Source organism: Calliopsis andreniformis, chromosome 8, assembly GCF_051401765.1.
Source record: "Calliopsis andreniformis isolate RMS-2024a chromosome 8, iyCalAndr_principal, whole genome shotgun sequence".
Taxonomy (NCBI): Eukaryota; Metazoa; Arthropoda; class Insecta; order Hymenoptera; family Andrenidae; genus Calliopsis; species Calliopsis andreniformis.
In genome coordinates, this window is record NC_135069.1 from 984,455 (window position 1) to 1,098,223 (window position 113,769).

Below are 113,769 nucleotides of genomic sequence, written 5' to 3' on the forward strand. Positions count from 1 at the left end.
ACTCCTAAGCGGCTCTTCGTCATACTGCTGCCTAGTGGTCTCGCAACACTGCTGAATTTCCGACCGTTCTTACCACCAGCAGCCATTTTAACTGCTACAAAAAAGGGAGGCTGTAGGCGTCTCAGAATGACACTTGGTCTAGTTCGAGGCCAGGTTTAGTAATCTGATCGACCGATTCTCTCCATCGTGCTCTCGAGAATATCAGAAACCCTTTACCCCTCTCGGAGAAAGTCACAGCCAAGAGGCAATCACGATCTCGTGAGGTGGATCAAGGACAGAGAAGAAGAAGCCATAGAATTCTGGAACGCAGAGGTGCCTCGACCACGACTACTCATTCTTGCGGAAAAACCGCAAAGATGCAGGTACAAGAAGAAGCGACAGAACCGAGGCGACGAAAGCAACATCAGAGGAGCCAAGGAGAAGTAATAATTTTCTGTGAATGAAAAACTGAGCGTAAAAGGAATCGGCTACATGTGTTATCGAAGAAGATGCTTCGTTGACTCCGTGCCTCTAACGCGTTTCGAAGATTCAACCGTGAACTCTTTGGTTTTGTCAGCTCGACGAGGAGACGGGGCCTCGGGAAGGGGGTGAAAGGCAGAGAAGGCAGAGGTCGGCCTCCTTCGACCTGAGTTCAACGGACTCTGCGCGTGTAGCGTCGGATCTAACGACCGGCCAGGCTAGAGATCCGCGGTCCGCTACTCTATGCTACTCGTCTTGCAAGCATCTTTTTCCGATGCGACTGTCTCTCGCTGCCCTTTGGAAGAACAGAACGAACCGGTCGAGCACTCTTGTCGCCACGGAGCGACGATGCGCAGGAGTTCTCGAATCCACAAGTTCGCGTTCGTTCCGATAGTTTCCAGTGTCAATTTTCTCCTTCGCCGAGAGAAACGAGCGGAAAAAGCGCAAAAGCGCGAGAGCAATGCGTGCCGGCTTGCTCGCATTAGTAGATCTGGTAGTAGCGAACAGTTGTAGCGAACAGTGTAGCGTTTCCTGCAAGAAACGAGAGAGAACAAAGCGGCAGTACTCGTACATAACGCGCCTGTGGCGGCCGCGTTTCTTGCCTCGACTGCTTCGAAAACTTCTTGCGAGCACTCCATCTGGAAGGATCAACGAGGTCGCGGATCAACGGAGATCACCGCGCAAAAAACCATTCCGCATTTTACCGGCCTATTTCTCGGTCCTTCGAATTCAGCGAAAGAACTAGTGTCCTCCTTTCGACCTCCGTCTATTTCCGGTCTCGTAGCCGCTCTGCCTCCGATTCTTCCGTCTGAACGAAGCTTGGGAAGCTTTTTACGCGACCAGGTCACCGCGGCAAACGCTGCACGACTAGCGGAACCGTTTAGCGAGCCATTAAAGTCAGCTGGTCGTTACGATAATCGAACGAATCGATTTATATCTCGACCTCCGTTCCGAAGGGGTTGCCGAGGAGGAGCCAGGGGTTCCATAAATCGATCCGCCTTTTCGCGATAGGAGAAGAAAGAAGAGCAGTCAGGAGAGCAAGCGGTCGCTCGAAACGCGCGAGGAGCGATAAGGATCCGCCAGAGCTCGACTGGTTTTCAATAAACCGTGAAACTCACGGGCGAGTCTCCGCGCTTATTCCGTCGGCGATGGCTACCGAGGCTTCTCGTTTTCGAAAGTTGCGCAAAGAAGCGATAAAACGCCCTCGCATCGCGAGGGGTCGAGCACTCTCTTCGATCGGAATTTCCACCGACCCAGACCCAGAACGAACGGCCAGTGGCATCATCGTGTGCCCCGATAAGCCGGTGGATAAGGGTCGAACGCGCGAACCCCGCGCGAACCCCGCGCAAACACACCTGTCGTCCGGCACGCGTCCGTCGGCAACCGTTAACGTCCCAGGAAACGCGGCTAGGGCTGTTGAAAACCGTTGGCTCGATTAAATGTCCGGACTAAACTCTGCTTCTCCAACTCCTTCTCCCCCTCCTCCTCTTTTCGTCGAGCGAAACGAGATGGAACGGGCGGAAGGAGAAAGGACGTCGCGTCGCGTCGCGTCGCGTCGCGTCGCGTCGTGTCGCCTCTAAACTTCATCGTCGTCGTTATAGGGAATTCGTTTATTCGTCCTTTCTTGATTAATTTCTGTTATAATTTAACACGGCGATTGGTTCGAGGGAATTTGGCAAAGTTAATATTGGGAGAAAAAGAACGCAAGTTATGAAAGCATGCTGAAAGAAATTGAAGCGAGTGCATTGGATAGAATTATTAAGGAGTTATATTCTTGAAATTTTTAATGGGCCGATTAAAAATTCATGAAAACTCGTTGAAAGTTGGTTTTATTGTTACGATACATAATGGGCGGTGAGTTATTGTTAACAGCCATGATTTCAGTCTGTTCAGCCAGAAGCGGTGCCTTAAAACAATGTTTCCTTCTGCGATACCCCACTCTGTTTTGTTTCATTCTGCTTGTCCGTAGCATCGAACATCTCTTCAGATCTCGAATGCTCCAGGGAGAAGCGTTCTTGTCGCTCTCAGCTTAGTTACCGAAGACGCACTCCAAACGAATCACCAGCAGCTGTGGCACTTTCGTCCATCAACCGATACTCGACTTTTCTCTCCCCATCGGCTGCCGCCACAGGCGCACGGCGCCGTTTCGTTAAGGGTTCTCGTTCCTCTATACTCCCGCGAGAATTCACCATTCACCGAATGCGATCGTCCTCGATTCCCGACGCGAGGCGACGCGACGCGACGCTACAGTTTGCCAGTGAAGATCGCTATCGGTCTCGGGCAATCGCGGCGACTGGTAGCCTCCCACGCGACCCATCCTACCTTCCTTCGGCCGATCCTCCTGAAACGCGAGAGAAACGCTTTTATTGCGAGGTGCTCGTACAGGCCGTGCGAACGGAAGTCTTGGTCACGGCTCGTCGAGTCGTTCTCGACCGTTGGGACGACTCTCCGCTCCGGTCGCGTTAGGCCACCTGCGAGGGGGAGCCCGATCCTCGTGCACCGCGCGCGTTCTACGCTCTCGAACTCGCTCCGACTCGGTCTGTTCGCCGCCAATGGAACCACAACGACGCAGCATCGCGTGGGAATCCCGCGGGGAAGCAGAGGAGGATCGGGATTAGTCGCTCACGAAGCTCAGGCTGGTACACATACTGCTACCTTTGCTAGAGTAACAAATTTCCACGATGTTTCGGGGGCTTATTAAGCCGACGAGCCGAATCTTCGGGGTTGCCACGCCGCGCCGTGGCGAGCACTTAGCCCTCCGCGCGCTATCGGCCGCGACCTCAAAGAGCTTTTACGAGTTGCCTCCTTCGTGCCTCCCTCTCGCCCCCCTCTCCTGTTAACGATACACCCGGAACTCCCTAACGACCTAACGCGCGCTAGCTCCCGAGACAGGAAGCCGGCTTTATTTATCGCGATAAACGTTCCATACCGCCCTCCGCGACCCGTCTTACAAAAGGATTACGATCCCCCTTTCCACTCTCTCTACCTTCTTCCTTTCCTTCTCCTCGTCGAAACTCGCTCACGACTGATTTGTGTTCCTGCAGCGAGGGAAACTGGACCGGGTGCTGGTCTTCGACAAATTCGACACCCGATTTTATCTCTGACGATAAGGGACGATAAGCGACGATACAGGCCTCCCGTAGGGGAATCTCTGCCCGTTCGTAGATCCAGGGATCCCTTCGATTTGCACCGCAGCTGTTTCTACGTTCCGCTTTACTCCCGTAGACGAGATAGGCGCCGCTCCAACCGTAATATCGCCGATCGCTCGACAACGTCAGCTCTTTCGAGCTGATACTCGTCGTTCGAACGGCCGTCCCCAGTACCGAGGACGTTTGTTTAGTCTCTTTTGGATCCGACTCGTTACTCTGTTTCGTTTCGATAACGAAATTGTAATTTCATTTCGCAATTTGCAAAAACTTAAGGAAGACTATAAGCGATGCAGGCGATGATAAATTGAAACTGCAGCGAAGTGAAAACCTCGAAGCGATTTCGCTCTCTAATTACGGCTCCTGCTGGAATTCTTTTCTGCAGATCTTTGTCTCGACTCTTACGGAATTCTTCGGGTGAAATCGGGCTCGAACTTTGGACAGTTTGGATGCTTCGTTTCGAGCAACTTTGCTCGTCGTCCGGAATTTTTACGGGATACTGTCCGCGGCGGCGAGGAAAGCATCCGCTTTCCCCGAAAGCTCGATTCCTGGCGTGGGGGTGTGGGAAGTGGGGGGCCGATTCCGAGCTCTCGTCAGCTCCGATCGAGTATGCAAGCGTCTCGAGAACTTTTCCAATCGAGCGGAAACTTTGTTCCCGTAATTAAAGCCGTGCGAATACTTAATGGACTCGCGCTGGCCCATCGATCGCTCTAGTCTCCCCAGAGAGTGCTCTTCCGGCCCTTCCTTGACCTTAACCGACCGAAAAACCGCGACTTCTCCTTTACTCAAGGTTGCTCGACGAATCGCAGACTTTTCTCGGCGCAGCTCAGACGAAGTCACGGTTTTCCACGAAAGCGAAGAAGGAGGATGGGGTAGCACGAACTGCGGAAAGCGAACTTTAGTTCTCGCATCACGCGAAAGGATAACGGCCAACAGAAGTCTAACGAAGAGACGTCAGGGGAGCTATTTCACCTAATTTAACTGCGAGACCTAACTAGGGAGAAACGGGAGGCAGGCGAACGTTCGAGGAGGAGTACCGCGTCTCCTGGGCTTCCGGATCGCGAGGACGCGAGTCTGCCTCGCGACCGCAGGGGAATCGCTCGTGCGTGAGCAACCTTTCCATAGAGTAATCTCGTGAAGCCGCTGCCTTCTTCTGCAGAGAAACGGTTTTGGGTTATTCAGAGTAGCGCAGTTACGAAACAGAAGAGAAGGAATGTTACGGTTTCAGTACGTTTTGTAGTCTAGAAGTTGCTCATGGCCATACCGTAGAAACATGCGGTACGAATTTCACAATCTAATACCGAGCTTGAAAACTATGGCAGATCTTTTTGCTCTCGAGACTTTCCTCTAGTCATTTTGCATCCCCGAACGATTTAGCAGGTATCGCATCGACACTGCTGCGACGTCGAGAGGTTCTTCCAGTAGCAGCTACGTAATCTGGGTCGACCTTTTGGGCCGTCCGAGAGCCGACTCTTTAATTAATGGATGGAAGTAATTAAGAAGCGAGAATCTCCCGCGGGTAGTCTCGGCCGCGTCCTTCCGAGCGTACGTGCCAGGGCTCTTTGCGCTCGTTCCGTCGCGCATTTGCGTTTCCCCACGGTGAAAGTTTCGTTTGCGAGTCACCGCGCGAGGGTATTCCAAGTCGGGACACGAGAAGGAGCGAACGGAGCGTGGAGCGAAGTCGAATCGAACGGAATTTATTAAATGTTGGATAGGGAGGTCCTGAGCGCGAAGGAGTTTTTGCCTCGGCTTGAGACTCTATTCGCGCCGAGCCAGACGAGGTACGAGGCGGAATCGAGAACGGTTACACGAAGGAGGACGCGGCAGTCGGAGCCCCGGCAAACGGAATGCCGTAAATCTCATGTAAATTCGGGCCGCCGCTTGATTTGCAAGCACAATGCCAGACAATTGTACGGTCTACCATCGAGCGGCCGGATGCGGAGTCTGCGAGTTTCTCCGGCCTCTCTCCCTGGTTAACTTCTCTCCCGCGCCACCCCTCTTGCCGCCCCTCCTGCCGCCCTCGCTCTACCGATACTTCATCGTTCCTACTCCGCTGCACCTCTGCATCGTCTTCGCCGAAACCGCGTCTCTGGACGCTCTAACGATCGCTCTCACTCGCCTTTTTGTGCTCTCTGTCTTCCCTGTTTTTCTCTCACCCTTCCCCCATTCTCGCCGCGCCTCCCTTCTCGCCGTTTCACTTTCAATGCAATATTTTTCACGAATAAAGGGAACTCTGGTCGCGGAGCGATTTAGTGGCCGAATCGCTGCTCGTAAAGCGCGTCGCGTTAGCGCAATGGAAGCCACTCCACAGAGATGGTACATCTGTCCACGGCTGGTGACGTACTCGCGGCGAAAGCAGCTACCGCGAACCACCCACTCTCGGAATGCGAGCCAATAATTCACGTTCATCCACCGAAGCGGTGGATACCTGCTGCTTCGCGCAGACAGTGCAGGAGTTGCGAGCGAAAGTCGAGAGGCACTGGATCATCTCTGGAAAGCGAGGAGATTAAAGAAAACCAGCAAACGATCCACCATCGATTGCGAGTTTTAACCCCACTAGCATGGAGAAAAGAATATTCGGTGAATATCAAGTTCTCGATCTCAAAGAATTCTTCTCTATTCTCTAGGGCAACTGTCCTTTGATCGATCTCAATCAGGTGGCGGTGGTGGCTAGAAAAGGCGCGAGTCGAGAGGGTACCACGGGACGAGTATGCAGAGAGAAGCCGCGTACGGATAAAAGCATCGTGGCGCGAGAAATAAACGAGCCGGTATATCGCGAGTGAAGCCCGGTCGAGGAAACTTTCGCCAGAGGCATGCGCGCACTGGGATCAGCCCTTCTCTCTTCCTCGTTCGCGAAACGACGAGCGAGAGAGGAGCGGAGCGCGCCGCGATCGCACTCAACCGCCGGCTATCAAGGTGCCAGGTAGCCTCCGTGCCGTTCCGCTCCGCTCCGCTCGTTCCAGCTCGCGAAAGAGTTCGTCGTGTCGACATCGAATCCTCCTCCTCCTCCTCTTCCTCCCGCCAAACAAACGGATTCTCGCGAGTTTAGTTCGACGAGCGCAGCGAACGACCACGTTTGGATTCCCGCGCTTCTCTTTCTTCACCATGGCGAACGCGGGTTCGAGAGCGATCGAGACCTCGAAAACGCGGTTCTCGGTCACTCGACACCATGCTGACACGTGAACCTGCTGTCTCAGACCTGTTCCCTCTACTTGTCATCGGTGTGGGTACCATTCAATCTTGACGACTCGACAGTTTCGAGAAACTCGAAGCGTAATCGTCAGCGACCTGTTGTCGAAGCGCGAAGAACGATTTCGAGAGCGCTAAATTGGTCGTTTGTGCGAGACTGTGCTGAACTGTGAAGCGATTAAGAAAAGTGTCCGTTTAAACAGAGTGTCGTGTGTTTGTTGTGCGAGGAACTTGGTTACATCCGACTCGGAACAAAGGATCCTCAGGATGTGGAGACACGCGGAGGGGTCAAGAAGTCTCCGCTGGAGCTTGATCGCGCTGCTGGGAGCCGTAGGTGAGTGGCTCGAGGAGATTCTTTGATGTTTCGTCCCGTTCTGAATTTCGGTTCGATGACCTTCGCCGTGTAACTTTTGCGCGCGTGTTCGTCGCTTGGCTTCCACGAACCATCGTTCCTCCGCATGCTCGATCCTCGAGTCGAGTCGAGCCGAGCCGAGCCTATCCGGCTCAACAGGTTCCTTTGGCCGCGTCGCTGCTTCCCGCGAGTTTTTCGCGGCTGTTCGCGAGAACGGAGCAGCTGCTCTTGAAGAGACTGCTCGAGAAGACTCAGGAGAACCCTCGACTTAGAGTCAATTCTTCGAAGCTTCTCGCTGGCTACGTGGTATTACGGCTGAGCAGAGGGAGACCAGGCGGAAGGGAAACGAACAAGCGAACGGGGATAAAGAGGTGGTGGGATTGGGAAAAGCGAAAGGGTGTTGGTCCGCAGCCAAATCGTGTGGATAAAATCCGAGTTTACGAGTCGACGGACCCGATGCCGGATTATCGAGAAACTCTCTCCGCGTGACGTTGAAGCGCTTCTTCCTCGAATCCGCTCTCTTCTTCGCGAAGGAAACGCGCGCGGCCTTGTGCAACGATTGCGCGAATGCTGCAGCGTCAGAAATCGCGTTCTCAGTAAAGCGGATTTACCCGCGAATCGTCACCGTTCCACGTTCCTCCGTGCTCTCCGTATTCGTCAGGTTTCCTCCTAACCTAAGTAACGCGATTTCTATGGCTACTCAATTCTTTTAGGACACTTTGCCAGCGAGCGACGAGAAACGATCCAAGCGGCCGACTAACGCGAGGTTCCACGATTTATGCTGCACGGTCCCTAACGCTCGTCCGCGAATAAATTTCCATTTCCGACGTCCCTTGTTCGAGGTCTTTCGGTATCGTCCGCGAACTCTCGGCTTTTCCAGTCGAAAGAACCACCTCGGCCTGGTTGGAAATGAGAGAAAGAGCCAAGAGAATGAATCCCTTTTTTAGTTGTAGAAATTAGCGATCTCGCGACTCTCGGCGAAAGAAGAAAGAGGAGGAGGTGACGAACGCGTCGGTATTCGATCTGAAAATCGCGTCGAGAGCACGCTTCGATAACGCGAGACGAGATGTGAAAGGAAAACGAACCGCGGACTAACTCGACGCCACGCATTAGCCTGATTAAAAGCCAACCAGTCAGTCGAGATCGCTGGTGTTTAATGTGTTTTCAGGAGGGAAGAAGGTCGCGGGATCGGGGTGGCACGCGTTCGTTGCATCCTCCCTTTACGGGGTGCGTCTTCGATGCTCGGCGAAGGTGGATCCAACGCTGCTCACCTCGTGTATTTACACGTAAGGTGGTGGGGATATCATCTTTCAATCTCCATAGCTGCAGAGATCGATAGGATATATGTAGAATCTTCTTAAGGCTTTGCTCTCCAAAGCCACGAATTCGCCTTAACGCATATCCTACGAAGAAAAATGCTTCCTTCGTAGACATGAATGTGGCTCGAACACTTCCGATGATTAAAGGGCCACATGCGCTTTTCTGCGTGAAGCTTCGACCACGATATTCGCTGCGCCGATCGCTGCTTGCTTTGAGCTACAGATCCCCAAATCCCAGTGGACGAAAAAGAGAGAAAGAGACGAGCGGTCGAGCGGTCGAGCGGTCGAGCGAATTTCCCGATCGACGAAAACGGCGGGACAAACAGTGGGCAATTTTAAAGGGTTTTCGTTTTCGTTTCGCTCGCGCCGTTCATCCGGCTGCCGTGGCAAATCGACGGGCACGGTAGGAAAACGATATCCAGCGGAGACCTGGTCCCGATAGGAAAAACGATTACGCCGAAAAAATGGAGCTGTCGCGATTCTTCCCGTTCGTTGGTTGTGGACCTCGCGACTCTATTTCAGGAGGATCGCGAGTTCGCGTAGATTCGGGGCTAGTCCAGGAAATTCGCACAGGCCGTCGCCCCCGGGTGGCTTGGCAAAGGCGTTAGGCGGTTAAACGGTTAGCCATGGCAACCGAGCAATACGGTAAGTGCTAAATTAAATTCAGCGGAACGAGCGAGCGGCCGCGCGCGTATTACCGCGCTGAATCTAGAAGCGAAAGGGGCGAGAGGAACGGAGCGAGGGAAAAAGAGCGGTGGCAGCATGGCGCGGGATTCCGGTCTGTGGCGCGCACGAGGGACAAAAGAGGGAAAAAATACACGGCAGCGCGGTGAGCGCGGTGAGCGCGGATTTCGCCGCGCGAAAATTAGTTTTCCCGTTAATTGGACCGAGGGTACGCAGGAAGTCTCCATCCCGCGTAATTGGATTCGTATACGCGTATCCCTCGTGTTCTTTTCGTGGCCAAAGCCGTCCTCGTTGTCCGATTTCCGGCTCGTTTGCGCTCTCAGTTCGCCTCTTTCTCCGTTATCCATTCTACAGTCAATCGTTTATCCACGGGATGTTCCGAATATAACAGAAGCGCGCCACTCAGATTGATTTCTCTTCTACGTGCCCTCGATCCTCCTCCACTTTCGCGCGCCAGAGAGTAACCCGAACGCGGCGGGCTCCGCTCGAAGGTGCACGTTTCCAGTGATTTAAGTAGCCGCTGCCGAGACGATGAAGTTACACCCTGAGCACATGCACTGCCACCGACGAGGGGCAAGACTACGAAAATATCCACTGGCCAGCAGCCAACTCGCTGCCTCCGTTGCCCTTTCGCGAGACACTCTGACCTAGGTCGGTACGCGTACCGCGATATCGCAGCTGCACCACGTATCGGTTCGCTATTTATGGATCTCCCGTTTCTAGATTTATCGGTATCGGTTGGTATTTACGTAGCCTCTCTTCCCACCTACCATTCATCTTCGATCGTCTGCGGGAGGTGTCTCGACTTCGATCGCCGCTCACTATCCTCAAAGGGACAAAAAACTGAACGTTCGCTTTGCTATCGCGAATTGGTGATTGGTTGTTCGGGCTATACGACGTTATCGGTAGCTAGGCATTCCGCCTAGTGTCGCTCGATAGCCCTGTACAGGACTGTTTCCACGCCTTTTTCTTATTTTAGGTCCGTCTAACGAGACGAAAAAGCTAAATTCTCTTAAAATGCTCCTCGCTACGGCGACTCGACTAAGAAATCCCTGTGGAGCGTAAAACGAAGTGGACAAGCCATAGATCGTCGGTATTTTGTTGTCCGCGATTATCGTTCAGCATGGGGCACATTCACCAGCCCCTGAATGCTCGACCGTGTCCCCATCGCGGCGAGCTTTCAGCGGCTGCGAAAGGGCCGAGCTTACGCGTTCTAGTAGCAGCGTGTGCTCCACTGCCGCGCTCGAGAATCACGCGATTCCGCAATCATACGTGGTGGGTAGGGTAACATGCACCCGTCCGCTTATCGGTAGCCGCAAAGTGAAATTATTCCACGTGAACCCTTGTCGCCGATAGGCGCGCGTGTCGCGAGGGAGGCCAGCCGGTGCACGACACGCCGCTCCACGCCGCTCCACGCCGCTCCACGCCGCGCCTTTTGCTTCGTCCTGTTCTTAGGGTTTCGCGAACGCCTGAAACTCTCTTCCGTGAAACCACTACCATGGTCCTCTCGACCTCTTCGTCGCCTCGCCCGGTCGAAGCTCTCTTGAACTAGGCTCGGTCACCGAGGTACGAGCGTGCAAACGCCATCCGGAAGAAGGTTTTTCACTGCTCGTTAGCGCTTATCGATTTTCCAGCGATGCCCCCTCGCTAGGATTTTAACCCAGTACGCGTTACGCTAATGCCTGCCCACGAACATGCATCGAAGAAATGTTGCAGCGCACTTTGCAGAGTCATGGGAGAACTTGGAGAAAAAAAGCCTCGCGTATCTTCTGCTCGCGAGAGAACGATCGAACCTAACGAGCAATCGAGACATCCCCGATAGCTGAAGGATTAACGTCCGCCGCGTAATTAAGCATCCCTCACGACCAGCCCAGCTTTAGAGGCTGATCCGTAGAACGGACGTAAATTATGGGCTTGAAAGGAACGCGGGAAACGAGATCGAAAGGAGTCGTATATTCCGTTGCTCGCCGAGACGAGGTCGTTGAAGGCAGCCAAGGTGTTTGGAGAACAGGGCTAGATGGTAGAACGATCCGCCACATTCCAGATGAACGGAAACAGACGGCGGACCGCGGCTATCTCGTAAGCTCATTTCCACGAAGCCGTTTCGCGCGAAGAAGCGAGCGAGCGAGCGAGCAACGCCCGCCACGCTAATAATATCGTCGTAAAAGTGGAGAACTCTGCGCGACCAGGAGACGTTGGTCGGTGATTCGATCGATAGCCCTGGTCAGCGGTTACGAGTTCTCTTCTCGCGCACCAGTTCAGAGAAACAACGAAGAAGGTGGAACTGCGGACGACCAGTCGTTTTCGGGGGGATGGAAAAACGAGGGGATACGGAACGGTTCATGGGTAAACCGAACGAACCCTCCAACGATCAGGGTAATCCTGGTTTAGAGGGCCGTTCGTCTTGCTCCCTTGCTGGACCGACCCCCAAAGAAGGTATTTGCCCCAGTTATTTATTTATACGCGGAATTAGTGGCGCTAAGCACAAGTGTGACGAAACGACGAATGAAACAGCAGAGAGGAAAGATTAAAGGTTCAGGCAAATGCATTAACGCTATGTCATATTTTATTTTCAGAGGACTAGAATATGCATGAGTTTACATCGAGATCACGTAATTAATTGATCCAGTAATATGGAAATTGTATTTAGTTTCACTCTATTTTCATTTCATTTTGTAAGAAGATTAATGTATGTACTGTAATGAAGGAACATCGCAAAAACATAGCTAGCTAATAGTTATCGGACAAAAGGGACACACGACATAGGTCGTTAATAATTTTAAGCAAGGGGATGACATCGCTAGCAGTTTGCGCTTCTCTAGAGGTTATACATATACGGAGGTAGTTTAACGCAGGATCAGCATCGTAATCATCGTCCGTTCTGTCCATCCAACCGTCCAAAATGTGAGAAACAAAGCGTAGTAATTCACGTTGCGCGCTTTTAGACCAAGTACGTATTATACATACAAGTACTCGATTTAGCACAGGCCGCGCACAACAATGACACATTTCAATGGCAAATGCGCAAGAGGAATGTACGACATTAACATAGCGTGGAGATTCGTAGAGTGTAGACAAGGGTTTAGTAAAATAGAAAATTATGCGCTTTCTACATATGCGATTAAACAGAAACGAGTCCATTGATAAGAGCGAAGATAGAGGAGGGAGGTAATCGATGGCACAATTAGCCAGACTCGAAAATATTTTCAAGGGAATAGATCATCTTCGCAGCAAGCCGCAAAGTTTGTTCAGACACGATTCGAACACGCAAACAGGTGCTTCGGAATTCGCTTTGAGGAATAATTTAAGGTAGTCAGCGTAAAGCAACGTCGCAGCAGGGAGAAATTTCTAACAAGGTCACTTATGAAACTAATAAATAGTAATGGAGCCAAACGCGCGCCTTAGGGAACGCTAGCAGGAACTTTAATAATGTCTGATAGGCGGTTGCAAGTCCTGGTTGATCGAAACCCGTCACTCGAGAGCAATCCCAAACTCCCGAAAGTCGGAGAGATACGTTTTTCGTGCGAAAGGCACTTTGAATCCTGAAACAGGAGGGAACCATGTACATACGTTTCAACGCGGCACAATTTTTTTAGTGGAGCACGTGAAAAAACTGGCGCGTACTTGTAAGTTAATGCGATTATGCGCGAAGCTAAAAACGAGCGAACGGGCAAAGTTAAATTTACCAACGAAATACCAAGAGAAGCTGGATCGGTTCCTCCTCCGTCTCTGCTATTCAAATTCCTTCCAGTCGCGTTATCCCTGTGCACATCTCGTTTGAACGAGGATCGTCGATCGACGAGGGGACAGAACGGCCAACGAAAGAAGGGGTCGTTGCTTAAGAAGCGATAAGTTTCACGGCACCCCGGAGAATCGGTGTTTCTCGAATACCAGCCGCCCCCATTAAGGATATGCCGATATTATGCAAATGCGCATAAGTACGGCCAAGAAGTAACGTCGTCTAACCCCGTCCAGTCCTCGCTTGCGCTCTTTCCGTTCCAACTACTTTCAGAGGGATCGCCCGTGTCAGGCCATCGCGGTTACGTCGCGAACGCCACGATTCTTTCGCCTCCACGACTTCCACATCGCCACCGCGACAACCGCCACGACGTTTCCGATCGAATTTCGATTCGAATCACCTTCTGCTTCTCTCAGTCTGCTCCTCGCTCTCTTTTTCGTACGAGTCGATCTCTCTGCCCGAGAGGACGAGAAGACCAGCCATCCATGCATTCGTCTCAGCATCGTTTTTCGAGCACACCATCGTCCACTAGCATCGAAAACCCTGAGTCCTCGAATTGTCAGGGAACGACGAAGGATCGATTTCACGGAGACGTTAAAGAGAGTCTGGGTCTGGTAAGAAAATTGAATGTTCTCCTTTAATTGAGCCACCGATACGTGGCTATGGGAAGGATAAACTGAGACGAAAGGGCTAGGGGCAGTCGACTGACGGAAGGATTTTCGAGGAATACGACCGACCGCTTTCTAACGTCGCGGGCGGGGGTGGATACCCCGTGGTGGCGCACGGTAGGAGCCCCTGTGCACTCGAGAAGAACGATTGGCGTTTGCGCGCGGTTCAGTGACCCTGGTTCAATCTCCAGGCAAATTGAATTCTTTTTAAAGATCAAAGAGCACGATCTATACCTATAAGCGATGCGGGTAAGCTATGCTACAGGACGCTACTCCCCCACTTTTCCTTTTGGTCGCGTTATCGACTTATACATAGCCAGGAATTCGTTTTCCTTGCGAAACGGCCAACAGGGAGAATCTAACTCTCCTGGATCGGAGGGTAATGCTAGAAAGAAAAAAAAAAAAAAAAAAAAAAAAAAAAAAAAAAATGTCAGAAATGAAACCTCTCGATCCGATTTTCCTTCCTTTATTCGCGATAAAGTCAGCCAGGCTCTCGGTAATTCTTCTGCGTTAACTTTCGCAAGATCCACATTCGTCGGTGTTCTGGGAACAGAGACACTGCTTACCTAATCGCTGAACCGAAGCCTTCGCGCACAGTCTGTCCGAGGCAAGACCGGCCGACATAAGGGCGCTTGAAAATAACTTTCGCACCGTTGACGCAATAAGCCGCGACCCCGCGTTCGTGACGCAGAGAACGCGACGACAACGAGGATTCACGTTAGCCTGGGGGGCGAAAAAACGACCGTCACTTGACAGTTCGCAACTGCGCGCTTCCTACGGTGCCATTAACCCAAACGGCCCGTTCTCACGAACTCGTCGACGCTCGGATTAGTGTCGCGACCTACAGTCTATGTAACGCGCGCCCCGTCTCTAGCCGTCTGGACGTCATCGACGGACTTGTCACGACGGCGTTCGATGGATACCGGGAAAGGGTTCTCCGCGAGCAGAGATTTACGAGACGGAGGTGCGCGTCAGCTTCTTGGCTCCTGTCCCGGATATAAATTACACGCTCGTCGGGTCCCATCCCCGTTTTTTTTCCATGCCAGCTCTTGGAGTCGGAGCTGCGTTCACGTTCGCTGGCCAGCTCGCACGGTTGACCCGAATCCGCTGTCGGTTCTCCGCGATCGCAGTACCGTAACTTCTATCGAGGTCATCGTTCGTGTCGCGGGGAGAGAAAAGCTCCGTGTCGCGCGCGATCGCGAATGAGTCGGGTGCGAAATGGCGGGGGAACGAGGTGGAAGGAAGACAGGAGGCAGAGGTCGAGAGGAAGAGAAAGAGAGACGGGTGGAGAGTTTTGTTTTTAGGAATTACGAGCAAACGCGCTGCAACGGCGCGGCGCGGCGCGGCGCGGCGACCGGCTGACGGAGAATGGCCGGCACGTTTTCAATTAAGCCCATAATTACGAATTCGATGGGAATATGGCCGGGGTATATGTGCAGCGCGTGCACGCTCGTCGACGTAATTAGAGCCTCGATATTTATGCCCGAGCATTAACCGTTCCGTCCTTTCGCGAGGCTCGCGGTGCCATACGCTTCGATGCACTCGCGCGACCAGGGATGATACGCGTCTCACCGTCGACTACGTCCAATTTCATATTCAATTTCGCTTTTTCCTACGCCCTGGTGCTATCGGTGTCGAGACGGAACGAGACCGAACGAGACGTCTACCATTGACGATGAATGGCCGAACGAACGTCATGTCGCATCGCGTCACGGAAAACCGAACGACGAAGCGTTCGTAACATCTGCGGAACACGTGGAACGAGACACGTTTAGGAACCGGAAGCGATAACGTTGCACCACATTGTACGAGCGTTCAGAGACTTTTAGGATGCTGCTGCTACTGTAATACGGATGAAAATTCATAAAAACTAAAAAGAGCTTCTGCTGTATGAGAACCATTTCATCCTTTCCCTTTCTCCGTGATCCTCTGGAGAAGCATTTCCGGGATGAAACGTGAGGATTTCCTAGGAAGATCTCGCGCAACCGATCGCAATATATACACACGAAGGAAATTCCATCCCAGTCGCGGCGCGTAGGTGACGTAAACCGCGCAAGACGATGCTAGCTGTGCAGGCTGCGGTGGTACGCTCGAAGGAAATCACACGGGCTGTATCTTTAATTCCTCGATTATCCCGCAATGCCCCGTTAGACGGTATTGCCTATGCAGCCGCGGTCTCGATCCCCTGTTCGGTCCCTTTTTAACCTTCCTCGACACGATCTCGTTTGCCGCGCTAATGGACGAACGCGTGCTTTTGTTTCGTCTTCGAATCAAGCCCGGAACAAATAGAATCCAGTCAGACTTATCTGGTATCGCGCGGGGGCGACGATTCCGTCCTTCTATCTTCCTCGACCCGGATGAGTCTCCGGCACGAATCCAGAGGGGACTAGAGATAAACCGCGTAAACGTTGGAAGAAAATTTCTTAAGAGGCCAACGAGATAGCGTTCCGTTCTCTCGGGTGGGAGAAGTTTACGAGGTGGCCTCGCGTACCTCGGGTAACTAGCCGTGCAATTATCCGTGACAATAGCCGCGCGTCGCGGCAAACCGTGGCAAACCGTGGCAAACCGTGGCAAACCGTGGCAAACCGTGGCATTGCTGCCAGTCTCCATCGCCACCGTGCTCCCTATTCCTTTTTCTCTTTTCGTAAACCGGTAATGGAACGGTCTCACCGCCACAACGGTTCGCCTCTATCTTGCCGATTCCAGATTGAATTGCTTTTCTGGTTACCATTTACCGCCCTTCCTTCTCACCCCTCGCGTCCACTTTTCCCTAGCTGCTTCAGTCCATGGCGTTCGGATCACCCGACCACCAGACGTGTCTTTATCTATTCTATTCCCCTAGTTCACCGCGCCTCGGTATTGCGGCCGAAAGCAGTATAGCCAGGTCGTAAGAGCAATCAGAGGTGAAGAGTGCAGCGCGCTTCGATATCGAGAATCAGGAACTGATCTCACAGTTCTGCACAGTTTTCGAACGTTGCCCCGATCCGTTCCTTAAAGAGACCTCGAGACCTTAGCGTTTCTTTACATAGAATCGATCCGATGACCCGAGATACGCTTCATGCGAAAACGACAGAACGCAAAGTACCGGCAACTTCGTGCTAATGATACGAAATGCATATTAATGCATTCGCGAGACCAGCCTTAGCCAACCCCAGCGGAAACAACCTTTTACTCCACGGTTTCCTCTGTGCGCTCGCTGCTTTTTTCAAACCTTTTCCGGGCGAACCCTCGGCCGAGCTTCTTTTTTCCGCGCTTTCCTCCCTCTCGCGGTCCCTCCTCTGTAATTTCAAGTAACTTCCGCCACAGCAACGTTGCCACCGGTTGTTCGCTCCGTTTTCGCCGCTGGACATCGTTAGGCGCACCGCTGCCAGGAACGAGAACATAAAGGTATCTGCTTCTATAGATTCGTTACAAGTTCGACGGACAGTAATGCGTTTCGACGAGCTTCGACTGACGTTGAACGAGCCAGTCTTGCATTTAGAGCGCGCGGGAACGCGCGGGAACGCGCGGGAACTTAGAAGCGTAGGCTTAGAAGAGACTAGGGAGGCCGTACGGTGAACATAGAAGACCCGCAGAAGACGCTGGAGGAAAATATAGAAGAGTAGTAGGTAGTAGTAGGTGGAGGGAAGGGGAAGATAGCGGTCGATGCGAGGTCGGAAAGCGACTTGGCTCTTTTTGCCTTTATCCGCGACTTCGTTTACGCTTCCACGATTAGAATTAACCCTCCTTTCTCTCCGCCAGACGAGAAAACTTTCCTCCGGGCCGCTCAAAGGACGCCAACGAAAGCTCGAGGACCAAACGTGCTCCTGGAGTACAGTTCCACGGCGGGAAGGCTATCGATCGCTTCCCAATCGTTTAAATCCAGTTACCGCTGTCTTTCTAACACCTTCGAATTTTTTGGAACTGCAACCGAAGCGAGATCATAGCTACTCACAAGAGCTTTTTGCGATCTAGATATTTCTAAGGGGTAATAATTCATTTCGGAAATAAGAATATTAGGAAGACTCTAAATATAGCACGAGCGCCCTTCGATTTACCGCAAGATTGATCGCAGCCATCGAAAGATACATATCTTATTTGCTTAACAATAGACCGAGAGTAACGAGGAGATCAGCGAGGCGTTAAATCTGAAGAATACTCATCTCGTAGTCGATCACGAGAAGAGCGTCGCGGAACGGAGTCGATTAAGGAGACTGTATCCCAAACTCAGAGAAAGACACTGTCCCAGCTAGTTGAAACGTCACGAAAGAACCGCGAAAAGAGGAGGGCGAGACAAAAACCACCCGGATAAGTTTGTTCTTGCGAGGAAAGTTTACCTTTCGTTAGGTAAGAGTGCTCGACACGGTTTCTGCAGACACCGGAGTGTCTCTAGTTACTTGGAGTGACCTCTGTTCTCTCTGGAAACTCGCAGTTTGTCCTCGGACCGATTAGCGCGTCCCCTTCGACGTCCTATCCACTACTTCTTGATTCTTCTTCCTTCGCTGCCTCTCTGAACTTCAAATTTCGTCTTTTTTCATTGTCGGCTGCAGAGAAAAAGAGGGAAGGACAACGTCTACAGACGGTCGTGCATTCGAGAGGCAGTGGGCGAGAAACGACTGAAAAATATTGACTCGGTCAGAACGGTCCCCCGAATCTTGGATAAAATAGGATATGATATCCCGGGGTGGCTCATAGCCGGGGTGCGTCTCGACAGCGAATCGTCGGACGCGGCGAGATCGAGGACGAATACAGGGGCAAGTTATACGCCAGGATTACGAGATTGCCACCAGGGGATTACGAGGATAGCTCCCGGAACGTCCAATCTCAAGGATAAACACTTTCCTACGTTCTTACTCTAGCTCCTCTCGCCTCTAGAGGCCTTTCGTCTGGGAGGATTCGCGAAGGATTCGCGGAGGCTCCACCCGATCCTCCTTCACTGCCGTTCTTTAGCAATGTCCCCCGCCTTATTGAGAGACCAAAGCACGCGAGAGGACGGAAGGCGCAAGAAACTCTCTTTCCTTCGGATTTTCCACGCCTCGATACCTTGACTCGCGACGACGCTGCTCTGGGTACCACTGCTAGTTCTCATTCTTCCCGTCTGAAGGAAGGAAATCGTCGAGAAGAAGTCTTAACAACACCGTTCATCGACGAAGTTGCAACGGGCTCAAAACTTGCGACCGCGGGAATCGGCAGCAAATGCTTCGATAAACGGGAACAAAAGGTTCGAACCAGCAAGCTATATCCTCGAGCTATTTGAGAACTAGTTTTATCGAGCTTACTCGGCTCGCTCGTACGTCGTGCCGCACCGTTTCCAACAGTTCGCAGCTTCGATATTACCCTCCTGGTTCGGGACGGTTCGCCTCTTCCTACCTTCCGTCGCCGCGCGCCTTTTTCTTCTGCTTTTCTCCTCGATTTTTCTCTAGCCCCCTTCAGTGATCTCTCTCTCTCTCTCTCTCTCTCTCTCTCTCTCTCTCCCTCTCTCTCCCTCTCCCTTCTCTCGCACTCGCGCGGAAAAGCCAGGATAAACTTCTTTGCCGGCTGGATGTGCTCGAGCGTAACGATCCCCGCGCGCATCCCTCAGCCTCATCGCCCCGCTCATTTTTCCTCCCTCTTCTCGCCTTCCACGATCTTTCCCGCGAACACCCCCAGAGAAAGCTCGTCGGAAAGTTTTCCCGTTCGCGGACGGAAGAGTAACGCGAGCCACCGGCGAAATTTACGCGACCAGTCCTGTTCTTTATAAAAACAAGGAGCGTGGCTGATGATACCGCCTCCGAGGGCCGCGACCAAAGTCTTGGGGCGAGGGGGGCTAGCAGAAGAAGAAGTTGAGCCAACTCGCTGGCAGAGGGTTGCGTTAGATGCGTTTGCACAACAGAGCCGCGTAGTAACTGGCCTATATAGGAAGTTGCGCGCCGTTACTCGACCATAAACACTCGGATTGCGTAACGACGCGAACACCGTACCCATAAATACGGAGTTCACGAGCTCGCGAGCTGCTTCGAGCGAACGATGCCTCTACGCACGTCCCCCTTTGCATTGCGAATGGTTTCTTCGTTGCGTTACGCGTAGGTAGGTACTTGTACGTATTATAAGGAAACTTCATAGGCAGGTAGACAAAGAATTGAACGAAAGGTAACTTAAGACATGGTATTTGGTCAAAGTCTTTATTCTTACTTTATGCAGATAGTATTTGAGCGATAAATTATTATAGAGAGACACACAAGTTCTTGTTAGGAAGAGCCTGAGAGGATATCGCATCTTTTCTTCGTCTTCTGGGAAGTCGAAAAGCGAACCGGGACTTGTGGAACGATACAATGGCTGCCTTGTGCCTCTCTTCCTGGAATGCCTTTTCTCAAAGCAGCTTCTTTCTGCTGCCTTAGAAATTCCTCACTGGTTGTGCTTGAAAGACTATAAGCTCTATGTTCAGATCGTGGATCAATATGTCGATGGTCCCGTGGGAATCTTAGATTCGGTTAGACATTTGTAGTTCAACTGTATTAGAATTTTTGGTCTCGCGAAAAATTTGGACCGTAGCGAAACTGCACTCCCGTGACGAAGTGCTCACATTCAGTGCAGTTTCGAAAATCGAAGGGAGAGAATGAACGAGTGAAAATATAGAGTATCTGCGATGAGTAATGGATGTTCTGATAGTATGGAGAACCCTGCGATTCTCGGTACAACCTGCAATAGGGTCATTCCTCTTCCGAAGATAAGTCGAATCCAATTTTTTCATAAAGAAAGCCTTCTAAGAAAAAGTTCAACCCAGGCTCTTTATTTTTGAACACAGAACCATGCTTGCTTTTAATTCCACTACATGTAAATGAAGAGACACCGTTCCTTCTGCTACATGATTATTCATCCGAGTATACTCCATGAACTTTCTTCCAACTTCGCGTACGTATTGTTTGATTATCTTTCAACTCTCCCAAAGGAACTCCCAAGTCGTCTAGACGGACCTACATAGCAGCGTATTCAACTGAGATTTTAAACGATATCTTCATCTAAATCTCGTTTGGAGCTCTGGTTTCTTTCGCTAATGGGATCACTACGTAAATGGGTCAACGCTTCTCGTCGACGGTGCAGACGAAGAAGGCGATTGAAGCTAGGAAAGGTAACGCGCATCTATTACGCAAGTTAAAGTCCAAAAACGAAGAGGCCAAGAGGAATCGACCCTCCGGGTCGAAGTGCCATGAAGCCATCCGCTTTGGGAGTGCTAAAGGTACGTTCTCGGTTGGAAAGTCTCCTGGAGGAGGAGAACGGCAGAAAAAGAGTGGAAAGCAAAGAGGAAGAGAGAGGAAGGGGGCAGGAATGAAGAGGGAGGGAAGGTAACGGCGTGGTAGGAGCGGCAACCGGCTCGACTGGAATCCAATGGCGCAAAGCCAAGAATTTTCAGTTTTCATCAGGAATTTTCCGTCTCGCGCCGATGTGCGTTTGCAAAAACATCGAGGGTCTCCGGTTGAGGCTGAGCCAGAGGGACGAACAACAGCGCAATGGACAAAAACGAGTTCTCGGAGAAACGGCTGGAAAAATGGTTTTGACGTTGTCCAGGGGAGATCCATGGAAAAAGAATTCACCGCCACTCGGTGCGTATGGCATGGTTGGTCGCAAACGATGCGAGAGAGAAATCCGAGGTCCTGTCTTTTCGTAAAAAAGTTGAAATAATGCGAACATTTCGTGGTCGGGACCTATGTTCCGAATTCTAGTCTAGAATTCCCTTACGACTCGAAAACTTCTAGTTTGAATCTACGTCGTAAAGAACCATTCCATTGCAAAGCACGCCCGCCTGCATACTTGAACAAGTAGCCCGTATTGATGTCAATGTTGCGTGATGCCACTGCACCTACTACCATCGTCAATAGCATCGTCGTAATTCAACATGTGCGCTCTCGACGGTGGATCAGGTTGAAGTAGAACATCTGTTTGCAAATAGCCAGGTCGGGAAACTCTGATCCTACGCCAGTGAGAGAGAAGTGGGACCGGTATGACGAGTTCGCAGATGCGAGGCCCTCGGCCCTACTCGCGCCGCTATTCTCCACGCACCTCAGCGCGCATGTATGCGCTCGAAACGGCCGCGTGCGATCGCTGCGCGTGTTTCATTCCTCTTCGTCGTGTTTCCTCGACAGCTTCGCGATCCATCGATTTCGCGTCCATCCGTTTAGCGAAACGAAATCCACCTCCCGCTGCCTTTAATCCGCATTCATCCGGCTTGGTTCGTTTTCGATTTCGTAGCTCGCAGCGAACGCACGTAATGCAGGAATCAATGCAACTGAGTCATGGTTAAAGCGCGGCTGCGTCAAGGACTTTACGCAACATGAATCCATAGATTCGCGGCTTAATCGCTCGACGCATTCTCATCTTTCTGTCTCGTTCTCCATCTGCCTCTTGTTCGTGCACAAACGCACGCGGAAAACGTAGCGGAAATCCGCGCAACAGGTGCCAACGGAACGAAGTTCTCGCGTAGTTTCGCAGGAATACCAGTGGTACAGTTTCGGGAGAGGAGGAATGGGGAACGATAAGGACCCCGCCGACGACGCGGGTGGCTCGCGTTTTCCAATCGACATCGACCGTTAGATTCCGTGTCTAGATATTCGAACGATAGCAGAACTCCCCTAGGAAAGCAGGGTGGAGGTGGGATCGCAGCTCGCGACTCGATGATAAATACTTCCCGCGACTGCCATGTATTCTCCTGTCGTCGTGCCGCGTCGAGTCTGGCTACCGAACTCTCGCAAAATTCTTTCATCCGAAACGCTCGTTCTTTTTGCTTTGAGCTGCTACTCGATCACCGGTATGTCTCTAAACAGATTTACGAGCGACAGTTTCGCGTTAAAAATTCAGCCTCTGTTAGAAGTCCGGCTGAAGTAACAACGCTGCTCCAAATACAGTTAAAGCGGAGCAGTGGCCCTGCCATCGGATAGAGCAGAGTTGGCTTACTGTCTCTTTATCGGGGGATACATTGCACGATACACTCGCAGAAGTACGACGGAAGTTCCTTTGTTTAATCGTATTACTGTTAGCCCATTGGCGCGAAAGTTCGCCCTTCGCTTGAATTTCAGGACCCTGAAGACGAAGGGAAATAGGTACGCTTTTTGATTTCCTGCAGCTGCGTCAATCTTGCTAATTGTACGTATCCGTGCTGCGGTAATTTGACCCCGTCAGCGTAATTAGCGTGCATATAATAATCATTGCGATAAAGAATTTCTCACCGCGTGTACAGGATGTCTCGTTTTACTCCATTCAAGTTAATATCGTAGAGAAATCGTAGCAATAATACCAAGAATATGTTACGAATGCAGTTAGGTTTCAATGGGCAATGAGAATTCGAGGCCATTCGAACGTATTTCGTGAGGAGATCTGGCTTGCAGTATTTTGAAAAAGTCAGTGCAAAGAACAGAACGTGGGCGCCTCCCCCAACGCGGAAGCGGCTGCGATTTTTCTCAGCCTCGATTGTCCTTCGGTCGTTCCTGCTCGTTCCCTTTGCTCGCTCGTCCGAAGGGAAACGCGGATTCGTTACGGTCGTAAATATCCCTAGCTCGTTAGTTTCCGGCGGATCCGTCATAACAGTCGGCGCGTCAGCGTGAGTCTCGGCTCGGCGTCGGCAGCGTTTAGGTCGTTCGGTCACGTTCGACCACTCTCTAGGAGGAAAAAGAAGCCAGAAGGGGGCGAAAAAAGAGAAGGGAGGGTCGTGCAGCACTGGGAGCACGTACGCACGTAAGCGGCGCGTAGTTAGACGCGTATGTACGCACGCAAGTATGTACGCGCGTTGTTCTCGACGATGCGTGTCGCGCGCGTCCAAGCACACCGGAGACACGTGATACAAGCTCCATCGTATCCCACGCTCCTTGCTCGTCCCGGAGCCACATTGTTTCACGCGAGAACGGTTCCGAGAGCGCGTCGCGCGTCGTGCGTCGCGCGTCGTGCGTCGCGCGTCGTGCCGCAGGCAGTCGCAGGCAGCCGATGAAACCGATCGAGGCTGAAGGCATTTAAAAAAAACAATCGAGGAAAGATAAACGAGGCGGGAAAAGTACGAGTCGATAACAGCAGGCGTAAGAAACGTCGCGAGTCCCCTTATCGCGACGGGGTCGGACGGAAGACGCTGTTATCTGTACTCGAGCGCGACATCGACGTTTCCCCTTGCCTTGGGGAGAGCCTAAACAGAGGGAGAGAGAAGAAGGTTTTGGAATTCGATTGCTCGACGCTTAATTACTTCGATGTTTGAATCTACTCTTCCTCCCTTTCCAATAAATTTTCCCCAGGGTTCTCAGGGATCGTCTCAGAGAATCCTCGTACGTCTCCTTTCGGAAAGAGAGTTTAGAATAGGTTGTCGAGGCTTCGTTTTGCGAAAACGACTATCTTCAGCTCTATATTTCTGGCGCAAAAGAAACTACGCTTTGAACCAGCTTCCTGCCTTCGTTCTTGTCGAGCTTGCCAGTATATTGAGCATCGATCGGGAACGCCAATCAAAGAGAATTTCGACGGTGCTCGGTCTGGAGGCTGTTCTGTTCGCGTACCTCCCGGGCGTCGTGACGCGAACAGGGTTAAATTTAGCCTCGATCGTCTCTTAGGAAACGTTGAACCCAAGACCTTTTCATCCTCTCCTCTCCTCCCTTCCTTCCGTTTGCGTTCGGTTCCTCGGTCGTCCAGTCGCTTCGCGCAACAGCTCTCGAGCCTCCCTGGATTCGCTTCTCTGCAAATATAGCCGCGTTTTCGCTCGGAGCAGCCTCCTCCGCGTCACATCGTTGCTTGTCCAGGCGCAACAGAAGCCCCAGCCTCGCGATATCCGGCCAGCTCCTGTTTTAACGAAGCGGCACGTGTTCGGCGTTCTTATCGGCAGTTTTCTGGCTTCGTTTACATTTCCTTCGAGTTTCGTAAACGACTGCCTCGTTCTGTACACACGCACCTTGCTCCGTTTCTGACGTTCTGACTTCAGCTCCGTCTCGGATAGGTCACAGGCTCCAGAAATTCTTTCTGCGATAGCTGCGATAAGTGATCTCTCGAGTGAAGCGAGTTTTTGTCGCCGAACCGACGTCGGCATTCCTTCAACCTACGAAATAAAGGAGCCTCTTGTTACCAGCACTCCTCTCGGGCCATACGGTTTCACTCAGGCCCCTCGATGACCTCTCTCGCGTTCCTTCGCGTCGTCGTAAGCAGGACGGCGGCCGAGTCCACGCACCGTGAACATGTCCGCCCAATATATCGGTATATTCGACGTAGCGGTATACGCGTGTAACGTTCACGCGACATCGTTCAGGAGGAAAGTCCAGGCGGCGCCGCAACCTCGTATTTGTTCGAGCATGGTCCAAGTCTTACGCGCCTCGATGGACGCGCGCGACGCTTGTGAATCAGGAATTCCAAGGTCAATGAAAGGCGGGTCGACGGTAGCGTCCCGGGAAAGCAAAGGAACGACCGTGGAATAACCAAGAAGACGCGCTGGATGCGTAGGTGGTTTAACGCGTTAGTGTTAACGCGAGCTGCTCCTGCTGGACTCCTGGCTCGACCACTAAGAGGAAGAATCGATGAAAGAATGCGAGGTGGACCGGTTCAGCTCGTAGACTAAGGTACATCCTGCTATAGGAGAGAAACAAAGCGGGAATTTGACGTTGCTCCGAATCTTGGACGCGCTTCGACTTTGGCAACAGAATATTGTAGTATTATTCTAACCACTTGCGATCAATCTGGATAATAGAGGTCTTTCCAGCAACTCTGATTGATCGCTTGATGACCATAGAACCAGCCACAATGGAGTATACCATGAAAAGATTCTCGTTTAATATGAGGCTATATAAAGCATCCTATTCACAAGATTTTTCACGCCCCAGCTACATTACTTTCATCGTACGCGTTAAATCTTAACCAACACAGGCTTATAGTATAAATAAACACGTCTGAAGTAGGGAGTTCAGTATCGTTATCCACGAGAGGTCCAGAAACGGGACCCCTCAAAACTGAAGAGTTCCTCGAAACTTGAAGTCTCTGAAGTGGATGAAAGAAAACGTTTCGTTATCTAAAACACATTTCTTATCGTAGCGTCAACATCAATGGAGACCTGGAATCTCGTAATGAACCTCGCACGTTTCAACAACTGGGTGTTTGTTCTAAATGGTGCGTGCCCCCCCTGAATTCGATATTGCTAACAATATCTGCCTGATCATAGAAGAAAGGCAGCCGATAAGGCGAGTACGAGAACAGTAACGGTAAGAAAGTCGAACCGCCAAGGCATCGTTGGTCCAAGACACGGGTGTCGGTCGAGGACTATCTGGGCCTGATGGTGCAAGGTTGCCAGGTCTGGCAAGGGGCCCGACGGTTGCGAGATCGAGAGGCAGCGTTGTCGGACGTCGGAAGGTTGGAAGGTTGGCAGGCGAGCGAGCGAGCGAGCGAGCGAGCAGGCAGGCAGGCAGGCAGGCGGCCAGGTAGGCAAACAGGATAGCTCAGGCAAAGAGCGCGGGTGAGAGGTAGAAGGTAAGGAAGAAGGGGAAGAGAAAAGGAGACAGAGAAGTTCTCGTATTCGAACGTAAGCGTAGGATAGGAGTTTGAGATCGGAGAGAAGTGTGTGGAGGCAACCAGCCAGCCAGCCAGCCAGCCAGCCAGCCCATGGAGAAGGGATCGGAGCTCTCGGTCACCGGCACGACCGTAGCACGTAACCGCGGTGTTGCCGCTTCCTAGTAATTCCTGCCAGCCGTTTTCGGGGTCCGAGTTCGGGCTGTTGCCTCTCCAGGTCTTCGTTCCTCGGTTCGGGGACCATCTGCTCGCCCTCGGGCCTTTGAATTTTTAATGGTTCGCGTGACTGGATGCAACCACAGGAGGCTGCCTCTCGTTGTGACGCGTCTTGAACCTCGCTCGCGTTACAGACAAGCAGCCATCGCAAGAGACGATTCTTCGTCGACAGATTGCTCTATCCGATCTCAGGTCGAGCATGGTTAATTTAAAAAGAGAAAAACAAGCAGGATTTCTCTTCCGTCCTAGCCAATGAGGTTCATTAGATGTTCGCCAGTTTGAGTCTCGTCCAAAGTAACTTATCTTCGTGACCTAAAAAGAATGTATAATCTAGAAAGATGGAAGTAGGAACCGTTGGATCGCATCGTCCAGGGTCAAAGATATTCGGGTCGTTTATGACATGATGGACGAACATCGTCGCGTTTAATCGTGCTCTTTTAATCGACGAGGTCGGAAGTTATATAGCAAGCGGAGGGTGGACGTGAACCGAGCGGCACACGAATCGAGGCGCAATTATCGCGGCCGCAATTATTTCGACGATTCCGGGCTGGCTTATCCCGCTGACCGTTTTCCATGAGTCCGCGGGATGGAAAGTTCGTTAACGGGTTGCGAACGGGAATCGTTACCGTTTAATTAAGCGCATTTTCGAGGCGTTCCACGGCCAGATCTCCACCCCGATCGGGGATGCCAATTGACGACCGGTCGATTTTTAAAATACTCGATCGATCGGCGAACCTTTCCCCTTCGGCGCGCTCGACTTCTATCCAAGTCTTGTCCTCGAGACCCAGCTTGGATTTCATTTACTGTTCCCTCTTTTTTCGTTTCTCTCCGTCTATCGGGTCTAGTACACCGTGCGAGGGTGGGAAGCGTCGATTTTCAAACGAGCCATATGTCCGCGCACCTTTCGACGAGCTTCCTTTACACAGGATGAGAATAGTTGTTCCTAGGAAAATAGAGAATTCTCCCTTCGAGAAGCAGCTGGCTGCAAGCTCGAGACAGGTAGTGGTGAGGGTGAGCGTAGAAGAACGATCACGAAGAACGGACACCTGCTGCATCTAGGTGTCCTTCGACTCGTTCCTCCTCTTCCACTGTTCCAGCAACCACCCTTTACTTCCCAAAAATATTTCATACTGATTGCTCGTCGATTCCACGTTCCAACGATCGTTTCGAGTATCGGCGAACACGCTTCAAAGCGGTATTCTTCGCGCTTTTCGAGGGAGAAAAAATTGTGCGGGGGTTAGCGACAGGTTTGTCCGGGGAAAAAGCTGAAACCGGGCGGCAAACAATCGCAGGAAGGTTCGGCAGTCCCATGGGCCTAGCCCGCGGCGGCAAGAACCACCTGCCGCACAGGTCGGTGGGGGCAAGCTGTTCTCGCGCCTTCTACCTCTTCCAACCACCATCTTTTTCCATCGACGGCTTGTACCCTCTTTCTCGATCTCGTCTTCATCGCGTTCCCCTTGGTCTTTGCCTCTCTTTCTCCTTAGAACGCGTTCGTCTTCCGTCCAGGCTCTGCCACCTCCGCTACCATCATCGCAGCCACCACCACACCGACACGATACTCGTACCTCAGCCACGGTCCGACGACCGTGCATCGTTACGACCGGTTATATACCGGGTGACGAACAAATAAGAACTCGAAAATGAGGATTCGAGCAGTTGGTTAAAGAACAACGCTGCATGCTGCATCTCATTTTTTTAATTTCCCTGTCGAGTTACGTTCTGCGTTTAATTTTTCTGAAAAAGTTACTCTTCGAGCATGTGAACCTTCTGTGTCAGAAAGCACACGGTGTTGTTTAAATGATCTCTATAAAACACTCAATTAATCTAGACGAAAGTAGAGTTGAAGCCACAGGTGATGTTTTACGGCACTGTTGTAAACAAATTAATCAGAGTAATTAAATCTTGCTCAACTTATGAAGCTGTAAACGTTTCGTATGTCTCCCGTTTTGTTTCATTAACACCCTGTATATAGCACACACTGCTCTACGCGCGTATAACACTGAGGAGTAGGGGTAAGAGAGGAACAGAAGCAAGCCAGCCGGTGGGGGGTAGCACAAATGCTACACGACCCCAAGCTCAGTCGTCGCGCGACCCTTGTGGAGTACGATTGTGTATAAACGTCGAAGCTTTAAAACTTTGTTAACGCTCATTTGTTTGTGTTTTTACGAATTTCTCCGTTTTATCGTACGCCTGGCAAACTCTCCTTTGCATTTACAGAGGGAAATTGTATTTCCATTTGTTTTCCTCTGCTTCTCAAACGCGTACCTTGAACTTCCCGCGATAATAGCTATTCGCAATGAAGGAAAGTAAGTTGAAAAGAAGTTAGCTGACGAAAATCACAAAGTTATCATTAAAAAAGAAGTGTAAGATGTGCGCAAGTATTGGCGGAACAAAGGAATAACTGGCAAACGGCTGCAACGTGGCGCATTTTCAAATCGTGTGGAAATATCTCTTCCTCTCGAGTTGCCGGTTTCTCCTCGCAAACATCCGTACAACAGGAATGGTGATGCGCGTCAATCTGTTTACGGAGGCCGCGTGCGCTCGAATCGCTTAAGGAATTACAGAGGAACCGCGCGTAGGTGGACTCGTGAGCCATGGGATAAGACTCATTTCTTTGGACCAGTGGATACCAGAACAGCTCGTGGATCATTCTTCATAAAATTCGCTGTAGTTAAAAATTAAACGGAGCGAAAGGAATACTGGTGTATAATCGTAAACCCATGAAGCATTCGACGCCTTTGGTTCTTCTAAGTTCGACGGGAGAAAGAAAGAACGGGCGGAGGTGTGAGAGTGTCGTAGGCGCGACAGGAATACCGAAAGATGCGCACAGTGGTTACGGTGATACATCCGTGTGGAGCGTGATCGATGAGATCGACGCGATCGATGCCGCGCGTTGGAAGAAGTCGCGCAGAGTCGTCGTCGATACACGGTGAAAGTCGCAGCCGCGGCGCGGAACTTTGTCCCTGTGGTCGAATCGAGCCGCGATTCTCTCGATTCGCTCGAGCCTCTCGTGAAAATCGTTTCGCCGATACAATGGATAGGAGCAGAAGGACTTTGTCGGTGAGAGCGGCGATTATCACCGTTCTGTTGGCGATACTGCGTCCCGGTGAGTATGTCCCCGCCCCAATAGAGAATCGTTCCGCCTCGATATCGAGATCGAATCCCATTTCTCTGCGTTCAATCGCCTCGTCCCTGCTTCCGCTGAAGTTTCGTGTTCCACAAAAGAGAGAAGAGCCTTTCTCGCGATTGTTACGACGCACCGTGTCGGTATGTCGCAGTTACGGTGACTCAAGCGCAACGCGTCCTTTTAACAAACTCGTTCTGGGCCGCGGCGAGGCCAGAAGGCCTCCTTTCCCTCGACCAATGCTGCTAGCTTGCGATTCCAACTCACGGCTCTACCATACTATAGTCTGCGAACTAATGAGGCGCCTCTGTCGTATTGTGCTGCTTTAAGGAAATTGCTTAAGAAAGCTGCACTAGTTCTCTAGCTGAAATTAGATTAGACTAGGCATGCATATTTACTGACTGATACTAAAGTGTTGAAGAACCTGAGATACATGGTTGGGTCGGGTCCTGAAAGACTTACGCGGGATATAAATGGAATTTCAATATTTTCGATTGAAGAATATGTCTCGAAGTGTCTGTTATTCTAGGAGAGGAGCAATTGAAAGCGACGTGGCTCGATTTCGGTGCATCGTGTACTTGTAAGAAATGCAGAAGAAGTAGACAGTTCGATCGTTCGGAGAATATCGAAGAACAGCGTGACACGGCGTTAGGTCTGGTGACGTAGGTCCCTGCCACAGGTGTCTCTTGACGAAACGACGCGTTAACGCCAGCGTCGTATCGCTTTCCGGCACCTCTCTTCCATGCCATTCCGTAGGTGTAACGTTACGCGCGGCAAACGAGGACGGCGCTGGCGTTTCGATTCTCTCGACCGTTACCTCGATCGTAGCACCTATGCTCTGCATGCGCCCGACGTTCCGCGGCGTCGTAAAGATAGTAAAATTAATGTTATCAGATGTCCCGTACCATGCCGAACCAGCGCTGCTCTCACTTTTAAGCAGCTGGAGTTCAACCGCAATTACATCGCTACCAAGAATCGACCCGGGACTCGATTCGATTTCGGAGTAGAATCTGTTCCTAGTTATCTCTGAAGTATTCAAACAGGCTCAGACCTTTGATTTTCATTAGTAAAAGAACAAGGTAATCTATACAAGGAATCGAGTCGAACCTTCGATTCGTCTGCACGCGAGTAAAGGAACTCGTGAGTCGAAAGGTAAACAAAATGGAGCGAAGTTCGTGGGAAGAGTAGCGGTGGAATACGTAAACTGCGATGGGTCGATGGATGGTTAAGAAGGGAGGCAATGGAAGAGGGATAGAGAAGCGCGGATGGATTTATAGAGAGACAAGCGGACGTAAATATAGACTCTCGTACGTAGGTAAAGAGAAAAGATACGTGGAGGGGAGATGAAGAAGGTGAAAGACGAAGGTTGGAAAGAGAGGAATGTGGTATAAGGAGAGCCATCTTCTGGAATAAAGAGTGGGGCTAGAGACGCGATAGAGGGAGAGAAGCTTGAAGGAGCGAAAGGGAGAGAGAGGTCTCGCGATATCGGCGAGAAGTCAAACCGGTGGGCTTTACCGTTATGCGACCCAATGACGAGACACCGTCGGATCGTCTGGCCGTCGCTATCGTCGTCGATCGTTTCGTAGCAATGTCTGTACGCCTGTATGAAACGATCGCAAAAATTGTACCCCTGGGTCATGACGTCTGGTCGCAGGATGCGATCATACCCCCTTCAATATTAGTCAAGATATGTTTCTCGCTTTGAATATTTAACAGTCGGACGGCGCGGCGGGTTATGTTGCAGTTGCATATCGTAATAAGGAAACCCATAAATATCTAGCTACTACCCCTATTCCGAAACTCTATACATTGAAAGGAATATAGGTTGAAGTGTAATTTGAATGGTAATGGTAATCCCCTTATTAGTTCCAGAATAACGAAAGCTAAAGGGGAGACGCGAATAAAAGTGAAACGACGAAGAAACGACGAAGAAACGACTGAAGATAGGTTGTATCGAGACTGACGGTTTCTCTGTATTTCAGCTGTGGCGCAGGGTCGCGTGGAGGAGACGCAGATGGACACGCACGAGGGGTCGACGGTGCAGCTGCAGTGCCGTTTCTCTCCGCCCCGGGAAAATGTGACGTGCTTTTGGCTTACGCACACCAACGACAACCACGACAACGCGGCAGTCGATAATCGGGAACTGTCGCCGCAGTACAAAGTGTTCATGAATCTGGAGGAAGGACGTTACGACTTGCAAATACGGAACGTGTCGTACGAGAGAGACAACGGAAAGTACGAATGCCGTGTGAAGGCGAACGGCGCGGGGATCGATCTGCACCGGAAGTTCATCACCCTGACGGTGTTGAGGGCACCAGGACCGCCGACGATTTCCCCGACCTCGGCGTCCGCGACCGAAGGACAGAAACTCGAGCTTCAGTGCAACACAAACGGCGGCAGCCCCGAGCCGGAAGTGAGGTGGTACCGTGGAAACGACACATCCGTCCTCTATTCTGGCAGGACGCTGATGATAGAGCCCAAGAAAGAGGACGACAGAGCGACGTTTCGTTGCGTGGTGAGGAACCGAGCGATGCGCGATGGGGAGACGCTGAACGCGACCGTGACTCTCGACGTAAATTACTTTCCACGGGTGACTGTTGGCCCCGAGAACCCTCTAAAGGTCGAGGTTAACGGAACCGCGAATCTCGAGTGCCGAGTGGACTCGAAGCCTGTGGTCGGCATGATTCGATGGTGGCGCGATGGCAACTTTGTCGCCACCAGTTTCCAGCACACGATTCGTAGAGTCACCGTTCAGGACTCAGGGAAGTATACCTGCCAGGCAGACAACGGTCTGGGGAAGAGGGGCGAGAGCTCTCTCATGTTGGATGTTCTTTACCCACCAACCGTTACGATAGAGGGTGATTCGTTGAGGATCGCTGAAGTCGAGGATACGGTTACTGTTCACTGCAACGTCACGGCGAACCCTTCGCCTTCGGTGATCGAATGGTTGCGCGAAGGGCGATCGGATTTTCGCCAGGTGAGCCCGATTCTTCGACTGATTCGCGTCACCGCCGATCACGCCGGAAATTACACGTGTAGGGCGGTTAACACGATACATCCTTCGGGAGGTGAACGAAGGAACTACTCAGCTTCGGCTAGGTTAACGGTTCGGGTCAGGCATAAGCCTGGGCCAGCGAGAGTCACGCCGGATTCACCGGTCGCGGTGGAAGGATCCAGGGTGATTCTCACTTGCATGGCCAGTCCAGCTGGATACCCCGAGCCTAGGTACAAATGGTGGAAGGAGGGAGAATCTGGAACAATATCGATGCCTTCTGAGAACACTGGACCCAGATACGAGATCGATTCTGTTCACCTCGGTAGCGAAGGAACCTACAAGTGTCACGCCACCAACGAAATCGGTAATGGCGAAGCTGCGTCTGTCAATTTAACCGTGCATCAACCGCCCAAGATACTCACCAAGCTGCAGCCACACGTTACCAGAAAGTAAGTAGTCCCTTTTGTAGATAAAGCCAGTCGATTCGTTAATCTTTCGAGAGCCTATCATCTAATGAGGAATTGAAATTGATTACAGGGTTGGTGAATCTTCCTTTCAAGTGTCTTGCGTGGCGCAAGGTAAACCTCGACCGACTGTGCGATGGTTAAAGGACGATCAAGAGCTAACCGCCGACGAAAGGCTATACAAAGTGACGACCACCGCCTCCGAAGGACACGGAAACGTGATCACTGTCAATTCGACGTTGAGCTTCCTCGGACATGCTCGCCCTCAAACCGACGAAATCGTGGCCAGCGATCGTGGCAAGTACACGTGCGTGTTCGTGAACGAAGTGAAGAAGGTCGAGTCCACGATGATGTTGAAAGTGGAGCACGAACCAATCGCGTTGCACCAGCATGGAAAGGTCGCGTACAATCTGAGGGAAACAGCTGAGGTGGCGTGCAAAGTGCAAGCCTGGCCCAAGCCCGAGTTTCAGTGGAGTTTTGGGACCAATGCTGCCAGTCTTCAAGGATCCTCGAGCGACGGTCACTACGAGATCTCGACCAGCAGCGACAACTACGACGTGTACACCTCTGTGCTGAGGATAACCAATATCCGCGAGCTGGATTACGGGGATTACAGCTGTCGCGCGGCGAACGCGCAAGGCAGTATCACCTCCACTATCAGACTCCAACCTAAAGGTGCTCCAGAGAGACCTATCAACATCAGCGCGATGGACGTCGGTCCTACTCACGTGGCCTTGCTCTGGGAACTCGGCTTCGACGGGGGATTACCTATCACCAAGTACTTCGTATCGTACAGACGAGTACCCGGTGGAGACGAAATCGTCGCGCCAGATTGTGCTGTGCCTAGGCCTCCAGCTGGCCAGTGGCTTGAGCTAGACTGTCGTCGGTCTAATCCTTGCAACGTGACCAATTTGGAGCAGCATCAGACCTACACGTTCAAGGTGAAAGTGTATAACACGAAGAACCACTCGGATTACTCGGATGAAGTAACTGCAACCACCGCCGTTGCCAAGATTCCTTCACCTTTGAGAGTCAGCTACGATCCCGAGAGCGGAATGCTCGCTATCAGCGTTGGAGCGACTTGTTTGTCATTGGTAGCCTCGATAGAGAAGCTCGATGGACCGTCTTCCCTGACCGACGAGTCGCAGTGGAGGATTTTGGACGAGTGGCCACTCGAAGTGCTCGGTAGCGCTCCGACCCAGAGGGAGGGAGTTCTAGACGATCCTGAGTCCCTGGATTCTGAACCTAGGCTCAGAGTCAGGCTGTGCTTGAAGGCGGACAGACAGAAGTGTGGCGAGTACGCCGAGGCGAAAAGTAAGTAGCTCGATCGTTTTGCTTTGCGAGAAACGACTTGCTTCGATAATCGCGAGACGTTGAACGATTTTCTATTGTTTATATTAGTCGGACCTTCGTACATAGCGCAAGCTGGAGCGCTGGCGACGCCCACCTTGATCGCTCTGGTGGTCAGCGGAGCCGTCTTCCTCCTGTTCGCGGCGCTTCTGTTGCTCTTTTGTCGGTGTCGTCGAAAACACTCCACCAAGGCCAAAGACTACGAAATGGATTCGAACGCGTACGTATTCGGTCTCGTGCGAGGTCGATTCTCATGGTCCGGCAGGAATTCTTACCGGAATGCCTCTTTACTCAGGGTTCGACCGAGCCTCGTCGCAGGAAATGGCCAACAGAGCCAAGCTCCGCCGCCCTACTACGCGGAGAACAAAGCTCTCGAACACAGCTTGGATCACGCGTTGGCTATGGAGGACTCGAAGACCCCTGCGTATTCTCAACCTGGATACGGCTATCACCAGCCGAATCACAATATCAACGGTAAGGGCAACTGATTTTCTTTTCCTTCAGCGAAACGTATGATAGAATATTATATTATTAGAGTAGACATTTAAAGTTGCAATCTTTCGTGATCTAGGCGTCAACATGGGCTACATGGACAACAGCTATTCTAACTCCAATAATGGAGGATCCGTGAACTCGCAAGACTCCATTTGGCAAATGAAATCGGCGGCTGCGAATGGAGGAGGACAACCGTACGATTTGGCTGGCTATGCAACTACCGAATCAGATTACCCGACACATCCTCATTACCTTGCCCAGAGGGAAGATTATCGAGAGAGCCATAATCTAAGTCGGCAGCAATTTTGCTCGGAGCCATTCGCCACCGTCGTTAAGTCTCAGAAGCACGTTGGTGAGTAGTCCTCCTTTCTCGAGCTTCTATTAAATATAATACTTAAAGATATTTCAATTTTTCCACGTCCCCAGTGAAATACTGTCGAATTCTAACGGGGTTAGGAGACTCGAAAGTTTGACTTGAAAACAGAAGTTTCGCATCCCATCTTAACGTGGCAGGCATTCGATCGAATCCCTGTCTTAGCTTTCTCGCCCTGTTCCCAACTCAATCCCGCTCTCCGTGCACGTACACGCGCGGCTTTAGTGCTCTCTCGATTCCCCATTCTCTACAGCTCTCGTTTGGTTGTTTGCCCTACAGATTCCCCGTACGACGTGTCCGGTCTACCTTATCAGAAGAACTACGACGAAGACACGAAGCCGCCTCAGCAGGTCAGTCTGTCGTACGACGAGAGCCTCGAATCGGGCTACTCAACCCCAGACAGCCGTGGCCGTAGGATCATCCGCGAGATAATCGTTTGAGGTCCGCCTACCGGCTCGCGAGCCGGGACCACGCGCACCACATGGCTATAGCAGCAGGCCACCCCCACCGGCGCTTATCAGCCGGTGGATTGCCACACGCACGATCCGCTCCGCCATCGGATGGAGATAGTGATCGAAAACCCCGTGGAGCCGTCGTCGTCGCCGCCATCGCCTCCTCCACCGCCACCGTCGCCGTCGCCGCCGCCGCCACCGCCGCCCTCGACATCGCTTCCACTGCCACTTCCGCTCTCTCCGCACGTGCCCTCGTCGTGGAACGCGTTCCTGCCCGCGCCGCAGACGAGCAGCGCATCGGCCATCGCGAGCACATCCATGCCTGCGGATACTTCCGTCATGACGATTACTATCGCCGAAAATCCCACCGCCCCGACTTATCCCCCGGTGCGATTCTCCTATCGAGAATGCTATGGAGCTAATTCGTTCCCCTCTACAGGCGATTTCTATTCCACGCGTCGCAGCCAAGCGAGAGGAAGGCTCTACGACGATCCGGAAGGAGCCTCCCTGTCTGTTCGTCGCATCGACCAGTCTGGCCTGCTGGGAATCACTGAGCCAGAGGCCTCCGGATCGAGGGCCAGCCTCCGATCGCCGCGATTCCTCTCTGGAGGAACCTCGGTTACGTCGGGGATCGCGTCTCCTCGACGCTTCGAATGTGTCGGACAGCTGGAGCCAGTGCTCGAGGTCCCAGGGCAAGTTACTCGCGCGAACATTGCCCCGGGAGCTCCTGTCGCCTTCTCCGTCGCCTCGACGTCCATCGAGAGGAGAGAGGGGGTGCGGATAGACTCTTGTGAAAGGCTCTCCGTGCTTGGCTTGGGCAGGCCAACCAAGTCAGCTTCCTTCGACTCGCTCGAACCGAAACGTATTAGAGGAAGTTACGAACGTAATCTAGAGGGCATCGAACCCTCTGATGTTATCGCAGCGAATCACGGATCTGCCTTCCGGTTCCAGGAAGGGTGTGAACCAAAAGCGCGAACCCTGGGACGCCTACCCTCTCGATTCTCTCTAGCGAGAAACGATCGTGATTGCATATCGGGAGACGCGGTTCGATACTCTGAGGCTTGTCGTAACTTTCCGTCGATGGTTCGGGCGTTTCCAGGCTTCGAAGATTTCTCGAGCCTGCCTGCGACTCGCCCCACCACCATGACCACCGCGTCGACGACTGCCGCGGTAGTCTCGACGTCAGAGGGGACGAAGGCGTCGAGAAAGGAGGAAGTTGAGAGTCCGAGAAGACTCGCACCTGGGGAGGAGAGGGCTGAAGCGGAGGGGTGCGAGCACGAGCCGACGAGGAACTCGTTGAAAGAGGGCGAGTCCTTGCGGACGAGCGACGAGCTTCTGGAGAACGACGCGATTCAGACGCTCCGAGTGATTATTTTGTCGGAACAGTTGTGAGAGCACAGGAGGGTCAGGAGACAGTCGTTGATCGACAAACCAGAGACAAACGCGTTTTTCTCGCCGACCGGTATTATCGTTCGATGTTGTATCATACATATATTTAAGTAGCTCTTAAGTGATCGCGACGAGAGGGGCGATTTTGGGAGTCTTGAAGAATTTCGCGTAAAGGCTGATGCGATGCCATAAGAGGCCATACCTTCGAAAACGACTAAGAGAAGCGAAAACGTGTGTACAGTGAAACGTCCAAGTTCGAACGCGAGACTTCCGAGTCAGGCTCGCGGCGCACGCGTTCGAGCGATCGACGCCTCACGAATTTTGTACTTTTATATCGTGGACGATGCCACCGATTCGGGCGATGAACGATCCCCGAGAAAACTCCTTCGTATGTACCATAAACTCTCGATTGCGCCGCGGGGCGCCTAGAAACGTAAGCAATAAGTCTGACGCGCTCGAAGCTGATGAAGATGACATGGTCGTCGGGACTCGAGCTGGCGTGTCTCCTATAGGCGTAGGAAGTTTTTAACGAAAGCGACACGATTTTTAGATCTGTGAAAGATTATTTTGTTATTTCGTATGCAGACACTTGTCGAACTGGGATGCTGGACAGTGCCTGCGGAGTAGGTAATCCTAAAGAACGTTCGTGCGATTGTATGCTCGATAATATTTCATTTTTGTTTAATTTTACTGTTGTTATCACGCCGCTTTGAAAAGGCAATTCGCCGTGAAGTTCAGCAGACACGTTTGAATAGGCTGGAATCGAAGATGGTCGTGATTAGATGCGCCTGCTCGAGCCTTCGGAGCGTTCGTCTGTTGTAAATATCGGTAAATTATAGTACTTAACGAGTTGGGACGCGATGGTGTATAAAGATCAGGGAAGTAACAATTCCTGGAACACGAAATTAGACAGGCTCTCGTTCTACCTGCGTCTCAAATCAGTCGAGCGATCGGGACGAAGGTGGAAAGACGGCAAAAAAAAAGAGCGAAACGGTCGCGATCGCGTCCCGCGGTTTCAAACCGACTTAAGGATAGCTACGCTTTCGACGTAAAGGTATTTCTTGACACGAGCATCTATCGTGGCGTCCTTTTTAGTTCCGTAGCGATCAAACGCGTTATAACGCGACGATCAATAGCAATCTCGCGTAACTCGTAGCAACAACCTTCGTTGAAGTTCTTATTTTTGTACAATACCGTGTCAACGAACGCCGCCGACGTTCGTCAATCCACGTTGCCGATTCTCCGAATTGACGTGGTTTAGAGGAAGCGAACACTTGTTCCTTTCAACTTTGTGATCTCATTTCTGCGCTGAAGAAGAGGCAGATGGTTTTCTTCTTCATGCTTGGGACCGGAGGTACGGGATACGTTTTAGCTGTCTGCGAGGCGATGCTCTTTTTCTTGTCAACACTCACCGTTCATTTCCCTCAGTTTGAACGAAAATATTCGAGGTACCGTTGCCTAATAAAATCAATTAAAGGTGAAGAACTTCCATTGTAGACATATACTTTATAAATTGGTGAACGTGCGTCTGCTGTTAAACAGCAGTTAATTAAGCGGAATCCAGAGAACGGACGAAAAGATAGGTAGTTACTAGATTCTCGCCCGTTCCGATTTCGGTCATGGATATTGCTGTCGGAAGCTATCGTCGCTTGGCCAAGCTCTTCCGTTCCTGAGTTATACACCGAACGACCAAATATGTAGCAATGTTCTGCCGTCTCGCGTATCCCTGCCGTACCGAACGTCGGTTGGAAAGTGATTGTTTACGCGTGTAAGTATACATGCGTGTCGCGTGCAACCTGAAAAATTGATATATATCGAACGACACATATACAATATATATCAATTATCGTCCATTATAGTTACGGATATTATTACGGATTATTATTTGTACAAATTTTATGTTGCGATACAAAATAAACGATAAAAACACAACTCAGACGTACTATTATTTAAAAAAAAACCATGCAACCTACTACGCAGTATTCCTTACTTGTGTCTGCTGTTTCCTCCTACACCTGCCACCACCTCTTCAGATCCGGAAACCTTTGGTACTACAGGCTCTCTTTCCTATGTTCTCGCCAACGGGACATCGATTGTCTATTCGACACACGCCGCAAAAGATCTACTCAAAGGATACCAGAAAAGGTAAAGCTTGCTTGTTATACATACGTACATATATCAAGTAGAAACTGTACTACTAAAGGGTATTGGGCCTGAAGAAGTGCTGGTGGGTGTGGGAAACGCCACACCGACGGAAAGGGACGATCCTGCCTCAGAGCACTCCAACCTTAGTCCCGCTTGAACAACTAGGGTAGGTCTTCAAGCAACACCACGTCCACATTCACACCACTCCTAAATCACTTCAACTTCGCCCCCACATCACTGCCACAGTAGTCTCACATTACAGCCACAATCACTCCCACATCTCTCCCACATCACTCCCACATCACTCCCACATCACTCCCACATCACTCCCATATCACTCCCACATCACTCCCACATCACTCCCACATCACTCCCACATCATTCCCACATCACTACTACATCACTCCCACATCATTCCCACATCACTCCCACAGTAATCTCACACCACAGCCAATTCACCTCCACAGTACACCCACACCACTCCCACAAGAGCCTATATAACTCCCACACAACTCCCACAACATTTCTAAATCACGTCCTCTTCACAACACTCTACAGACCTTACAAAAGCTTCCTTCTTTCCGAAATTTCACCCAAAATTTACTTCCTTTCCCCAAAATCGAAAAATAATAATGTCCAAGTGGCTCCATCTACCGGTAAAACATTGAACTCAAATAAGAAATTATCTTTTTAGTTCCAACATTGTCCGCTAGATGACGCCACTTGACAATTCCCAAAATTTCCAAAAATGCTCCTCGCAAAAATGGGAATTGACAAGTGGCGCCATCTAGCGGACAAAGTCGGAACTAAAATAAGAAATGATATTTTTAGTTCGGCCCTGAGCCGCTAGATGGCGCCACTTGTCAATTCCGAAAATGCTGCGCACGAAAATGGGAATTAACAAGTGGCGCCATCTAGCGGTGGAGACCCCGAACTAAAGATATCATTTCTTATTTTAGTTCCAACTTTGTCCGCTAGATGGCGCCACTAGTAAATTCCGAAAATGATCCCCACGAAAATGGGAATTGACAAGTGGCGCCACCTGGCGGACAAAGTCGGAACTAAAATAAGAAATGATATTTTTAGTTCGGTGTCTCCACCGCTAGATGGCGCCACTTGTCAATTCCGAAAATGCTGCACACGAAAATGGGAATTGACAAGTGGCGCCATCTAGCGGTGGAGACACCGAACTAAAAATATCATTTCTTATTTTAGTTCCGACTTTGTCCGCCAGGTGGCGCCACTTGTAAATTCCGAAAATGCTCCCCACGAAAATGGGAATTGACAAGTGGCGCCATCTGGCGGACAAAGTTGGAACTAAAATAAGAAATGATATTTTTAGTTCGGCCCTGAGCCGCTAGATGGCGCCACTTGTCAATTCCGAAAATGCTGCACACGAAAATGGGAATTGACGAGTGGCGCCATCTAGCGGTGGAGACCCCGAACTAAAAATATCATTTCTTATTTTAGTTCCAACTTTGTCCGCTAGGTGGCGCCACTTGTAAATTCCGAAAATGCTCCCCACGAAAATGGGAATTGACAAGTGGCGCCATCTGGCGGACAAAGTTGGAACTAAAATTAGAAATGATATTTTTAGTTCGGCCCTGAGCCGCTAGATGGCGCCACTTGTCAATTCCCATTTTCGTGTGCAGCATTTTCGGAATTGACAAGTGGCGCCATCTAGCGGCTCAGGGCCGAACTAAAAATATCATTTCTTATTTTAGTTTCAAGTTTACTCACTAGATGTCGCCACTTATTAATTCCTGGTTCAAAAATTAAAATATTCGGAAAATTTCAAGGTCACAAGTTATTCTAGAGTTATTTGGGACTGATAGGGTAATGCAATAATAGGAGTGAATTGGAAATTATGGTGTAGTGGTGTAGGAGTTTTAAGGGTGCACTGTAGGAGTGGTATGGTGAGGTTGTGACAGTGATGTGGGAGTAATGTGGAGTGTTGTGGGAGTGATGTGGGAGTAATGTGGGAATAGTGTTGGAGTAGTGTGTGAGTAGAGTTGTAGTGGAATGGGAGTGGTGTGGGAGTTGTGTGGAGGTAGTGTAGGAGTAGGTTGGAAGTACTGTGAAAATGCTGTGGTAGTGATGTAGGAGTAGTGTGGGAGTGGAGTGAGAGTAGTGTGGGAGTAGTGTAGGAGTGGTGTGGGCATGGGGTGGGAGTGGTGCTAGAGTGTTGGGGGGTGTGATGGGAGAGTGGTGTGAGTGTAGTGTGGAGAAGTTTGGAGTAATGTACAGTAGTATTGGGAATAGTATTAGGGATAATCGGGAAGCATGGTGTGTAGTAGTGTTTAATAGAATTTCTTACGATGTTTTGTACATCATTAGGTTATCCATAAGTTAACAAAATTGTATTAAATATTAGTTCGTGGCTCGCAGGTAGATGGCGAAGCTGTCATCTGCATGTTTCTGTAAGGGCCGTATGATCGGGATCGGTGCCCCTCAATAATTTTTAAATCTTATATTGCAATAAATATACAATATTATGATGAAAAATCGTATGAAATAAGCTTCGGAGAAGACAGGAGTTGTCAATTACATGAATAAATAAGTTAATAATAGCATAAATAATTAAAAATCATATAATTAATAACATTTCATTATTTTTAATACATTTACTGCTGAAGTTCAATTATTTAAAACAATATGTAATTTAGAACAGTAATCTGAACGATTTTATATAAGAAAATTGTATGCTAATGGTTTATTAATAATTTTAAATAATGTATTAAAAGTATACCCGCCTGGATGATACGGACCTTACTAAAAATAGTAGTTCGTAGGCCGCCGCTAGATGTCGAAGTTATCGCTTGCAAGTTTCCTTAAGGGCCGTATCATCAGGGTGCGGTGCCCCTAATAATATTTTGAATGCTGTTTTCGCAATAAAGGAGCAATTTCTATAGTCTTTTACTCTTGCATAGTAATGTATAGAGTCTCTGTAATAGTTTTACGTCGTGATATTGTCCATAATTCTATTAGTAATGATTTTTTTAATTGTTGTACTTTAGTATTCAGGAGCCTCTGCTCGATACTTATAGCGTTTCGCTGTCAATGTTTTGATCGAGTTTGTAAATGCCTCTTTTATAATAAATAAACAATACTGGTCCTAAGTAATGTTGCGATATGTATAGTACAGTTATAGTATTTACTGGATACCCTTGAAGTGTGAATAAACTAATGAGTAATTAATTTTTTCAACCCCTGTAACTTGTGAGTCGACGCTAGGTTATAGTGGTTCAATATCTAGAAATTGAATATATTTTCTCTGCACAATTATTGTAGTTTAAAATTTACATTTCTTTATTTGAATGATGAATTGATTTGTCAATATGTTTTGAATACGTTATTTGCATGATTTTTTCTTATTTAATGTGGTTTTGTAATGAATTGTAGTATGTTTATAAGCTGTTACAAGTAATAGTAGGTGTTAATAAATGTTAAAGGTGTAATATATGGGGTATGGAATGATAGTAACTATTTAATGCAATGATGGGCAGAGGCAATGACAATGGAATTGTGTGAAGGAAAAGATTATAAGTACCTGATTTAGAATTTGAAAAAGTGGCAATGGCACAAGGTACACCAGAGTCTGACACAGGCAGTTTTGAATGTTTTCAAAATTATACTGCACCAGAGGTGTTTATACAAGGATTAGCTGGCATTGTTGATCAACAAGATGTAGAATCTATGATAAGAGCTCAAAAGCAAATGTAAGAACATTTCTCTAAGTGTTTGATAATTATGTAAAAACATTTTGCATTTACATCTTTATTGTATAGGCTGCAAAGATTTGAGAAGACCAATGAAATGTTAACCAATTGCAACCAATTATCAATAAACAGATTAAAGACTGCTGGTAATGAATTTAAAAAGCATACTGCACTATTGATTGAAATGAAGAAAGATTTAGATTATGTTTTTAAAAGGATTCGTATCATTAAAAACAAACTAAGTCAGCAATATCCTCAGGCATTCAATGGTAGGTGCATTTTTAAATTTAATACATGTACATGTATGTGTTTAAGATGTACCTTATTTAATTAATATGTGTTGCAAATACAGAGGCAGTTAGAAGCAGTTTGGCAGAAGAAGTAATTGTTGAAGATGTAGATTGTCCTGTGAAACCACTTGAACCTGAAGTCATTCCATTACCTACTGTGCCTCAGAATGTTACAGATCAAGATCCAGATTCTGATGGTAACCAAACTTGCACTACAAGTAATCGTATAGCCATGCAATGAATTCATCTGAGTTGTGGACAAAGAATTTCTTGCTGAAGTATTTAGCATTCTTTAACTGCTTCTATGAATGACTATTCTGTTATTTTCTTTTTATTCTTTGTTGAAGAGTAGCTTATGGAATCAAACTAGGATATTTCAGGATATATATCATAATTACAAACAGAATGATTGTAAACTTGTTTGGATTGTATTAATATCTTGAATCAATTTGTACAAACGAGTGAATCAATAGAAAACGTCATGTTCTTCGTTGTTAAACAACTTACAATTAGATCTTAAACTCAATGAAATTGAAGGATCTTCATTAATAATGATATACATGAAATATAACTTACCAGTTTAACGCGTTTTACTACTACGCACTGTCTTTCGATAGAAACATAGGATTAATCTTGCCCTGTTCGTTGTTAAAACCATACAATGTACATGTTACAGCCATAGTACGTAATTCGATGAAACGTAAGAAGTAAAATACGATAGAAAACGATTGCTTGACCGTTCGAAACGATTTCGCTACCGTGGCTGTAACGTAAGAGTTACGCAGTGTATTGGAATCAAGTCTAGGAGTAGCTTCGATAAATATAAATGTCTTTTATTCTCATTCCGCTAGACGCAGTCAATTCGTCTTATTTCCCGATCGTTCCCGGGTGCACGATCGCCCTCCATTCCCGAATCGATCGTGTGTGCACGCGATAAACTAATGACGACTTCAATTGTTGGTGTACAGTGCCGGTCGAGGAGTTTCAGTTTGCGAAGCTGCGGAAGCGACGTATAAAAAGCAACGATAGCTCGTCGACGGACAGCACCCACGATCACAGTAATGCCGAGACATCTTCCTGCACGTCCGACACCGGTTAAAGTGCTCGATCCAGGAACGTACAGAGACGAAACAAGAGCTAGATCATGGACGTGATATAACGTTATCGCGAGAATCGTTAGTCGACAATAACGATGTTCCTTGGTCGAAGATGATCCGTTCGAACTATTCCGACCAATTGCCACGCGAAGACAAACTGTTCGCGTGATCGCATTCATTGTAAATCGTAAATCTGAGTAATTCTGTCAATGTCGAATATCGAATAAAGCACTGTTTATACACTGTAGCAGACTTAATCATTCGAGAATAAAATTCGTAGGGTGTCGCAAATGTACCGCGTGCATGGGAATCTGAGTTTACGACACTGTTGGGGGCCATGGGGCGCGAAATATCTTCCTTCTAACTATAGTTTGCGATTCAATGTCTTGAAAAGATTCACGAAGGTTCTTTTTACGTGTAAAGTACGGAGAAGGAGAGAGAAGATAAAGACGAGGATGAGCAATCTGTGCGCAACACGTGCGCGCGACGATACTGCATGATAGATTACGAGAATACGTTCGAGCTTGTTCCTCACCGAAAAATGAAACCCACGCATGCTGTTTTATTTCAATGAAACAACTTAAAAAGCTTAAAAAGTCGTTATATCGAACAGAGAGATGATAAAAGGATTCATACCTTTCTTCGAACTCATCTAACACCATACTTTCTGCGCGAACCGCAAACTTTTTTACAAGCGTTTGTTATTTTTTGCTCTAAAAATCTTTTATAATAATCAATTGCGATTCTGTTTCCTACCATGGATGGTTTGTACCACACACGCATCAGCCGCGTGCATAATATACACAGGCTGGAAGCCCTGGCGTGCCCTGGCGTTTCCCGCGTGGAAGACACCAGCCGTCGCGATGCCAGAAACCAGCTGCGCCTCAGCTGTTTTCTATCCGTTCCATCCTGTTCCTCCCAGATCTCGACGACGTTCCAGAACTTCGAAATAAAATCCTAGATAAATGCAGACCTCCTTCTCAAAAGCATGCTCTCGTGCCATTCGCGTCACTAATAATTTGTCTGTAGACAAATCAAGCTTTTCATCGTCCGTTCCAGTAAACTTTCACAAACGTATTGACCATCGAATTAAATATATAAATTTTCAGGGAAAAACCTTTTAAATCAAGCTTTTCACTGGGCGTTTTTGATTTGACGTGTTTGCAGGTCGCGGCTGTATTTCACTGCTAGTTGCGTGCACCTTGTCAATGGCCAACGTATTTCATCGGTTTTGTTGGAGATTTTTGCAAAGCTGTAATTTCCTTTTTTTGACAACGCGCGCACAATGAACAAGGTTTCGAGCTTCTCGCAAAATTGTTCTCGCAAGGAGGTCGCGACACGAGCCAGGAAGAGCAGGCTAAGCTAGTGGCTCGGTGAAACACGGAAACAGCTGTTTAATCTTATCCGGTTCACCTGTCTATTCAATAGCCAGTTTCGTTCTTTTGTGGCTGCACACGCGGCTTGCGTAACGTGTACTTTTTATCCACGGTGAATACAACGGAACCGATTCACTCGAACTCAGAAGCAGAAAATTATCTCTTTTCGTCACCTTGGACAATTTTAATTATTTCGACTCGGAATTGCAAAGTAAGCGAATCTACAGAAAAGGTAGGAGTAAAGTAACCACATTCAAAGTGAGAAAAGGAGATGAACGAATTTGGAAGACGCGCTACTTTTGTCCCCCTTCTTTATCCCGCGTATACTTTCGCCGTGTGACAAGAACAGAACGGAATCCGCTTTCCATCGATGAAAAGTAACACAAAAGCACGGCCGATGCGCGTCTGTTAACTCGACGAGCTGTGTCACCAGCAGTGGCCCGAATCGAACTTTTCCACGAACCCGGATCCACTGAAGAACGGACGCGCTGTCTCCTGCGAACTCCAAACTTACCTTCCGCTCCTCATGGAAAAAACATCGGGAAACCTATTAAAAACTTGTTCATCCTTCTTTGCGCCTTCTACTCCTCGCGCGTAGACGTTTTCGCCGAAGAACAACAATTTGCTGGTCTTTGTTTCGCCGAAAAATTGTCGATCGTGGAAGGCTGTTGTGCGCTTTTTGCAGCGATGTCGCGAAATCGCTGTAAAATCGGCTGACGCGGTTTCTCCCTTGCGAGAGGAGTGACTTCGTGCTATTGACATTCGCTCCTCGTGGTATCGACATCTCGGTACAAGCCAGCCCACGCCGAGAGCACGATTTTGCGTCACTTCCAGAGAGCGAGAGAGAGAGGGTGAATGAGGGTGTGACGAAGAGGATGGGAGAGCGAGGGGTAGAGTAACGAAGACCAGGAATAAATGAAGACAGAAAATCCGCTGGACGAACACGAGCCACGTCGGTATAATTTTCACAAGCGCGAAAATTACCCGAACATGGCCGATAAGTCGTAAATTATGAATGCGCGCGGAGGTGAATTTCGCTCGATCGTCGTTGTAAAACGTGGCTTTGACTCGTCTGCGACTGACGCTATCACCCGTCCACCGAAACTTACGATTGTCCGTCCAACAAATCGAATTTTCTATAGAAATTTATAGAACTGCAATTTGTTATCATAAATTTTAATTCGTATGAAATGTTCCTGGATGGCTTACAATTATATACAAATATATAAGTATTACTATATTTGAAGTCGTTTCAAGTCTAGCTCTGGGTATCCAATTATTGCTCCATAAGTAGTAACCGCAGACTGTCCTCTTCAGCGTCTCCAGAAGTAGTCTTACCAGTACCTAAAAATGACAAACCTCTTATCAATTGCGTACACAAGGTTTCGAAAGGATGCCAAGACGTTATGGGTATTCGGGAGTCCTGCCGGGTTGACGCGCACACCTACAGAGTATGCGTGGCAATGACAGGACTCTGACTGAGTGCTAATAATACGTATAATAGTCTCGCTGGACCAACGCGCGCATGTTCGTGGTTGCACGAATTTAAACTAATAAACGCGTGGAAAAAGTGGAAAGGGAGAGTGGAAGACTTGAATGCACTGTGAAATCAGACGAATAATTATATGAACCTCGCTCATCGTTTCTCTACGTTCAAGCACTTGACACATTGTACCCTATCGAGAAGAGTGTGCGCCTGCTCGATGCAACCGGAGACGTTTAAGTTGAAGGTGTGCGCTAGCGTGGCGACAGATGCACTGCATTTTCCGGAACTCTGATCGATCGATACCGAACGTCGAACAGGTTGCTACGTGAAACGTCGACTCGCAAAGCTACTTTCGTTGGAGGGTTCGTTGATCTCTGGCTTCGAAGATCGCAGGATCGCTTTCAATGATCTACGCGGGCACTTCGAAATCCGAAATTGGCGAAAACGACGAGGACGCGGAGACGGTATATCGCTGTAAAGACGAGAGGAAACGGAGCTGGGGGTGGGCAGGATCGAGGTGGTGAGCAGAGGGTGGCAAGCTATTTCTCAGCTTCAACGGCAGAGGCTTTCTTCGTGGGAATATATCGACGCGTCAGGAGCACACTGGCCCGTTTACAATATCCGCGCAGACCGCGATCGCTGCCTATATTTCGCTCGTCTCGCGCCTCATCGACGCAGAACGTCGATCGCGGCCTTGGATCGTTCCACCCTCTGACAACATCCAAATGGGGATCTTCTACGTTTCCTTGCTTCTTAAAAGATCCTTTCATCACTGTTCCTCGTGTCACTTGAACGAGACACTTCCTACAATTATAAAATAAATCTAGCTGCGAACTAAAAGACGATTTCGTTTCTCTTTAGAGTTCCCATTCGTTATTTCCTGTTTCAACTACTCTGATCGAGAGGCATGCTCCTTGAAAAATTTCAATGAATACCACAAAGGGTGTGATCGTTGCATAGGGTCGTTTCGGATGCTGGGGTGGATGGAAGAATTACCGGTGCAGGTTCGGAGCAAGCAGAGGTTGCGTAGTAGAGGTTGCAAACCACCACCTCTCTTCCTCATCCTCCACCGGCTGGCATCGTTCTTCCCGTTCTCCGACGAGACGTTCAGTCGGCTGGCGACAGCCGTCCGTGCCTCGCGTTTGCTCGTATCGCGTACTCGTACACTCTCGTCCACCAATTTTCCCAATTTTTCCCTCGATCGCGTACTGATCGTCGATCAAAAAAAAAAACTCCTTCGATACGATTGGGTTCGTGGAAAAGTAGGACACTATTGGAAGCTGTTCGCGATGGGAATGCAAGGCGAATGGATCATAAAACGCTTCGTTGCGCTTCTCGAGCGATTGTTTTCCTAGATCCGTGCGTGACGTTTCAATCGAGGATCTGTGCTTAATTCCTGGGATTTTTTTATTGCGGATAACTGATACGCGGAGCATCGCATTAGCAAGAGGTAAGATTCGTGCTGCTATTTCGAATTTTGAATTTTCGTCGAATCGACTGTGCACCTTGCTAATAATTCGCATCATGCGCGGCCACGAAAGAAATGTCACTTCAAAAATCGTACTATGAACCTTCCTGACGTTTCGTTTGAGACATCAGAATATTCTGCATTAATCCCCCACCTACGAGCAACAATTTTAACACACGCTACACCTACATGAAATAAAAAATAAACTTCTTTACTTAGCTGAAGAGACATGGAAAACTTGTTAGTAATTGCGTCCATGAAAAATCGCAGAACAAGGGATTAAATCGATGCGAGAATACTGACATCTGAAACGAAACGCAGGATGACCGGGAAGAGTTGTTACCGAGATAGATAGCAGACACTTCTGCGCGCACGTGTTCCGCTGAGCGGAAGAGAGAGAGAAGCGACGACAGGCAGACAGGCAGCAGCATCCGACACTGCTCGAAGAGACTCGAGTTTTCTTCGAAGGAGTAGGGAGATAAGGACCAAAGTACGAAAACCGTCAGGTGCATCCTTTCGCACGACGTTTGCCAATAATCGGTTCCACGGAAACGTACTGTTTGCCGCGATTAACCACTAACAGGACTCCACGATACTCTGCTTTTCCTCCTCTCACGCTATCGCCTTCTGTCACCGTTTTAATCGGCCTCCCGCTCGTCGATTCCCACCCTCCAGGAAACGCGATATTCGGCTCGTAGAATTTCGCGAAATACAATGATCGCGGAACGATTAAGAAAAATGGCGCGAACGTGTTTTCGATATCCCGAAAGAAAAGTAGCGCGTCTAATTTTCTACGTTCGCAGAATGGTTTGGCGGGTCCGTTTACATCGCACGGGATACCCAAATATTAGTTCGCCAGCTACTGGCGCAAATATTGGCTCGTGGCGCTCTAAAAACCTTCGGAGACTCTGGAAGTGTGAGAAAACAGCAGGTGGTACCAGACGAAGATGAAATAACACTTTTCTACGAATTCCCTGTCCTTCCTTCGAGTTTTTGCCAAGGGCAGCGATTTTTGAACCTAGTCGAAATCAAGAGTTCATTAAGTTACACTAATTAGCAGCACTCTCCTACACCTTGCAGCATTTCCGATTAAGTTCAATAACGAACCCTATCAGCAACTAATTGGATCTCGTTAGAATCGGCATCCGCTGAGAGGTTGAAAAGAGTATGATCAATATCTAGATCGAAGGATGCAGGGGAGAATTCGCATTCGGATGCTGGCAATCGAGAATCTTGTTAATCGAGGTGCGAGGGGCGAGTTACGAGGTTGTTGAGGTACGGTCGGGGGTGGTTCGTTCATGGGTCTCGAAGGCAAAGTGGCCGTTAATGCATGCTAGGTCCTGACCCGATATACGAAAACGTGCTCGTGTCCTAAGCGCAGAGTTGATCGCGTGTGCGTGCATACGTAGTGGCGCGAGCAAGACACGCGCCATCGTTGGCCTGCTGTACCCACGTATTATATCGATTAACTGTTGGCAACAGAAGAGAGGCAGAGGAAAGCTTGTTGGAGGGTGGTATGGCTTTGGCTTTCCTATATTATTAATCTTTCTCTCTCTTCCTTTTCTGATTTCACTTCGTCTTCGCCTCGGTCTTCCCCGTTTCCCTCTTGCTCCCGCTGGAAACTAAGCGTTTCCTCAGCCTAGTCCGCGCACTGTCTGCTCGAGCTGTCATATGCGCGTCCGACGAGACAGTCAGGTGTTGCGAGCAGCTTCCGCGTTACAGAGGGAACCAAACGTCTTCCTGTTTCGACCGTGATCGCATTTCACAAAGCTGTTCGCTTAACGAAATCTGCTTCCTCTCAAAGGACCTGCCACGCTCGATTTCCAAATCAATTGCACGCGTGCCGAAAAAGATTCTTCATAAAGAGAAGTTTAGAAGGTGCAGCATAAATGGGAGGCAACGTACGAGGCGCGAATGGGTCGTGGTTTTGTTTAGGTATCGGTCGCGTGCACCCCTGTGCCTAGGCGTTTAACGGCACTTCAGCTAACGGCGTGTCCAACAATTTTCACTGACACTGACGAACCAGATGCACCGTGAGCACACCTGCGTACGCTGTTCGATATCTCTGGTTAATTGGACTCAATCGATTCTCTCCTGTGCACCTGATAAACGAATGCTTTCCTTTAAAATTCTCTGACGATAGGCTGTAGGACTCGGAAATGACAACCAGGAGACCAGAATAATTCGGCATTGAACGCCTCGACACGTGCAGAGGGAAACGTGAAATCACGCGCCCGATAACGCGCAGATTATATTTGACCCATCGAATTTTCCCGTCACGTGAACCGTTCTAATGAACCCTCGAATCCCCTGCCGCCCTTTTCTTTCGATTTGAATCTCGCAATGCTTCTCCCAGAGGAATTCAACCGAATATCGATCTGTCACTGTTTGCCAAAGCAACGTAATTCCTCCCACACCTTTTTGCCGGAGCGCCGCAACTTTTCCGCTGTTTTTTTCCTGTTGCGGTTCGTTGTAAAATTGGCTACGTGGCTACGCATGACGAGCAAAATGTCAAATGCTGGTCTGAGCGCGGCGTGTCTGCTCGTGACATCTTCGTAATGAAACCAGGTTAAATCTTCGCAACTGGTTGCTTTGGTGTCGTTATTCGCGTAACTGGTAGACGTTTTCGCGGAAACGTCTGCCCAATCTGTCGGCGCACACCTTTAGCCATTCTACTGACGTCATTTATTAGATAACAATTTCGAACCGAAGAATAATGCGTGCTCGATCAAAGGGGATTGTTCTTCGAGATCGTATTATATTCTCGATATTACGAGCTAGCCACATTGTTAGTGGTCTCCTCATTATATTGCGAGAAAGAGGGTCTGAAAGGGGTGAGAGGTCGGGAGAGAAAGAGAGAGAAGGGATGCGCATCATCAAAGGCTGGTGCGAGGAAGGAGACACACGGTGGCTGTGCGTGACATTTTTGTAATGAAAGCAAGCTAAACGTACGTCGTGCTCTCGCTAGTCTGACTAGTACGGTAGACATCTGGTCTGGTTGGCCTGCCTGGCTGCCTCTCGCCTGGCCGTTCTAATATTGGAAATTGCGTCTCCACCCGCGCGACCTCCTCACCAACAGGCACCGTACCATGTGCAGAACATATGTATAAACATAAGCTTAGTCTGCCACGATGGTGAAACCGTTTCCTTCAAAACGTGCCCGCGATCGATCCATACGTACTCCACGTCTTTTTGTCCCAGAGGGCTTCATTTCCTCCTCCCTTTTTGCCGCTCTTTAACCTCCCTCGATCGCTGACTACAGGTTCTAAACAGTTCCCGTTCCCGTTCCCGTTCCCGTTCCCTCTTCCCTGTCCGCTGCTTCCTGGTTCCCCTACGAGCGACGATCTCTCGGAAGACCCACTCAATTTTGACCGTGATCACGAGTCCTTGCGTTTCATCGGCAAAGAATCTCGCGTACGTGAGGTCGCGTTTATACCCGTGTGCGCAACACAGCTGCGCGCAATTATCAGCGAGAGAGCCGTGGATTTTCTGTCATGGCACGTATATCGTTTTCTAACAATTCCGTTCTTGTTTGCTTAACTAAGCGTCTTAACGAATTGCCGCAGACGCGCGCGGCTGCCACCCTCTGCGCCCTCCCTTCAACAAGCAATGCCCGAAGAGTTCCCCTCGTTCTCTAAATTATGATCGATTCCGCGAACACACCGTGATTGTCGGCTCGAGAGAAACGAATGTAACGCTATCGAAATTGCTGATTGACAGAGTAGGTAGACTCCGATACACGCGCGCAACACGCGCGCAACACGCGCGACCAGACATCTGTAACAACAGAAGAAGATGGACCATGACAGCGATTAAAATTATTATAGTCATCTGTTATAATAAAAGCCGACGGTCCGTGCACGCGAATTGTCCCACGAGACCGGTAACTGTGTCGCGTCCAATGTAAAACGCGTGTAAGTGTGACGCTTTTATCGTTTCACGCGAACACCCCCGGCGGAAATTGATTGATAGACGATCGCGGAAGAGCGACCGCGTTTTATCTTTTTTTCACGCGAATGGAATCGAAAAAGGAAAGAGGTTTCTAACTGCAATTCGACTCGCAGAGGTAATGGCCGTGCTACGTTATAATTGTTCTGGACGTAAAACGATACGAGCGATTCGTAAAGCGGCACCCAATTCGTTGCTGTTAACGAAAATTAATTCGGATAATTACTTTTCTTCGACGTCTCGAAAGTACGACGGACGCTAAAACGCGAACCGATTGTCGCCGAGTTAATTTAAATGAAATTATTCGCCGTAAAAGTTCGCTGCTGCAGGCGATTGGCGAACCTGTGTTTGTCAGTCGATCGTCGAGTCGCCTGCCGGCGTTATACGCGGACGAAAATAATAAATAGCGTTCTTAGAGTTTTCACGGTGAAAGGATTTGGGGCGTGCGCACGTTTATCGGGACGTTAAAATACGACAGCATTTGGCGATGCAATTTTGCAGTAAAAATTATGGCGAGTCGTCCAGAAGGCCGTTTCTTGGACGAAACGAAGGGCTCGTTTGCATTTCACGTTAATAACGAGACCATGTGGCACCGAAGGCGGCCTGCTGCCAGGGCTGCGCGTCAATAAAATAAAATTCTGCCAGCAGGAGCTGCGCGCCACGTGGATCTCTCTAAGATTACTTCCCGCTTTCGTTCCATTTAATTCTCTTTCTCGTAATCTCGCCCGTATCGCTTTTCACCCCGAATATTGGCTGCTTTTCAATGTTTTCCCATCGAAATCGAACAGAAACGAAATCTTATCGAATTGAAAATTCATTTGGAACATCGAAACACGCTTGCTGCATTCTACCAGCAAAATTTCGAGCCATCTTGACAGGCTACTCGTTTCCCTTCCGCGAGATGACTGATACCACGATTACCTTCAACACCCGCCGACATTTATTTGTTGCAGAACGACCAACGATTGGAATTGGTGCGAAAACGTCCAGTTATTTGGGTATTCAGAGTGAGTGGTCGAACCGCGATGGATCCTCGTTGGTTTGTAAAACTGCCTCTCGGTCGTTCCATTAAAATCAGTCATCGGTATGCGCGACGGGGTACTCGTCGTCGAGCACGTAGACGAAATATGCGACCGCGGCAATCGCGGAACAGAATCGATCAAATATAAATCGTGGTCGCGCGGTGACGCTCGCGCACACGTCTTCGTTGTTCCTCGTTTTTCTTGCTTCAAACTTAAAACTGATTGTCTTAAAAAAAAATCTAACGCTAGAGTACTTACAGAAACGCGAGACGTCTATAACAGATACGATCTCGTAAGACAGTGACGAATGAATGAATGAAATGTTGAACAGGCAAGAAGTTGATGGACGAACATGAAAGTGGAGGGTGGAGTAGCGACCACGACGATTCTGCACAAGGTCAAGGTGAAGGAAGAGGCGAAGGAATGCTGCGGTTATCAGCAGTCGTCGCCGACGTCGTCAACGTCGACGGGAACCGCGACTATCCCGACGATGACTGCTACGAGCACGAACATACCGACTACTGTCAGCAATAGCAATAGCAACGCCGTCCCAAGTATAGCCGCTACTCCGACGACGACCACCGTGCCGAATACTTCCCCCGCAACCGCCGCTGCACTCCAGCCCTCCGCTATTATCTGCCATCCGTCGGCGCCAGCCTCTTCCGTCACCGCCAACGCCGAGCCCTTTCCCGTGGATCTTGATCTCAAGGCCAAGGCCAAGGGTGCGTTGCTTCTTTTCTCTTACAGACCCTTCTATCCCCATTTCTTAACTAATTCTATCAAACATTGCACAGTACTTCCTCGATTCTTGGTTTCTGAAAAATTCGTGACTCCCTGTCATCCTCTAGCTTCTGATGCACAGCCAAAGATCGGCGAAGTACTGTGGCGCATAGATTCTTGTAGCTGTTCCTTTCTGGGCGATGCTTGAAAGACAAGCCCCCTGAAAAAGGAGAAGCGGCAAGAGAAGTTGATCGCGTTTCGGGTGTCGGTGAGCGTTCGGCTTAGCTGTGGGTACGTCGTGCATTAGTTTGGAATATTGCATGGGGGTACCCGTATACCCAGTCCGCGGGTATGCTCTCGTCCGAATCGTACATTTAGCCGAACTGGTTATCTAGACGGGCTGGAGCCCGCAGCTACCTTGGAAATGGCTGAGGAAAAAAGCCCGCCTCTCTCCCGTCAAAGCCCCGTCACCGTTCGTGTCCGAACTCCATCGTTTCCCGCCTTCGTCGACGATCGATCGGTTCGCAGCTCACGCGAACGCATCCTTCCAGAGAAAACGTTCCACGGAATTCCGCGAAAATACCCTCTTTCCTAATATCGATCTGTCCATAATAACTCGCGCGTTCCGAGCGAGCCACATCGGGGGCGAAATTCGACCAAGAATCGTAAAAAATTTACGCGAGCCTGCCGGTCTGGCCAGCCAAATTTCAGCTCGAAGCGCGACAAGAGGTCAGCGTGGACAGATGGCCAGGCCATCACGGACACGCGCGCGTTTCTTTGGAAATCCCTTGTAAGTCTGCTTACCGCGGTCGCGTTGCGTTTATTCCATCCTCGAATCTACGACCTCACCCGCAGTGAACTCGGTCGAGTAGAAGGGAGACGGAAGCCAGAGGCGGAAGGGAAGGTGGAGAAGGGGAGCGAGAAGGAGAAGGGTAGCGAGAAGCACGTGTGCAGGAGCGACGAAATGCGATCGCAGAACGCTCCATCCATGGGGGATGGCGAAACTCCTGCGAGCAGTCAGTCAAGCTGGTTGGTTGGTCTCGGTGTGTTGGTTAGGTCGGTTCGCGCACTGGCTGACTGCCTGGACCAGACGCGATAAGGCACGTCCAACACTTCCACCGGGATTCTGCTCGAGGCTGATATCATATCCGGTACACCGTCGGCATCCCCGACGTTGCCGTTCGAGGTATTTTGCGATAGTCGCCCGTACCACGCTCGCTAGTTCGCCCGCTCGCTCGCACCTTCACCTCTGGATATGCTTACGACGTAGAACGAGAATGAGAACGAGAATGAGAACGAGAATGAGAACGAGAATGAGAACGAGAATGAGAACGAGATTCTACACGGCACATCCGTCCTTCTTTCCGACCACCAGAACCGCCTTCAATTTGCCCGCGCCCGAGTTTTAAACGCCCCGATCCTTTCAAAGGTGGGACCTCAGCTTCGGGGGAACTTTATTAGGATTCGCGACTGCAATTCCGAGAAATGGGTCTTACGTTAGACCAGCGGGATATTAAAATCTCCTCCCCCTCTGTAAATCCGATTGGACTCGAGCGCTCTTACCTTCCCAGCTCGGATTCATATCGCGCCGAAAAAATGTATATTCAACTATTTCCGGAATGAATCTCGCGCACTTTTCTCGGAACGTTTCGCTGACTTTAATTTTCTCTCGCCTTTATTTCGTTCGCGCGTTTCGAGTATCGATCGATTCGCCTTTCTCGCCGCCGCGCCGTAAAGAATGTCGCGAAAAAAGGGACGATCTTCTTTTCTTTCGAGAAGAAAAGAGAAACGAAGAATAGGAAAGCAGAGGGATAAGAAGCGAAGAGCGATCGGAAAATGGACCGAAAGAGATAGAAGAAAATAGAGCGGAAGAGGGGGGCACCGAGAGAAGAGAAAGGAAAGGAAGGAAAGGAAGGGAGGAAGAGATGGCTGGGAAGGGATTGCGATCAAAGCCATCTGTTGCATTGTCCCGGCAATTAGGAGGCGACAGCTGAGTCCCAGCGTACTTACTTCCACCCAGGGACTCTCAGCCGAGTGGAGCACGTGCGCTTTATCGATCTCTCTTCGTGCTCGTGAAACGTCGTCTACGAAGACAACCAGCCGCTTCTACGCTGTTCTGCGTGTGCTCCAGGTGCGCGTCAAAGCTGCCTTGCGAGCCCTACGATTCACGAACCACTGCCGCCCGACATTCGAAATGGATTGCGCCCAACTAACCGAGCTTCTCTAACAAATATTTTCACCGTACAGTTTATGGCCAGCGCTGCCCGCGATAAAGATAATCAATTCCCGAAGTACCATATGCGACGGTACAGGTCACCGTTCTTAATTTCCTCGCAAAAACTGGGAGACTCTTGGGAGACCCTTCCTTAGGTAGAATTATATTGCAAGCTTGATTCGCGATCGAAGCGCTCGCACGAGATGTAAGGTGTGTTTAAGGTAGTTTAGTTCGCCGAGAGTTCAGGTACAGGTAATTACCTCTTGGCTACCGGCGTCAGGTGGCAGTGACACGGTAGCGCCGACCTCCTCTCGCCTGTCCGTCCCCCCTCTTTCTATCCCTCTGCTTACCTATGTTACAAATTTAAATGCAGTCGACGTGAAAATTCCGCCCTAGGATACGTCTGACAAACCAACCAACTTCTACTAGATTATTATTCGAGAAAAAACCCCTCCTCTAAAGTAGTATATTCTCGTTACATTTGAAGGGGATGATTAGATAGATTTCTTATACGGCCATAAGGTAGCAGTACCTTTATGGAATGCCATTAACTGGTCGATTACGCGCCGCGCGCGGCCGCGAGTCCAGGTGTTCCGTTCGTAAAGATAGCCGCGCTTTAACCATGCCCTTAATCGTCGAGCCTCTCCTGGACCACAGAGTCTAGCTGTCGAGATAGAATCGAGCGAAAGGGGCTCAGAGGAGGCGAGTGAAACGAACCGACGCGCGACGTTCGTCCGTCAGAGGTACGCAAAGGTAGAAATTGCGCGGGGAGCGCGATGAAAGCAGGAAATGAAAGGAAACGTCTGGAATCGCGTTCGGTCGGTCGGCGAGGCTTGGCCAAGCTGGCTGTCAGTCGGCACCTCGCGACACGGGGACAGCTCTGCCGTGTAACGTTTCGTTATCGGCATACATATTCTATGACGGCGTTTTGCCACGCATGCCACGGGGCCGGAGGCATTCCGCGAGATAACGCGCGGAACATAGAATGGGAACAAGACAAGGTGGATGACACGGCCCGTAATTGCATGTTATCCGCTGCACCCACGCACAGAGTACACGGTTGACGCGCATCTGTGTTCCCTGCGCCGGTGTGCGTGGCTATCAGCGTGTTTGTAAACGAGTGGCCGATTCGCCTGCCCGTTTCACGTAACTCGTGGTTGACGGCTCCCCGGATGTGCCGAGCACAAAGAACGTTTGCGGCGACGTTGTCCCTTTATGCTGAACGCTCTTTCGACTTCACCAAGATAAATCCCATTTTTTGTTTCGATATTTTCCACTCCTGTTCCTCCTATTTCACCGCGAAGAGACGCGATTTCGGTGAAAACTATCCCCTAGGCATGTTAATTGAAAGCAAAGGCAAAGAAACGATCGTGTTGCAGTGGGCTCCGCGACGAGAGAAAAGGCGACGAGGGAGGAGAGCCAGGCGGAGGTGCACTCCCCGTCCTCCCACCATCAAAGAGTCTCGGCCACGGCACCGAGCGGTCAACAAAAGCAGAGCAATGGTCCACGAGCCGAGCACAAAGGGGCGACCGGTTGCTCGGGGTCTTCTGACAACGACAGTCCCTTGCCCTCGCACCCCCTAAAGCCTGAATTCGAGGATGGTGGCGGAGGCGGCAGTAGCAGCAGTGGACCTCCTGCCAACTGCAGAACGGAAGAGCAGAACGATGTACCTGCAGTGTCGAATGGCACTACCGGTACCAGATGCATCGCCGGTGTTTTCGCTGGTCACGGCATGTTCAAGAGACTGCTTGGCACTCTCGTGCAATTCGCCACAGATATCTCACCGGATACTGGGGACACCGTGAGGACTCTGGTGTTAGCGCTTTTGGTAAATTCGATGTCTTTTTTCAAAGCCAATTGATACGGTAGGAATGATAAATACCGCGCGGGAAATGTATAGTAGAACGTAAAGTGCATCCACTGCAATCTCCCAAATACGTGAACGATGCATTTTTCGATGGGAAAGAAAGGGATAAAAATTCCCCTAAACTCGAACGCTTTTGACGCGTAGCGAATACCGTGGATTGTTAAAGCGGTCGGAAATATTCAAAGTACGTACAGGATGCATAATGTTACCGTGTGCACCGTGGCTGCATGCGTCGCGGAAACGTGACATCTGGCAGCCGTGCTTAACTGTAAAACGATCGTGGCACGTGACAAACGTGAAATCGTGCTTGCGCGCGTCTATTCTTCGGGAGAAACAAAACCTCCGAGGTTGAGATAACTTTTCGTCCGTTATATGAGACAGGTGGGGAAGAGGAGCGCGTTGATCGAACAGAACTCTCCTGTTTCTCGTTGCAGAGCGGCAGCATGACTGCAGAGGAGTTCCATTCGGCGCTACAAGAGGCTACTAACTACCGACTAAGAGGCTTCGTGTTACCATACCTGAAGCACACCTTGCCATCCTTGCAGAGGGACCTGAGCAATGCCGCCAGAGCGAGTAACCAGGTGAGTTGAGTATTCGATTGGCTCGTTCCGCCTCTGCGGGGCACATCTGCAACAAAAAGCGATTGGTCTTGTCAGTGAAGCAAGTATCGATTAAATGATAAAGATGACGGAAAGGATGGTAGGGTCTGCGGCAAAGGATGCAACAAGAATAATGGCTGACCTAGATGAGACTGACCCAACACGACTATCTATGAACGTTTATTCCTTAGCCCTGGGTCGATGTAGATTACAGTTATATCACGCACACGTTCGTCAAACTTTGCACAAGGAAGGAGGAGGTGAGGAAACACGTCCAGGAGTAGCGAGTAAAATCAACAGAGGCTCGGCTGACCGGCTGCTGGTCTGTTTTAATTTCCCAGGCTACTTCGCGTTCGTGGGTGGGAGCATGCCAGCCTGTTTCATGCCAAGATAGATGAACGGATCGAATGTAAAAGTGAACTTGAAAAGCTTCCGCTAAGAGAAACCTCGCTCGTTACCACGGCGACAACTTTCCTTCTTTTATTCCTATCTCAGATTCTGCGCTTTTCACGCGTTTCCTGCTGCTAAGCACGGAGCGTTCGCGCTGCGTTTTCGCAACAAGACCAGAGAAAGAACCATCGGATTACTGCCAAGTAGACGCACTGGATACTTTCGGTGTTTGTCCAAACGTAATCCATTATGCGCGAAGCGATTAAAGAAAAGCTTAAGGTCCCATACGCAAAATATATTGCGGGATTTTGCTTTCCGGATTGCTCCTCTGCACACCACTGTCTACCCGTTAAACCTACAAACATTGAATGTAATCCCCTAGGCACAAACAGTCGCGTGGATATTGGCTTACTCACTGCGAGCGATAGCTGCTCCCGTTCATCATTTTCGCTGTCGCATTTGGGAAGCTCTTTAGTAGCAGAAGTACTGCAAAAGATTTTCGCAACCCGATAACGATATAGGATTTCATTTTCTTCGTTAAAAAAAAAATTATCTAATTAATTTTTTGGCAAACATCACTATGCAATTCGTTTTGTCGTCCCTCGAGAGGAGAGGCATTGGTAATCTCTCCAGGAAATAATAAAGTTTGACTCGTGGAATTAATAGAAGTCTTCCGGCCACGCCAGTGCTTCCAGCTGTTGCCTGTCTCGAAAGAGAGCGAAAAGAAAAAAGAGATGAAGGGAACGGGGAACGAAGAGGAAGAGAGGTAGATGAAGCAGGAACGAGTCGCGTGGTAACGAATTGCAAATTAATAGCAATGATTTACATTTCTCGAGGCAGCTCGCAGCGAAAGATCGAGAGACCAGAGGCGATACCGAATTCCTTTGCACAGGGACGTCCTTTCAGCTTCGTTCAAGCACTCACGAGAAGCGTGGTATTTAGGGTGCGACGTAGAGAGACCACCCAGAGATGCAAAGACGCGTTGGTACGTGTGAAACCGTCGATCGATAATCGTTAATTGAGAAACGCGAACGCGAGAAAGCATTGGAATGGCAACGGGGGTGGAAAAGAGACGGGATAGGGTTCCAATATTGAGTTAGAAGCGATAAATCCCACCCTGCCAAGCAGACTTCGGTACCGAGGGTACGAGTTGCAAAGTTTGGACGAAAGGTGCCGGCCGTAAAGAAGCCGACGGACGAATATTAAAAATCGAAACTGATTGGAAGCAGTCCAGTGCTGACCCTGGCTGTTAAGCCCAAGGAATCTATATTGCTTTCCTGACACTTTGAGAAAACGATCTGACGCTCGCAAGTGTTTTCTTTCTTCGCCAGCGAAGCCTACAACCATTTTTAGCCATTATCAAAGTTTTATTCTGTCGACAGAGCTGCGCGCAATTCTTGCGATCGAACGAGGCAGCGGTTCTCGAAGCTGTCGGTCTGGTAGCCGCAGGGGAGCCGGTCGAGATCTTCGGGGAACAGGCTGGTAACGGGCTAGGAAGTGGAAACGGCGGCAATCAGTGCTCTGCTCATTACGGCGTGCGGTCCAATTCTAATCCCGGTGTTGGTACTATTCAGCACACGAACAACGCCACGGGCGGTCTGCACCATTATTCCAGTACCGCACTGCACGCACCGAAACGTCGTGCTTCCGACACCCCGTGAGTGAATGCGCATTGCTATTTAATCACTTTTTCTACACACCTCAATTTCTCTCGTCGATGGTGGCAAGATTTTATAGCGTAGGCTTAAACCGGGGCAAAACCGCGCGGAATCTTTGTATGTCTATAACTCACAGAACAACGAACCCCACGCACCTGCGGGTACACGCGTGTCTAGTATATTTGCCAAGCCGCAAACGCGTTGTTTCCGAAAAATCTTGGCCACGGGCCTACATTTCTCGCCGATATTTCTCGCGATTTAGCACCGAGAATTGGTCAGTGTTAAAACGACGCGGTCATCGAACGAGTTGTTCTACTTGTGTAGAGAGGACAAATTGAATATTTAAAATAGAGCTCGACCTAATTTTCAGTCGAACACGAGGGCTGGAAAATCGGAGAGAAAATGATATTTCCGGTCAAAATATGATATGCGCGTGTACGCGGAAAGGAAAGGGGTGCCGAAGCGAACTCGAAGGCGACAAAACGCGAGGCGAGCGCTGGCAATGCCAGCCTGGCCTCCTCTCGATATGTCTGCCGGTGACGTTTCCATATATCATCGGGGTACCACCTTTCTCGAACACCCCCGGACCGTCCTTCCCCCGAGACCCCTCTATTCTCTACCCTTCGACTACCGGCAAACTTGCCTCGAGTGCCTATCGGCATCCTGCTAATACGCTCCGACGCTCCTAGCTGTTTGCGAAACTGCGTCAGAGCATGTATGTCCAACCAAATTACAAAATCACCCTTCCATTCCCTTTCACCTTCTTTCTCTCCCTCCTTCCTATTCGATTAATTCAAACCTGAAGGTTATCGCGAGCCAAAGCCATAGGAATGAGAAGCTCTGTACTCAATTACGCTGTACCTCACTTGTAACGATATTTGCAAAAATAAAAAATTCCTTACGTACAAATATTACAGGTATTACGAAAATGGCACCCTCCTAGATGATGTACCCGCATATGGCAAGAGATTAACTCCTTGGAATCACCACCACTCGCAACAGCAGCAACCATCTTCGGAGAATTCCTCTTATTGCTGGTATCATCCGCTTCATTCGTCGAGCGGATCGATGCAGGGTCACGGACACCGTCACGGTCATGGACCAAGTCCAGTACCACCTAGTCTTGTGCAAATTAACCAGATAAATGCATTCTCGGGGTCGCACCATTTGACCCAGCAGCATCCGCAGCAGCAACAACAGCTGAGTCACGTTCAGACGGCGAATGGAAGTCTCGACGACGAATGGAAGAATATTCACGTGATGTTAAATTGCATCCTGGGCATGGTTGAAAAGACGAAGAGGGCTTTAGCAATTCTGCAGACGCGTGGTTGCTCCAGCCCAGCCATGGCTCCTCCGTTAGCAGCTTCTACGACAGCTGGGACGCAGAATGGTAGCGGAAATAACTCTGCTACCGCTAATAATCCATCTTCGACGAATGGTTCCCAAGTGGAGTCCTCGACGGGAGACCGGGAAGGTAGTTTGAAACGATTATCTGGTGAGATCGTTGCTCAGACTATCAGGGCGACGGAGGACAAGGTTGCAGAAGTGAAGAGGAAAGCTGGTTAGTTGCTGCTTTGACATCTTTCAATCTTTCTCGAGATCTCAGCTTGACATACCATTTCTTTGTATTTTTTACAGAAGAGGCTGTGCTGGAAGTGAAGAGGGTTGCAGTGGCCGAAGTCCAGAGGGCCGTGGCAGTAGCAGTGGCTGAGTCCAGAGCAAATGAACGTCTTCGGGTTCATCGACTGCTCGATCTTCCACTATCTCAAAGAAATCACGGCGCTCTTCGTCAAGGACCGTTCCTTCGTCTTCACGGCAATTCTAGTGCACTAGATAATAACGCAAGGACTGTTCCAACGCCTACCACGACTTCCAATTCCGTACCATCGACTACCGAGGAAGAGAAAGATTCGCACTTGCAAACTATCTCCGGATCTGTAAGTATTTCATCCCCATTTCTTCTTATATCCTTCTAAATGCTATAATACGCTTTCAGAGCTGTTGGAACTGTGGTAGACCAGCTTTGGAAACGTGTGGTGGTTGCGGAATAGCGCGATACTGTGGTTCCTTCTGTCAGCATCGTGACTGGGAAGCTGGCGGCCACCATGCAACTTGTAATAATCCTCCACAGCGGGAACGCAGAAGATCTTCATCTCGAAGCCCTCCAGGAATCGCTAGCGGAAGTCTCTCCACGAGTGTCGGAGATGTGGACGTCACCGCCTCGATAGCAGCCAGTTCTGCGTCCAAGGCAAAGTGACGTTACGATGCGAAGTATAATCTTGTTCGTCGATTTGCTAGACCAACCCAATACGATTCACATTAACTACTCGCATTGTCTACGTTCTCTCGTTTATTAAGTCATACATCTTCTGCGAATCTTCTTGCACTCCAATTTTACCAACGATTTCCTCGAAATTCTATCTATCATGTTTCTTCGATCAAAAACTTTAATCAGAAGTGAAAATTCGATTTTTTAATGTTTTTATATTCCCTTCGAAACAAAACTCAATCTTTCGATCATTGGATATAACGTTTCATAGAAGTTAACGAGGATTTCGTTCAGTTTTTACCTTCTGTGATCGCTGTATTACCGTTCAGTGAATTTCTTCTGTAGAATAGCATACGGTGTACGTCGTAATGGCCCTTTTTTCTTAATAAAAAATAGATATGGTGATACGTGTATAAATGTGCACTTTTCTAAGTATTTCAAATTATAAAGGGTTGAAGTAAGCAATAATCGTAGCACTACAAATCGTTCAGTACGAGAATAACACTGATTATTGATATTGTTTCTTTTTATATAAGATCTAAAAAAGAAAAAGAAAAATTGATATAATATCACGATAAAAAGCAGGTGATTTCCTAATCACAATTAATATCACGACTACCTAACATTAAAAAAAATAATGGTTAATAATTCTATGCCCTCTCTATCTCTGTAAAAATACCATATGAAAATATTCTCTTCCTAGACCTTTAAAACAAGATGTTCAAACTTTTTGCAAAGACCAAAGAAACAATATCATTGTCTAATTTTTTTTATGAAAATAATTTTAAATATTTACAACTCATACAAGCTACTAGAATCATCTTAAAAACCTATAATTTATCTTGTTATTCTCGGGAATATTTTTCTTCGCTACAGAACGATATTCGGAATAAAGCATTACACTAAGGTTTTAGACCTTCTCCTAGTCAATTGATAAATTCAACGATCGCAACGAGTAATGTAACGAAAGCCATTAAAAGTTTTTACTTTGTATGTTGAAATATATTCCAATGTATACACTTAAGTCTAGTCATCGTCGGGAAGTGAAAAAAAATGATCAGTCATACGCATTAGACCACTTTGCTCAAATCTAGATTACGAATCATTGTATGTTTTCCTAGCTACGTTATGTTGCAGGGATGTATGATGAATTCTATAGATTGTATTTATGAATTTACGAAATACATAATTATTCTATGTCATAATGCTTAGAGAATAAGCCCAAACAATTTCTCCTCCTCTTCCACATTTTATTTTATATACATGTTAGCAATTATAGAAAAATTATTTGAGATTTATTTAATATAAAGACACTACTGTAAAAACAATTGCATACGAAATAATCATTTATCCTTCTTCTTAGAGTCTCCTATTATATTTGCAAACATAGCTCTAGTCTTTTCCTCCTTTCCTAGTGCTTCTGCCCAGTCTTTCTTATTTCTGGCAAATAGAGGAACATTCAATTTGCTAGAAATAATTTGTCCAGACTTTGAAGATCTCAAAGATTCTCCAATTGCTGCTAACTCCTCCATAATTAATATCCTCTGATTTGTACGTGCCCAGTGCCATATTTTATCCAAAACTCTAGATCCATGTGTACTGGATGCTAATTGTGCCCAGTATCCTTTTAATTTTTTTGCAAGTTTTTCCCTGCTCTTTTCACCCACATATTTACTGTCCATAAAAGCATCCACAATGTGACTACCCTTTGGATCACTGAATAAGTGTAATAACATGTCTCCATTTGATTCCAATAAAGAGTTAACAATTTTTATTGGTTTATTAAAATTAAGAATAGCCTGTACTATTAAACTTCCATGTAAATTAATAGTAATGCTTGCACTATCTTCTTTTTTTACATTTTCCAATTCTTCCCACGTTTTTAGGGAAGCTATACATATTGCAGTTTGAAGCTGCCTTTCATTTGTTTCACAGTGAAGTACTTTTAGCAAATCAGTCACAAATGCACCCTGCTTAGTCTGCACCCTTAAGCAAGCATTTCCTATGCTAACAATAACTCCTGTGTACCCTTTAGTAAAGATATCAGAAAAACACTTAGAGATTTCTTCAAATATTTTTTCAAAATCTTCTTTTACAGTACAATGATCTAACAATCTTTGCACACTGAAATTTGTACTTTGCATCAAAGACAACTGTTTTAAATTACCCAAGAAAAATTGCTCATAAATTTTATACAAACATTTAGGTTCTGCTACTACTAAACAAGCCTCCAATAATCTAGTAGAGCATACTGATTCAAAAATGTTTGATAATTGCTGCTCCTGTCCAGGCTTAAAACATTCATTTGTAATTTTGTTAATATAAATTTCCAATATGTCAGGATATGTGTCTTTCAAAGAATACAAAATACTTTGTAAAAGTCCAGAGGTGAGTTCATCTTGCCCAAACTCAAGAAACTGGGGCCACTTAAGCAACCTATTACAAGTTTGCAATAATAAATCTTTATATTCTTGTACTACTGGCCTTCTACTTTCAATTATTAACTTCCTCTTATCATTAGGATCAGGCTTATCAATTAATCCCCCAAGGCATTGAATCACAGTCCTCAAAAGATGATTTGCATATGTATCAAATACAAATTCTTCTATATTATTTATGAAATATTTGCTCAGTTTCAATACAATATCATTATAAGACTTAACTTCTGATTCTTTCACTTCTATAACAGCATCCACTTTCTGTTCAGATGATTTCTCAGAAGCAATTTTATTTCCCCTATCAGCGCAGACCATTACTATCTTCTCTAAAACGTGACTAGCGAACCTGTCACTGCTCAGTGGCCGTAATTGAGATCCGAATGCGTCAACTAACCTCTGAATTGTTTCTAAATTAGCATACTGCAAAAGCGAATCCAATATCCTAGATCCGATCTGATTTCGAGCGTATTCGATTTCGTGATCTATAGTCTGCTCGTACACATTATTCACGAATATTAATTTCTCTTCGAAGGTAGGAAAATCATTCTTCATTAACTCCAAAATATGCACCATGTACTGATAGGTCTCAGAATCAACCTCAGAACCGTGATTTCGTTGCCTGGCAAACTTTTTAGCCATTTGAATATGAGATCGCTTTTTCTTTCTCTTCTTAGACTTCTCATTATTCCCGTGTTCATTAGACATTCTTCGGAATTATTCAATTAACAACACACTAGACAAATCACAACAAACATAACCTCTTTAACACGGAACTGCACGATGCACGTGGATGCACGTGGGGAGTGATGCGACGATAACGCCATCTACAGAAAACCGCGAAAGAACGAACGAGCTATCGATCTTTTAAGCCGAAAAAGAAAGCGATCTTTTACTCTGTCCTTTGCGCACGTGTGCTCTATCTCTCTCTACAACCTGGCTATATTGACAAAAAATTGAACAAGTTTTTTTACTACTTCGCGGAAGAACGCCCGATAAAAAAAGGTGCGAACAAGTTTTTTCTGTCTCGCGGAAGAAAAAACTGGTTTTCGTAGGGCGCCAAGGGCTGTTTGCTTACTCGACTGGAAGAATCCTATTAGTCGCGTGGACGAATACAATTGAATTGTTTTTTACGGATTCCCACGTTTTTTTCCCACGGTCGGCGCTCGCAGTTCCGAGAAACGTGTATATTTTGTCCATGCGTAAGCCTGCTCGGATTTCCGAGAACCGGATATATCTTGTCCATACCTGCTACTACTCCCAATTCCGAGAAATACTTCGAAGAAACGCATATACTTTGTCTTACTGAATCGAACAGCTGAGCAGAACGCGGCAACGAAGACGTATTTCGTTCATTCTTGGTTTTCTGGCACTTCTCGTACACATTTACTACTACTATCTATGTAAATAAATGCTCGAAGTTTTATGAAATAAAAGTGAAATAAGTAGGTACTCTATATTCTACAGATCTTTTTTACCTACCACTTCCAGTTAAATGTAGACTTCCTTTATTCTTATCTGACGTTCGTTCTTTTATTTTACACATTCGAATTAGTTTACATAAATCTTTGCGCGGCATGCCGTAATGCGACGATTCCTATCGATTTGTATCAACGCGTTTATTCGTATTTTAACAAGAAAGAAAACTCTGTGATGGACGTAATGATAATGGAAAAACGTGTGGAAGAGAAAAGGACTTCCGAACGCGGTTCTTTGGAACTCACTAGCCGTTTGTCGTGTCGCAGGCTCGGATCTTTTGTAATCGTCTTTCAACAGAGTCACGGAAAAATCTTAATTCGAACAAACGGATACCTATTACAGTTAATTAAAGGCCCCTTCGACTATTATCACAAATGGAGAAAAGAGCATGCTCAACTAAAATAGCTCTCATAGTGGATAATAAACTTTTCTTTCTTACCTAGTATGATATTCTATATAGAGGATCGTTGTTTTTTGGATTGACATTGACAGTTTTGTAGTAGTACGTCGGCTTAAAGTTCCGATACTGTTCTGCTTCGAATGAATCTACGATGACTTCTCTCACTTGCTCGCGATTAGAACTGATAGTATCTGCGATGTCTCTCTGTAAGGAAATGTTACAGGTACCTTCGGATTCTTACGTTCTTTACAACAATTCGGCTACATCGCGTTTCCAAGCTGCTACTTAAACTTCACCATAGAAGCGAGATGTTCGATTCGACGACCACCGAATCGTAAATGGAATTCTTACTATAATTTCGCCTAAATTTTTGAAAAATTGTTTTACCTACTACAACGTGTAAGAGTGTACGATGGATAGAGCTTCAGGATCGTTGGAATGGAGTGTTGGTTCTAGAAGAGGAATATTCTTTTTTCAACAAGGGAGACTACGCGTCAAACAGCTCCATACTCCTCGCTAGATGGGGACTCGTCGCTGGGAGTTGGTCTAGGTGGTCTCGGTGGCCTGGGTGGTCTGTGATGATGAACAGTAGGAGCTGGCCTCCTCGGAGGTGGTGGAGGATGGGTTCCATAGGAAGTGTCGTCCCCTTCCTCGCTACTAGGTGAAGGCGATGGCGCTCTATCTTCTAATTCTTGCAACACTTGTCGAAAGTCTTGAATGGATTCGTTTAGACACCAAAGTTGAGAGAGCAAAGAGAGATCCGACTGTCGAAGTCCGAACTGTGAAAGAAAATGAAACGCAGGTTAAATAATACATAGCAAAATCTGAAAATGATGCGTCGCATGAATTATTAATAATAAATCATCCTACACTGTGTTGGTTGTTTACAGAGGCGTCACAAATACCTTCACTTTTACGTGTAAGTGGTTGCTAAGGCAAATGCTGGTTCGTGATTTACGAACTGAAACGATGGATTTCCAAGCAAGTAGCTACTCGCTGGCCGTGGGAACGGAGGAAGAGGGAGTTATATTGGAGGCGCAAATGAGAATGGAAATGAGAGGTGTCGGCGTACCGAGAAGGAAGGCGAAGAAGAGGAGAAGGCGAGAAGGGACAGAAGGTGGAAGATAGAAGGAACGAAGGTGAAAGAGAGCGGTCAGAAAAAGGAGGCGAAGAGGGGGAGTCACGCCTGAGGGAATGCAGCGTGGGAGCGGCTGTGCCAGTTCGCTTCGTGTCTGGATTGACTATTAAACTATTAGCCTAACTTCCAAGCAAACTATACTCAACCATTATACGCCAAAATATAAAGGGAATTAAGAAATTGACAAATAGGTCGAAATAAGATTTTAAACTTGTATATTTTCCGATATCTCAAGATCTCTAAAATTTTTCCTCAAACTATGTAGAACAAAAATATGAGTTCGACATAACGGGTGATATAAGTGTTCATTTTACGGATAAAGGTTGTCCCCTGGAACGTTTCTTCCGCGTATTATCCCACGCTTCGAATACATATTCATCGTACTCCGTAGTTTACCCACGCACCAACCTGGCCCCAAGGTAACGGGTCAGATAGACGGAACCAACGAAAGAAAATTGGGGGAAAAAGAGAATGAAAGGCAAACCAATTAGTTCACAATAAAAAAATATACGATCATCGAAACAAAAGATTGCTAATAAGATATGTAGAAACGCTCGGTTTCTGTTGTTAAAAGGACTGGATTCCTGTCTAGATACTATCATCGATACATTGATTATCTTGCTCTTCCATTTATAGAGACTCGTAGATCCGTGGAATTTTCCTGTCAACCGGTAAACACAGTTCATACGACCACGGATGACTAACGGTGCTTATTAAAGCTAATGGCCTCAGCTAAAGAATATTTATATTTCATTGGTATGGAGGTCTCAACTTTTTCAATAGTTTAGTTCTTTTCAATATTAAACCGCCAGAACGACTGAAAGCGTTTTACGTAACTTAAAGAGAAAATTGTTGTTTCTACTATGCGTCGCTGTGTCGCAACACACCGCTAAATTCCAACGAAAATGTAATCATTTCCTAATATCGACCAACGTCTTGCGATCCTACAACGCCGAGAGTCGCAAACCTTATAGAAAGATACACGGGATGCTGGCAAAGAAGTTTTAGCAATCACCATTTCTCTCCTCAATATAGCCAGTTGAGTATCCAGAGTAGTGAGCTGTCTGGCAGGTGGCGATGGTCTGGACGACGATTGAATGGAAGTTTTACCGCCCCTTTGACTTTTGCTAGAAGATCTAGTGGGCGGTGGGGGTGGTTCACAACCCTCGCCTCGCTCACCACTTGTTAAATTGAACCCGCTGAGGCTCCTTGGTAATGGTGGTAGACCTTGTAGGGAAGACATCGCAATCCTCTCTTGTAGACTGGAAAAACCGAAAATTTCATTCAAGTCGCAAAGAACAAGACTTTCTGCTTCCCCTAATTGCATTATTTTTCCTTCTCTAATTGAAAGGGACGTACTGATACTGTAAAAGCAAATTCGTGAACTACTTCACATTTCTCAATCCTAAAATTACTTTTTTATTGGCTCGAAAGGCAACGAAGACACAGTTTATCGACACGAGACTGGAAAAAGAAATTATTTTACACGTAATTAAATCGTTACGCTAAGAACGTGCAGTACAGCGGACGTATCGTGTAACTTGAGAAAGTCGTACATCGAACCGCTGGATCGCTACATTCAAACATCAATCTCGTAATAGATTTACATGCAACCGCGAGGTTTGCTTGCAATGACATCACGGTTGTCCGATAACTAATGCATTCACGCCTGTAGTATTGACCCATGACATATTTTATCATCGATTAAAGTTTGTACGCAACACTGCAACTGATTCACTATATATACGAAGAATTGATGTAGGAAAAACTGTATCCCTCTTCCTATTCGAAACTCCATAAATTCCCGCTGTTTATGCTCGTCTCCAAGCGCAAGTAGAGCGAACACATTTTTAATGAGAAATTTTCCACTCTCTGATCGCTAGGTGTTACCTCAGGAAATTATCCCTGACTTTCTCGTTTTCGCATCGATCAAGCCCGTTTACTTGATCCTCGTCGACGATGTCGCCATCGTCGCCAGACAGCGTGATTTGCGTCGACGAATAGCGAACACCGGCTTCCAACCAATCTTGCCGATGAATGTTGTCGTTCTCGTTCTCGTTCTCGTTGTCGTCGTTGCTCGACACGGCTTTACGCTCTGCTTCTTCGATAACGACCACTGTGGGACGGTCAACGCTCGAAACGGACTTTGCGTTTTCATTCACGCTCGAGCCCTCCTCAGACAGAGTCATCTCCGTAGTAGACTTCTTCTTCACTGAGTCTCGATGTTTCGCGAGGCCTGATCTCTGAGTGGGTACCGGTCGAATGTCTATTTTGCTTCCGGGTTTATCGGGACTCGCGTTTTTCTTCGCCTGCGATTTCGATCGATCTATCTTCGACTCGGGGCTGCAAGATGCGCGGTGTTCATCGTTGAAAGACACATTTGATTTAGCAGGCAGAGGCTTCGGCGCAGCGATACGTTCTTTCGCGCTGGGAGCTGGTGTTTCATTCTTCGTCTCCGTGGGCGTCTCATCTTTGCACTCTTTTGCGTCTCTCGAGTTATCAGCGTTCCTAACACTCTCAGGAGATCCACGATCCAAGCTGTTCCCCTGCTCTTTCGAATCCTGAGAACTTAGATTCTCTAGCTTCTCAGGCTCTCTGTCCTCTTCAGAATTCTCTTGAATCTGGTTCTGACGATCGACCAAGTTCTCCTGGATGGCCGAAGGCTTCTCGGCGGCGTTCGATTCGTTGGAATTTTCACGGTGTTCCTGATCGAAGGTACGTTGCCGCCTTTCCCGCGGATTTCCACGGCGCTCGTCCTCGTCGCCGTTCCTTTCACTCGCGTTTCGAGCGGCTCTGCGGTCCTTGTCAACGACCTGAGCCGCGTGATCGCTGGTTTCGTTGGCGGTTTCCTTGGAAAGCGATTCCTTGATCGATTCGTAAACGACTGTTCGGCCAACGGCGGCTGGGCACACCTGTTGCTGCTGGGTGGACTGTTCTTGATCGGAGGATCTCCAGGGCTTGGTATTGGGCGGCGGCGGGGCCTGTCTGGTCGGACAGGGCGGCCTTGGGGATCTTTTAAGGGCCTCTGCGACCACCTGCCGGCTCGGCCGCGGTGGCACCGGCGGTGGGTGAGGTCTCTGCGTCGCTGCCACCTGCATTTTTCTTGATCTCTTACCGGTTTACGCGAACACCCCCTACAGCAACTACATGCTTCTCGATTTTATCTAAACTCGACTCGAATCAAGGCCACACGCGATAACACGGTCCGACAATCTTCGATTTTTCTCGTTCTCTATTCCACGTAAACATTTTTAGTCACAAAGCAATTCCACCTGATTATTTCAGCGTCTGACGCTGAAATTCAGAGTCACGCTTGGGTCAGAGCTCAAAACGAAGCGTTCTCACGCAAGCTCGTCTGCGTTCCCACTGTGAATTCAATTGCATTTCCACGCGTACTTTTATTTATTTAATAGAGAAGTACTACGGAAGTTGAGCACGCGATTACGAGAGCAGCGCGCCAGTGACGATGCTTTTCTTCAAATAAACGCGACACCACGTTCACGTTCCTATTTCCCTGCTTCAAAGTTTACCACTTATTCCTTCTGCCCCTACTTTCTCTGTTTCTCGCTTTTCACACGAATTCCGTTTTCCCCTAGGAACATCAGGCATGTCTAATTCACGGCTACCCTAGCCTAATGCTTTCGCAACGGAACCTGAGCTCGTTCTAACAACGCTAATGGAGTCACAAAATTAGCACCGATTTGTTACACGCCGGTCCGCGTCCACTTGAGTAATCCCCTACACTCTCGATTCATGTTGTTTGCACTCGCGAGACGTAGGCAGTTCTCGAAAACGCACAGCAGTTAGGAATAACGCGCACAACACTGCTCGAAGAACACGCTAGATCGACGAGGTCCTCGTTGAAACTTGGACCGCGGTATCCTCGATCCACTGCCGCCTCTAACCCCCTCCCTTGTTCTTGCCCTCGTCTCTGTTCCTCTTTCGACCGCGGCAACGCGACCACCTATTTATTTCTCTGTCTTGCTCGCTGAACGGACCGCCGCGAACTGACTTCGCGATCCCACAAACATCCTTCGCGTTCGAGACCACGTGACTGGCTCGAGGTAGAGCTCGAGTTCTCGGGGCATCAGGTAGGCAGCGAACGTGGTACGCCGAGCGAGCCTTTGTGCCCACCTCTGTAGCCTCTCTCTACGTGTGCGCTGCTGCATGCGACTGTGTGTGGAACACCGTGGAAAGGAGCCAGAGGCCGCGGAGGAAGCGAGAACGAGACGGAGCCAGAGTGGAATGGATAACGAGAGAACTGAACCGACGATACAAGCGAGAGAGCGAATAATGTAGGTGCACAGAGCAACAGGGAGGGAACGAGCGCAACGCCTGTTTAGAGGAAAGGAGAGGATAACGATCATTGGTGCATCGCGTGCAGAGGCGGCTACGCAAATTTTTCATCGATCCCCTCGTCTAAAGTTATTCCAATATCGCTTAGATTCGAACAGATGTGCATGGAATTTCTAACTTCTAGGGACCCTGAAGGCGTCTTCCTTTGGGGATACTGAATGATTCGAATGCCCGATTGGATGCAAGTCAAAGAACCGATGCGTATACGCAGGTAGAGAAACGAATGTAAAAACCAGGACGAGAGTGATCGTGCGTTGCGTGTTCACGATTACGTACGCAGTGGGATGAGTAAGCGAATGCGGTTCTGGAGTGGAACGAAGGAAAGAAATCGCTAATTCGATGGGGAAGAGTGAGGGAAACGTCGTATTGCCAATTGATGCGAAGCAATGGGAAATGCTAAAAATGGAAAAGAATGCAGCGAAGAGAGTGGAAAGGCACTTCTGGAGTTCTAGGATTGAACAGCTAATTAGACTTTTTCCCTTTTCGAGTAATATTCTGCGTGGTATCGTTGCGATATCGCAGCTAAAGGTAACCCAGGAAGAAACTGCGATGCGAGAGAAGGAACGGGTTGGCAGAAAGGAGAAAGACGAAAGGGAAGGGGCCCATTAGGTCTCGTTCGTTCAACGCCAATAGCCTCGCGAAGGTGCGTTCTCCGTTCAAACGCGCTACACACCATTCAAATCTCTTCTTGACCCATATTATTTTCTCCGAGACTGTACTCATCAAAATTCCACCAAAATTAAATTAATGGATGTAGTTACAAGTTTGCGTTTCCTAAATTAAATATATCCTCTTTGAATCTCTTACTACAAACGTAATAATATTCGTAAAGCACATCCTGAGAAATGCATCGTACAGAAAACTCAAGAATTCTGAAATCATCTCATCGTTTTTCACACTCAAGTAATTGGTTTTTACGACTAATATTATTACTTCGTTTATCGTATGGTGTATAAATATAAATTACCACGATTCTGCGATGTTACACGATTACCCGCGTGTGTGTATTCAAATTAAGTTCACACTCTATTTCCCGACGTGGACGAGAACTACTTGTTCTACTTTCACCCTGGTTCTTCCGTACGAAGCACAGATTATCAGGTTTACATTATGATTCGTTAGAGAAAACAAATTTTTCATTTTCTGATCCATTCTTCAAGCTGCCTGTAAGGCTTGCCGATACATACGCGTCGCAAGCAACTCCTTCCTCCTTGATACGATGTACGACAATTGACAATTAAATATCGTTCTACTGGTGTCATCACCTACGCAGAGATACGAGAGGAATCGCTTCGTTGCGTCAGATAAGAGTACGTTTGCGTTGCAGATAGAATTTGATTGCAGTGAACAAAATGTTCTGTATAGACTGCAAAAAGTTTCAAATTAGAAACTCGAATTTCAATTTAAATTGCAGTGTAAATTTGAAACCACTCGTACCTCTTAGAAATCTTTAGAAATAAGTGTACCTGACCCTCTCTCGACCCTAAAATACTCCAGAAGGTTTGTCTTTTACCCCTACGTACAAATAGGGTAGATGGAAGCCGACAAGGTTGCACTTCTCGTGAACAGCGTCGGATAACGCATACTCGACGAGTTTCGTTCACAGTATCACGTTCGTGTGATGATCAAAACGTTACGTAAGCGCGCGATACATGAATTACGTTATCGAGTCAAGTTGCACCTCTGCGTGAATTAAAAGCTTTGCGGTATATACTTAAGAATCACTCTGCTTACACGATAAGCCTACTCCAAGTTTCCATTTTACTAAACCTAAACCTCGACGGATTCGTTTCGATTGCAAGACTATCCGAGCTTGAGAAGTTTAAGTAAGCATTTAATTTTCTGAGGAGAACATCGAAGACGCGTATCATCGTTTCAAACGAGTTTGGTCAACTAAAACTGAAGTCGTACAAGTGATAGATGGATTATTAGTAGAAAGTCCCTCAAGTTATTTTACCAATGATAAGCATTTTTTAGCATTATTTTCCACCCTTTGGTTAAAACCAGAAAGACTTAATTTCCCAATGAAATCGACAGAATAAAAAGCGCGCGGATGGAAAGGGTACCGCATTGTTTCTCGCCGACGAAAACAATGCGGACGAAAGAGAACGAAATTTCGATCGAAACGAATGTTCTCGGTGCATGTACATACTCGGTGCAGTAGAATGCATTACCTGATTATTCGTTGCGTGCTGACACCTGCGGGGCCATAAGGAAAGCAGCTACTCCTTGAACTTCCATTCCTGACGACACATCGGACAGAGATGACTGGTTTGCTGGGAATGCAACCACTTCATGATGCAGTGTATGTGGAAACAATGCGAGCACTGGCCCCAAACTGGAACATCATCGAGTCGTGGTTTACGAATTCGTTCGATTCAGCTGTCTGACTAGACACAAGCGCACCTTCTACTACTTTGCTCCAACGCGACCAACAACCGGCGTTTGTTGCGTTTACATTGGCTAGTAAAGTGGGAACACGATGCCGTCGTATAGTGTTATGCGCGAGGGATGCGTTTCGTTCGGCACACCGATCGATATTTAAGTTCGCAACTGCGCAAACATCGTGGCGGCACTTTACGAACGATTCGAGGGCTATCTAACCGAAGCACGATCAATTTGCTCGTGCAGCGCGTTTCGAGATGCAATATGCAACGAGTAAAATGCATCTTTAAACGATGAACTCTCGTTTTCGAAGGGGTTGATTTTTGAAAATGCATCGATCGACTGTGCTTTAAGCTAGTGAACTTGCGAATTTCAATTTTGAATATTCGTCTATCTCCATAATGTACAAAGTACCACCAATAATTGGACATAAATTAATGGAATATCAATTTGAGAAATGTAACTTACCTAAAGGACAATCGTCTCCAGGAATTTTGCAGTCTGGACAACTGGCGTCGAAGGGCATCCTACATATACCACAATTGTCATCGTTCGCTATCCATCGCCAGGTAGCGACACCAGTCCAACCTACAAAAAATATTTACGTTAATTATTTGCTCACAGAACGGCATTTCTAACCTATGATTTTGTACCTGCACAAAACTGAAAAATGTGCATCTAACAATAAATGCAAAGATAAAAATCTAGAAATTCTAAAATAATTATATAAGAATATAACATGGAATAAACTGTCTGACAATTTCAATACTTGTACTCACTTTTAATTGTGACTTTCATTTTGTACTTGTTACTTGACGAAACAGAGTATCACTTATTACAAAAAACACACCACGTTTAGATAAATTAATGCAACTGTTTGTAAATCGTGAGGAAGTGAATATTTTCGGGAAGTAAAAAAGACAACGTGACACCGCAAACGTCCGAACTCCGAATGAATACGATTCGCAACTGCGACTAAGGCGCCATCTAAAGGCCTTTAAATGATTCACAAGCTGATTTACATATATGGCTCATTATACAGCCTTTAAATAAATTAATGAGTGCTGTTGCTTCGTAAATACTTCAGCTATACGAGTAAAGCTACGAAAATACCTGATTTTATGTTACTTAAAAATGTTTGAAATTTCTGTGGTCCTTCTATGAGTAGTACACCAATTTCCTGAGATATCCTAAGTCCATTCCCCGTCTTTTAAGCTTCGAAATGGTGCAGAAATATATAAAGAAAAAAGAATTGATTGAATTAGCTGGAACTATGTTCGATTTTGGAGATTTTGACGCATGAATACTAATCGTATCGACAGGGTGGAAGATTCTGGAACGTAAAACGCGCGCATCGAGATCGCAAGTAGTTACGTGACTGCCGTCGCGTGCGTCGCGTCTAGAGAAACTCGCCTTCTTTGCCGCACGGTTCTCGAAGTCAATGGAAACGGTGTCCTAGTGGCGGCGCGCCGCTGGCTGATATATGCGGTTGTGATGCATTTTGTGGTGCGGAAATGTAAGAGTTTCGCGTCGGGAGGTAGAAAATCGAGAGTGACTAGCGTGCGTCGTTAGTCAAGAGGAAGGGAACTGAACGGATCGCGGCGATTCGCCCGGGGTTTCTGTCAAGATAGACCCGAAACAAGATGACACTCGTGGTTTAAGCGGAGTTCTCGATCTCGTGCGCGTAGCCTGCCAGTCGCGACATGGCGGGTTTTCGAGACGAAGATAAGGCTCTATTCCCTATCCAGAGCATCTCCTCCATCGTGCAGATCTTCCAGAATCAGCTGGAAAACAGCTCGGAGCCGGATCTGGCGTTGCTCTCGATCCTGGTCGGCGCAGTGGAGAATTCCCTAACCTGCAACCGAACATTTGCGTCGCAGGAGACCACTGTTTACGACGAGCCGAAATTACCGGCGGTCGAGTTTCACATCGCCGAGGCCCTTTACACCAAGTTCCATGCGATGATCAAGGGAGCGGTGGACCTCACCGTATACGACACCAAATACGCGACCAGGGAACTCGTCAAGAAAGTCTCTGACGTGATATGGAATTCTCTTACTAGAAGCTACTACAAAGATCGCGCGCATTTGCAAAGTCTCTACAGCTACCTCACCGCGAATAAGTTGGATTGTTTTGGGGTGGCCTTCGCAGTGGTTGCAGGCTGTCAAGTACTGGGATTTAAAGATGTGCACCTTGCTATGTCCGAAGATCATGCTTGGGTGGTTTATGGAGAAGATGGGACTGAGACTGCAGAGGTCACATGGCATGGTAGGTCTTTCTTATCGGATTGCATTTAAGTGGATGCAGGAGATACTGTAACAAAAATTTGTGTTATTAGGAAAAGGAAATGAAGATAAACGTGGTCAACCTGTTGAACCTGGAGTGGCCTCAAGATCATGGTTGTACGTGAATGGACAGGCTGTTGTATGCTCCAGGGCTATGGAGGTTGCTACAATAGTATCTGCTATAAATCCTAGTTTAAGTGCAACTGCAGATGCAGCTGAAGTGGCATTACTTCAACAAGAGCTATTATGGTTATTGTACGATTTGGGTCATTTGGCAAAGTATCCTATGGCTTTAGGCAATTTAGGTGATCTTGAAGAAGCTGCACCTACCCCTGGCAGACCCCCTGCCATAGACTTGTTTCAGGTATGCTTCTCAATTTTTGCAACTTTGTTCTGCTTGCTCCTTTCGGATTGCACAATATTTTGTTGCTTACAGGAAGCCATACGGTCAGCAAGAAAGTATTATGGGAATGCTCATGTGTATCCTTACACTTACCAAGGTGGATATTTGTACAGACATGGTTTACATGCCAATGCTTTAGCATCCTGGGCTGATGCAGCAGATGTTTTAAGAAAGTAAGGAAAAAGAACAGACTACTGAAAAAATGAAACACTTCTACATCGTATCCTTCGAACTTCCTAACGTTTCTCGGATGCTCCTATGTTACAGATACGATTATTCGAGGGACGACGGAGAGATATACAAAGAATTATTGGAAATAGCTAACGAATTAATACCACACACGGTACGAGCAGACGAACGTCTTCTCCGACAGCCGAGATGTTTCGCGTACTTGCTGAGGTTTTACGACGGCATCTGTCAATGGGAGGAGGGTGCAAACACGCCAGTCCTACACATAGGGTGGGCTAGACCTTTGGTCAACACTATCTCGAAATTCGATGCCAGTATTCGCGCTCAGGTTATCATAGAATGCTACGACTCGGAGGCAAAACAGGAAGAAGAAAGGGCGCAGAAGAGAGAGACGAGCCCTGAAGAGACGTTGAACAATAATAATAATAATTATTGTAAAACGAAAGAAAGGGGCAACGCTGCACGCGATCTGATCAAAAGCTTGGAGTCCAAAGTACCTTCTAACCCGGCGCCGATGCATCCCAGTATTCAAGCCCTGACAGCGGCGTGCAGCGAGAAAATACTTAACAGAGATTACCTTCTGCAAGGCGGTGGAGAACCGTTCGTCGCCCCGCCGGACGACGCTCTGCCGCCTGCACCTTCCACTTCTCAGGAGAACCTTGACCCCGAAGTAGAGACTGATTCCGAGAACGAGAGGCCGAGGATAACGTTGTACAGTCAGAAGATGAAGGGGTTGAAAGATCTGCTGTTAGCCGAGAAATTGAACACGCATGCGATTTCGTTGCAGTTAACCGCACAGAGTCAGGTACAAATCGGTAAAAAATCGCGCGGAACCGACGACGTCGGAGTCAGTCAGCGTCCGAAAAGGACACGTCGAGAATAGTATAAGATCTTTGATCGTCGTTTTGGTATCGTTAAGTATTGAAACAACGTGCCACGAGATTTATTTCTGTTAGAAAAGATCGGTGGCGTAAACGTATGGAAGTTTTCCATATATCGTTAGAATCTCAGTCTTCGCTCACGGTTTCTTTCTGTTTGAGTGAATTCCCAGTCCAAGGCTTCTTGCGATTCCATTGCGGGAAGTGGGGACGATGGTGATGAATTTTGTGCCGTTTCGTTTAAACCGATGATATACGTACGACGTTTTGCAGTGATACAGCTTTTACTTGAGTCACTGCAAAATGCGTTCGCGTGCATCGGAACGTATCGCCGTTTAGATATAGTTAAAGTAGATACGAACAAGTTTGTAGAAGAGTACAAAAACTATTTTCTCGGTCTTAAGTTAAATATTGAAATCGTGAGTGCTTGTGTTTCTATTTGTTCACGTTGAAGATATTGTTGCGAGCACCACGCTGTTTGCAGTTCTTCAGAAAAGTATTCTCAGTATTTTCTTCGTGATAGTTCATCATTTGCATTATCCTGATATTCTTATTCATCCGTACTCACTTTCATATTGTATTCTACTCTTGAATCGAACAGTTGCTTTTCTTTTTCGATTCAATCGTGCCACGCTCGGTGCTCGTGACAATACATGTGCGTGTAAATGTCTTCTTGTTTTCACAGCGCACAGAGCTGTGAATTAAAAAGGTGAGAAAGAGAGTGAGAAAGAAGAAGAGTATGGGAGAGAGAAAGAATGAGAGTAAGAGAGAGTGAAATGATAAATCGAACAATGTACCTAATCCGTATGTTCGCGGGGAGACCAGGTTTTGAGCACAGTTATTTATTCTGCGAGTAACGACGACTATTCGACGGATCAATCAGTATTGATCGCGTCTTTTTATCCTATTTCTAATCTATCTCTTGTTGCACTCTTATTTATTGACTCACGTGTTTTTTTATTGAGCTGTCGCACTACGAATAATTACGATTGACAAGTTGTCGTTAATGTTTTTTACACGGTAGTTGAACTTTTCGTTAGAATTACGCTTTTACAATCTAGTAAGAGAGAAAAAGAGACCACACATTCCACTCCGTATGTGGTGCAAACTAATTAAGTTTTTACCTAAGGTATTTTAAGCATAAAATGCTCGCTTATTTTTATAATTATTTATTTTCAGAGTAATTATAAGCAATCTATTTCTAGAATTGATTCTTTCGCTACTTTCTTATTGATAAAGCAGAATGAACGTAGACAGTCCACCGAAAAAAAAAGAAACGGTAGTAGTACAAGTAGTCTTTTGAAGTTTTTTGTCTATCGTATCACAGTATGGGACGAGTAGAGCTGGTTAGAGTCAGTCGCGATATGGGAAATAAGATGTACTGATACGTACACAAAGTTCCTCGGTGTTTTGTGCGGGCGTCGTGTAACAGTACGTACGAAAATTCTCTTCGTTCTATGATCATCGCAACCGTGTTGCATTACTCGTTAAAATGCAATCAAAGGACTGTCGCTAACCCCTGTTTCGTTTGCAAGCTTCGAGCTTTCATTTTTGGTTTGCCTTGTTCTTTCGTTCGATGATAGTATTTCACTAAATTGTCAATATGCGCGAACCGTTTTACGCGCTACTGTAAGTTATCGATCGTTTACCCATAGCGATTGCTTTTATCGGGCATAATATCTTCCTCAACTTTCCTTTTTCATTCATAAGATGATTCGTGTACTGTTTTATCTTCACGAATACAATACCAATCGAGTACGTAACAATGGCATCGAAGTTGATGCCAAAAAAGAAATTATTTGACAATGTTTAGACGGGTTGTTGTAGAGTATGTTGTTGACAGGAATGAAATATAAATGGTCCGAGCTGATCGACGATCACTTAATAATGAAGGGCGCTATCTTACTGTGATGCTGAATATATACTATATATAAATATAAATATATATATATAAGAATATATATATATATTAATTATACAGTTAATAATCGTAGCGACTAAGAAACGATTCGGCGTCGATTGGATTTCTTTTCCATTGGGTGTCGAAATCCTTCGCGCGCTGTGTCTGAATTATAATTAATTAAACGATTATAGCTATAAAAAGAAAGAACAAGGAATATGGAAAATCAGGGGGGTTAGAGAAAATGGAAAAAAAGTAATAGAGTCCGTCAGTCCGTGTCGTTCGCATATCATGACTGGTAATCTGTATAACGTTTCTGCGAAAATATCGACGATCAATGACCATTGATTCGTCGTGATTTTCACTATGGGATATGTGGCACGTTACGGCATCGCGGTCAATTCACTTACTGAAATATTGTATCGTCGCGTTTCTCCTCGCGTTTATCGAAAGTTTACGAGACGAATCGCAAAGGAGGGTGACGTGTGCGTTACGAGTATACGTAGTCCTCGCACGCTCGTACACGTACGAGGCTGACTTTTACCGTAATCGAAAATATATTTTCCAAACAGGAACGCAATTTCGTGCTACTCCTTCTTACGTGTAACGCTTCTCGAACCACTGAGATCGTTTACGAATCGGTTCCCCGATTTTCTATAAATTCTCGCTGTGTTTTGCGGAATTTCTTTCATTCAAAGAAAAAAGTAAAAAAAAAAGGACGTAATCGATTGTAATTTTTTACATGCCGTATTTAGTATTCTCTGCTTTTGTTCCCTCGACATTGATAAAGGAGCGTTTTAAAGACTACAGGGATTATTATGCATAATAATAGGAATAGTAGGAAAAGAAATGGTGCAACAGAACAGTATTTTTGTATTAGCTACGGCGCAGAGGTGTACTCTCCGATACTCTACTTATTATTCGTAATATTCGAGCGTTTAGGGATCAAAGTTTGCGTTACCCGTCTCTGTACGGCGGTAGTAGTCATCGTGTGCTCGAAAGCAGAGGAGCCGAAACCTAAACTCTTTCGGTTCCTAAGATTCTCGGGCTTCGACGCAATCCCGACGCGTTTAAACGGTGTGCACGCGATTATGAGAGAATTCGGGAAAGCTGTGCAGGAACGTAGGAAACAATCGATAATCGGAAAGTGGCTGAGCAAGTAGTCTCAGAATGTTATCCTGGTCCAACCGACACGCAATACATTGTTTCCATCGATCGTCTTCTCGTCCTCGTTCAACTTTGTTTCCAGTAACGCCATTAATTTTCGATTCCCGTTTGGAGAAAGCAATTGAAACGTAACACTTGTACATATGCAATATACTAACCACCGTCTCTGTACGTTCTCCGCGCGCCTCGAACCTTTTGCGTCTCTCCTTCATCCAAGTACCAGCTATATCAGTTTTCCATGTTAACTGAACACGTCTCCCTGCTTATCACAGACCTCCATCCTTCAGAAATCATAAATTCTCCTTGACTGGTCGGGGGTGTTCGCTGAATTTATAGCTTTGTTACGAGCAACTTTCCCACTAAAATGATTGTAAACGAGTAGCTTGACTCGTAACTTTACTCTCCGTAAAGCGATACCACGTTGCTTTCCGTGCCATATATTAACGAGGTCGCGATATGTGACACCTTCATTTTTCTCCGCACTCTGCTGTTAATTTACTCGATCTTTACGCGATCTTCCTTTTCGTGGCTTCGCTTTCTGTTCGAAACTATGTTTAACATCAATCTTAAACAATTAAAAACCAGTATCTGTGTTTAATGAACGCCCCAGAACCAGAACAGTAGAGGCGAGCCGTGATATAAAAGAAAGTCTGGAGATTTTGCATGATGAAACTTGGAGAATCGTGAAAGGTTCGTGTTTTCTTTTGGCTATCGAGAAAGTGAGTAGGACACTAGAACAGATGATGAAGAAATGAAGCATGATCCTGTATCCTACCCGATTTCTCGATAACAACAATAGGTAGCTGTTAATGGATACTCATTATTCTATTTCGAATCCGTAAGAATTCCTCCTTCCTGACGATAACTTACGCGAAATCTTTTCAATTGAGATCTATCTCTTCTTCCACAGGGCATATTTCATTAGACGCGTAACAAGAGGACGCTATGCAACTAGATTAAACTTAAGTCAATGCATACAACACACGTTACGCTATTACATTCGGTATGCATACCTTCTCATGTACTTAAGAAACGAATTGGTAGGAGATCGCGAGTCTCGCGATCTCGGTGATAACGCGCGTTACATGTTTGGCAGACTGGCGAAATATCGTTTCTGACCGAACAGTGTTTGTGATCTGAGCATCGAAGCGACATTTCGCTCGTCTTCAGACACACCGATAATAACGATGACCACGTTACGTGGAGTACGATGCATGCTTGATCGTACGAACATCGTAAATGGGACGAAGGATTTGCGGCACTGTTCATTGGCCATGGAACATCGAGGAGGAACAATCGATCGATCGCTTCACAATGTGACGATCGTTGCACCTTATCGTGAAGTGTGTACGTGTGTGTTAATATTGTGTGAGAGCGGTCCCAGGTTTTTCCCTTAACACGGGTATTCCGATATACATTATATATATACATATGCATATATATAAATATATAGATATATATATATATATATAAAAAAAGCAGAATCTGTTACGCGCTATTTAAAAGGTGAATTATCGTAAAAGAATTTCTCCGTAGTTTACATGGTCGAATACTCTGTATATTGCTCACCTCGTCGTTCTGACATGATACACGAATGCGCGTTTCCGTTGGTCTCGAACAGGAAAGGGTGTAATCACAGCTATTGTTAACTGACTCACACAGGACAGTAAGCCTTCAGGCATCATGGAAATGTCTTGTTTTTTTCTGTGGATTACAATAAACTATTTTATTCTATGCGTGGTGTGCGTTACTTTAATCTCCCACACCTTACCTTTCCTCTCATCCGTGTCTCAGTTTGTTGCGATATCATGTATAGTGAAAATTAACATTTCTTCTTAAGTATGCATTTTTTTTTATTTCTCGACTTACAGACTTTTCTCGACGGATAACGTCTTCGTACTTTATAAAGAGAACATCCTCGTTACGAAAGCTAAGAACGATGCTTCGAAATAGTCGGTCTATCAAGACAAACGAGTAACAAAACGCGTTCCACACGCGTGGAATGTCTTTCGTTTCTTCTAAGACGTATGAAAATGATTCCCTTATGCTTCGAACAAGAATACCCTACACGATTATACAAAACATGTAATAAATTACAGATGAGTTGAAATTACTCTTAGACAACTAGCAATATTTGGTCATTTCGAAATAAGATGTTATCGTATGTAACGTGTACTATAAAGAAAACGTCGTTCCTCCAAATAGACAACGATCACACGAGTTCACCGACTTTACAGGTATCTTTGATAACTCCAAAACGTTCGTCAACGTCTAAACCGAACACGAGACGGTAACTTATATCGTACTTCTTTTTAACTATTTGGGACCAGGATCTATCATACAAGAATATGAAGAAAACCTTCTTCGATAATCGTAAAACCTGTACACTTTCGTTAATCATGCAAATTACGTTAAATTACCTTTGATTCGTGTCTTAATCTCTACGTAGACGATGTTCGGAGGAAACGCGAAACTAATACTGCTCTTACAAAGCGATCATTCGACTGAACACGACCGCCACGAAGAAAATACGCGCTATCGACCGATAGAACGTGAAATCAACCAACTGGTTACCATCATTGCTGGTGATCTATAGTTTGAAAGAACCATTCGGTAAAGCGGCGAAGTTGTTGCGCAGCTGCGTGACTCTCATCTTGCAAGCGACGATTTTCGTCTCGCAAGCGGCGCACCTCGTCCTCTAGAGACAACCTCCGCCGCGTTTCCCTGGCCACCCTCAACTCGAGAGTAGACAGATGGGTTTGCAAATCCGACACAGAATTTCTGAAAGTCATAGAAAATTATTTACCATGGCAGATACAAAAAGAATACCATCCCAAAGTGTCCGAGGATCCCAAGAAGATCTTGATACGCGTAAACGTGGTATACCCCGCAGCTGAACTTACGTCATGGGATTGCATCCCTCGATGAGTCTTTCGTCAGGCCAGTCTTGAGGATGTTGCTTCAATCTAGAATCCATATGATGGTTTTGCCAGCAGTCTACGTCCGTATCGTTGTGATTCTTTGCGTCTTTAATCGACGTCAGGTTGCTCGATACTTTGGAAATCGAGTGGGGAGGTTTGGTAACGCGAGGCGACAATCTGCACATAGGAACGTACACGAAAATTACACGACATGCTGTACGAGGCCTATGGACTCTTCAAAATGCTGTCGACATTACCTCTCTTCCTTGGATAATTTATTTTCACTTGGCGCGGGACTGGACGCGGTGCTCGCATTGGAAATCACCGTGGCTGGCCTGGCCATCGTGAGGATCACTTCCGATCCATTGTTCCCGTTTTCCTGTCCATTCGATGGCAAAACGCTCAATGTATTCGCACTGGTACCGCATAAATTTTCTCTGGATCTACACCGGTTCTGGATCTCGAGCATATTGTTGTTGATCTTGTTCGCGTTCTGATTAGTAATCAACGCGTTCACTGGTACATTATTATTTGTTATCTGCCCATCATCCGCGATGTAATCTGGATTGATCAGTTTCATCAGATCTTCTTGAAGCGTGCTGGACGTCAGATTCGCGGAATTCCTATGAGAATTTCGAACCCCTGGTTTCGGTCTGGGACTCTGATTTCTGGAGCTACCACTGGAAGGAGTTAAATTCCCCGCACGATGCTTATTGGCTCTTCTCAGTCTGGGGGATACGCTTCCAGAACCATTCGACAACTCATCCTCACTGGGCAAGGTCGTTCCTTCGGGACAATTCACGTCGGGGATTCTCACTTCTGGTGGAAGGCTGGCGGTAAAATCTTTCGTCTGTCGGTACTCGACGTTTATCTTATGAGGAACCGGTCTTTCGCTTATAGTCGTCTTTAGGCACGTCACCTTTTCGCCTACTTTAAAATCGTGTGGTAAATCGTACCTAATCGATTCTCGATTTTGCTCGTTGCCATTGGTATTGTTCCTTTCGTTTGCATTGTGCTGACACTCGATCTCATACTTCGCGATATCCATATCGTACTTGCTGTTTCTCCTCTCGTACACCTCTTCAGGATACTCATAGCCCATTGTCCTCTTTTCATGAACTCGTACCTCTTGCTCGTACTTATTCGGCGTCCTGTCTATCATCTTTTCGTCTTGCATTTCATATTTCGAGCTTCTGTCAGGCTTCCCTTCATATTCACACTTGGATTGCTCGTACTCGTTGTACCTACCAAGGTTGCTGTTGCTACTCGACTTTGGAAGACTATAAGTTGCGTTCTGTGCCAATGGTAGAGAGTTCGATGTACTGAGCTTCTGGTGACCAACATGGTGCATGTCATTTTTGTGCAGTTCCCTCTGCGACGCGTACAGACTCTCCTGTTTCATCTCGTATTTTTCTTTCTGAAGTTTCACGTAGTTCGAGGAAACGTGATCTTGATTTCTGTGAGCGTTGTCCAGCTGCCTCTGATAATTCTCGTGTCTTACACTATCTTGAAGCGACTTTGCAGACACGTAATTTGGTTCCTTCGCGTAATGATCCATCCCATGATGCTTCAAATTCTCCGAAAATTGTTTGGTACTAGCATAGTGGGATTCCTTCTCCTTTTTCTGAGAACACTTCGGATTGATTACTTGGTAATTTTGTCTGGCTGGCAGAGGCGGTGGCGGTGTCCCGTCGGTTCGATGACTACCGTCTTGATCTTGTGGTTCCAGAAGCTCGTACCTGCGCGAGAAGATTTCGCTTGAGCCATTCGGATATTGTGTTCAACGAAGAAACGATTGCACGGTGCTAATTTGCGGAACTGATCTCGGAATTGTTTTCTTACCAGCGATCATCGGTGCTGCTATGTCCGCTGCTACTGCTAGTCATCGTGCCTTCCATGGGAAAGCGAGGATCGTTGAACGACCTAGAGCTAGATCCAGTTCCATAGCCAGAGCTATTGCTCGACCTCGGTGGACTGAAGGATCGCTCGTATCTTCTTTGATGGGACATAGCTGTTTGCTGAGAGGGCGTGTTATCGGGACTGGTTACGTTTTCGTAGTCCCCCTCGTAGTTGTTTGACAAATACTGGCAGTTTTGTAGCGTGCAACCTCTGCATTACGACAGAGAAAAAATAACTTGTCATTAAAAAGCCTAGAGGTTCCTCAAAATTCCCAATTTCTAGTAATCAGCTTACCTCCTAGGATTCCCATCGTTGTTGGGTGGTATCACGGTAACAGTTACTTGAGCGCTCGTTTTCAGCAGATCAACCATCTGATCGTGGCTCAAAGTGGACACAGCTACCTTGCAAATTTCGACGAGTCGAGAACCTTGTCTTAACCCCGCTTGCCAAGAAAGTCCCATGCTTTCCACCTGCGTTACTACTCCGTCTGGCTGCACATGGAAACCCAACTGTCCCAAACTGTTTCTTTTCAAAGAAAGTTCCGTGGCTGGCGCTCCTTGAGTTACTGCTCGCAGTCTAGCCACGATTTCCATTAATTCGTCCCTTTCTCCGTAATCGCCACGCACGTGAATAGTAATACACTCCCCTTGATGATAGTACAGTCTCAGACTAGAACGAAATGAATTAAGGCGTCGAAGGTTGTACTTACAAAGCACTTTGTAATTTTACCGCGCAAACTGTCGATCGAAGGCCGAAATACCTGTTCGTCTGGGCGTGCCAGCCGAGCACGCTCACGCACGGTGTAACGAAAACTATCTGCCTGGAATGTTCCTCAATAAGAACGATGGTGTCTATGCTTATTCCTAGGTAACAGTCCGTGCTCTGGTTGCTGTCCTCGAGTATCACTTGCCAGCATATCGCGCCTCGTTGAGACGCATCGCAGGACAGTTTTGGTCTCACTGCGGTCTTCTTTTTGCTACTGAACGACAGCATCGCTATTTCGAAAGGAAAGCATTCGTAAACTTCCAAGACAGAAGATTTCTCGGTCGATTAAAGTTAAGAACTTACAAAATTTCTGCCCAGTATCGACTACTGTAGTGGAAGAGTAATTTGTTGCAAGATCTTTTAAATATTCTTGCCTCGTTCTCGTCGCCATCGTAGCGAATTTTTCTGACCTATGAACACAAATGGTCCACGTATGTATAAAAATATAGGGTCTATGTATTTATTCCTCTGTGAATTCATTACCTATGCGCCGCGTTTTCAGCGTTGATCACCTTCGCTAAGATAAAATCGGCAAAAGCTTTTCCCTTGGTGAACGTGGCGCCTGGCGGAACGGGAGGTCCAAAAATAGGCACTTCCTTGCTTCTGGACACGGCTACGCTATACTGAGTATTATCGGAACAGGGATTGATGGCTCTAACCACGATGAACACGTGTTGAAATTGCGAGCGTATCCTTCGTGGACTGAACGGTAGCGCTCCAGGCTCCTAGGGATCGCGCAAGCAAACATATTTCAACGAGGGATTAAGTAGGTCTCTTTAACGCGCCTATCCTGTTTTTCATGCACGAAAGAAAGCGAAACGTCACGGTTCGCGGGAGTGTGGCTCTCAGGCCTTGGATCTCGGTTAAGAGACGGGAAGTAATCTCGGTCGAGCGCAAATTATCGTGAACTCTATTGTCTTTCCTTACCTGGAAAACTATCGTGACTATGTCGTTTCCGATGTGCCTCTTCCTGAGCAGCTGTTGCCTGTTATTCGGCGTAAAGGGTAGCATCGTCGACACGTGAAACGTTACTTCCGCTCCTCGGTGCGTCGCTGCAACTACGTGTGTACCTGTCGAGTCGGTTCTCGTATCCAGACCAGCCTTGTAACCTTCGAATCCCCGCAGTCTTATTCTTTGGCCTATCGTGAAACGCACAATTATCTTGAGCAACGTGAAAGTAAAGAATCTCGGCGCGAATTTACTTGTCATTCTAAGTCTCTTTCCCCTACTTTGGTTGATCCCAGAGTGCTTACCGATGTTGTCGAGAAACTCTAGAAAAGCTGGACCAGCGTGCTGGTTGTTATACATTTCCTCTTCTGTCCTCTGACCAGATCTGCAGTAGAGGACGCCAACTTTGTACCTATTAGACAGTCCTTGCTCATCCAACCTAGCCAGAGCTTCCTCGGCGGCAGGAGTGCCCAGCCTGAGGCAGCCAAGTTGTACTTCTGGTGCCACCAACTCCAAAAGTTCCCTGGTCGGCAGTCGGTTGCCTTGTGGCCTTATTCCGAGGGCATCTTCCGGAACTGAGCCACGGAGAGTCAGCAGCTCCGACGTGCGAACGATTATTCTATACTGATTAACATCCTTTCGAATGCTGATAGCGACTGGGCCTAGTTGCTCGTCCATACCGAACCAGTTCTGGTGCTCCCGACCTGGAAAGGTTCACTTCTCTATCATCTTCACGAACGCAAGAGCGTTTCTCTAAAAAAATAGCTCTCAGCTTACCGAAGAAGTATCTCCTGTAATAATGCGCGCCCTCGTCGACGCTCTCGATGGGCATCGGTCGTTTCTGTAATGGGCAAGTATGCCTCCATAATGTTTCTCCAGGTGCTGGCTCCAGAACCGCGACACCATACGATAAAGACGGTCTATGGACCCCATTGCCTTGGGAGCATCGAGTCAGACTAACTTCTCGCTCTCCTTCGCCACCGATCTCGTTTCGGAAAAACGGACACGATTCTAGGAGATCGTTGCCTGTAAGAAATATCAACGAAATCGTATTTTTGACTAAGTCAGTTCTGCAGGTGAAGAGAGTATTTCCTAAGGTAGAAAGTAGTACCTTTTCCGTCGCCGACGTCTTCTTCGGGCGTCTCGTCGGGGGTGGACGCCCTGAAGGAGCTCGCGGCCGAGGCCCCAGTCGCGGTATTCCTTCTTCTCGCGAGCAGAATGCCCCTTAATTTCGCAGCATAGCCAAGGTTCGCCGTGAGCGACTGGCAGTCGTAGTGAGCGAACGCCCGTCGTCTGTGTCTCTCCTCGACGTCAGCTGAAACGACCGGGCTGCTGCAGCTTTCCTCCATCGCTCGCGGCGCTTTCGCGCCCCACAATCTATTTAATTTCAGTCGCAGCTTGGGACTCGAGCCACCGGTCGGACCACAGACTTCGTCCGCGTCGACCGTCTGTCCGTCTGGAACGCGCCTGAGGTAATCCACGCCGACCGAATTCCGTTGATCCGACGACGGCCTCAAGTCTTGGAGCATCGCAAACAAGTTCTCACCGACAGTCGCTGACTGAGCCACTACGTCGATGCTTCCTACAAAAATCATCTTATTCAGTTTATCTAAAAGGGGACCAAGCCTGTAAAATTGTCTTTCCATTTAATTAACAGTTTTCGACCTACCGTGTGAGCCATACTCTCTTCTGAGAGGTGTTTCTGGCACCCGAGAGGTAGGATCCGGACTGTGCGGAAGTTCCAAGCTGGAGTTGGACCTGTGAAGGGCCAATCCACGACCCACGCGGCTGCTCGGCCCTCCGCTGCCGCCGTGTATCGGTAGGCTCGCGATCATCTCTTCATTCTGTCGAGAACACGGTGGATCGTTAAACTTCCTCGTAAAAAAAGAGAAATTCTCAGTTTGCAATTGCACTGGGAGACTCTATTCGGTAGCGTAGCGACGCTTACGTGGTATTTAAAAGAGGCAGGAATGGTTTGTCGTGCCGCGGCTTAAGTAGGAATAAACTTAAGTGCCTCTAAACAAGAGCAAAGTAGGGCGGCTAATTAGAATCGCCCAGCCCTTCCCAGTTGCGCGTACACAGTCCGCGCGAATGCACGCCCACTCATCTGGAGCGTGTCCCGAGGGTTTGGTCCGCGTGACGAGTTCATTCGTCGGGCCAAGTGGTGTCGCGTTCGCTACTTTTCCCTCGGCTTCTTCCCCTTTTTAATCAAATCAGCTTTTAATTGCGGAATAGTCGCGACAATTACAGAAAGCGCGTAAAAATTTGCCGAAAAGTCTGTTCACGACCAAAGGAAGCCATTATAGCTTGGCTTGCGTCCAGAGCAGCTTCTTTCGAAAGAACCGCGCGCGTGAGAAGAGAGCCAGGGGTGGGGTACGTTAATTAACTCCGTTCGAGATCCAGCTCACGGAGCACGAAGCGTTTATTGTTGCCTGAAACGCGATACGCGTGCAGACGTGCGCGTACTCTCGTCAGTACGAAGAAAACGGGACACACGCTATGCACCTGCCTGTTCCGATTGACCGTGCGCGATTTAAGCTCCTCTCACACCAACAATTCGTCACGACTCCACTCTCTGATGCGTCAATATCAATAGGAAACAATCGCTATCCTCGCTTTTCCCCTCTCATCTAATTGATCAATTAAAACAATCCACGTCGGAATCGGAGCGTCACTAAGCTTCACAAGAAAACACAGCTCGTATCTAAAAGCCTTAAGAAATAGCAATCGGGTCGTAAAGCATGAAACGTCTCAGCTTCACGCTGGTCATTACACACAGCGTTGCGCAAGACCACGCGGAAGCAATGAACCGCGGCAAACCGTGAATCGGCCTTTAATCCTGTACCGTTGCTCGATTCTCCAAATGTGCTCGGTGAATGGGCGATTCCATTGTTAACTCGGAACCGGTATCGGTGCCGTACGCACACGATCGAGCAATCGAAGCCACGATTAATTGCTGCTGTCCCTCCACGTCATAGCATCGCGGTGGGACGCGATGATTCAACTCGCGCCGATTCGTCGTCCCGTCTCGCGAGTCGAGGAATCGTCGGCGCATTCGAGCAACGAGGCAGAAGTGATCTCGAATGTTTGGCGAATTTTCGGCGAATTTTCGGCGAATTTTCGGCGAATTTTCGGCGAATTTTCGGCGCTGTCGTGCGTGGAATAACGACGATGGACGAGCAAAAGGATTGGAGCTCGAAGGTATTTGGCACGAGCGAGCGCGGTCAAATCGGCGAGGACCCAGGCTGCATTCCTCGCGTTCTTCGCGTCACTTTGCCGCTTGTATTCGCTTCCGTGGACCATATCTCCTGGGTGAGACAAGCGCTCGGCGCGGAGCCTCATTATGCGAGAGCAAAACGCAATATCACTGAACAATCATCTAGGCTAGGTCTGAAGGCGACACATTCGCCGCGTACCTGATTGCGCTGATGCAGCGGGAATCGCGTTATTATAATCATGGCAACGCGAATAATCGCTAATTGCATTCCTTCGGCTTGCGTTCCCCTTACGCCCTCGCGTTACGAACTCGACCGCGCACGCACCTCCGCCTCGCTTTTTCTGCGCAAGATTGCACCGTGTGAAAGTTCTCACAAGAGGGTTACGATCGGGACAAGTGCATTTTTTATAGAGACTGCTTTTAAATATTTAAATTTCCAAGAGGTTGGTTAAGATCATTTTTTGTAAACTGTATATGCGCTATGCTCAGCAGAGCCGTGTCGCATTCGTCGAAACTCGAGAAGATGAACACCGGTTGCGATAACGAAAGAGTTAAAAGCGAAACACGCGTTGACTCATCGCTCGTCGTTTCCCAAGGACGGGTTAGCGATGACGTGCTAGTGTCTACGATGAAAGGAATAATTTAATCTTTAAAATCCTATTGCCAGCTGAGTCCTATCGATAACGACGAAGAGCTTATCGTGAAATCGCGACGTGGAAACGATCAAGTTCGCGAAAAATAATATTCCCAAGGATTTGCAGACGCCTCTACAGTTTCCGCTGGCCGTGAACGTGTTTCCTTTTTTCAAGCGTTCGGTTACGTGCGCGACACCTGCGTCCCTGCAGATTTGCTTTAGATTGCACAACGCAAGTAAAATTGCGAGAAACGATGATGCAGGTCATGAGAGAGTCCCGTATCGCGCTGCTCCGATAGAGAAAATGCGATCGAGCTTTACACTAGCTTTCTTCTGGCGTCATTGTTCATCAGCTGTTCCTTGTATTTTTTTCTAATAACGGTTTGCGTCCTTGCGCGCGTACAAACCATTCGCGTGATGACTCGCGAGTAATTCGCGCACAGGAAATCCGGGCTAATTAGCGAATCCAATTAAAATGCGTGCTCCTTCATTGAGACGTCCGTGTTCGTTCTCGTCATCGAAATTTGAATAATCCTTTACTGCCTGCCCGAGTTCCTACAGTTTTCTATGGACTATCAGTGAAATTTTTCAACATCTGAAATGAAAGTGATCGATATCGCAAGTTTCGCGAAAGAAAAGTTGGCTTGGAAGAGATAGGAATGCCTCGATATCGGGATGCTAGGTGCAGCTCATGCTCGCTCCGATCGCATATTTACCTGCCATCCCCGCGAACGATAACAGGATTGAGACAGGTAGGAGAGAAACGAGTCTGAAATCCGGTCAGCCGTACTACAGCTGCCACCGGAAGTCAGGCATGTTTGAAGACGATGCCAGTGCTCTTATTTCCCTCCCCAGGGATTTATCAAGAACTACTTCTTTATTTTTGATTCTACGCTCCAATAACGTCTCCACGGTCCAGTCGAACTTATTTAACGATTGTAAACGCTGAATGAAGTAACTCAGCTGTTTCCAATGAACGTGCTCCAACGACCGAGTTGCACGAAGTCAACAACCGAAGTTACACGCGATGCTTCTTCGAGAAGATAAGGGAACCATCAAGAAGCTCTCAGTGTGGATAAGCAACCGCGGTAGGGCTTTGCGTGATGAAACATCGTCTCTGCATCTCCCGAATGCTTCCGCGTCTCGAAGCCTGAACAACTTTAGCGTTCCTCTATGACGTAAGAACACTCGAATCTCGTAGGCCTTGGAAAATGCTACAGCGAATACGTAAGGCAACGTCGGTAGAAAATATTTTCCTGGAGGATCGCGACGAGAATCGGCCAACGATGGGAAGACGGAGCATGCAGCAGAGAGCAACAGTCTCTCGCGAACATTCTTTGGTGTCCAATGTATCGGGTTCTCTCATCCTCGACGATCAGCGAGCGTGTCGTCGAAGAGTCAGTCGTAGCTGGAGTCGTAGGTACCGAACTTGTACGACGACTTTTCCGTGTGCGTGTCTTGTGGGAACGCTCAAGGTGCGTGCAACCGCAGAACCATCGCTTCTCCGGTTGTATCATCGCATCCATCTCTAGACGTATTCGCGTACGTGTTCCTATGAAAGTAAAACGTCGCCACCCATAGGCGAAAGAAGTCGTCATCCATCGCTTCCTGGGCAAGAATTAGTCGAGTCACGAGCGAAGACACTGCATTTCGAAACGTCTGCGAGACACCTTGCGTATTACGTGAACACTATTCACGTGAACACTGGCATGAAATCGCGGCGGCGTTTGTGTATCCACTGTCGGTCGGATATTTGCTTCGATAAGTTTCACGGATGGCCTGTTCGCGATACAGTCGAGTATGCAGGTCGCCACGAGCTCTCCTGCAGCCTGCGTTCTTTTTATGCATACACATTTCGTCGGTCCTACTTTTCGCAATAGAACCTCTCATGGAGCAATCTTGACAGCGTGGCGTAACAGTAATGGCAGAACAACATTTTTATCCGATAAATTACGTTTCCCCGCGATAAGGATCGAGTGGTATTGCTGCGCTGTTATATAGAGAAACGATAACATCAGGAAACTGTCAGAGATAACGAAATCGGGGCAATCAGATGTTTCATCGAGGAAAGCACAAAGTACAGTAAAGCAATCTTTAGCTTCCGATTGAATCTACGCTAGGTTTTGCTCTCGATGATCTCTTCAGCAACAGAGATCGATTCCTAACTGAATTGGAAGGTATTGCACAGCGATAAACATCGTGACGCGTATTTGTCTAGATCGTTCGTCCATAGCCCATCATTTCACGAGCATACACCTAGATCCGTAGATCCGTATACGTCCTGCTCGGAACGGGCGGCGATCATCCGAACTAGTTATGTAAATGCCTTTGCATTCTTGACGCGATCTACGCGAGCGTATCGCAAAGCCGTTGTGCGCAGCGCAGAGAACGCGTCGATTCTTTCCCCGTCCTCTTCTTTCTCGCATTCCTCTTGCCGACGCAACGTGGACGACCACTTATTCCGTGCCCGCTAACGAACGTTTCTTTTCTGCGCGATCGCTCGACTTTTCTTTTCCCTCAACGCAACAAAGGTACCAGCTTGAAAAATTCTGAGACCCTCCGAATCAAAGACGAATTCGACGGGACCATTCTGAAAACTCTGAGGTCATAACTTTATTCACGATCGATTTAACTTTTCTTTTTGCTCTCGAGGTTAACTGAGGTATGCCTAGACTAACGAGAGAAATCGTATCGCGGGATCAAGGAGATAGGCATATGTAATAGCGCTCCGCAATATTTTCCGAGTCTTCTCTGGGAACCTGGCGAACAATTCCTATTTTTTATCGCGCTTACCATTAAATGGGTTTTCTAGCGCGATGCGGGGGAGGGCATCGCGCATTTTTCACGGATCCCTCGAGCGTAAAGGCGTCAGCCATATAAAGCTACGCTAGATAGAATATTATTTCGCCCCTTTCTGGGATCGTAAACGAGGTTGCCCCGACGCAGATCGTACTACTATCGAGCATCATTACCGTGGTAAAACACTACTCTTTCTACCGGTTTCCGTCCGTTGATTGCAGCCACGATGCAACCACGTCGCCTTCTATGCAACGAAACGAGTAATTATTTTTTTTAATTGCGCGTATTCATTGACTAAAAGAAAGTTACACGGCTTGCGCAAACTGCACGCCCTCCGCGCTTTTCCGTTCTCTCTGCACGCATGGAAATGCTCCGTTACTATTGCCCCGGATATTAAATTTTAAATGTTACTCCGCTTCAAACTTCAGCTCGTAGGAACTGGAATTACCTGTAACTAACAGGGTATTCACTATTTCGAATTAATTCTAAAGGACTGACGATTGCTAATATTGACTGTTAGTGCATATACCCCCTATTCGTTTCATCGACCTTTACGAATCAGAAAGAGTGCATTCTGAAGAAACTGCCCTCGCGTGAATCTGGAATAAGCGAATTCCAGTATCGATACTCTTTTACGACTTCCTAAGAATACCGAAAAGTGCGAATACGTAATGTCGAGACTTCTCGAGCGTGAATTATCGTAGGTAAGGTAGGCGGTCGGTGTTCCTTGGTCCCTTGGGGGATCCAGCGTTGAGATTAGCGCGGAGGCGCATGGGAACGAATAGTTGTTAATTGTTTCCTGGACAACGCGTGGAAAGGCATCGCGGTTTCTTCGCGGCGATTTGCAATCGGGAACGTGAATAATTGTGCGGCGGTTGCTTGCGTCCACGACTCTGAGAACCTCGATTCTCGTCAAGCTTCACCGTACGCCAAGAACTTTCTTAAAGGCAAGAAAGACGACCAGAGGTAGGTGGAACGAGTTTAATTGTTACGCATCCTTGAAAGCCAATCCATGCGTCATCCGCTGTCACTGTTCGCGCGAGAGTCGCTACGCATTGCCCATTACGATAACGAATTATCGGGGATAACGCGATTTCTCTGGTCCACGTCCATTTGTGAATCGAACGGGAACTTAGTCGAGGCGAGGGAACAAGGGAGAGGAACGATTAAAGCTGTAAAAGACTCGCGCCAGCGAAAAAACCGGATAACGTGATGGTTAATGACGAATGCGGTTCAGCCTCCCTTTATCGACCAAGTGCATTACGGAGCGAGCTTCTCGCGTTGATAAGTCTGAAGCGTCGACGAAAGCCAAACAATCAATCGTGATAGTTTCCGAATGTACGATTTCCTATCCCTTTCTCTCCTACCGACTTTATTATCCTAATAATCAGTGAAAGCCACATTTATGGAGTAGAAGTCTTATCTAATTGTAAGCGTAATTAGCCGAGCGCAACAAATGGTTTACAGAAATGGAGATCAGAAAGTGATACCTAAATCCCAAAATACCGATACGACTGCTACACCGTTTTAAATCACCATTCACTCTCACCGTGGTCCAGAATACATCTTTGAGGAGGTCCAAAGAAATACTGTTACGCATTTGAAAAATGTTTTCTCCGTGAAAGACCGGGAGAAAAGGAGAATGACGAGGCTCATTGGAAAGCTCGCATAGATGGGAGATCGTAGGTGTCGGGTGGCGTTCGCGAAACTCTTCTTATTAGCATTCGCGAAGGAGGTCCGTCGTTTCGCGTGGACTCCAAGCGCGCCAGAGGTTTTTGCGCGGCTAAACCGAGCCGAGCTTCTCTGCAGGGGGAGCCAGCCCATAAGGGAGAAACGGAAAGAGGCGAGAGAGGGTCGGCTACCGTGCGCATGGTAGCCACATGTTGCTGTAAATTCGCAAGCAGGCCGGAGGATCGTTAAGTCGAGGGAAAAGGCGCGTCTCACGCGGTGCGAGAACGAAATATTGGCGCCACGGTATTACAAGGTAGTCGCGAGGAGATAAATTCTATCGGCAATATTATTACCGGCGATAAGCGTCGTCTCGGTAGCTTCGCGAGCAGCCAATTTATAACCAGCCATCTTGATATCGCGATGCAGGCCGCGGGAGCGCGCCCTCTTCTCGACCATATTTCATTCACTTTTTGGGACCGCTATCTCTTCGACCGCGATAGATCCCTCTTCAGGATCGACGATAGATTCGACGTACCGATGGATTCGAGTTCACAGACTATTACGAGCAGGAAATTCCTCCCGCGGTCCCTCTCGACGCGCGACGCCAAGCTTTCAGGAATGTATTCTCTCAAATTGGGACAATTGGGAAGGAATGCGGGGGCCTGGTCTGGCGGGTTAGAAGGATCGAGGCAACCCGCCGACCGAGGAGCCCAACCATCGAGACTCTTCCTTTTCTACCCGTGAGTCATCCTGAGGGCACCGGTGCATCGCGTCCGACCGGCCTTTCCCCCGAATCTCCCTCCTAGCTTCGTTGGTATTTCTTTTCTTACGTAACGCGTCCCCCCAACTTCGTCACCAGCATCGCATTCGAGTGAGCCACCCTCGCGCCTCGCGTTGGCTTTAAAAAACGCGCCAGATGATCGAGGAATTTAATCTATTTAGCTGGTTCCATTCAGAAATTACCACAAGTAGCAAGAGCTTCAAGAAAATCGCTTGTCCTGTTTTTTATGTCGTTTATGATTTTCTGAAATCGAGTATGGATCTACCTGCAGACAATTTTCACGAGACTTCAAAGCTCCAGTATTTTCCATTTTCTCAGGGGTGTTTCTCCACGAGGTATTCCTAACTTTCGTCGTTTTCCATGGACTTGCTTCCTTCTTTTTCCTTGGAGACGGCGTGAGGCGCATCACCATATCCAAAAAATAATTCACCACTTTAATCGACATCGACACGTCGCTGAACACAACTTTGCGACCGTTTCTCACGGAGTCTGTCACTCGACTGGCCGCCGAACAAGAGAATATCTACGTTAACAATAGCAGAATCGCGAATGGGTTCGAGTCGTGTACAAGCGTGTACAGACACGTTTCGACTCACGGAGGAAACGGCAGGGATATGGTAGAGGAGCTCCCCTCTTTTCCTTCCTCTCTATCGATCCTGATCTCGAAGAAATGCGCGGCAAATTTTGCGACTCTGCGTTTTGTAGAAGCTGACGATCGATGACAAATTTCAGGAGATCTCGTTGCGTGCATTGCACTCTGATCAAAATAGATACACATTCCTGTAGCTGCTGTTACAATCCTATCTAGGCACTCTATTCCGGCACTTTTTTCATGGCTCGCCCGATGGAAAGCTGAGATAAATGGACAGCAGTTTCCTAAGTGCGTCTGAAGAAACTGTGAGAAATCCTCGAAGAAAATACTTGAAGCTGGCGGATGTTCCTCTGCGGTGGAACGTGTGCACGCAACGATTCGTGTGTCGTACGTTTAGCTTATTCTCTGTGTGCGAGTCATTGTTCGATTTCTCGCCATTAAGGGAAAGGTGTTCGACGAAGTTTTAGTTTTCCAAAGGAATCGTGACCAACGTAAGCTAGAAAGGCTTAGACGATGCCCACGGACGACAAATAATGTCTACCGAACGCAATGGCAGCTTATCGGGCATGCTATTGAATATTTGCCAATGGTACGAGACGTTCCACCCTCGGTCACGGATTCTCGCTGAATCGTCCGACTGTCCCCGTAAAATTGATCGAATCTTACTTGCACAACGACCTCATTCACGGTAAAATATAGAGATCTGTGGAGGGAAAATATTCACAACTATACTTTCGCGTGAATCGTAGGGGAAATGAGATCAGCGATCAAATACCGATGCACTTTTATTCTATCGACTTGGATGAGTTTAAAGACACTGCGTCTCTTCCCCTTTGTCCCAGCGTGCGTAGATACGATTAGCTTACGAGTCACGTGTGTAAAGCGTTTGTTACGCAAGACTGACGTATCGGGTCAACGACTTCCTTTTGCTTCGTACGCGAACGCGAAAAGGGGGAGAAGCGCAGCTGAAGTAATTGATCGACTAAAAATAATTAGCGAGTCAATGTTAAGCACCAGATACGAGATTTTCTCTGCTTACCCTTATCAGGCGCGTGGTCTTCTTTGCGTTTCGAGGCGTGGGCGTCGCGATTTCTTCAAACTTACCACCTAATTACTCGAAGGTCGATTCGAGAAATCGCTGCTTTCACGGTCTGGGGAAGCTGTTTCCTGGGGACCAAAGGCTCTCTTTTGGAACGATTGTCCGAGGTTAAAGGCTCTGTTGGCGACATTTACGAGCGAGAACTGTTACGCGGTTATGGCGAGGCGAAAAGAAACAAACCACTAGGAAAGATAACGGACAAAGAGCGTCTTATGCTTTCTCTCCTATCTCCTCGCGGTTCAAATCCGTCGGCGTAACAGGGTGACACGGTCTTGGCCAGCCAAAATATCGACCGAGATAAATCCCTGCGCAAATAGCGACAGGTTTCACGAAAACAAATTGAGACAGATTATCGGGAAAGATTAGTCAGAAAGATCCTACTCGATTTGAACTTCTTCCGCTCGACGAGAGTACACATGGAGTTTGCAAGTAGCCAGTCTGTGGGAGATATTTATTTTAGTACTGTGAGAAGAAGTGGAGTCGAAGCGCGCAGTGGACTCTAACTCGTAAAATATTATTGAGACAGAATGAAATATGTTTTTGGTTCGCTAAGATTTTCATAAAGACACGTAGAAAATACAAAGTATTCCGTATTATTATTTCTCAGAGAAAGGCTCTGTTTAACTGTACGAAGCATCAGAAAAATTTACGGGCAACTATAATCGAGGACATTTCTCGGTTACGCTATAGCACACGGTTGCGTTATCGAACCGGTGTTTGGAAGAGGTACTCCGGGATTCGCGTTATCTTTTATCTGGATCTTGCTTATCTCACTGAGCACTCTACATCTCGGTAACGCTTACGCAGTGCCTCTATATGAAAGCGGTGGCTCTAAACGGATACGATTTCAATTAGAAAAAGCTGGCGCGACGACAGATTCAGCTACAGATGCCATGACCCACAAAATAGTAATAAATAACAATCGCAGGGAGAATTGGCACAGCCATTGATCGACGCTGATGGACGCGTGTGATAGAACTCTCGTATCGATCGAAGCGATCTTTGACGCGTGCTCCCTTTTCCCCCTCTGCACAGACGGTCTTAGCATATGTCGCCCCCTGCTCTCTCGATTTCAATTTCAACCTCGTCTCTTTTGTTTCCCCTGCTCTGCTCGTTCCCTTTCCGATTGTTTTTGGTCGGATCCATCTGCAGCCTCCGCGCAATCGGCCACGTCCGCCCGCCAGCGTTTTCCCGTTGATTTAAAACGAACAATTACGCGGCTATTTGGTAGGCACATTTGTTCCACGCGCCTAGCGTGTTAAATTTACAACCTATTTCGCGGATCGCATCATGCAGCGTGTCCCAATTCGCCACGTATAATTCCCGCCATGATTTTCAGTCTGACCAGAGGCAGTCCTTCGCAGGTTTTGCAGTTCAATTCGCCGATAGCACCGAGGAAGCTTTTTATCAATGAAATTCGATAAGGATCTCAAAGGTTATCCATCTTTCTTAGCTACGACCAGCTCTCCTCGTGGCCCAAGGTGTCTAAATCTGTCCCGTATTTCCTCCACGCAAAAATCATATGTTGAACGTGGCGCAGCGGCGGGCGCAGCGGCGGGCGCAGCAGCACGGAGGGCGTTTATTTCGAGAGGAGATTAAGAGACCGGTCCCATGGTACGGCCCTGTTGAGAACGGCCACCGCCGCGACTCGGATATACGGTTTTTAACGGTCGAACTATAAATACGCTCGAGTACACGGACACCGCGGCGAGTCCTTGCTTTCGGCGATGCCGAAATCCCCGCGGATAATATTCTTACAAGGTGTACGGATGCTGTTCGTACAAGGCCTCGTAAAGCATGCGACCCCTCTGCTTACGGTATCGCTGCTGTCCGGAACAACTGTTACCGCGATCTGAACGGTTTCGCGCCCCCGCCCCCCGCCCCCCGCCCTCGCGCCTTCCGATGCACGCGCATTCCTCGAATCCTTATCGCTGCCCAACTCGTCCGTGCCCTTAGTCCCATGGAGACGCCTGCGCTTCACACGGCAGTGAGCGCGCTTCAATCGACTGAGTTTCGATACGCCTTCCATCGGTTTAGGGTTACAAAACAAAGCCAGACAACTGAGTACATTATCGCGTGTGTCGACACCGTGAGACTCGCTTACTTATGCACCCGTCGCGATCCTCTCGACCTTTCGACTCTGTCCCTCCTTTCGAGCTTCGGGTTAAACAATGATTCGTCCACAGTTCCTAATTCTCAGAGGTACTCGTCGTTTCAAAGGCTTCCTAGCACGTGGGATGGCGAGCACGAGGCAGATGGCTATCTGCTCCAATCGGTCAGCTTCGACCGATTTCTTCGTTGCAACGAAATGCAACGAGTTCGATCGTTGACCCTCCGCGATGGAATTGAGCATCGTGAGGCGAAGTTGGCAGCCGTCCACGCAACGAGCCCACCACACGGCGTGTGTTACTCGCTCGTGAACACAGCCGGTCGGTCGTTACCCTCATTTCGTTGTACCATCGTTTTTTACATGGAATTACCCGTAAAAAGAGGAGAAAAATACTCGCGTTGCGATATCGTCCCGCGCCCAAGCAGACAGCTCGCGTAGAAAACCCGTCTCGTTTCTAAGGAGCTCGCGAGGCTGACACGCAGGCAGGCGGTCGGTATATTTTCGCGAGAACTAGTTTAACGGCGAGGAGCGTCGATAAGATTAGTCGCGGCGCGATGAAAGGACGATAGCGTTAATGAATGAGCGCTGGCAAATGGAACGAAGGACGATGGCACACGTAGTCGTTTGACTATCGCTCGCTAACGTTCTTCCAGCATGTGGAGCGCGAGAGAAACGCGACGCCCGTGGCGACAGGAAACACTGGACAACGGATGCGATTAAATCCAGGGGAAAATAAACGGAACTCGTCACGCCGATGCCCTGATCCCTCTTTTCCTTTCCAATTCGAATCGATGCTACAGCGTTATTCAATTGCCCGCTGGCCTAATAGTGGCCTACTGCGCTATGCTTGCGCCTCTTTCGTCCTGTGGGAGAAAAGCAAACAGCTCGACAGATTAGATATTACATACTAGGATGTATCAATTCCTCCCACCTGTTTCTTTCATTCTTTTTCTCCATCCAAACGTGACGGCGTCAGAGAGATATTTGAATACAATGCTGCAGCGACTGCCACTTCTTCGACAATGTCGTAGACTGGGGAGATAAAGGGGGTGAAGGTTAACGCTGGCCGGAGACTTCGACGAGTGGATGTCGGCACGGAAGCTTTCCTCCGGGAACTACGAGCCACTGCTTGCGTCTCGTGTGACGCTTCGCTGACAAATTCGCACGCGATGTCAGGAAACGACTCACATTATGCAGAAGCCTCGATATAGAATGAGCTCGTAGTCTCGTGGCTCGGGACCACACTTCGCGATGCGGTCGCGTTTCGGAGACCGATTCATTCGAGCGAGGAATGGAAAGTCAGCGAGAAACAATACACGCGAGGACCTTTACGTGACGAACTCTCATTCATGAACGACGAATCGAGCGTGATACTCTGTCTCTCTTTCTCTTGCTATAGTTGCGCTCTGCTTCTTTCTACGACTCGACTAGAAAAAGCTGAGCCTGCTTTTTCTCCACTTTGCGGAAGAACAGGAGAAAAAACCGGTTCCACGAGACGAAGCCAGACAGAGCATCGCGCTGACTCTGTCTCTCGTGATTGACGGACCTTGTCAAGCGTTTCTTTTTTCTTCACCGTCAGCAAAATCGGGAGCTGGCCACCGCCGATGCGCGTACTTCCGAGAAACGCGAGGGGACTTCGTTGTATCGTAGAAGCCGAGACTAAATCGAGTAAACACCGAAAGGCTTAAGCATCGCGAGCGAGTGGTAGTCGAGCCCACTTGATTGGTTCTGGCGTAAGCCAAGCAGCGGCAATCAAACGTTGCAACACACTGACTCACTTCTTCCACTTCTCGGCCTTTAATTACGAGTAATGCCACACCAACCGTTGCTGCTAACGGACGTATTTCTCATTGACTATAATTTATGATCGTTCCGTTTGAAGCCCCGATGGGAAACTTACGAGACAGAAATCGGTTACGTTTTTCCACTGAGAATAGGCTAGAAAAAGTCCCATCTTCGGCATTTCTCACGTTTGCAATATACTCTGCGAAGAGAGTCGTCGATCGCAAGAAATCGCAAGAAATCGCAAGAAATCGCAAGAAATCGCAAGAAATCGCTCGAACGTGACGATTAACGTGTCCGATTCGGTGCTACTTTTCTCTTGCTTAGAAAAAAGCACGGAGAGCGAGAGAAGCGGATCGCGAGGCACTGGCAACAAGGCTCGAGATCGTAGAAAATTAGAAATGAGAAGGAACAAAGCGCGACGATCCGAAAAGACTCCTTCCTTGTCTGGTGGAGCGGACGCGTCATCTGGCAGGAAGATTCTTCTCGTCCCGTTCAGCGACAGACTCTTGCCGCGAGAAGGTCGTGCCCTCCTTGTTTCTCGAGACGATCGAGGAATCCTTTGTGCTGGCCGGAGAAAGGGAGCCGAGAAAGAGCGCTGAGGGCGAGCTACGGCCCTGAGCACCGGAAGTCCTCCCCCTCCCGCGACCCTCTGCCCGCCTATCCCAGCCAACCCTCGCTTAATCGACAGCGTATCCACTCGATTCGATTTTTCTTCCAGGCAAAAGTATTATCGCTCCGCGTGCTTCCGAGTCCCGTATCGCCACCCTTCATCATCTTCGGGAAAAGATTTGAAATTGTCAGGAGCTACGATCCCACGGGTCATGGGAGCGTAATCACTCTGGTGTGGTAATAAATCCGAGAGGCTTCGCAAAAAAGCAAAGCACAGGAAGAACGGACCAGGGATCACAGATGTCGAGAAGCATTCGATATCCGTGCCCCTGGTAAATTCCTAAACTGTCGGTTCTCCGAAGAAGCTTCGCAAAGTGGATCGCGGAAAACGGAGAAAAAGGATTGCGGCGTGTCCGAGGATGCGTTACGCAAGGAAAACGACTTATTCATAGGCGTTCCGGTGGCGGCTCGGCCGCTTCGTTATCGGCTCGTTACGATCTTCCTGAGCACCGCTGGAACGACCAAAGGTTCGACGTAACGATTCGTGTCCGGCACTCGACGCAATAAAGATCGTATAACATCGGCTATTTCGCGGTGCAATTTGTATCGCGGAGCGCAGTTTCGGAATCTACCAGGCCCGACTTCCTGGTACACCCTCGTAACTCGCACAGTTTCCTAGTTTCTACGCGATCGCGACCATCTATACCAGGTTACGTTTGCTGTTTTCCGCCAACGAAACAATCTCGCGGCGAGAGAGCCCCTTTTCAATGAAACGGCAATACGCTGCTCTCTTTCCTACGAGTAATTCCGTAAGAGATAGCGATCGAGAATCACGAGGCCGAACAAACATCGAGTCACGGTTGCTCGGTATTAATCGCGAGATAAGCGACCCAGATAAGAGGTGGGGGGTATAGTTCGGTATCGATAAGCGGTACCGCGAAAACGTTCATTCATATTTCTCTGCAGCGTTTTCTGTCGACTCGGTGAAAGCGGGAACGAAAATTACGAGCTGAGAGTAACGTCGCTGAGGAAAGTCTTGTCAGTGGACGGCACAGAGGCAAGAGGAGTGCTCAATTCGCTGCAAAAAGTAGTAATAGGTGTGAGCAATTCAGACAATAAGGGAAACGCGTGGGTGTCATCTTTATGTATTTTTCTGCGGAGCCATTCAGATCCACTGACAATTTCTCTAGCTCCGAACAGCACCGTTTCGTTGAGTTTCCTTCGTCGCGTGCATCCTCCGCTGCGTTCGTCGAGTCCATATGCCGCGTCGCTCGGTTTCGGCCCCGCGGAAATGCTTCATTTAGCCGAGCGTAACATTTCGCCGAGGCGACAGTCGCACGGTTCGGCGCAGATGCGCAATTGCATCAGACGAGGATCTGTCGTGACTCGAGCGTCTCTGCGCCCGTTACCTCTTATTTATCTACCGCCAGTGAAAGCCTCCACGCAAACGCGGCGCGTGTATTTTGCTTAATACCACGAGGTTCTCACCCCAAATCTGATTAGCGTTTTTCAGAGGGGCTCCAGGATTTCCGTAAGCGACCAGGCTTGCGTGCACTCGTCTGGAGCAGACGCGGAGAAAGGTCGCCAACATGCTAGCGATTCGAGCAGAGTTTCGCAGTCGACTCGTCGGTGATAATGCCTGCGAAAGCTCTATACGCAGGGACACAATGGCTGTGTAACTGAGGCTAGCGAGCGTGGCCGCTGAAACGTGGTGAAAAACACGCACAGCCGGCTGTATAATGCGGCTCCGTTTCGAAAGGTTCGAGCGTGGCTCTGGAGTGCGCGCAGGTGTACGTTCGTCCGAAAGGAGTAGCCGAAATGTAACAAAGCGGACGCACGACTATTCACCGAGTCGACTGGCCGAATAACCGAGCCAGGCTTTTTCGCCTCTCGATCCCTTTCGTGTGCTCTATCGTAGATAGAAGGAGGCAGTCTGTTCCCAACCTACGGACAATTTCTAATTCCATCCACCCGACCCGTGTTTTCAATGCATGTCGCGTCTATGGTGGCTCGACGCATATAGAAAAGCCTTTCGACGTTCGTTCGATCGTCGAAGGACCGACGCACGGGATGTTCGTGGAATCGATTAACGTGGCACGATTGTAAGATGCACAGGGGGGAAAAAACAGCTTGCAGATTGTAGAACGGTCGAGGAATAACGCATCGTGACCCAGAAAAGCCAACCGGGACGCGAACCAGAATCAACCTGATTCGTGTCATTCCTACGACTTCGTCGTTTCGACTCGAGGATTGAGATCGCTTCGACAGGATAAACGAGCCACGATGCACAGCTTCGGTCAAGGCAACTTGCCATTTCTGAGCAGATTGTAGGCTGCAATGAGAAGCTTCGATCTAACTTCGCGTGTCTGCTGTTCTACACCTTGCATATCGCAAACTTTACGCTCGATTCGCGGCAGAATCTTGAGTGCATCCGCAGCCACGTTCTTTCGTGTAACGTAGACTAGCGTGAATAGGCGAGTGTGAGTGCGCCTGCACGCGGGCAGGGGTTTGTGTTGCTATATACAAGCGTCCCTGAGACTGTATAGAGGCGAAGAGGAGGAGTATCTTGTCGGTGAACGCAAACGTTCAGAGTATTCGGAGGCGAAGTTGCGCGGACGAAGCCGACGACGAAGAGTACGGGGAAAGGAGCTCGAGGAGGCAGCGAGGAGGCAGCGAGGAGGAAGAGGAGGGCCCAAGATGCCGTTACTTCGGAGAGTCACTCTGGGCAAGCCTAACCCAACCGAGAGAAACGAGGATAACGAGGAAAGAGAGGGCTGAATTCCTCTTATTATTATTCTCCTTTCCTCAGAGGGCGAACACCCGAATGCTACTGACCTAATACGGCTCTCCTGGTCGCAACCCAGTCTTCCCAGCTCGAAAGACGAGGTCACCGAAGGAGGATGCTCCGACCGAGCTGAGTGGAACACCGAGTCAATTTACCGATAGGCGTCTCGGATTTACACGAAAAAAAGAGACACCTGCATTACTGCCTCAATTTTGCGTTGCACGAATCTTGGACGAATCTTGCACGAATCTTGCTCGACCCACCGTCAACGAGCGACTTTTAATTCGTTCGTTTACGCTCGCGTCTCCGTAAAAGCGCAAGTTGGACGTTTCCACTGTTACTTTCGTAACGAGCTACCACGCGAGAAATGCAACTTATCCGCGAGCGCGTCCATGGATGCGATCGCGAAACGATCTTTTACGAAAGACGAAGAAATTGCACGGTGAAATCCAGCTCGTACAATTAGCGATACGAAATCCCCATTTCGAGCCCCATTTGCAGTGCCTCGCTGTGAGCAGATAGCGAGGGACAACCTCAATCCTCTCCAAAGTGGACCAGCGAGTACAACCGTCGCGATTATGGTTCACGTACCGCCTGAGTGCTGTTCCTGGAAGCCGGTCAATCGGATTTCACGCTAGGTTTCGGAATTAGCTGCACTCGCGTTTGTGCCGAGCCACGTTCCCAGCAAGGGGTCCCTTGCACCATGTGACGCTCCTCTACGCTCGTCGCGCCGCTGATAACTTTGCCCGCGGTTAAACGTCGGGTATCGAGATGGATGTTTTTACAGTTAGCCCACAGGATACGCTGTAACAGTATATTCGCTGCCTCGGGAAATACTTCAGCCAGATAGTACAAACTTTGCACGACCAGTCCAAAAATGAAGAAAGTTTTAACGCCGATGAAAGGAAAAGATTTCATTTGAATAGGGGTTCTTCTGACTCCGCTGCTAGCCTTGGAATGTCTTTCTCTTAAACACGGAAGACGCGTCTCGAGACTCGCCCTCAAATTAAAATACGCACCCTAAAGCGCTTTTCACCCTAGCATCTGCGACACATCGCCGCATTCTTGGCGGTTCGACTTCCTAGGTGGGATACGGGGGAAGGCGCTCGTATTGCGCGCTTTGTGCTCCGACCATTCACGCATAAACAATGCAAAGAGCAGAGAATGCGGGATGGCTCCTACCGTGGTCTATCGACGTACAATGCCGCTTCGAAGAAAAGGGACGCTCCTGCCGAAGGATCCTTCAAAAATTGGTCACCCTTCGCTTCTCGGGCATTATCATCGAATCGACCCCAGCGGGAAAGCAATATCGTAAAAAAATCTTTTCGCTGATTAAATAAATAAAAAATAAATCCCTCGTCCATCACTGCGTCTTCTATTTTAATATCTGTCTATCTAGGTTACACTTTTTTATTCCCTCGAAACGGGTCAAAAAGTGAAGGGTTGCGAAAAGGAGCAGATTATTTATAAACCTTTGATAACGCGAAAGGCGAGCAATTTATTTTCGTACCATAAACAATTATGTCGCGTTTCCCGATTGAAAAGCTGTTGTCACACTCCTCCGTTCAACCATGATGACAGAGTAAACGCGAAAGTTGAAACGAAAGGGCCAATCCCCGATGTCGGGACCCTGACGAATGTACCCAGAGGTCAATCAACGCATCCGGCTCTAATTAATTGCCTTTGGACGCATTTAAAGAACCTGTATCCTGCTATCCCGACAGTACGCGACGCCTCCTAATAATTCCGTGCCACGGGGAAGGGTTATCGCCGCAGGAAACAGTCTAGTCGATCGGTATTGTGCTTCCTGAAGAGAATCACTGAAACGCGATGAATAAAAGAGCTAATCTAGCCTCCAATGCTTTTATCTAGTAATTTCTTCTTCGTTAATTACAGATAAACAGATATGAGGCTCAGATGAAGTTGTTTTATTCTATAAAACTAAATAATTCCATTTATCCAGGAAACAAAATACGTCACTGATCTTTTTTGCACCAGCTATCCCTTGCTTTTCGATAAGCCTGCCACAAATGACCTACTCAAGCTATAAAAAATCCCATGGATACTTTTACATTGTTCCTTTTCGCCCTCCGAAACCTTTCTATACCGTTTCGAGAGGCATCTTCGATTATTCCCCTCTCCCTATCTGCTGAGTTGCTGACAAGTGGATCTTTTTTAATATGCGTAGCATCGCGTTAAACGGAACTGATGTCGCGCGGGTGAGCCTCGAAAAGAAAGAGGGTCGAGAGGGTTCGAGGACGAGTGGAGACTCCAGACAAATTCATCTCGCGACAACGAAGGGGTCTCGGTTGTTCTCCTTTCCTCGAACACGCTCGTATATGCGCCCGCGAGCACTTCATGGCGCAAGAGCTCAACTTCCTAACGGTGACAGTGCTCGACGTTTAGTTCTGTCCCTGTTGGTGAACGTGCATCTATGACGATAGCACTCAAATGGATTCTTCACTGATGAATCAAATGAATCACTAATTTTCGACTAAAAAATTGCAGAGCTTTGAAGTCCTGTAACTTTGCGAAAAAAAATCGTGCGAGAGTCAGCCTGGTCTCATTTTGAAGGGTAAAGTCTCTACCTTTTAGCCCTTGAACTGTTTTTTCCCAGAAAAATTTTCCTGCTCAGCTGCAAGTCCATAAAGAGAGAGCGGTATCTCCTGAAATCTTTGCCCACTTAAAGCTACTCTCGGGATCTGAATAAATTTTTCTCGGGTCATATTCTGCAATAGGTTACGAGCCTGAAGCCTCCTCTTTCTAATGAGACCTGAAAAATTGATCTACGATTTTTTTTCGCCAAGTTATCGCAGTCTGAATGAAAAGTGTGTCTCCGTCATCGGAGTGCCCTATTCTTCGAGGGATTGAAAAAAATTGCTAATCTTTGAGAGCCTGTAACTTTGCGAAAAAAAATTGTGCGACAGTCAGCCTGGTCTCATTTTGAAGGGTAAAGTCTCTACTTTTTAGCCCTTGAACTGATTTTTCCCAGAAAAATTTTCCTGCTCAGCTGCAAGTCCGTACAGAGAGAGCGGTTTCTCCTGAAATCTTTGCCCACTTCAAGCTACTCTCGGGATCTGAATAAATTTTTTTCGGGTCATATTCTGCAATAGGTTACGAGCCTGAAGCCTCTTCTTTCCAATGAGACCTGAAAAATTGATCTACGATTTTTTTTCGCCAAGTTATCGCAGTCTGAATGAAAAGTGTGTCTCCGTCATCGGAGTGCCCTATTCTTCGAGGGATCGAAAAAAATTGCTAATCTTTGTGAGCCTGTAACTTTGCGAAAAAAAATCGTGCGAGAGTCAGCCTGGTCTCATTTTAAAGGGTAAAGTCTCTACTTTTTAGCCCTTGAACTGATTTTTCCCAGAAAAATTTTCCTGCTCAGCTGCAAGTCCGTAAAGAGAGAGCGGTTTCTCCTGAAATCTTTGCCCAATTCAAGCTACTCTCGGGATCTGAATAAATTTTTTTCGGATCATATTCTGCAACAGGTTACAAGCCTGAAGCCTCCTCTTTCCAATGAGACCTGAAAAATTGATCTACGATTTTTTTTTGCCGAGTTACCACAGTCTGAATGAAACTTGTACATCCACCTTCGGAATGCCACATTTTTCGAGAGATCGAAAAAAATTTCTAATCTTTGAGAACCTGTAACTTTGTGAAAACAAATCGTACGAGAGTCAGCCTGGTCTCATTTTAAAGTGCAAAGCCTCTACTTTCTAACCCCTGAATTAAAAGTTTCTAGTCTTTAGTTGTACCACTAAAGACTAGAGTGGAAGCAGGAGACACGGTGAATGGTCAGTAAGTGAAATATGACGGATGGCAAACTTTATTTGAGGCGCGTTCAGGGGACGTTTGTCGTGCTGAGTCAAGCCAAACCAAATCGAGGCGAGCGAATCCTGGCCGAGTTTACGAGCGGCGTTTCTGTAGACCTGGGGTTGGCCGGGTATCGCTTAGGTATGCGCCTGCAGCTGTTCGAAAATTCCAGCCAGGGCTGCCCGTTCTTATACGGTATGTTCGAGTATCGGCTCGAGTATCGCTGCTTCTGAACGTCGCGTCGTTCGACCGATCTCCCTGCGCGCTTTCCATCCTTTCAATCGAGTTACGAAACGCGAGTTGTTTCTGAAAAAAATCCCCAAACTTCGTGCTTCTATTTCCAGCCATTCCAAATGCATGTTTCGTTCCCCTTGAAATTTGCTTTAATTCAAGATCCTTGAGAGAAATGTACTCTGAACGTTCGTGCAGCGAGTTAGAGCCGAGACTCGAGTCCGCGCGACCATCCAACCACCGGAAGTAGGCGTAATAACGAACTCCCATTGCCTATACGTGCTGGGAATACAATAACATTGTACGCGAAGAGGCACAAAGGCTTCTCTCTCCCTGTAACGACCGTTCTCGGATACACAAATTCCTCGACGCCTCTTTCGAGCTACGCTGGCCCTTTTTCCCTTGCTACTTTCGCAGGACAGAGCTGGCACATAGAGAATTTCCCCTCGAACTGGGAGGGGTTCGACCATTCAGAGAGTCACGTAGACTGTAGAGACACGCGGTTTATCGAAAACTGCTCTCAATCGTAATCGCGAATTTCTAATTATCGCTGCAGGAGAAAGCTGTAAACGGTGGCTCGATTTTCTCTTGGTTCAAAGAACAGTAAGCATAAAATAAGGTACTATCGACAGGTTCTCGAGCGTATCGAAGATGATTTATGATCAAACTACTACTTTCGGCTCGAGGGAGACGGAGTTATCGCGCAGATAGCCTTGTGAAGGATCAAAAGACTCGAATCGTGACCGATTCCCTTAGAAAATCAATCACGAGTCCCGCTTCTTTTACCCGCAGCGAATTGTAAAAAGTACGTCCGCAGGAAATCCTAAGGAGGCCTGAAACGAGTCTCGTTTAATAGCGACAGACTCGGTAGAAGAACGATCGGCTGCTGTAAACACAACAACTCGAAAGGGAGACACGAAAAGGGTTCGGTGTATATAATTCGCCTTGAACGTTTCCTACGACGGTCTGCCCGACTGGAGAGAGGAAGTACGGCGATACAAAGACGATCGTAAGCTGATTACTAGGAAATCGGTACCGTGAATGTTGCAGGGACATGAGTTCTCTCGGGTTACAGTGTCCAGTGGACACTGGTGACCTTCACCTATCGGTATTCGTGGACGTTAAGCTACCTTTCTTATGGAATATGAATCAGCCTTCGCGGTAGGACAAATTAGTTCAAGAGAAGAATAGAATTCCAGTGAAAACAAAGTCCCTTAACGATCGTGTGTCAGAACCCAGGCACATTAACTAACGTGGGAGTATTGTACCTAAAGCAACGAAACGAATAAATTGAATTGAGTTAAATATAGTAACGTTATTACGTGATCGCGCGTAATTCACCTTTCACACGACCCGTCCTCAATCGTCCTACAGATGCGCGATTCGATCGGTTTACAGGAATAACGAGAAAGTCGTTCGACTCGAGATACGGTAGATAAATTGGTTCAAGTGCGACTCACATTTTCTGGCTGCGACGATCGCCTCTGCCGCGGTACACAGAAGAGCGGCACGCCGCTTTCCCGCTTCCTCTCCAATATAGCGGCTTCCGGTTCCCTCTGGCAGCACAAAATAAACTAAATCACCGAGTAGCACCACTCATCTACACCGTACACGCTCGATCCGGATATCTCGGCGTCTTCCTCTCTTGCCTACAACTCCTCTTCCCCACTACACACCACTGTGCTCCCACAGAATGGACGATCCAGCACTGTCTTGATTCACGATTCACCGGTACTAGATCGTTGGCTGCACCGTGGATCGCGAGCAACTTCATAGAATACGAGCATCCGTAGTTGATGCCAGGAGGTGCTTGTACTTCTTCTCGATCGCGTCAGGATCGATCGTTTGTTCATTCGTTCGCTCCAGGCGCAACGCTTCGATCCTGGATCTCTACGTCGCGCATCCTTCTGCACCGAGTATTATTCGCGAGAATCAGAGGTGCAACGTGTCCGTGTTAGACGAGCAGTCGGACGGTGCGCTGCATTTTTACGGAACCGACGTGTCCGCCTCTTCCGAAGGGTTCGTCAACCCGGACCTGGCGTGCACGGCTGTCGTCGACTCTGTTCCACCAGCTCACTTTCAGTCACGGTTCACTGTATTCGTTTTCGAACGAGAAGGAGCGCGTCGTAGAATCACCGTGTGACGTAGCTGAATCAAGAGAAATCGTGCGGAGGAGTAAACGTATACCGACACGAAGGACACGGGCACACGAGGAAACGACGCTAACAGGTTGCGCGCCGCAGAACAACTGACTCGCCTCTAGTAGGCCGCTCACCGAGATCCCCCCCTCTACCATGCTGGGACGCGCGTGCCTTCGACGTATATCATAGCACTCGCCACGAGAATACCTTGCCGAAACAATACCTGGAATTCTATTATTTACAGTGTTCAGTTGCAGACAAAATAAACATTTCAAATAATATATGGAATACTTGCTTATTCTGCCTTCAATTGTAATCGACTGAAATTTTCAGATAAAGGATGCTCCATTTCATTTCAGATTCTGTTTTTTCGATCGCCTCTACTTGTTCAACGAGCCACGAATTTTAGTGTTTGAGTTTGATATAGAGTATGGTAGCTTCTGGGCAGCTAATTTCGATGGCTAATCAAAGTTCTTGGGAAGACCTATTCGTACTCGAACTTGACACAATTTAACCTTTCGCAGTATACGTTCTGATCTGATTCCCTTGGACTGTAATTCGATGAATTAATCTTTTGGTATACGGGTCACGCACGTCTGATTCTGTAATGGGAATTAAGGTTGAATCGGAGCATCGCGTAGTCTCGTTTGAAGAGAAGATTTGTTGGAAAGTAAACCACATTTAGCCACGTTTATCTTTATTTTTCTTTTCCTGATCGCCCACTCGAGTAGGGGATTCAAAGACGTACTTCAAAAGCTTCCCTTTGTCAATGTTTGAACCAAGCTGCGCATTCTCCGTAA

General features: G+C 47.9%; 7 protein-coding genes and 2 long non-coding RNA genes across 22 annotated transcripts; 5 read left to right on the top strand and 4 right to left on the bottom strand.

Annotated features, from left to right (window-relative positions):
• Positions 1 to 7,058: 7,058 nt before the first annotated feature.
• Positions 7,059 to 35,610, top strand: Ed (hemicentin protein echinoid). Of its 3 annotated transcripts, none has more exons than XM_076382888.1 (7): positions 7,059 to 7,128; positions 31,350 to 32,811; positions 32,900 to 34,140; positions 34,228 to 34,396; positions 34,472 to 34,650; positions 34,748 to 35,023; positions 35,324 to 35,610. In XM_076382888.1, exons 1-7 carry the CDS (start codon positions 7,062 to 7,064, stop codon positions 35,482 to 35,484), a joined length of 3,555 nt encoding a protein of 1,184 aa, XP_076239003.1. In that variant the 5' UTR covers positions 7,059 to 7,061; the 3' UTR covers positions 35,485 to 35,610. The 3 variants fall into 3 exon arrangements, with proteins under 3 accessions (XP_076239003.1, XP_076239002.1, XP_076239001.1); XM_076382887.1 differs by lacking the exon at positions 7,059 to 7,128 and adding an exon at positions 20,876 to 21,115; XM_076382886.1 differs by lacking the exon at positions 7,059 to 7,128 and adding an exon at positions 29,050 to 29,349.
• Positions 35,611 to 42,063: 6,453 nt separating this feature from the next.
• LOC143182118 (kxDL motif-containing protein CG10681) lies at positions 42,064 to 44,383 on the top strand. Of its 6 annotated transcripts, none has more exons than XM_076382899.1 (5): positions 42,064 to 42,220; positions 42,483 to 42,749; positions 42,819 to 43,018; positions 43,102 to 43,236; positions 44,008 to 44,383. In XM_076382899.1, the coding sequence occupies exons 2-5, from the start codon at positions 42,607 to 42,609 to the stop codon at positions 44,136 to 44,138; spliced, it is 609 nt and encodes a 202-aa protein (XP_076239014.1). In that variant the 5' UTR covers positions 42,064 to 42,220; positions 42,483 to 42,606; the 3' UTR covers positions 44,139 to 44,383. The 6 variants fall into 6 exon arrangements, with proteins under 6 accessions (XP_076239014.1, XP_076239018.1, XP_076239013.1 ...); XM_076382903.1 differs by having other exon boundaries at positions 42,064 to 42,249; positions 43,891 to 44,020; XM_076382898.1 differs by having other exon boundaries at positions 42,066 to 42,249.
• Positions 44,384 to 46,678: 2,295 nt separating this feature from the next.
• Positions 46,679 to 54,157, bottom strand: LOC143182121 (uncharacterized). Of its 2 annotated transcripts, none has more exons than XR_013002396.1 (2): positions 47,144 to 47,299; positions 46,679 to 46,856 (listed from the first exon to the last, which is right to left on the bottom strand). It is a non-coding gene; the product is annotated as an uncharacterized LOC143182121 (long non-coding RNA). The 2 variants fall into 2 exon arrangements; XR_013002397.1 differs by lacking the exon at positions 47,144 to 47,299 and adding an exon at positions 53,952 to 54,157 and having other exon boundaries at positions 46,723 to 46,856.
• Positions 48,125 to 64,360, top strand: Nvy (CBFA2/RUNX1 partner transcriptional co-repressor nervy). 2 transcript variants are annotated; one of them, XM_076382889.1, is made up of 9 exons: positions 48,125 to 48,448; positions 53,368 to 53,453; positions 53,768 to 54,158; positions 57,751 to 58,199; positions 58,673 to 58,819; positions 60,610 to 60,884; positions 61,803 to 62,446; positions 62,524 to 62,822; positions 62,882 to 64,360. In XM_076382889.1, exons 3-9 carry the CDS (start codon positions 53,789 to 53,791, stop codon positions 63,140 to 63,142), a joined length of 2,445 nt encoding a protein of 814 aa, XP_076239004.1. In that variant the 5' UTR covers positions 48,125 to 48,448; positions 53,368 to 53,453; positions 53,768 to 53,788; the 3' UTR covers positions 63,143 to 64,360. The 2 variants fall into 2 exon arrangements, with proteins under 2 accessions (XP_076239004.1, XP_076239005.1); XM_076382890.1 differs by lacking the exon at positions 53,368 to 53,453.
• A 23-nt stretch (positions 64,361 to 64,383) lies between these two features.
• Positions 64,384 to 66,969, bottom strand: LOC143182116 (nucleolar protein 9). The gene has a single exon (XM_076382893.1). It carries the CDS (start codon positions 66,295 to 66,297, stop codon positions 64,498 to 64,500), a length of 1,800 nt encoding a protein of 599 aa, XP_076239008.1. The 5' UTR covers positions 66,298 to 66,969; the 3' UTR covers positions 64,384 to 64,497.
• A 410-nt stretch (positions 66,970 to 67,379) lies between these two features.
• On the bottom strand, positions 67,380 to 76,295 carry LOC143182117 (anaphase-promoting complex subunit 11-like). 5 transcript variants are annotated; one of them, XR_013002393.1, is made up of 4 exons: positions 70,497 to 72,534; positions 69,622 to 69,868; positions 67,856 to 68,247; positions 67,380 to 67,672 (listed from the first exon to the last, which is right to left on the bottom strand). XR_013002393.1 is itself a non-coding variant. In XM_076382897.1 (4 exons), the coding sequence occupies exons 1-3, from the start codon at positions 76,143 to 76,145 to the stop codon at positions 75,185 to 75,187; spliced, it is 255 nt and encodes an 84-aa protein (XP_076239012.1). In that variant the 5' UTR covers positions 76,146 to 76,295; the 3' UTR covers positions 68,112 to 68,247; positions 75,137 to 75,184. The 5 variants fall into 5 exon arrangements, 4 of the variants coding, with proteins under 4 accessions (XP_076239010.1, XP_076239009.1, XP_076239012.1 ...); XM_076382897.1 differs by lacking the exons at positions 67,380 to 67,672; positions 69,622 to 69,868; positions 70,497 to 72,534 and adding exons at positions 75,137 to 75,300; positions 75,816 to 75,935; positions 76,127 to 76,295 and having other exon boundaries at positions 68,112 to 68,247; XM_076382896.1 differs by lacking the exons at positions 67,380 to 67,672; positions 67,856 to 68,247; positions 70,497 to 72,534 and adding exons at positions 75,137 to 75,300; positions 75,816 to 75,935; positions 76,127 to 76,295 and having other exon boundaries at positions 69,734 to 69,868.
• Positions 72,751 to 73,681, top strand: LOC143182120 (uncharacterized). The gene is made up of 2 exons (XR_013002394.1): positions 72,751 to 72,901; positions 73,087 to 73,681. It is a non-coding gene; the product is annotated as an uncharacterized LOC143182120 (long non-coding RNA).
• Positions 76,296 to 76,766: 471 nt separating the features above from the next.
• Mnn1 (menin 1) lies at positions 76,767 to 80,313 on the top strand. Its single transcript, XM_076382891.1, has 4 exons — positions 76,767 to 77,615; positions 77,686 to 77,996; positions 78,069 to 78,208; positions 78,303 to 80,313. Exons 1-4 carry the CDS (start codon positions 77,051 to 77,053, stop codon positions 79,105 to 79,107), a joined length of 1,821 nt encoding a protein of 606 aa, XP_076239006.1. The 5' UTR covers positions 76,767 to 77,050; the 3' UTR covers positions 79,108 to 80,313.
• A 4,432-nt stretch (positions 80,314 to 84,745) lies between these two features.
• LOC143182112 (signal-induced proliferation-associated 1-like protein 2) lies at positions 84,746 to 112,393 on the bottom strand. Its single transcript, XM_076382885.1, has 14 exons — positions 112,289 to 112,393; positions 90,372 to 90,546; positions 89,814 to 90,284; positions 89,480 to 89,728; positions 89,008 to 89,406; positions 88,682 to 88,893; positions 88,238 to 88,479; positions 88,058 to 88,164; positions 87,750 to 87,984; positions 87,284 to 87,658; positions 86,933 to 87,199; positions 85,348 to 86,829; positions 85,073 to 85,267; positions 84,746 to 84,950 (listed from the first exon to the last, which is right to left on the bottom strand). The coding sequence occupies exons 2-14, from the start codon at positions 90,535 to 90,537 to the stop codon at positions 84,746 to 84,748; spliced, it is 4,605 nt and encodes a 1,534-aa protein (XP_076239000.1). The 5' UTR covers positions 90,538 to 90,546; positions 112,289 to 112,393.
• Positions 112,394 to 113,769: the final 1,376 nt, after the last annotated feature.

Coding starts and splice junctions, on each gene's coding strand:
- Nvy (XM_076382889.1), top strand. CDS start 53,789: ATGAAAGTGGAGGGTGGAGTAGCGACCACGACGATTCTGCACAAGGTC. Junction 58,820..60,609: donor CCGCCAGAGCGAGTAACCAG/GTGAGTTGAGTA, acceptor TTCTGTCGACAG/AGCTGCGCGCAATTCTTGCG. Junction 62,823..62,881: donor TGCAAACTATCTCCGGATCT/GTAAGTATTTCA, acceptor ATACGCTTTCAG/AGCTGTTGGAACTGTGGTAG.
- Mnn1 (XM_076382891.1), top strand. CDS start 77,051: ATGGCGGGTTTTCGAGACGAAGATAAGGCTCTATTCCCTATCCAGAGC. Junction 77,616..77,685: donor TGCAGAGGTCACATGGCATG/GTAGGTCTTTCT, acceptor TTGTGTTATTAG/GAAAAGGAAATGAAGATAAA. Junction 77,997..78,068: donor CTGCCATAGACTTGTTTCAG/GTATGCTTCTCA, acceptor TGTTGCTTACAG/GAAGCCATACGGTCAGCAAG.
- LOC143182112 (XM_076382885.1), bottom strand. CDS start 90,537: ATGATCGCGAGCCTACCGATACACGGCGGCAGCGGAGGGCCGAGCAGC. Junction 88,165..88,237: donor GCTGAAAACGCGGCGCATAG/GTAATGAATTCA, acceptor TTGTGTTCATAG/GTCAGAAAAATTCGCTACGA. Junction 87,985..88,057: donor CGATACTGGGCAGAAATTTT/GTAAGTTCTTAA, acceptor CTTTCGAAATAG/CGATGCTGTCGTTCAGTAGC.
- LOC143182117 (XM_076382894.1), bottom strand. CDS start 71,704: ATGCAGGTGGCAGCGACGCAGAGACCTCACCCACCGCCGGTGCCACCG. Junction 69,869..70,496: donor GTCAGGGATAATTTCCTGAG/GTAACACCTAGC, acceptor CGGTTTTTCCAG/TCTACAAGAGAGGATTGCGA. Junction 68,248..69,621: donor CTATATTGAGGAGAGAAATG/GTGATTGCTAAA, acceptor TTTCTTTCACAG/TTCGGACTTCGACAGTCGGA.
- Ed (XM_076382886.1), top strand. CDS start 29,109: ATGAGATCGACGCGATCGATGCCGCGCGTTGGAAGAAGTCGCGCAGAG. Junction 32,812..32,899: donor CAGCCACACGTTACCAGAAA/GTAAGTAGTCCC, acceptor AATTGATTACAG/GGTTGGTGAATCTTCCTTTC. Junction 34,397..34,471: donor TACGAAATGGATTCGAACGC/GTACGTATTCGG, acceptor CTCTTTACTCAG/GGTTCGACCGAGCCTCGTCG.
- LOC143182118 (XM_076382899.1), top strand. CDS start 42,607: ATGGCACAAGGTACACCAGAGTCTGACACAGGCAGTTTTGAATGTTTT. Junction 42,750..42,818: donor ATAAGAGCTCAAAAGCAAAT/GTAAGAACATTT, acceptor TTTATTGTATAG/GCTGCAAAGATTTGAGAAGA. Junction 43,237..44,007: donor TCAAGATCCAGATTCTGATG/GTAACCAAACTT, acceptor GTTGGTGTACAG/TGCCGGTCGAGGAGTTTCAG.
- LOC143182116 (XM_076382893.1), bottom strand. CDS start 66,297: ATGTCTAATGAACACGGGAATAATGAGAAGTCTAAGAAGAGAAAGAAA.